The sequence below is a fragment of the Chelonia mydas genome, unplaced genomic scaffold (genome assembly GCF_015237465.2).
Source record: "Chelonia mydas isolate rCheMyd1 unplaced genomic scaffold, rCheMyd1.pri.v2 scaffold_67_arrow_ctg1, whole genome shotgun sequence".
NCBI classification, from domain to species: Eukaryota; Metazoa; Chordata; order Testudines; family Cheloniidae; genus Chelonia; species Chelonia mydas.
Genome location: NW_025111276.1, coordinates 1 through 131,618, shown reverse-complemented (window position 1 = coordinate 131,618; position 131,618 = coordinate 1). Strand labels below are relative to the sequence as shown.

The following is a 131,618-nucleotide window of genomic DNA, read 5'->3' as shown; positions in this document are numbered from 1 at the left end:
TGTCTCCCGCGTCGCCCCTTCCCCAGCCATCACCCACCTGTCTCCCGCGTCACCCCTTCCCCTGCCGTCGCCCGCCTGTCTCCCGCGTCGCCCCTTCCCCTGCCATCACCCGCCTGTCTCCCGCGTCGCCCCTTCCCCTGCCGTCGCCCGCCTGTCTCCCGCGTCGCCCCTTCCCCTGCCATCGCCCGCCTGTCTCCCGCGTCGCCCCTTCCCCTGCCGTCACCCGCCTGTCTCCCGCGTCGCCCCTTCCCCTGCCGTCGCCCGCCTGTCTCCCGCATCGCCCCTTCCCCTGCCGTCGCCCGCCTGTCTCCCGCGTCGCCCCTTCCCCTGCCATCACCCGCCCGTCTCCCACGTTGCTCCTTCCCCTGCCGTCGCCCGCCTGTCTCCCGCGTCGCCCCTTCCCCTGCCGTCGCCCGCCTGTCTCCCGCATCGCCCCTTCCCCTGCCGTCGCCCGCCTGTCTCCCGCGTCGCCCCTTCCCCTGCCATCACCCGCCCGTCTCCCACGTTGCTCCTTCCCCTGCCGTCGCCCGCCCGTCTCCCGAGTCGCTCCTTCCCCTGCCGTCACCCGCCTGTCTCCCACGTCGCCCCTTCCCCTGCCGTCACCCGCCTGTCTCCCACGTCGCCCCTTCCCCCGCCGTCACCCCCCTGTCTCTCGCGTCGCCCCTTCCCCTGCCATCACCCGCCTGTCTCCCGCGTCGCCCCTTCCCCTGCCCTCACCCGCCTGTCTCCCGCGTCGCCCCTTCCCCTGCCGTCGCCCGCCTGTCTCCCACGTCGCCCCTTCCCCTGCCATCACCCGCCCATCTCCCGCGTCGCCCCTTCCCCTGCCGTCGCCCGCCTGTCTCCCGCGTCGCCCCTTCCCCTGCCGTCACCCGCCTGTCTCCCGCGTCGCCCCTTCCCCTGCCATCACCCGCATGTCTCCCGCGTCGCCCCTTCCCCTGCCGTCACCCGCCTGTCTCCCGCGTCGCCCCTTCCCCTGCCGTCGCCCGCCTGTCTCCCGCGTCGCCCCTTCCCCTGCCGTCACCCGCCTGTCTCCCGCGTCGCCCCTTCCCCTGCCGTCGCCCGCCTGTCTCCCGCGTCGCCCCTTCCCCTGCCACCACCCGCCTGTCTCCCGCGTCGCTCCTTCCCCTGCCATCACCCGCCTGTCTCCCGCGTCGCCCCTTCCCCTGCCGTCGCCCCCTGTCTCCCGCGTCGCCCCTTCCCCTGCCGTCGCCCCCCTGTCTCCCGCGTCGCCCCTTCCCCTGCCGTCACCCACCTGTCCCCCGCGTCGCCCCTTCCCCTGCCGTCACCCGCCCGTCTCCCGCGTCGCCCCTTCCCCTGCCATCACCCGCCTGTCTCCCACGTCGCCCCTTCCCCTGCCGTTGCCCGCCTGTCTCCCACGTCGCCCCTTCCCCTGCCGTCGCCCGCCTGTCTCCCGCGTCGCCCCTTCCCCTGCCGTCACCTGCCTGTCTCCCACGTCGCCCCTTCCCCTGCAGTCGCCCGCCTGTCTCCCGCGTCGCCCCTTCCCCTGCCATCACCCACCTGTCTCCCACGTCGTCCCTTCCCCTGCCATCACCCGCCTGTCTCCCACGTCGCCCCTTCCCCTGCCATCACCTGGCTGTCTCCCACGTCGCCCCTTCCCCTGCCGTCGCCCGCCTGTCTCCCACGTCGCCCCTTCCCCTGCCATCACCCGCCTGTCTCCCGCGTCGCCCCTTCCCCTGCCGTCACCCGCCTGTCTCCCGCGTCGCCCCTTCCCCTGCCGTCGCCCGCCTGTCTCCCGCATCGCCCCTTCCCCTGCCGTCGCCCGCCTGTCTCCCGCGTCGCCCCTTCCCCTGCCATCACCCGCCCGTCTCCCACGTTGCTCCTTCCCCTGCCGTCGCCCGCCTGTCTCCCGCGTCGCCCCTTCCCCTGCCGTCGCCCGCCTGTCTCCCGCATCGCCCCTTCCCCTGCCGTCGCCCGCCTGTCTCCCGCGTCGCCCCTTCCCCTGCCATCACCCGCCCGTCTCCCACGTTGCTCCTTCCCCTGCCGTCGCCCGCCCGTCTCCCGAGTCGCTCCTTCCCCTGCCGTCACCCGCCTGTCTCCCACGTCGCCCCTTCCCCTGCCGTCACCCGCCTGTCTCCCACGTCGCCCCTTCCCCCGCCGTCACCCCCCTGTCTCTCGCGTCGCCCCTTCCCCTGCCATCACCCGCCTGTCTCCCGCGTCGCCCCTTCCCCTGCCCTCACCCGCCTGTCTCCCGCGTCGCCCCTTCCCCTGCCGTCGCCCGCCTGTCTCCCACGTCGCCCCTTCCCCTGCCATCACCCGCCCATCTCCCGCGTCGCCCCTTCCCCTGCCGTCGCCCGCCTGTCTCCCGCGTCGCCCCTTCCCCTGCCGTCACCCGCCTGTCTCCCGCGTCGCCCCTTCCCCTGCCATTACCCGCATGTCTCCCGCGTCGCCCCTTCCCCTGCCGTCACCCGCCTGTCTCCCGCGTCGCCCCTTCCCCTGCCGTCGCCCGCCTGTCTCCCGCGTCGCCCCTTCCCCTGCCGTCACCCGCCTGTCTCCCGCGTCGCCCCTTCCCCTGCCGTCGCCCGCCTGTCTCCCGCGTCGCCCCTTCCCCTGCCACCACCCGCCTGTCTCCCGCGTCGCTCCTTCCCCTGCCATCACCCGCCTGTCTCCCGCGTCGCCCCTTCCCCTGCCGTCGCCCCCTGTCTCCCGCGTCGCCCCTTCCCCTGCCGTCGCCCCCCTGTCTCCCGCGTCGCCCCTTCCCCTGCCGTCACCCACCTGTCTCCCGCGTCGCCCCTTCCCCTGCCGTCACCCGCCCGTCTCCCGCGTCGCCCCTTCCCCTGCCATCACCCGCCTGTCTCCCACGTCGCCCCTTCCCCTGCCGTTGCCCGCCTGTCTCCCACGTCGCCCCTTCCCCTGCCGTCGCCCGCCTGTCTCCCGCGTCGCCCCTTCCCCTGCCGTCACCTGCCTGTCTCCCACGTCGCCCCTTCCCCTGCAGTCGCCCGCCTGTCTCCCGCGTCGCCCCTTCCCCTGCCATCACCCACCTGTCTCCCACGTCGTCCCTTCCCCTGCCATCACCCGCCTGTCTCCCACGTCGCCCCTTCCCCTGCCATCACCTGCCTGTCTCCCACGTCGCCCCTTCCCCTGCCGTCGCCCGCCTGTCTCCCACGTCGCCCCTTCCCCTGCCGTCGCCCGCCTGTCTCCCGCATCGCCCCTTCCCCTGCCATCACCCGCCTGTCTCCCGCATCGCCCCTTCCCCTGCAATTACCAGCCTGTCTCCCGCGTTGCCCCTTCCCCTGCCATTACCAGCCTGTCTCCCACGTCGCCCCTTCCCCTGCCATCGCCCGCCTGTCTCCTGCAGCCTCTGCGCGGCCACGTAGTGGGGGAACCTCGCTACAAGTGCAGAGTGGGCAGCCTCTTCCATTGCAACACCATGGGCGGGATGTGAACCACCAGCTGGGGGAGACTAACCCCCACCCCGCCCCTTCTGCATGAGGCCCCGCCCCTTCCACAAACCCCGCTGGAGCCCAGAGCCGCCCCCCCCGCGCACTGCAGCAGCCAGCTCCCGCCAGAGGCTTGTGCCCCCAGCCTCCCTCCCAGCTCGAGAGTGGGCTGCACGGCCCCAGCCTCCCCAGCCGCCCCAGCCCCGGAGCACGGGGAGGGTGGCTTACGTGGCCCTGACTCGATCTGCCATTGAGTCGCGGGGCTCTGCGCTCCGTCAGCTGCGGCGGGCCAGGCTGCCGCCGGGACTCAGGCTGGGGCAGCATGGCCGCGCTTCCCTGGTGAGCCATGAGACACGCCAAGGGCTGTGTGCAGCCAACAGGGAAGCAGGAGGGAGGCATCTTTGAGCTGGCGTGTCTCATCTGTTTCTCCCTTGCCACTTGGCCGGAGGCGGGAAGGGAGTGAAACGTTTCCCAGCTGAAGGTTTTGGGCTCGGCCGTGAGGATTAAGCCCGAGCCCCTGGCACGGCTGTTGGGAGACGGGTTTCTGACTCGCATCCAGCGCACTCTGCGGGCCACCAGCTGAACCCCCTGTGGCCAAGAGAGTCGGTTTTGAGGTAGCAAAAAGAGGCCTTTGCGGCTCCTAGCAGGTCTTGAGGAGCAAGGAAGTAGCACAGGCTTATCACCGTCCCTGAGTGGGCTCGAACCACCATCCTCTCAGTTAACAGCCGAATGCGCTGGCCCATTGCACCACAGAGAGACATAGACACAAGCCTGTAGTGAGTGCAAAAGTCCCTAGCACAAAGGTCTCCCGGCTCCAGCACTCACTTGCGGTGGGAAGCAGAGCGCCGGGGCTGGGAGCTGGTGGAGTAGATCGGGCTGGGGCCGGGCTGCTCAGCTACCCGCCACTGCCGGTGAGTGTGGGGGGGCGGTTTTCCCTTTCCCCAACCCCACCCCCTGAGCGACACGGCTGGGTCCAGGGCAAGGGAAGCAGAGTGGGCTGCTCCCTGCCCCCCGCTAATGCCTGTGGGGCCCCCAAATGTGCCCCCACAGCTCCTGCCTCCCAGACCCTGGGGGGAGGGGGAGGCCTGGGGCCCCACACAGCCCCCAGAAGGTGGGCTGCGTAGGGCACTCAATGGCTAGGGACGACACTGAATGTGGTCATGTGATTTTCCCAAACACAGGCTTGATTCTCTTTCCCTGTTACTAGAAGGTCTCATTGGCTCTCCGCCCCCGCACAGCTGGGGAGTGGGGACGTGTGGCCTTTTCCCCCAGCAGAAGGGTGATGCCTGCCTAGCGAGTGAGGGTCGGTTTGGAGGACGCCGCACTCCGGGCAGGCTAAGGGCAGATCTCTGCCCTTTACTCAGCCAAGAAGGAATGTTTTTCACTAACATCCCAAATGTGCAAGTCCGTCCCCGCAGAGCAGCCCCATGCTCCGCGCTCCCTGAGCCCCGCTGAGAAGGGACCTTCTGCGGCTGGCATCCCGCCCGGCTGGTGCCTTGAACCCGGGGCTGAGCCGACGCGAGAAAGGGAAGTGAGCGAGCTCGGCGCTCTCCGGCGCCACCTGCTGGAGAGCAGAGGGAATTGAGTGAGCGACATCCTGGCAAACCTGGTGGCTGAACTTTGTGACTTTTCCTCACCCATAACTATTTCACATTTGGGGACAATGTATACCTTCAAATCAGCGGCACTGCTATGGGTACCCGCATGGCCCCACAGTATGCCAACATGTTTATGGCTGACTTAGAACAACGCTTCCTCAGCTCTCGTCCCCTAATGCCCCTACTCTACTTGCGATATATTGATGACATCTTCATCATCTGGACTCCAGCGAAAGATTACTGAATTGAAATGAATTGGAATTAATTTGCAAACTGGATACAATTAACTTAGGCTTGAATAGAGACTGGGAGTGGATGGATCATTACACAAAGTAAAACTATTTCCCCATGTTTATCCCCTCCCTCCCGCAGACGTTTTTGTCAACTGCTGGAAATGGCCCATCTTGATTATCACTACAAAAGGTTTCCCCTCTCCCCGACCCACCCCCCACTCTCCTGCTGGTAATAGCTCACCTGTGAGCTCACAGTGATCACTCTGCTTCCTGTGTGTATGGGAACACCCATTGTTTCATGTTCTCTATGTATATAAATCTCCCCACTGTATTCTCCACTGAATGCATCCGATGAAGTGAGCTGTAGCTCACGAAAGATTATGCTCAAATAAATTGGCTAGCCTCTAAGGTGCCACAAGTCCTCCTTTTCATCCTGGCTAATTTAAATCTCACCTTGTTCTCTGCCTGCAGGCTGCCCTGGAGAGCTGGGGAGAGGCCTGAGCATGGCTGCTCCTTATTTGCATATTAAAAGTGGCAGTTTGGGGCCATTGGGGTGAAATGTGAGTAAGTTTTGGGGCTGGGACCCACCTGTCTAGTGCAGGCGGTGCGGGGCCTGGCTGAGCAGAGCCTGCCCCTGGCAGGGTGTGTGGTCACCTTCAGCTGGGAGCAGGTTGCCCAGCTTGGGAAACACGCGCCAAGGGTTTGCAAACAGGTTAGGGAGAGATTGTGTGTGTGTCTATCTCTTGCAGCGCGGGGGCGGGAAGGGAAGGGAGCGAAACGTGCCCGGCGGAAGGTTTTGCACTTGGCCTTGAGGATCAAGCCCGAGCCCCCGGCATGGCTGCTGGGAGATGGGTTTCTGACTCGCATCCAGCGCACTCTGCGGGCCACCAGCTAAACCCTCTGAGGCCAAGAGAGTCGGGTCTGAGGTGGCAAAAAGGGGCCTTTGAGGCTCCCGGCACATCTTGAGGAGCAAGGAAACAGCCCGAGGGTACCAGCGTCCCTGGGTGGGCTCGAACCACCAGCCTCTCGGTTAACAGCCGAACGCGCTGACCCCTTGCGCCACAGAGACACCTAGAGACCTGTCTGCTGTCACCCAGGCTGTGCAGCCGGCAGACCTGCTGCCCACGCTAGAGATCGCAAGGCGCTAGTCCGGACAGGACCGGATTCACCGTGGCACCAATGGCTCCACCGTGCCAGGCCCAAGCTCAGACGGGCCCATAACACTCGCTTCCTCCCCTCTCTCAGCGCTGCCCAAGTGGAGCCTCCGAGCAGCAGGGATCCAGCCTGGGAGCTGAGAGCCCACGGGGCCCTGGGAGCTGTAGTTCCTTGGCCAGCTCCCTGCCTAGAGAGCCAGCCCTGGAGCAGGGAAGGAACTACATTTCCCAGCATTCCCTTGGCCACTGTCCACAGGAAAGGGAGCGGGAGGGAGTGGGGTAGCTGAGACCCCATGCGCTGCAGCTTGCTGTGAATGGGGAGCTGGCTGCTCGAAGGGGTGGCGCTGTGAATGGGGAACAAGTGTGCCCAAGGAGTAGAAGGCTTTGGTCCAGATATCACCCTCAAAGACTTCCCCAGGCTGGACGAGGGATGCTGGTGCGACCTCGCCTGGCAGCCCCCAAAGGAGGAACTGGGTGGACTGAATGGACAGTGCCCCTCTCTGTCTGAAGCCTAGCAAGGGGGGGTCTGTGGATCCCACAAGAAGTTAAAATGAAAAGTAAGGGAGGGGAGGCTCTACTCGAGGACCTGGGCAGCTGTAGAAACAGTACCATGCCCATAGGAGGATTTCCATTCTGAGCCAGGGAAGCAGAAATTGGCTTTTCCTTTCTTGATTTATCCAATATTCAGAAAGGGAATCGAGCACCTGCCTTCCAGATTTGAACATTCTCAAAACTCAGGAGTGCTCAAGCTCAATTTGGGTTGCTTGTTACTTCATTTCTCCCCAATCAAATATGCTGATCCACTGAAACGTGCTGTGCAAAAAGTAGAATAAAATTGAGCAACAAATGCTGGCATCTCCCCAGTGCTAACTCGGACTGGAATTGCTATTTTCAACAGCCAAGGTCATTTCTTTTAGTGTTGATTGTTGAAAGGGAAGACAGTAATATTGCACTGGCAAATTCCCCACAGAAACAAAGAGTGGAACAAAAGAATATCAAAAGCACCTCACCTTTTCCTCATTTATGTAGGACAGTCTTACCATATGGATCCAGATATCCTCCAATCACACAAGCTGAAAATTGTTCCACTTTACCGCAGTTCTGTAACCGTGCACGGACCAGTCCTGTCTGTGTTCTGTGCACATCCAAAATTCCTCCTGAATTCAGAAGGGCCTTGCTTTTGTGACCACACTACCAGATATTTTCAGCCCTTGTAAGCGAAGCAGGTTTACATTTCCTAATTGGGCAGGAGGCCTCTCAGAAAAAGTTAGGTGTTGTAGGAGGTGTTGCTTATTCACTGGGGAATGTGAGACCTTCCTGTTACCATAGTAAACCAGTGCAGCACAGAATGCGCTTTGCTCCCAGAGTCGAGAATGGGGTCCTTTGATTCTGTACGCAGCCCATTAAAGATAATGAAAAGACTCCCACTCACTTCAACGAGCTTTGGACAGAACTGGTTATACACAGGGTAACTCCACTGTCTTCCCAGGGTCCTGGGCCCACAGCGGAGGGGGGCCATGTGAGCTTGTTGCAGAGCTGCTGATCAGGGATGGGAACTACCTGGTACCCCAGCCTCCTAAATCATCCAGGCTGCACTTTCTGCACGATTACGTGCTAGCTGAGGGGTGCATGGGAATTGGTGGCCTCTGCTGCAGGTGATGGGCATCTTAGCTACTTAAAGCCATGGCCTAGAGGAGGGAAGCGCTTAACTGCAGAGTCTGCAGCTGCCTAGGGCCAGTGCTGAGGATTTAGAGGCCCTAGTGCCGCCGTTGCTAGGTTCAAGCATGCTCAGCCTTGGAATTGCCACCCCTCCCTTGACTAGTAGCTGCGGCTATCTCAGGCTGGCCTCTGGCAATTGGCCCCATGGCTATAGTCTGAGAAGCTGCAGGTGGCTCTGTGACTACTGGGGGCCATTAAGCTAGGAGCGGATAAAGAAACTGGAATTAACCTCAAGGAACAGAGGTCACCCATAGGAAAGGAATGTCAAGGGGATCAGGGAAAGAGGAAGCAGGTGAGGCTTGCAGTGGGAGAATAGTCCCAGCTGGCTGGGGAGCATGTCCAAAGTAGAAAGGAAACAAGCATGGGCAGAGGTGGTGGAGACCAGGCAGTAGACTAGCCTGTAGATGGGAGCAGAGGGAGAAAGGCTGGTGTCTTCAGATTCCCAAGGGGTAAGTCCTCACTTTGGGGAAATGGTGTTTGCAAGAGGCTTGCTCGAATGGGAGGATGGGCGCTGGGGAGGGGATTTGTCAGAACTGACCAGGTATCTGCTGGCTTTGGATCTTTGAGCTGAGAGTGGGACCACACACAGTGACTGGTGACATGGGGTGGCACTGGAGACGTGGCTATAGAAGGTCTGAATGAGGAAGGAGATAAACCTGTGGGGAGCTTCCCTGATCACTCTGAAAGATCTGCTCACTGTGGACACTGGTAAACCCACATGGGTAGAGCTGAATGAGAAGAACTGGGGGCTGAGGGAGCTGTGTATGGCAATGCAGATAGTCATGTAGAGGTGTGTGATCAACATGAAAAATGTCTCTGAGATTCAGTACCGGGGACACTAGGGCACCAATGGCCCTGCCACCCCAGGCCCATGCTCGGAGCCCACAATGACGACATAGGGGCCCACAAATATGTTTGGCACCAGGGCCCACAAAAGGTTAATCTGCCCCTAAATCCAGATGTTGGGGGCTGTGGGTGAAGACCCAGCAGAGTGGCGCAGCGGCAGCGTGCTGGGCCCATAACCCAGAGGTCGGTGGATCGAAACCATCCTCTGCTAGGGATGCACTTGTTTCTTTTTGCTCTGGGCCTTCAAGCGAGGCAGCGACCAGCAGAGCACCAAGAGCCTAGGCCATGAGGCCAGAGGTGGCTGAGGCGGGGCCTGCCAGGGAGCTCCCCAGCACCTCTGGCTGCCTGGGCTGAAGGCAAGAGGCCTGCATGTGGTGAGGGCTCCTGTCCCGGCCTGAGGCAGCCATGCTTCCTCGTCCCCTTCTCCCACCCACACCGGCAGGCGGCTGCTGCAGGGGAACACGAGGGAGGCTCTTGGGATGCTGGGCAGCTCTGGGCAGCTCTTTTTGGCTGTCTAGGAAAAGAGCCGAGGATTTCGACTCGACCTGCCATTGACTCGCGGGGCTCTGCACTCCGTCAACCGGGGCAGGCCAGGCTGCGGCCGGGACTCAGGTTGGGGCAGCATGGCCATGCTTCCCTGACGAGGCATGAGGCAGGCCAAGAGCTTTGCTCAGCCAACAGGGAAGTGGGAGGGAGGCGTCTTCGAGCTGGCGCGTCTCGTCCGTTTCTCCCTTGCTGCTTGGGTGGGAAGGGAGTGAAATGTTCCCGGCTGAAGGTTTTGCACTTGGCCTTGAGGATTAAGCCTGAGCCCCTGGCATGGCTGCTGGGAGATGGGATTCTGGGTTGCATCCAGCGCACTCTGAGGGCCACCAGCTGAAACCACTGAGGTGAAGAGGGATGGTTTTGAGGTGGCAAAAAAGGGCCTTTGAGGCTCCCAGCAGGTCTTGAGGAGCAATGAAGTAGCCCAGGCTTATCGTCCTCCCGGGGTGGGCTCGACCCACCATCCTTTCGGTTAACAGCCGAACGCGCTGACCCCTTGCACCACAGAGACACCTAGAGACTGATGTGCTGTTACCAAAGCTGCTGCCTAGCAGCCTGCACGTGTGGGGCAGAGTGTCGGGGAGTGAGGGAGTGAGGGCTGCAGGCTCTGGGAGGGAGCTCGGTGAAGGAGGGGGCTCCGGGCTGGGGCAGAGTGTGGGTGTTGGGGACACTGGGCATGGCCACTAGGTAACTCGAGGGGATGGAAGACCACGAGTGTCGATGAAACCCCCTCGCACTAGGCCCAAGTGTCCTTGGCCCCCCCGCCTGGAGGCACTCGCAGCAGTTATGCTGAGGATCTGCAACAATATGTTGCAGAGTCAGACTGCCTGAAACTAACCAAGGCCAAACAGGGCAGATATGGAAGAACAATGCTGAAGGAAGCAGCTTTATGTATAGGTTAACAAATGATACAGAGAACAAGGGAACTAGCTGGTAACTGGATTGGCTGGCTATATGGATACTTAGGGCAGCTTGCTATTGGATAAGTATGCTGAAGAAAGGATGGATAAAAGCCTGTGTAACTTCCTGCTCTGTGTGCAGGATTTGAGGACCAGGAGTGGTGGCCACCAGGAGGGTCAATTAATTACAACGCGATCCTCCAGTTACTCCTGTTCTGTCAGAGAACAAGGAAGTGGAATGAACGTATGTATGCACATTTGTTTTTGGCTTTATGTACTCGACCAGATATTTTACAGCACTGTAATCTGACTCCAACTGGTTCGGTAGCAGCTAATGTTAGTCCCCAGACCCCCACCCCCACTGTAATGGCAGAGCCGGTGTCCCCTTCGGCCCCTACACCCACACCTTGTAAGTCCCCAATGGTTGGCCTATACCCCTTAATCACCGAAACTAAAGTCGCCCGGTCTGGATCGGACAGGCGTCCGGCCACGACTATGCAGGTTTATACTCATGTGCCCTTTAACCCTGTGGATTTGGCTGCTTTCAGAGCACAGGCAGGAGAGTTTTCCACCAACCCAAGCAGGTTTATTTCAGTTTTTGAGGGGTGTCTTAGCAGCCACAAGCCGGACTGGGATGATTGTAACATCCTCCTGTGAACCCTATTGTCTGAGTTTGAAAGACAACAGGTTGTGTCCAAGGCAAGGGAGGAGGCGCAGAAACGGTACGACCGGGATCATATTAATGTCCCTGACCCGGATGCACAAGTCCCCCGAGCAGACCCCAAGTGGGATCCAAATAATCCTGGGGATATGACCCGCCTTACCTCCAATAAGGAGTTGCTTTTGAATGGACTCCGTCACTCGGCTGTCCGACATAATAATTGGGCAAAGCCATATGAAGTAATGCAGGATTTAAAAGAAAGCCCAGGGGCCTTTCTACAGCGTATTCGGGACACAATTTGACAGAACACTAATGCAGACCCCGAAGATCAGGCAACTGAGTCAATTATTAAGGGAATTTTTACGAGCAGAGCAGCCCCTGATATTAAGAGAAAGTTACAAAAAAAGGAGGAATTAGTGGGCATGACCATGGCACAAATCTTAGAGACTGCAAACCGAGCTTATAGTTGGAGAGATACAGAGAAGGAGAGAAAGCAAGTGAGATTGATGGTAACAGCGGTACAGGCCGGCACTAAGGGAAGTGGCCGGGGAGGAAGGGGCTGTGGACGCGACCGTCCGGGCTCGCAGGAGAGACAACTGGGTCGCAACCAGTGTGCCTTGTGTCGACAAGAGGGACACTGGAAGAATGAGTGCCCAAAGAGGAAAGAAAAGGGGGGTGCCTCTATGATGGCGATGGCAGAGCAGGAATAGGGGTGTCAGGGAAGACGGACCACCCTACCCCTGGAACCCCGAGTAAAGATGCGGGTGGGAAGCTCAGAAATAGATTTTTTAGTGGACTCTGGAGTGGCACAAACTGCCATAAATCGACCCCTTCCGTTGCCAGTAGCAGATTCCCTTACCATGGTGGGAGCCACAGGCAAAGACACCAAGTGCCCAGTGTATGCCCCAGCGGAATGCGCTTTGGGAAACAGAACTATATCCCACAAGCTGGTATACCTCCCTGAGTGCCCAACACCTCTGCTGGGACGGGACCTGCTCTGCCGCCTATGTGCCACCCTGCATTTTACTGAGGATGAAATAACCCTTACCTTACCCCCTGAGAATGCATGGATCATGACCCTTGCAGTTGAGCCCTCAGCTATGCAAGCCCCAGAATGGAGCCCGTGGGAAGACCAGGTGTACCCCCTCGTGTGGGCATCAGGGATCCCAGGAAAGGCCACCCACCAGACCCCCATTACTATTCAGCTCATACCAGGGAAAGGCCCAGTGCAAGTAAAACAGTATCCAATCAAGAGGGAAGCCAGAGAAGGTTTACAGGAAACTGTAGATCGATTCCTAATGTATGGTATTCTCCGGGAATGTCAGTCAGCCTGGAACACTCCCATTCTACCCATACAGAAGCCTGATGGCACGTATCGGCTGGTACAGGACCTAAGGGCAGTCAATGAACGGGTTAAGACTCTGCACCCTCTTGTCCCTAACCCGTATACCTTATTGGCTTCTATAGGGGGACAGTATACCCATTTTTCAGGCCTCGATCTGAAAGATGCTTTCTTTACCATCCCAGTTGCCACCCCGTCACAGGAGATCTTCTCCTTCGAGTGGGAGGACCGAAATAGGGTTAAAAAGCAACTTTGCTGGAGAGTGTTGGCCCAGGGATTTAAAAACTCCCCCACCCTCTTTGGCCAGGCTCTGGCCAGGGACCTTGAGGAGTGGGATAATGAGGAGGCCCTCCTTCTGCAGTATGTAGATGATTTGTTAATTGCCACTGTGGGCCAAACCCCCTGCCTTAAAGCCACCGTGAGCCTCCTGAATTTTATTGGACTCCGGGGATATCGGGTAGCATGGAGTAAGGCTCAAATTGCCCTCCCAGAGGTATGGTACCTCGGGTTTCACATACGGCAAGGGGAGCGTGAGCTTTCAAGCAAAAGAAAGGAAGCTATCTGTCAAGTCCCTACCCCAAGTAACCGTAAGCGGCTCAGGGCATTTCTGGGTATGGCAGGCTTTTGCAGGATATGGATCCCAGAGTTTGGACTGTGGGCTAAACCCCTGTACGACTGTGTAAAAGGAGCAGATCATGACCCCTTCTATTGGACCCCAGAGGCTGACAGGGCATTGAAAATCTTGAAAAGGAAGTTGATGGAAGCCCCGGCTCTGGGCCTGCCAGATCTCTCTAAGCCGTTTCAGTTGTATGTACATGAAAGAAAGGGGGTGGCCCTAGGAGTGCTCACACAGCTGTTAGGAGCATGGAGACGTCCCGTGGCTTATTTTTCTAAGCAATTGGATCAGGTTGCAAAGGGTTGGCCGGCACGTTTACGGGCAGTCGCAGCTACAGCCCTAGTGCTTGAGGAAGCCGAGAAGCTAACATTGGGAGGGGTTATGCAAATCTATACTCCCCATATGGTCCGAGCCTTATTGGATGCAAAGGGAGGGCTTTGGCTCACCCAGGCTCGGATTGCTCGGTACCAGGCTAAGCTGTTAGAAAACTCTGAAGCCACCTTACAGCCTTGCCCCTCCCTTAACCCAGCCACTCTCTTGCCAGAAACAGAGGAACAGGAACATGACTGTTTAGAGATCATAGATGTCCAGTACTCCAGCCGTCCGGATTTAAAGGATGTACCCCTCCCAAATGCAGATTATGAGTGGTACACTGATGGTAGCAGTACTGTAATAGATGGGCAAAGGAGGGCGGGTTATGCTGTTGTGACCCTCCATGACACTGTGGAAGCTGAAGGTTTGCCTGCTGGGACCTCTGCCCAGCTTGCTGAACTAACAGCCCTGACCCGTGCACTTGAACTGTCAAAAGGAAAGCGGGTCAACATTTTTACTGATTCAAAGTATGCTTTTGGTGTGCTGCATGCTCATGCTGGCCTATGAAAGCAAAGGGGAATGCTGACAGCCCAAGGCTCCCCAGTCAAGTATGGCCCCCAAATCCTCCAGCTCCTAGAAGCCGTACAACTTCCCTCGGAAGTGGCGGAGGTACACTGTAAAGCCCATCAAAGGGAGGATCAAGATGTGGCCAGAGGTAACGCCCGGGCAGATAGAGAGGCTAAGCATGCTGCCACCCTGCCATCCCCTCAGACTGAGAACGCCCATACGCATGCCCTTATCCCATCAGTAGGGGAGCTTCCAACCCCTCAGTACTCTGGGGAGGAGAGACAGCTAACTGACAAACTCGGTCTCCGGGAAAAGGAGGGATGGCTCCATTCCCCAGAAGGGAAGGTCCTCCTACCAAAGGGCCTGATCCGGCCGGTGCTGCAGAAACTACATCAAACCACTCATGCTGGCAGGGAAGCACTTATCCAACTAATGGGAAAATACTTTATCACTTCCGGACTCCGACCCCTGGCTGCCCAGGTACAAGCGGACTGCTTAGTCTGCCAAAAGAATAACCCCCGACCGGGACATCCTGTGCCACCAGCTGCCCTAGAACCCACTCTGGGCCCCGGACGAGTGTGGCAAATAGACTTTACTGAGTTTCCCCAGACCCAAGGGTTCAAATATCTCCTTGTCTTAGTGGATCGGTTCAGCGGATGGCCAGAAGCCTTCCCATGCCGTAACTGCACTGCCAGAACAGTGGCCCTCAAGTTTGTTAAGGAGATCATTCCTCGCTTTGGACTCCCCCTGTGGATGGAATCTGACAACGGGACACACTTCACGTCAAAAATCATTCAAAGCATCTCACATGCCTTACAGATCCCCTGGAAACTCCATATGCCCTGGAGACCGCAAGCCAGTGGGTAGTGGAGCGTACCAATCAGACCCTTAAACGGCATCTCTCAAAAGTGTTCCAAGAAGCCTCACTGTGATGGCCTGATGCTTTGCCCCTCGTCCTGCTCCGTATCCGCGTTCTCCCAAAGGGTAGATTAGGGCTTAGTCCCTTTGAAATTATGTTTGGAAGGGCATGGCCTATGAATGGCACCCCGGTTCTGTCAGGGGAATGGGAGTTGGGTAATGTTTTTTTGTCACAGTATATGTGTTCCCTGTCTGCTGTTCTCTTGTCTCTTCACAGGTATACCAAGGATTCCCAGCCTCTCCCCTTGGACACTCCCGTCCACTCCTTACAGCCCGGTGACTCTGTGCTTGTTCGCACCTGGAAAGACGAGCCTCTCCAGGAAAAGTGGAAAGGACCCTATACCGTCCTGCTGATCTCCCATACAGCGGCAAAGATCGAGGGACACAAGAACTGGATCCATCACTTTCGTCTGAAGGCAGTACCCGCCCCCTCGTCAGCAGAACAGTGGACCGTCCAACCTGCTGACCCCTCATCTAGTGATGATCTTGGGCTAAAGCTACTGTTTAAAAGACACAAATAGCGGGCACCTTAATGCTAAAATGGGCCCACCCAGGTACTGGAGACCCTGGGTTGGGAAGACTCTGGTGATAATTAATTGGGTAACATTGTTATTCTCTGTATTGGTATTTCCAAACTGTGCATATCGGGAGCATAACTCCTTTGTTTTGCTTGCGCACCATGTTGCTAATTTAACAAACCAGACTGATTGCTGGGTATGTGCTCCAACTTCACTATCCCCCAAAACGGGAATGCCCTTTGACATGCTGCCCTTGACCCTAGCAGAATTAGCCACCACCAAAGAGCAGGAAAGAACGGACTCGCCGTTCTGGAATAAGACCTCTTTACAGCAGGCCACCTATCAGGACCAGGAGTATTCAGTTGCAGTACTCACTGAGGGAGTGTTATGTTTTACCCGAAACCAATCTGATCACTATGGGCGTCCTGTGGGGAAAAAGCTCCTGTGTTATTACACAGTGGGCTGATGGGTATTGGATAAAGAACAACAGGGGAGGCCAACAGTGTGGGTGTAATTGTTCCTCCCCTTTTAGGGAAACTCTTACAAATAATCTTACCTCAAAAGAGGGGTTTGGAAATATAACTTGCCGTCCAGTTAACATCTCCAACGTAGCCAGCCAATGGTGGGTTTGTAGTGGTCCCTATGGCGAGTTTAATTTGAACTGCACAATTAGAAACGCTCTCACTTGTACCCAATCAGGAGGATGGGATGCCCCCTTAGGGGCATATGAACTGTTTGGAAAAGCAGCCTTAAATATCCCAGGAATCCCCTTAAGAAACAGTCCTTACTGGGCCCTACAGGGTCACTATTTTGTATGTGGCCGAAAGGCTTACGAGGTGCTGCCAGCCAACTGGACAGGTAGCTGTTATATAGCTCAGTGGAGTTCCTCATCTTTCATAACTGCCACACTGCCCAAAGGAGAGATTAGAAATGCCCGAGACACCTCTGTTGAGTCACGAGAAAAGACCCTGCGGCGACTGACTAAGGCATTGGAGGGCAATATGAAGAATCCCCTCACAACCGAGAAGCTTGTAGGGTGCTCTGTACTGGGAATAGAGCCACTGTTTTCCGGGCCAGCCATGGCATGCATAGGCCGCTATACAGTAAGGCTGCAAATGGTACTTAAAAAAAGTGGCCTTAAAATTAAAGGACTCGGTTAGTAATTTAAAATTAGCAGTAAAAACATTAAATAAAGAGATACAGCAGCTCAGGACGTTTTCCCTCCAGAACAGGCTGGCTTTGGACTATCTCTTGGCATCCCAAGGAGGGGTTTGTGCCCTCGTCGGGTCCCGATGTTGTGTATATGTCAATGATAGCAGTTATGAGATCTATGAAAAGGTGGTACAGGCTGAGGCCCATGCCCGAGCCGGAGCACAGGTTGCCTATACTGCCCCAGAGAGCGATTGGTTGCAAACCTTGTTTTCAGGCTGGGGTTTGTCGTCTTGGCTTGGTGGTTTATTTAGCCTGTTATTGAAACTTCTCTTTCCTGCATTGCTTGTATTACTGGTATTATGCTGTGCAGTCTCATGTGTTAGGGCCCTTTTGCAAAAGTTAATAAGTCATTCTCTTCAGGGCTATCACAGAGTGCTTATGCAAAGTCCTATTGTAAAGAAATAAGTAGCCCAAGTGAGAAAACTCAGAGCCAAGGTTGTTGAGTGTTCTCAAAGAGGGGAGTTGTTGGGGACACTGGGGCATGGCCACTAGGTAACTCGAGGGGATGGAAGACCACGAGTGTCGATGAAGCCCCCTCGCACTAGGCCCAGGTGTCCTTGGCCCCCCCTCCCTCCTGGAGGCACTCGCAGCAGCTCTGCGTACTAGGCCCAAGTGTCCTTGGCCCCCCAGCCTGGAGGCACTCGCAGCAGTTATGCTGAGAATCTGCAACAATATGCTGCAGAGTCAGACTGCCTGAAACTAAGCAAGGCCAAACAGGGCAGATATGGAAGAACAATGCTGAATAAAGCAGCTTTATGTATGGTTTAAGAAATGATACAGAGAACCAGGGAACTAGCTGGGAACTGGATTGGCTGGCTATATGGATACTTAGGGCAGCTTGCTATTGGATAAGTATGCTGGGAAAAAGTATGTATAAAAGCCTGTGTAACTTCCTGCTCTGTGTACAGGATTTGAGATTCAAATCTCCCTGTACCTTTTTGAAGCTTCAAATAAACTTTTCTGCTTCTCCACCCCATTGTGATTATTGGGTGTAGCACACCTCGTAGCAAACCAACTCAAGCTGTTGTTTAGCCTCTCGGCACTGGGTGCCGGCAACACCCACCTCCCCGGTCCATCAGAGAGCTGGCTGCTCTGCACAGGCCCTGGCACCAGCCACTGGTCTCTGCTACTCCTGCAGCACATGGCTGGGGGAGGCACCCAAAGCCCTAGAGGGGGCCCCACAAAATCACCTCCTTCTCCCAAAATTCTCTTACCAGGGCAGCAGGGTGCATTTACCAAAGTAACTGTGATGCTCTTGGGGCCAGCACCTCAGACCAGGGGAGTCCAGGACATGGCCAGCCCCACTCTGCAGACTGGGGGCAGCTGGCCCCAAGCTCTCCTGGCTGGCTCCTGGTCCCAACTAGACTCAGAAGCTGTCACTGGCGTTTCCAGAGCTTGGGTATCTCTCAAGGCCAGGCTGATGGTGCCCCTGGGGGCCGAGGAACCACCAGCAGCTAGCCCAGCCAGGAGCAGTTGGGGGGAGGGCAGGGTGGCAGGGGGCAGAGATGCTGGCTTGGCCCAGCAATGGGATAAGGACATAGACCATCTGGCCGCGGAGGCCCCATAACTGACTCCTCTGGGACCAGGTCCAGCCCGTGCAGAGCCTGGGGCTGGGACATGTGTGGGGAGGGGGGAAAGGGGGAGAGACAGGGCCTCTCGGCAAGGCAAGATTTGCCCTGCAGTTCTGGGGTTTGTCACCATACAGGGACATCCCTCGGTGGGTCCCTTGGCGACAGCCCCTGGTGGCTGCTCTTTGCCAGGCTCTCCTAGTGCTGCAGTCATTGCTCTATTGCCCTCGCCTCTCATTGGGTCTGGCTGGGGTTTCCTGCCGGTCCTGAGGGAGCAGAGAGGAGAGGAGGGACGGGCTAGGCCTCTCCTCCCCAAGGGTAGTGTGGGCAGAACGGCTGGTAGTGGCCCCTACACCACAGCATGGCTAGCTGTGCCTCAAGCAACCAAGCCCCTTAGGCCTGGTCAACACCACAGTTAGGTTGGCATACATTGCCTTGCATTCACCTCGCTGTGCCCATGTCTACACCCAAATTTGTCTTTGGCGAATGTAATTGCTCCCTTACGGTGATGCAGTAAAACCACCTCTCCAGATGGCATTGGCCTTCATCTACCCTAACCATCCTCCAGCAGCTGTCCCGCAATACCCCATTCCCTGCAACAGTGGCCATGTTGTAAACTCCACTGTCCATGCAGCACCCCCTCTCCCGCCGCCACATGAAGTGATTCCTGCACTGCAGGGAGCCTGGTCTGCTCCCCGGGGTTCCCTAAACCCAAAGCTCATGGTAACTTTACTCTCTGTGAGGCCGTTGTGACGTTGCACTCATATGCTTTATGAAAATATGCTTATGAACAGGAATATAACATGCCTGGAATATGCTTTATGCTAAATGCCCCATGTAATATATCATTTGAAAGCTTGTAATCTACTAAGTGTGTTCATCCTGTTTGTTTGCATGTATTATTTCTACGTCTGGAGTTAGGAGAATAAGATAGAAACTTGTGTTACTGATGTGAACATATTAAGTGGAGTCCATTAAGGTGCTTCAGAAACAATGAGTTGTAAATGGCTCTGTTTACCTGCAAGCCTTCCTGTGTACATGGGGCCAGCCCAGGAAGAATGGAGACTGGGGTCTTACAGAGACATGTGACCATGTCACCTGATACTGGAATCCATCTTGAAATGGTACTTTCCCAGAAGGGGGGAGGGATTCCAAACAAAGGTTTCCCGCCTTAGGGAAATTCTATATAAGGTGGGGGAAGTAAACAATGAGAGTCTTCAGCTGGCTTAAGAGACAGCCTCCCCACCTCAAGGAGATCCCTGAAAGTACCTGGAAACAAAAGAACTGTAACCACAGGGGTGGGAGAGAACAGGCTGGACACAGGTCAGAAAAGGCAACTGACCTGAGAAGGATTTGACTTGAAGTAACATCTAGGGTGAGAAGTTAACATTTGTAACTGATTTCTTACTGTATTACGCTTAGCCTTGTGTGTTTTGTTTTATTTTGCTTTGTGACTTATCTTGTTCTGTACTACTTTTTATTCTTAATAAAATCACTTGTTTATTAATAAACCCAGTGTAAGTAATTGTTCCGGGGGGGAACAGCTGTACATATCTCTCTGTCAGTGATCTAGAGGACATATGAATGAATTTACCCTGTATAAGCTGTATATGGAGTAAAACGGATTTATTTGGGGTTCAGGCTCCCAGAAAGGCTGAACACTGGGCACTGGGAACGTCCCTGTTAACTGAGAAGCCCCAGGGCTGAGTGAGTCTCAGTGTCTGAGGAACTGCAGCGGCGTGTGGCCCAACCTCTGAGTCTGGGCTGGAGCTGAACTGGATGCTCAAATAAATTGGTTAGTCTCTAAGGTGCCACAAGTACTCCTTTTCTTTTAACTGGATGGAGTGTCTAGCCCAGCAAGACAAGAGTGGTGAGGTGCCCGTTCTGGCAGGAGGGTTGTTCTCTGTGGTACCCCAGAGCATCAAGTGACAGTCTCAAGGGGTCTCTGTAACCAAAACCGTCACAGCAGTATCAGGACATAAACCAAGGGAGATGTTGCGCATCTGTCTGCTATGTGGCTGACACAAACAAATCAAAAACAGGTGCTTTTACTTAAAGCCCTCACTTTATTAGTCTCCAGGACTCTCACCAGAATGCCTTTGCTCAAAGTCTCTGCTTTATTTAATCTCAGGCACATACAAACACAATAGGTTATAGCTAAGGCTACATTTTAGTCATGGGTATTTTCAGTAAACGTCATGGACAAGTCACCGGCCATAAACAAAAATCCATGGGCCCATGACCTGTCCATGACTTTTACTAAAAATACCTGCCATGACTAAAATTGGGGGGAGGGGGGGGACAGGCGCTCTGTAAGGGCGGATTGGGGGCCCCGCAGGTGCTGGGGGAGGGGGCTGCAGTGCGCAGCCTGGGAGTGGGACCCCTGCTGGTGCTGGGGGGTGGGCACAGGAACCTCAGCCAGGAACCTCAGCCAATGGGAGCTGTGGGGGGCACGGCCTGCAGGCACGGGCAGCGTGGTGTGGAGACCCCCCCTCCAGCCCCTCTGCCAAGCCACCCCGCATCCCTCAACCCCCTGCCCCAGCCCCCTGCCACACTCCCAAACTGCTGCTGGCCCAAGGGCTGCCCGGCTCGGGCAACCCCTGAGCCAGCACCAGCCGCTGCAGAAGTCCTGGAGGTCAGAGAAAGTCACAGAATCCATGACAGACTCACAGCCTTCGTTATGGAGCATCCCCAAACAATAGTTACCCCGGTCTGGAGTGGTGTTGAGCGGTCAAACAACAAGCTTCCAGTGGCCGGCTATCCGCCTGCAGCTGGGGATTCCAAGAGACGTCCAGATGATCAAATACAAATTCCTCAGACCCGTTTACTCCTTTTGTGTACAACTACTTCAACATGTCAATCAAAAAAAAAAAAAAAAAACCCACCAAAACCCACACATTAAGCATCCGATGAAGTGAGCTGTAGCTCATGAAAGCTTATGCTCAAATAAATGTGTTAGTCTCTAAGGTGCCACAAATCCTCCTTTTCTTTTTGCGACTACAGACTAACACTGCTGTTACTCTGAAACCTGAAATTTTTCACAGATGCTTACTCCAGCATATCTGGGAAAACACAGTCAGGCCCACCCCTCGTGATCGCTCCTCTCTTCCAGCTTTGCCTTAGTAATACGGCGGCTGGTACTAAGGCCCTACAGATGCTACTCTTGGCGATAATCAAAACAATCAATATTCCATCCCAATAGCTGGCAGTGGATTGAGCACCTGGCTGGTTGCTAAAAATGCACCTCAGCAGGTCGGGCCAGGTGTGGCTAACCAGCTGGCTTTTGGTCTGGCGACCCTTGCCGATGGTCACTCCCTCACTGCAGTGGTCTCTCTTCACATAATTCAATCCTCTGGCAAGACCACTCCCCTTGTGGGCTAACAGCAAGTCTTATATAAATTGGTCTGGTGTCTCACAAGAAGGTCTTTGGCCCTGCTCTGGGCTCATGCACCTTGCCAACGGCTGGTGAGACAACCCAGGCCCTCCCACTACACTGGATTCCAGCCCAGGGACCCTATAATCAGCAGCCAAGCTCTGTGCAGTCCTTGGGCTCCTTCCTACCCAGCCTCTTCCAGGCCTTCTTCCCTGCAACTTCTTGAGATAGACCTACGCTTCCTTCAGGGCTGGGCATCTTAAAGCCCTCCCTGGCTTTCTCCTCCCCACCTCCCTCTTTCCAGACAGTGACTGCTGACCCTCTGCCCTAGCGGCCCCTTATGCTCTCTACTTCCTGGCTTTAGAATCACCACCCAGCCCCTTCATCATCAATTAATCCTGCCTTTCTCTCTCCAGGTGCATCCAGACAACACGATTGGCCTCTCAGACCCATTCAGGGCCTGCCTGGGGTACACAAGCCATCCCATTCCTCTTTAAAAATCCCACTGGGTTTTGAAATCCCTGGCTTGGCGAGCATGGCTAGCAGCTCTCCATTGTTGTGCGCATTGTCCAGCTGACCAGGCTGGCTGCACAAACTAGACACGCTCCTGGCTGGAGAACACAGGAGGTATTGGATCATATAAGGGTGCATGGCTGTCTCTGCTTGTCCATCTCTGGAGGGAAGCCTCTTCGCAGTCCCGCCCTGGTCGCGGCGCTCACTCAGAGGGGAATTAGCTATCTTTCAAGCTGAGGCCGCCTGAGCTGGGCCGAGCAGTAACGAGTCTAGGAACCCGGGCCCTCAGCCAGGGCAGGGCACCCTCCAGTTGGGGGCTCTGCCGGCAGTCGAGGCAGGGCAGCAAAGTCTATGATTCCAGGCCCCCAGGCAGGGTGGAGCAGCAAACAGTCAGGGGCCCTGGTTTGGTGGATGGCTGACAAACGCAGGCCTCCTGTCCTAGAGTGGGGAAGCAGGGGGTAGGGGAACCTGGGCCCATCCTACTCCACCAGGTCCCAGCCCAGGGCCCTGACAGTGGCAGAGTGGATCCACCTGCAATGCACTGACCTGGTCTCCGGCCAAAGCCCAACCGGACCGTCATCTCGTTCCCCTGGGCTGCTTCCTACTTTCCTCATGATGGGTGCCTCCCTTCCCTGGCTGTCCTCCCTCTCCCCATGGTAGGTGGCCAGTGGCAGCCCCTGCAGCTCTGTGGCGTCTTGGTCAACCAGCAGCTCTGAAAGTCCTCGGTATGGCTGGGGCCCTCTTCGGGCTCCAGCAGCAAGTGCGATGTGTCTGTCTCCCACAGCGGCTCTACCCCAAGTGTGCTGCAGGGCGTGGGGGACGGGTCACCCCCACTTTGGGGAGGCTAGCCTGCTGGCCCCAGCCCTTCCACCCAAGGCCCAGCCCCGCCAGAGTCCTGAGCCCCCCCCCCTCCCCGCCAGAGCCTGAGCCTCACGCTCTGCAGCCAGGGCTCAGGCCTGTGGCCCGGGGTGGCTTGGCCCAACCCTCGAGCACCGGCTGGCCGAAGAACTGGGCTGCTGGCTGGCCCAAGGCACCCCAGGCCGCTGGCCCGAACCCCGGACTGGCCTGGGCCACCCCACGTTGCTGGCCTGAACTTTGGGATGGCCTGAACTGCCTCTGCCACCCCAGCCCCTGGTCACTGTTGGGCCCATGCCCTGAGCTCCAGTGAGTGAGGGCAGGGCCTCTGGGCAGAGCATGGGTGAGGCCACAGCCTGGGTTAGGGGAGGCTTTGCCTCCCCGGCCTACTCTATCTGCTACCCATGTTGCTGGGCCTGCCTTTTATACTTCCACTCCCTGTGCCGCCCCGCAGCTTCTGGCAGGGCAGACATGACCTTTCTGGCTCTGCAACCCCAGGGGTGGCTTGTCGTCCCTCCTTGAACACAGGACCTGAGGGACAACATGGCAGGCGGCCTGGAGAAAGAAAGAGCAGGCAGGGGAAAGGGCCAGGAATCCCAGCAGGAAAAGGAGAGGAAGAAGCACCAGGACTTAATAGGTCCTCCCAGGCAGCAAACACAAATGCTGCTGACACTGGTTGACCTATAGGTCCAAAATTCCTGGACTCCCCACCCTTAGCAGTCCTTGGAGAACTGCATGGGAGCAGCTCCTTATATCCCCAACAGCCCATGAGGCATCACGGGCTGCATCCCAACCCCCACCTCTCCAAGCTGGGGGACAGCAAGGGAAACCAGAGCTTCAGATACAAGGACCTGGGGGATCCATGGCTGGTGTATGTAGAGCCTCAACGAACTACATTTGTGCACTGAAACAGACAGAAATATTTGCTGCCTTTCTAATTTTAAAGTCCCAGACTGCTCATTGAGGTTAAAACTTTGGATTGCATTACCTCCTGTTTTTTGCACATTGTTTCCCTCCCTCCCCCATGCCGCCTGCCGTGTTGTCCCTCCAGGCCCTGTCCTCTGTTTTTGGGACTCAATAGTTTCTAGTTTTGGAGAATAACATTATCTTGTCAGTTCAACACGTGTTGCAGAATCACAGCAGGACTGAAAGCAAACGTCACTTGTCAATGCACAGCAAGTGCCACATAAACCCTAAGCTACAGGAAACACAGAGCCATAGTTATAAATGGACAGATTACTGGGGCTGCCTCATTCAAAGCCACCTCCACCCCTGCAGCAACTCCCCAACCCCCTGGCCTCACAGACACCATGCAGGATACAACAGGCAGCTGTAACCAATGGGATGTTTTTCTCACTGAGATCTGCCCTAGTGAGTAAAAACTCCCAGTGTCCCACACAAAGTCTCTCACCTTGCACCTGCTGAGCGGGTAGTTTAATCTCTCCTTGGCGCTATCGAGGTGGCCCGTGTACGGCTTCATGAGCCAGGGGAACCGGGGTAGGCTGGGTCCCCCTGGATCACTACTGGCATTTCAACACTACCAATGGTAATCTGCCAGCTGGGAAAGAAAGTCCCTGCTTGTAGCTTCCTGAACCATCCTGTGTTGTTAAAGATGTGAGTGTCATGCACGTTCCCTGACCAGTCCACAAGAGAGCAGTGAAGCAGCCCAGTGATTCCCCCGCACTTACGTAACCAAAGAAAATTGCCCTTTCTGTAGCTGTAACCTGCGGCACGATGGGCAGGGGACAAAACAGGGATGTGTCTGCCATCTGTCACCTCCCTGCAGTTCGAGAACCCCAGTGCTGCAGATCCATCCCCTGTGTCCCTGCGCATTGCCGAGAGTCACCGTCCTGCACAGCAGAAGACAGTTAATGGCCCTGCACACGTGCATGACAGGAGCCCGCACTGTGGATTTTCCAGCTCCCAAATGATTTCCCACCAACTGATAGCAATCCGGGATTGGAAGTGTCCTGCGTGTGATCGCCACTCGCTTCTCCACTGTCGGAGCAGATCTCGTTCTGGTGCCCCCGTGGGGGAGGGCTGGGTGATCGCCACTCGCTTCTCCACTGTCGGAGCAGATCTCGTTCTGGTGCCCCCGTGGGGGAGGGCTGGGGTGAGCTTGGCCAGGACCGTGGCCTTTCGCACCTGACAGTTCTGCAGCCACTGCTCGTTCTTAGCAGGGCACCCCAGCCACCTCTAGAACGGCAGGTTATTAAAAGAGCACCCCAGCCCCTTTGGGAACGGCAGGTTCTCAGCAGGCGAGAGGCCCAGCCTTCCCTGGGACACGTCTGGCTCTCAGCAGGGGCAGGTAAGCAGCCTGCCCCCTACCAGGGATGCTGAGTTCTCAGTGGGGGCAGGCAAGCGCTCTGGCCCTCCCCCCGAGGACAACGAGTTCTCAGCAGGTGAGTGCCCTGGCTCCCCCGGGGATGCCGGGATCTCGTCTGGGGCAGTTGCACTCCCTGCCCCCCACCCCCACCCAGAGATGCCAGGATCTCAGCAGCTGAATTTGGTTGAAGTGGGCCTTGAGCTCAAAGTAGGGCTTGCTCTTGAGGGATTTCTGTGGGCCGTGCACCTTGGCCTCGGCCTGCTGGCAGAGCCAGCTGACGCGCTGATGCTCCCACTCACTGTGCAGTCACTCCCACACAGTCCCCATGTCTGACTTTCCAGATGACATGGTCCCCCTACCCACGCGGTTGGTACAGCCCCCTCCCCGTGTCTCACCTTGCAGGTGGCGTGGTTCCCCCTACATGGGTTGCACAACCTCTGGCCCCACCCCCACGTCTCACCTTGCAGGTGGCGTGGTTGAGCGTCTCCTGCCAGGTGGGGTCCAGCCGATTCTTGTCGGCCATGACGGCCTGCTCCACCACGAAGACCTTCTCACAAGTGGCTTTGTGCATGCTGACCGCCCGCTCGCACAGCAGCGCCATCTTCTACATCTCCTGCTGGGCCTGCGCGGTGGGGAAGGGAAAGTCACACAGAGAGAGAGCAGGGCAAGGGACTCCTGCCCCCACTCCCCTCCCAGAGGCGGGATGGAACCCAGGAGTCCTGGCTCCCAGCCCCCCTGCGCTAACCCACTAGCCCCCACTCAGTCCCCAGGCCAGGACAGAACCCAGGGGTCTGATTTTGTCAGGCAATGAATGTCCCGAGGGTGAGGGCTACTTCAGGCATGGGGCAGGGTGGAGGGGAGCATTCACACCTCCTTGGCCAGGCAACGGGCCTCGTAGTAGGGCTGTACTTTCTCGACGCAGTTCCTGATCTGGGAGCCCTGGGTGTTGAGCTTCCTGTTGGACTCAGAGAGGATCCTGCAATATGTGGTCCTGGCTTCCTGCAGAGGGGAGGAGAGGAGCAGCATTGGGGCCAGCCATGACTGCCAAGGGAGAGCCCCCTGCTGCCCCCTGCCCCACTCCCTGCAGCGTCCCCTAGCATCGCACTGGGGCCAGCACTGACTGCCAGAGACCATCCCTGACCCCTCAAGTGCTAATCCAGCCAACCCTGCTTAGCTTCGCAGGGCAGTGCGGGGGGCTACGGAAGCAGCTCCAAGGGTCACTGAATGCCCAGTAAGGACTGTGACCACAAAGGAACAGGCTCGCTGGCCCAGCACGCAGACAATCGGAGGTAGCTGCAGGGAATCTCTGGGGCCTGGATGGGGCTGTAACAAGAGGCTGGTCGTGGCAGGGGTCGTGCTCAGTCCGATGAGGCGGCCCCCATACAGAGCCCAGCACTCGCTCACGTCCAGCTGCAGCTCCACCCAGTTGATCTAATTGTTGACCTGAGATGCTCCAGCTCCTCCTGCAGGGGGGCAATGCAGAGCATGGGGCTCCAGGCCCCAGCCCAATGCCACACCCAGCTCAGCAGGACAGCGCAGCGCTGACAAGTGCCCCCGCCAGCGAGAGCCGGCCTAGGCCCTGCCAAGGGCTCAAGGTGTGATCCAGTCAAGTTAGGCACCCCACCCTTTCCCTACTGACGCCTTGGGGTGCAAATCACCTACCCCTACCCTCCATGGGGATTAGGAAGACACCTGGTCAATGTAACGACCTGCCCTTACTCACTGGGTTCACGGCTCTGTGGGTCTGCGGGACATTTTCCCAGTGGAAGAGCCTTACACAGCTGTGCTCTAAACATCTAATTATTAGCCACACACAGAACACATATGCCCAGCAAATCTCTTATGCTCCCCAGCCCCAATATACAAATGTCACCAGATGGCCAGCCAGGATGCACTTGTCTGGGGCTTCCCAGCTCCCGTACACATCCCAGTTGTGCCGGGGATACAATGTTTTGCAGCTTGTTATTGTACTGCAGTCCGGAGCTGATTCCCAAAGAGCATTGGTTTAGATTTACATTATATAGCTAGAACTAGTTACCTCCTTCAAATTTACTAAACCTATCACGTTATCCCACACCCCTAAGTAACAAACAAATTAACCAAAAAAATTAACCAATTACTCATTGGCACCTATGTGTCCTCCTTCCTGCACACATTTTTTACGGGTTTCAGAGTAACAGCCGTGTTAGTCTGTATTCGCAAAAAGAAAAGGAGGACTTGTGGCACCTTAGAGACTAACCAATTTATTTGAGCATGAGCTTTCGTGAGCTACAGCTCATTTCATCGGATGCATACTGTGGAAACTGCAGAAGACATTATATACACAGAGAATATGAAACAATACCTCCTCCCACCCCACTCTCCTGCTGGTAATAGCTTATCTAAAGTGATCATCAAGTTGGGCCATTTCCAGAACAAATCCAGGTTTTCTCACCCTCCGCCGCCCCCCCCCCCCCCCCAAACTCACTCTCCTGCTGGTAATAGCCCATCCAAAGTGACCACTCTCTTTACAATGTGCATGATAATCAAGGTGGGCCATTTCCAGCACAAATCCAGGTTTTCTCACCCCCCCCACCCCCCTCCAAAAACCACACACACAAACTCACTCTCCTGCTGGTAATAGCTTATCCAAAGTGACCACCCTCCCTACAATGTGCATGATAATCAAGGTGGGCCATTTCCAGCACAAATCCAGGTTTTCTCACATCCCCACCCCCCCACACACACACAAACTCACTCTCCTGCTGGCAACAGCTCATCCAAACTGACCACTCTCCTTACAATGTGCATGATAATCAAGGTAGGCCATTTCCAGCATAAATCCAACTTTAACCTGAACGTCTGGGGGCGGGGGGGTAGGAAAAAACAAGGGGAAATAGGCTACCTTGCATAATGACTTAGCCACTCCCAGTCTCTATTTAAACCTAAATTAATAGTATCCAATTTGCAAATGAATTCCAATTCAGCAGTTTCTCGCTGGAGTCTGGATTTGAAGTTTTTTTGCTGTAAGATAGCGACCTTCATGTCAGTGATTGCGTGACCAGAGAGATTGAAGTGTTCTCCGACTGGTTTATGAATGTTATAATTCTTGACATCTGATTTGTGTCCATTTATTCTTTTACCTAGAGACTGTCCAGTTTGACCAATGTACATGGCAGAGGGGCATTTCTGGCACATGATGGCATATATCACATTGGTGGATGTGCAGGTGAACGAGCCTCTGATAGTGTGGCTGATGTGATTAGGCCCTGTGATGGTGTCCCCTGAATAGATATGTGGACACAGTTGGCAACGGGCTTTGTTGCAAGGATAGGTTCCTGGGTTAGTGGTTCTGTTGTGTGGTATGTGGTTGCTGGTGAGTATTCGCTTCAGGTTGGGGGGCTGTCTGTAGGCAAGGACTGGCCTGTCTCCCAAGATTTGTGAGAGTGTTGGGTCATCCTTCAGGATAGGTTGTAGATCCTTAATAATGCGTTGGAGGGGTTTTAGTTGGGGGCTGAAGGTGTTGGCTAGTGGCGTTCTGTTATTTTCTTTGTTAGGCCTGTCTTGTAGTAGGTGACTTCTGGGAACTCTTCTGGCTCTATCAATCTGTTTCTTCACTTCCGCAGGTGGGTATTGTAGTTGTAAGAATGCTTGATAGAGATCTTGTAGGTGTTTGTCTCTGTCTGAGGGGTTGGAGCAAATGCGGTTGTATCGCAGAGCTTGGCTGTAGACGATGGATCATGTGGTGTGGTCAGGGTGAAAGCTGGAGGCATGTAGGTAGGAATAGCGGTCAGTAGGTTTCTGGTATAGGGTGGTGTTTATGTGACCATTGTTTATTAGCACTGTAGTGTCCAGGAAGTGGATCTCTTGTGTGGACTGAACCAGGCTGAGGTTGATGGTGGGATGGAAATTGTTGAAATCATGGTGGAATTCCTCAAGGGCTTCTTTTCCATGGGTCCAGATGATGAAGATGTCATCAATATAGCCCAAGTAGAGTAGGGGCGTTAGGGGACGAGAGCTGAGGAAGCGTTGTTCTAAATCAGCCATAAAATGTTGGCATACTGTGGGGCCATGCGGGTACCCATAGCAGTGCCACTGATCTGAAGGTATACATTGTCCCCAAATGTAAAATAGTTATGGGTAAGGATAAAGTCACAAAGTTCAGCCACCAGGTTAGCCGTGACATTATCGGGGATAGTGTTCTTGACGGCTTGTAGTCCATCTTTGTGTGGAATGTTGGTGTAGAGGGCTTCTGCATCCATAGTGGCCAGGATGGTGTTATCAGGAAGATCACCGATGGATTGTAGTTTCCTCAGGAAGTCAGTGGTGTCTCGAAGGTAGCTGGGAGTGCTGGTAGCGTAGGGCCTGAGGAGGGAGTCTACATTGCCAGACAATCCTGCTGGCACCCTATGCCTCTCTGTTTTAGGGAGCAGCCTGCTTTGTCTCTCTTCTTAGTGTTGGGTTCTTGTGTGTTCTGAATTCTAAGAAAAAAAGTTATGTTGTTATTTAACTTCTCTCTGTGTGTGCTGTGAACACAAGAAGTGCCACCGTACCCTGGATTCCTGGTAAACCCTCCACCATCGGAAACCTTTGCCAGGGTATCGGCTGGCATAAATCAGCATGGGCCCTGGAGGAGAGCTGGAGACATAGGCAGTAGCATCTCCAGAGTTAAGTCTGTGACTAAGTTTTTGTTCAAAAACAACTTTTTTAATCCTCTCTAAATTCCAAGAGACAAGTCAGCTCAGCCTGATTGTCAGGGGTGAGATCAAGTTATTGGGGACACCTGGAGTTATTTGAACAAAGCATTGCTGAGCTAGGGCACCTTGATTGTGAGCTGATTTTTTTTACCTACATTGAATGAAAAACAGTCATCCTCTAGTGGGACTCCTCTGATCCCCAAGGGAGAGCCCTTTATTCCTCCTGCCTCAGGGACTCAGGGACTCAGCCTAGGACCAATAAGCCCTGAGCTCTTTGCACGTGTATCTCCCTCTGGTGTCTGGAGGCATGCTGGCCAATATTGTCTCATGTTTCCTAGTGCTCCCCCATTGGTTTACTCTGGCAAATGGGTGACACAGTGAAGGACAGGAGACACACAAACTCACAACAATGGACTTCCATTGCTGAGATCTTCTGTGTGCGACCCGAACCAAAGGCCAGAATTGAAAATATGAAGCTATTATACCTCATTTCCTGAACCACAGAATGAGAAGGCCCAGCACTAATACTAAATTCTGCAGAACCTCAGCTTTCCCCCCACAACAATGATATTTAAACCTGAGCATTAACTATTTCACTGCTGTCCATTTTAGTAGCTGGGCTCGGGTAGAGGGTGGGAGGGCAACCCTGAGAGTGACATGGGAGTAGCTGAAGAGAAGGAAATGCCAAGGGAGGACAGGGAGAGGCAGGGGAGAAAAAGGAAAGCAGGGAAAAAAGGAGGATGGGGAAGGAAGGGGAGCAAAGGACAGAGAGAGTGGTGGTCACAGAGGTGAGCATTTTCCGCACTGAGTGATGCTGAGCGCGATAACAAGGCCCTGGAGAAGTAACACAGTGATTATAATGAACAGGGAATTTACTCTATTACTGCTCGTAATCTCTCACGGAGGCTGGGGAGGGTGCCACTTTGGAAGGAGAAGAGCGAGGAGCCCTAAATGGACACCGTGGCCCAGAGATCATAATAAAATGGAATTTGGCCCCCTGCACAGAATGAGATTAACACCCCTAGACTAAAGGGAGGTGTCCTGGGCTGGGAGCCAGGAGACCATGAGGTCTAGTCTCATCTCTTCCACTCACTGGTGTTAACAGTTCTCTGCACTTCACAGTATTATTATTGATCAAGGTGTCATGTCCCTACCTGAGGAGACCACCAAGGATCCTTGTCCCCCTTCTAACAGATGAGGTAACAAAATGAGATATTGCACAAGCTCAGTTCTAGTAGAGTTAGGATCAGGACAGGTTTCTCCCACATGGCCACAGTGTCTCTCAGATTGACTGAGCCAAATCTGTGTGCTTGGCTCTGCCCAGCCACCTCTGCTAAGCGCTGTGAGACACACAGACCAATTTACCTAGCATATCCGATAATGTGATAGAACATCTGCATAGGGAATGAGGAGGAGGCTGCAGGAAGAGCCAGGATGTTGGACAAGTCACTTAACCCAGGCTATTCAGAGTAGGGGGTATTGGTAGGAGGGCTGGACCTGAGTCAGAGCTGGATAAGTGAGGGAGGTCCTGACCCTACTGTCCAGGCTGTGAGGAGCTGTGGGCCAGCAGCTGTGGGAAAAGTGGAGGTTGTGGTTGTCAGTTTTGCTAAACAGCAGAAAAAAATGATTTTTTGACCTCTGGCAAACGCCCTTGTTCTGCTTTACTCTTTCACTTTCTATTTTAGCCTTGCTACGTGCAGGAGAAAAGAACAGATTCTGCAGCCATTAAACAAGCATTAACAGGAAATTGAAGGAGACCAGACTGATACCCAACTGATTCTCTTTTCCAAAATGATTTTGCTTCGTAGCCTCACTTTAATTCATTAATTGTGAGGCACCTCCTGGACTAGGGGTCCATGTAACTGACTGTAGAGAAGCTGGAGGACAGCAATTCTGTAACCACTGAGAAGTTTCTCCTGGTTTAATAAGGGAGGTGGCAGGAAGTTTTCATCCTTTACCTTGTTTTTAAATCCCTAGTCTTCTGTCAGCAGGGGAAGGGCAGTGCAGGGCAGCCCTACAAAGGGGTGCAGCAGCTGGCAAGCTCCCCCTGCATGTGCTCTAACTCAGCCACTATCCTCGTCCCCCCAGAGCTCTTTGGCCTGGCTTCTAATCAGAAAGACCCTGTCTGGCTCCAGGGTACATCACAAGGGACCAGCCCATTCACCAGAACCTAACGGGCCCTTCTTTACTTGATAGAGCTACGGGTGAGGGTTCAGGGTTGTTCCTGGGCGACTAATGCGGCAGTTTTGCAGCTTTGATTTATTGGCTGGCTGAGTTCATTCATTGTGTGTGTGGGATAATGTTTAACTGCCGAGTGGGTGCCAGCCGTTGTGACTCTAATAAATTGTTCAGGCATCCGGAGCATTTTGCAGGGGTATTTTGACTGGTATTTCACTCTACAGAAAGACTAATAATAAATATCAGAACTAGTCTTGCATGTTTTCCTCTAGGGGAGGTGTCAGAGTTGCCTGGGGACACCAGTTATTTTAATTCCTGCCTCATCCTCCCTCAGCAGCAGTGTCTCATGACTCAGCCAGCCCGCTCAGGAGAAGGGGCTCCCCTGCGGGGGTCCCTGCTCATGCTCACCCGGCCTGCAAACATTCCATGCAAACAACTGCTGAAGGCTGGAGAGAGCAGGGAGAATTGGTAGCTGCAGGGTGATGAGCTCCGAGTTCCATGCGGCCTCCGACTGCCCCCACCCACCTTCTTTGGCAGGTGACTCTACAAATAAAGATGCCGCACAAACCAAAGTGTGGCCAGTACCCAAGTATCCAGGGATGGCACAGAAAGAGCCTGATTGGTTCAATTCCCAGTGAAATACCAACGGACAACCTGCCCTAAACTCTCAATTACTGAGGGACAATTTTCACTCATTGATATATTTGCTTTCCCAACCAACTCTCTGTACAGCTTTTCATGAGTGATGTACCTGAGTATTCAGATTCTAATATCTAAACTATATTGTTAAATTTAACCCCCTAAATTTGGGTTATTGCTGATTATGTATTTCATGTATTTTTGACTTTTAAAACAAACTTTGTCTTTATGGATAATCTAAGCCCTACACCTAGATGTACAGACACTCTTTTCTTAACCTGTGTAAATATTATGTAATTTTTTTTAACATTAGCTTTATTAAGCAAAAGCTGGAAATCCAGGGCTAAGGGTCCTTCCAGCCTCTCCCCTTCCCATGCTCACCCAGTACAGGAGGAACCCCAGGCTTCCTGCAGTGCTGCTGGTAAAAGCCCTCCCGCCCCACAGAACAATGGTTTGTTAGCTTTCTTGGCCTGCAGCTGCTCATTGAGGAGAGGTCTCCATTGAGCAGGCTGCTGTGATGACCAGGTCCTCCCCTGAGTTGGTACAGTCCATTTGGATGAGGAGTTCAGACTTTCCCCTCTTGTGTACAGCACTTCGCATTGATCGACACTGGATTTCATTTGCTCTCCTGTTGTCCATTCCCCGGGTTGTTCAGGTCTCTCTGAAGTTCCTCACAGCCCGACGAACCTCAATATCTTTGTGTCACCATCATCTATCACTACCACCCCACCCATCCCACCCCCATTCCAGCTCATGAATAAGTCTATGAAAGAACACAGGGCCTAGTAGAGAACCTTGAGGCCCCGCTGTTAACCTTTGGCTTAAGTCTAACGTCAGTACTGGGCAAATCAGTTGAAACAATAGTAAAGAATAAAATTGTCAGACGCATAGAAGAACATTAATTGTTGGGCAAAAGTCAACATGGTTTCTGTAAAGGGAGATCATGTCTTACTAATCTATTAGAGTTCTTTGAGGGGGTCAACAAACATGTGGACAAGGGGGATCCAGTGGACATAGCGTACTTAGATTTCCAGAAAGCCTTTGACAAGGTCCCTCACCAAAGGCTCTTACGTAAATTAAGTAGTCATGGGATAAGAGGGAAGATCCTCTCATGGATTGAGAACTGGTTAAAAGACAGGGAACAAAGGGTAGGAATAAATGGTAAATTTCCAGAATGGAGAGGGGTAACTAGTGGTGTTCCCCAAGGGTCAGTCCTAGGACCAATCCTATTCAACTTATTCATAAATGATCTGGAGAAAGGGGTAATCAGTGAGGTGGCAAAGTTTGCAGACGATACTAAACTGCTCAAGATAGTTAAGGCCAAAGTAGACTGTGAAGAACTTCAAAAAGATCTCACAAAACTAAGTGATTGGGCAACAAAATGACAAATGCAATTTAATGTGGATAAATGTAAAGTAATTCACATTGGAAAAAATAACCCCAGCTATACAAACAATATGCTAGGGGCTAATTTAGCTACAAGTAATCAGGAGAAAGATCTTGGAGTCATCGTGGATAGTTCTCTGACGAAGTCCATGCAGTGTGCAGCGGCAGTCAAAAAAGCAAACGGGATGTTAGGAATCATTAGAAAAGGGATAGAGAATAAGATGGAGAATATTTTATTGCCCTTATATAAATCCATGGTACGCCCACATCTTGAATACTGCGTACAGATGTGGTCCCCTCATCTCAAAAAAGATTTACTGGCATTAGAAAAGGTTCAGAAAAGGGCAACTAAAATGATTAGGAGTTTGGAACGGGTCCCATACGAGGAGAGATTAAAGAGGCTAGGACTTTTTAGCTGGGAAAAGAGGAGACTAAGGGGGGATGTGATAGAGGTCTATAAAATCATGAGTGGTGTGGAGACAGTGAAGAAGGAAAAGTTATTTGCTTGTTCCCATAATATAAGAACTAGGGGCCACCAAATGAAATTAATGGGCAGCAGGTTTAAAACAAATAAAAGGAAGTTCTTCTTCACTCAGTGCACAGTCAACCTGTGGAACTCCTTGCCTGAGGAGGTTGTGAAGGTTAGGACTATAACAGGGTTTAAAAGAGAACTGGATAAATTCATGGAAGCTAAGTCCATTAATGGCTATTAGCCAGGATGGGTAAAGAATGGTGTCCCTGGCCTCTGTTTGTCAGAGGGTGGAGCTGGATGGCAGGAGAGAGATCACTAGACCATTACCTGTTAGGTTCACTCCCTCTGGGGCACCTGGCATTGGCCACTGTTGGTAGACAGGATACTGGGCTGGATGGACCTTTGGTCTGACGCAATCTGGACACTCTTATGTTCTTATGGCCATGATGAAAACTAACCATTTATTCCCACTGTCGCCAAGCCAGTTTCTGAACCATGGCAATATTTTGCCTCTCACCCATGACTTGATTTCTTTAGTAGCCCCTTGAGAGGGACTGTGTCAAAGGCCTTTTGAAAGTCCAAGTAAATTATATCGACTATCCCTTTTGGCACGTTCAAAGAATTCTAACAGATTAATGAGGTATGAATTTTCTTTGCAGAAGCCGTGACTCAGTTTCCCACGTTGACTGATGTTGCTGATGCCCCTGTGTGTAATCCTTTGAGAGGTGCAGCTGTGCTCTGTTCTATTCCTGAGCTGCACCCAGAGATAATTCCCCAGGGCTCTGCTAGGTTGTTTGATCTTGCTGGTGCCAGAAACCTGATTCCCCAGAGGGGACTTTCTCTGCCTGAGGCTTTTGCTGAGTCCTGTGGGATCACAGTCCTGCTTCAGGGTGCTGCCTGAGGTCCTCAGCCCGCTGTACAGCCAGCATGCACTGACTCCAGCTGGGCCCACCCTGGGATGCCACCCTTATGGGCTGGAGAGTGACAATCCAGGGCCCCAGTTATATGGCGCTCCCTGGGCCCTGCCCCCCCCCGCCCACATTTTCAGTGGCTGCATCAGCGACAACCCACACAATAAGTGTGTGCTGGACTGGCAAGGGCTGTGAAGACTCCCCTTTGGGCAGGCTGGAGTCTCCTTCCCAGATGGGCAGGGATGGAGCATGGGAGACCTCCTCCTCCCCCATAAGCTGCAGCTGGGTGGCAGCAGGGCCCCCTGCCATAAGGAGTGACAGAGGGGGCTGCCCTGTGTGTGGTTTAAGAACGACCCCCCCACCCCGCCCTCTTTGTAGCACAGGGCTGCAGTTTCAAACCAGCACGGGGTTCCTTGGGCTGAGGGCACGTGCGGGCCGGGGGCCAGGAGCTTTCGGCCAATAGTTCTGGAACTTGTCTAGAAATCTTTCCTTTAAGGGTGGATTTATTCCTGTGCCCGGGCTGGGGCTGGCCTGGGTGTGGGCCGGACTGTCAGCACGAGTCAGCACTTTCCGTGCGCCCGGCGCGCTGAGCCCTCTGGAAAACCTGGCCTCAGCTGTGGGTGCTGGGCAGGGCACCTCTGGAAGGGCTGGCCTGAACGTGGGCTTCTGGCACTCCAGGGCCCAGTGGGTCAGCGTCCTTGCACCAGCTCTGCCGATTTACCACTCTCATGTCCTGGATTGCAGGTCCCACTCACTGACTCGCTCACCCAGGGCTTGTGTGGTGGTCTGCACACCAGGGAAATGGAGGATAACTCAGCGTCCCCGGGCTCCGTGAGGTCACGGCCGCTGCTTGGCTTCACCCTTTTCCTCATTTCTCTCCACGTTCACCGGCTGGACTCAGGTAGGATTCCTGGGGCTTTAGGGTCCTGTCTCTCTCCCACGGAAGCCAGCGGCTCTGCTGGGGAAGGCTGGGCCCCCAGCCTGAGCTCTGTCGGAGGGACTCAGGGGTTATGAGCAGAGCAGCAAAGGTGGCAGCTGGTGGGCAGAGGAGTCAGGGAGCGCTGGGCAATAAATGTGTCTTGTGGCCTACAAGAGGCCCCCACAGCAAGTCCCCGCTGGCAGCATGTGGCTGCTGTGCCCAGAAATGTCCCCCTGAGGCTGATTGATTTCTGGTTCAGTGGGACGTGACATGTAGCTGGGTCCTGCTTGCAGGGACAGTCAGTTCTGTAGAATGGCCCCCAACAACTAGAAACTACCCCTAGCCTGGTCCTGCCCTTAGCAACTAGAAACCTCTGCCCAGCAACCAGACATGCAATGGAGAGTTTTGGGAGCTGGAGATGTGTCTGAGTGTTCACCACGTGGGGGAGCGCTGGGTCGTGGAGCTGCTGGGTGACACCTGGCAATAATCCTCCCACTGGCGCCAGGAGGGTCAGGGTTTCACCTCTGGTGCTGAGAAGAAAAGGGCAGACTGGCTTGGAGGGAGCGTGGGGGTTAGGCGGGGAGCGTGGAAAAACAAGGAATAGCTCCCAGGCACAGCAGGGCTTTGATCACACTCTTCCAAACTCTGGGAGAATTTATGTAAAGTTACAAAGATGATTTTCAAACAGCAAAAATTAAAGAAGAGGAAACTTGGCTAAATCAGGTTTGAGTAGAACTGGTTTGAAAATGCCAATTATTGTTAGTGGGGAATTTTTTTTAAACTGTTCTTCAAAATTTCCTACCAATTGTTTTTAGTTTGTTTGTTTTGTCCAAAACCTGGGAAGTAAACCAAAAGTACTTACTGAGAATGTATTTTTAATGAAAATTTTTCAGTTTTCCAGACAAAATTTTTTATGTATGGTTTTTCAACAAGAAGGGAAATTTTTGACTGAAACTGAAAATTTTCATTTTGCTCAAAAAGCCACATTTGGTCAAAAAATGTTTTGATGAAAAAATTTCAACCAGCAGTCATTTTGATAAAGTGATCAGTTACAGTCCCTGTGAGTGTTTTGCCTAACTCTGAGACATGGCTGAAAGCAGGTGGAATGTAAAGCACAATAATGATATATACTTTATACGTTATAGGAAGCCGGGAAAAAATGAGGAGAAAAGAGGGGTTGATTTCTAGGAGAAGGAGCATTTTAAAATGTTTCCCTAAGAGTGTAGTAAAGGTCTCAGTAAGAAGATCACCTAGGAGATGTAATTAGCCCTTAAGGCGATATTGTGCCAAATCTAAAGATGAAATTCTGCCTCTCAGGAGGTGCAGCCCAGGATAGAGCCTGGCTTCTAGCCACCTTTGCATCTCCTGGATCCTGGGCTGTTCCAGGGACTGCAAAAGCCCCCAGTGTCAATTAGAGCACCCCTAGGGTTGCCGTAACTTGCAGCAGCCTCCATAGCTGCTCTGCAGCCCTGGTATTGGCAGAACGCCAAGTGCTCCAGCCACACCATATGACACACTTTGGTGTTCTGAGGATACGGTCAAGTAGCCAGCCCTGAGCCACTCCTGCGGGGAGCGGGGGGGGGGCATTGTCCCAGGAATTGCCCAACCCCCTTTACTCTGCCAGAGAAATGTGAAAAGGCCAGCATCCATCTGTATATGACGGGCCAAGGCCACGCCGAGTCAGTGGCAGAGCTGGGAACAGGATGCAGGTGTTCGTGGCTTCTAGTCCCACGCTCAGTCCCCCAGCCTCTCAGGGCTCACAGAATCACACTGCTTCCATTTATATGACTGTCACTATGTCTGTGCTCCGCCCTGCCTTTAAAAAGTCCCTTGGGAGGAACCCCTTCAGCATGACAGACCCTCAAGGGGTCACATTTTCCAAGAGGGTAGGCCACCTGGCCTCAATGCCTCTGAGACCGGCCTCTGGGCTCTAGCTCTCCTGCTTCCCATGGTGAGCTCTGCCCAGCGACTACAGGAGAGGGTGTATTACTCAACTGGAATACAGTGTTGGGAAATCCTTAGGTTAGCACAGAGGGGCAGAGGTTAAAACAAGGCTCATAGTGGCTGAAGCCAGGGCTCCACCAAGCCAAGCTGCTGTAGGATCCATCGGGGCTGTCTCTCTCTCTCTGTCCCTTTGCCTCTGAGTCCTGATGAAAGGCCCTGTGTGTCTGTGAATGCTGTTTTAAACACAGGCTCCCTGACACCCGTCCTCCCCTGTTCTCCTGCTGCCAAATGATGCTGAGTTCATATGTCCAACCTGCATTGGCTCCCCAGCCATTACGTGATAATGTCCCAGTCCCGGCTCTTCCTTTTTCTCTTTGTCATAACCATAAGGGTAGCCGAAAATTCCTCCTTACCTGTAAGGGGTTAAGAAGCTCAAATAACCTGGTTGGCACCTGACCAAAGGAACCAATGGGGACAAAAGATACTTTCAAATCTGGGGGAGGGGGAGGGGAGAGTGGTTTTGTTTTGGGTTCTTTGTTTCTGTGTTGGTTCGCTTTTGGGACTAAGCGGGACTGGACATCAATCCATGTCCTCCAAACCCTTCTGAACCAGTCTCTCGTGTTACAGAAATTGTAAGTACAGCCAGGCAAGGTGTATTAGTTTATCTTTGTTTTCTCAACTTGTGAATTTTCCCTTTGCTGGAGGGAGGTTTATCCCTGTTTTGTTGTAACTTTGAAACTAAGGCTAGAGGGGGTTCCTCTGTGTTTTGTGCATCTTTTGTTACCATGTAAAGTTATCTTCCAACCGGATTTTACAGAGGGGATTTTTACCTTCTCTCTTTTTTTATATAAAATTCTTCTTTTAAGAACTGATTGATCTTTTTCAGTGTCCAAAGATCCAGGGGTTTGGGTCTGTGTTCACTTTGTAACCAATTGGTGAGGATATTATTCTCAAGCCTCCCCAGGAAAGGGGGTGTAAGGGCTTGGGGGAATATTTTGGGGGAATAGGACTCCAAGTGCTCCTTTCCCTGATTCTTTGTCTGAATCACTTGGTGGTGGCAGCGTACTGTTCAAGGACAAGGTTGAATTTGTGCCTTTGGAAAGTTTTTAACCTAAGCTGGTAAAAATAAGCTTAGGGGGTCTTGCATGTGGGTTCCCACATCTGTACCCCAGAGTTCAGAGTGGGGAAGGAACCCTGACATGGTGGCAGAGAGGTGGGATCATTTTGAACCAAAAGCACATAGGATTTTAAAAGGACATTTTTTTTTCCTTTTGGCTGCCTGGAAGCAGGTTTTTTAGCTGAGAGCAGCTGGAGTTTTTTTCTCTGCCTCAGGGCAGAGGAGTTAAGTTACAGCAGCAAGGGAATTCACAAGCTCGGTTGTTGTTGTTTTTTCCTTCTAGCTCTCAGGTTAGGAGGTTAAGCACAGGAAGGCTAGGATGACGGACAGTGAAGTCCAAAAGAAATTAGAATTAGCCAGATTTGAAGTTGAAGAGAGACAAAAAGAGCGTGATAGACAGATGGCCTCAAGGCACTTGGAGATGGAGGCAGAAAAAGCCAGGGCAGAGGCAGAAGAGGCTGCCCACAGGAGAGCTATGGAGGAAAAGGAAAAAGAGAGGTAGCATGAACTGGAGATGGAGAAGGCAAGGGCTCAGCAGAATATACCAGACAACCCTAGCAATCCTTCTCCAGGTACCACTTCCCATCCCAGAAAGTTCCCCACCTAGAAGGCAGGCGATGATACCGAGGCCTTCTTAGAAAACTTCGAAAGGGCCTGCCTTGGGTACAGCATCTCTACAGACCAATACATGGTAGAGCTGAGGCCGCAGCTCAGTGGACCCTTAGCTGAGGTGGCAGTTGAAATGCCTAAGGAACACATGAACAGCTATGAACTTTTTAAAAAACAGGCCAGAATCAGAATGGGGCTAACACCCGAGCGTGCCCGTTGGCGGTTCAGAGCCCTAAAGTGGAAACCAGACGTGGCATTTTCCCGACACACCTACCACATTGTAAAAAATAGGGATGCCTGGATATCAGGAGCAAGTGTTAAATCTCTGGAAGATCTGTCTTTCCTAATGCAAATGGAGCAGTTCTTAGAGGGTGTTCCTGAGGAAATAGAAAGGTACATCCTAGATGGGAAGCCCAAAACTGTAATCGAGGCAGGGGAGATTGGAACCAAAGGGGTGGAGGTGGCAGAAAAGAAAAAAACTAGTAGCGGTTGGAGCGGATACCAGAAGGGACAACCCCAGACCACACCCTATTACCGGGGGACGCCCAAGGCCCCACCTACCTCCCAAGGAAAACCCCAGACACCTTATCGTCCCACCACCCTGTTCTCCAGCAACCCGCCTCGTCCCAGTGACCCGTCAGCTGGGCGATGTTTTAAATGTAATGAGCTGGGGCATGTGAAGGCCAACTGCCCCAAGAACCCCAACAGATTACAGTTCATTGCACCGGAATCACACCAAAGGTCCTCAGGCCCAGATGACTCCCAGGTACCCTCAGAGCGAAGGGAAACCGTGAGTGTGGGCGGGCAGAAGGTTATCGCGTGGAGGAACACTGGAGCACAAGTGTCAGCTATCCACCAATCCTTAGTGGACCCCGATTTCATCAACCCAGAGGCCCAAGTGAAGATTCAACCATTCATGTCAAAATCTTTAAACTTACCTACAGCTGAGTTGCCTGTACAGTACAAGGGCTGGTCAGGAACGTGGACTTTTGCAGTCTATGATGATTATCCCATTCCCATACTGCTGGGGGAAGACTTGGCCAACCATGTGAAGCGGGCCAAGGGGGTGGGAATGGTCACCCGCAGCCAGGCCAAACAAGCTCCCACACCTATCCCTGTTCCTGAGCGCTCCACCAGGGCCCCGTCTGTGTTACCAGCGACCCCAATGGGGGTGGTGGAACTGGATTCCCTGCCAACAACTGCAACAGCTGTACAACCAACCAACACCAGAGGGCACCACCGAACCTGAACCGGCAGCAGCCCGTAACCCTACACAAGAGGCTCAGCCGGAGCCTGAACCCCAACATAGTGTCCCAGCGGAGAGCGGTTCACAGTCAACGGAAACAGCCCCATCCCCTACATCGCTTCCAGAGGGACCAAGCCCAGGTCCACAATCCAATGAGGAACAGATGTCTCCAGCATGAAGGGAACAGATCCAGGCCGAACAGGAAGCAGATGAAAGCCTCCAGAGAGCTTGGACAGCGGCACGGAGCAACCCACCGCCTCTCAGCTCTTCTAACCGATCCTGGTTTGTTGGAGAAAAAGGACTTTTATACAAGGAAACTCTTTCTGGTGGACACCAGGAAGACTGGCATCCTCAGAGACAGTTGGTGTTTCCAACTAAGTACCGGGTAAAACTCCTGAGCTTAGTCCACAATTATCCTAGTGGCCATGCTGGCGTGAACAGGACCAAGGACCGTTTGGGGAAGTCCTTCCACTGGGAGGGAATGGGCAAGGACGTTTCTACTTATGTCTGGTCTTGTGAGGTGTGCCAAAGAGTGGGAAAACCCCAAGACCAGGTCAAAGCCCCTCTCCAGCCACTCCCCATCATTGAAGTTCCATTTCAGTGAGTAGCTGTGGATATTCTGGGTCCTTTTCCAGAAAAGACACCCAGATGAAAGCAGTACACACTGACTTTCATGGATTTTGCCACCCGATGGCCAGAAGAAGTAGCTCTAAGCAACATCAGGGCTAAAAGTGTGTGCCAGGCATTAACAGACATTTTTGCCAGGGTAGGTTGGCCCTCCAACATCCTTATGGATTCGGGAACTAATTTCCTGGCAGGGACCATGAAAAGCTTGTGGGAAGCTCATGGGGTGAACCACTTGGTTGCCACCCCTTACCGCAATCAAACAAATGGCCTGGTGGAGAAGTTTAATGGAACTTTGGGGGCCATGATACGTCAATTCGTAAATGAGCACTCCAATGATTGGGACCTAGTGTTGCAGCAGTTGCTCTTTGCCCAGAGGGCTGTACCACATCCCAGTTTAGGGTTTTCCCCATTTCAACTTGTGTGTGGCCGTGGAGTTAAGGGGCCATTACAGTTGGTGAAGCAGCAATGGGAGGGATTTACACCTTCTCCAGGAACTAACATTCTGGACTTTGTAACCAACCTACAAAACACCCTCCGAAACTCTTTAGCCCTTGCTAGAGAAAACTTCAATGATGCTCAGGAAGAGCAAAAAGCGTGGTATGATAAACATGCCAGAGAGCATTCCTTCAAAATAGGGGACCAGGTCATGGTCTTAAAGGTGCTCCAGGCCCATAAAATGGAAGCATCGTGGGAAGGGCCATTCACGGTCCAGGAGCACCTAGGAGCCGTTAATTATCTCATAGCATCCCCCACCTCCAACCGAAAGCCTAAGGTGTACCATATTAATTCTCTACAGCCCTTTTATTCCAGAGAATTAAAAGTTTGTCAGTTTACAGCCCAGGGAGGAGATGACGCTGAGTGGCCTGAAGGTGTCTACTACGAAGGGAAAAGTGCTGGTGGTGTGGAAGAGGTGAACCTCTCCATGACCCTTGGGCGTATGCAGCGACAGCAGATCCAGGAGCTGTGCACTAGCTACGCGCCAACGTTCTCAGCCACCCCAGGACTGGCTGAACGGGCATACCACTCCATTGACGCAGGTAATGCTCACCCAATTAAAGTCCAACCTTACCGGGTGTCTCCTCAAGCTAAAACTGCTATAGAACGGGAGATCCTGGATACGTTACAGATGGCTGTAATCCGCCCCTCTGGCAGTGCATGGGCATCTCCAGTGGTCCTAGTTACCAAACCAGATGGGGAGATACGTTTTTGCGTGGACTACCGTAAGCTAAATGCTGTAACTCGCCTAGACAACTATCCAATGCCATGCATAGATGAACTATTAGAGAAACTGGGACAGGCCCAATTCATCTCTACCTTGGACTTAACCAAGGGGTACTGGCAGGTACCGCTAGATGAATCCGCGAAGGAAAGGTCAGCCTTCACCACACATCTTGGGCTGTATGAATTTAATGTACTCCCTTTCGGGCTGCGGAATGCACCTGCCACCTTCCAAAGACTTGTAGATGGTCTCCTAGCAGAATTAGGAGAATATGCAGTCGCCTACCTTGATGATGTGGCCATATTTTCAGATTCCTGGGCAGAACACCTGGAACATCTACAAAAAGTCTTTGAGCGCATAGGGGAGGCAGGACTAACTGTTAAGGCTAAGAAGTGTCAAATAGGCCTAAACAGAGTGACTTACCTTGGACACCAGGTGGGTCAAGGAACTATCAACCCCCTACAGGCCAAAGTGGATGCTATCCAAAAGTGGCCTGTGCCAAAGTCAAAGAAACGGGTTCAATCCTTCTTAGGCTTGGCCGGTTATTACAGACGATTTGTACCGCAATACAGCCAAATCGCAGCCCCACTGACAGACCAAACCAAAAAGAAACAGCCAAATGCCGTTCAGTGGACCGAAGAGTGTCAGAAGGCCTTTAACCAGCATAAAGCGACACTCATGTCTGACCTGTACTAAGGGCCCCAGACTTTGACAAACTGTTCCTAGTAACCACCGATGCGTCCGAACGTGGTGTGGGAGCAGTTTTAATGCAGGAAGGACCGGATCAAGAATTCTACCCTGTAGTGTTTCTCAGAAAAAAGCTGTCTGAGAGGGAAAGCAACTGGTCAGTCAGTGAAAAAGAATGTTACGTCATTGTTTACGCTCTGGAAAAGCTACGCCCATATGTTTTGGGACGGCGTTTCCACCTGCAAACCGACCATGCTGCACTACCGTGGCTTCATACCGCCACGGGAAATAACAAAAAACTTGTTCGGTGGAGTTTAGCTCTCCAAGATTTTGATTTCGACAGCCAACACATCTCAGGAGCTTCTAACAAAGTGGCTGATGCACTCTCCCATGAAAGTTTCCCAGAATCAACTGGTTAAAATTGTCCTTGAGATGTGGAAAATATTGTTAGTCTTTATATACTTGGTAGTATATTTAGAGGTGCATGTGTTTTATTAACTCTGTTTTTTCCTAGAGGTCGAGGAAGAAATCCCAGCCAGCCTTTCACCCTATCTGTGATTTGGGGGGGGGGGAGGGGGCGTGTCATGAATATAAAGGGAAGGGTAATCACCTTTAAAATCCCTCCTGGCCAGAGGAAAAACCCTTTCACCTGTAAAGGGTTAAGAAGCTAGGATAACCTCACTGGCACCTGACCAAAATGACCAATAAGGAGACAAGATACTTTCAAAAGCTCGAGGGAGGAAGAAACAAAGCCTCTCCCTCTGTCTGTGTGATGCTTGTTCCTGGGACAGAACAAGAATGGAGTCTTAGAACTTAGTAAGTAATCTAGCTAGATATGCGTTAGATTCTGATTTGTTTAAATGGCTGAGAAAATAAGCTGTGCTGAACGGAATGTATATTCCAGTTTTTGTGTCTTTTTGTAACTTAAGGTTTTGCCTAGAGGGATTCTCTATGTTTTGAATCTAATTGCCCTGTAAGGTATCTACCATCCTGATTTTACAGAGGTGATTCTTTTTACTTTTTCTTCTATTAAAATTCTTCTTTTAAGAAACTGAATGCTTTTTCATTGTTCTTAAGATCCAAGGGTTTGGGTCTGTGCTCACCTATGCAAATTGGTGAGGATTTTTACCAAACCTTCCCCAGGAAGGGGGTGTAAGGTTTTGGGAGGATTTTGGCAGGGGAAAGACGTTTCCAAACGGACTCTTTCCAAATTATATCTAGTTAGATGTTTGGTGGTGGCAGCGAAAGTCCAAGGACAAAGGGTAAAATAGTTTGTACCTTGGGGAAGTTTTAACCTAAGCTGGTAAAAGTAAGCTTAGGAGGTTTTCATGCAGGTCCACACATCTGTACCCTAGAGCTCAGAGTGGGGAAGGAACCTTGACAGAGGTGCATATATCTTATTAACTTTGTTTTCCTAAACCTCCAGGAAGGAATCACAGCTGGTGCGAACTTGACCTGGACAAGGCTGGCCAGCACTGCCTGTGATTTAGGGGCACGTGTGGGAAATGAGGGTGGGTATCACCCTCTTGTGGACACCCAGCCAGTCAGTTAGCTATAAAAATCCTTCTCGTAGCTGTTCTCTATTTGCCTGAATGCTTAGGTTTCAGAGTGGCAGCCGTGTTAGTATCAGCAAAAAGAACGAGGAGTAGTTGTGGCACCTTAAAGACTAACAAATTTATTTGAGCATAAGCTTTCGTGGGCTAAAACCCACTTCATCGGATGCATGCAGTAGAAAATACAATAGGAAGATATATATACACATAGAACATGAAAAAATGGGGGTTGCCATACCCACTATAACAAGAGTGATCAGTTAAGGTGAGCTATTATCAGCAGGAGAAAAAAAAAACCTTTTGTAGTGAGAATCAGGATGGCCCATTTCCAGCAGTTGACAAGAAGGTGTGAGTAACAGTAGGGGGGAACTTAGCATGGGGACATAGTTTTACTTTGTGTAATGACCCATCTACTCCCAGTCTTTATTCAAGCCTAATTTAATGGTGTCCAGTTTGCAAATTAATTCCAATTCAGCAGTTTCTCGTTGGAGTCTGTTTTTGAAGATTTTTTCTTGTTGTAATATTGCGACTTTTAGGTCTCTAATTGAGTGACCAGGGAGATTGAAGTGTTCTCCTACTGGTTTTTGAATGTTATAATTCTTGACGTCTGATTTGTGTCCATTTATTCTTTTACGTAGAGACTGTCCGGTTTGGCCAATGTACATGGCAGAGGGGCATTGCTGGCTCATGATGGCGTAAATCACATTGGTGAATGTGCAGGTGAACGAGCCTCTGATAGTGTGGCTGATGTGACTAGGCCCTATGATGGTGTCCCCTGAATAGATATGTGGACACAGCTGGCAATGGGCTTTGTTGCAAGGATAGGTTCCTGGGTTAGTGTTTTTGTTGTGTGGTGTGTGGTTGCTGGTGAGTATTTGGTTCAGGTTGGGGGGCTGTCTGTAAGCAAGGGCTGACCTGCCTCGCAAGATCTGTGAGAGTGATGGGCCATCATTTAGGATAGGTTGTAGATCGTTGATGATGCATTGGAGAGGTTTTAGTTGGGGGCTGAAGGTGATGGCTGGTGGCGTTCTGTTACTTTCTTTGTTGGGCCTGTCCTGGAGTCGGTGACTTCTGGGTACTCTTCTGGCTCTGTCAATCAGTTTCTTCACTTCAGCAGGTGGGGATTGTCGTTTTAAGAATGCTTGGTAGAGATCTTGTAGGTGTTTGTCTCTGTCTGAGGGATTGGAGCAAATGCGATTGTATCGTAGAGGTTGGCTGTAGACAATGGATCGTGTGATGTGGTCCGGATGAAAGCTGGAGACATGCAGGTAAGTATAGCGGTCCAGGATATGGTGGTGTTTATGTGACCATCGCTTATTAGCACTGTAGTGTCCAGGAAGTGGATCTCTTGTGTGGACTGGTCCAGGCTGAGGTTGATGGTGGGATGGAAATTGTTGAAATCATGGTGGAATTCCTCAAGGGCTTCTTTTCCATGGGTCCAGATGATGAACATGTCATCGATGTAGCACAAGTAGAGTAGGGGCATTAGGGGACGAGAGCTGAGGAAATCTTGCTTAGGTAAGATGAAGTGAGTTGGCAGCTGGCCAAAGGAGCCAATGGGAAAACTAGCAACTTTTAAAACTAAGAAAAAAACTTCCCCTTGGTGGTGGTGGTGTTGTTGTTGTTCTCTCGGCCAGAGAGACACAGAGAGCAGCAGGGTCTGCTGTTAAGCTTGGACCAGGTATGAAAAATCATCAGCATCATACCTCGAAATCAGCCATTTGGAACCACAGACGTGTCAGTAGAACAAGAAACGTTTAGTTTAGACGGGATCAGGTTTATCTCTTTATTTTGGGCTTGTGGATTCCTCTGTGCTAAACACAGGTGTTTTTTTAACCTTTAAGCTGGACCCCAAGAACGCCGTTCGTGGTGCTGAATCCTTGCAGCTGCTCTTTTAATATCTAGCAACAGCCTGATTTTCCACATGTTCGTTCGTTCGTTCGTTCTTTCCTTCTTTCTTTCTTTCTTTCTTTCTTTCTTTCTTTCTTTCTTTCTTTCTTTCTTTCTTTCTTTCTTTCTTTCTTTCTTTCTAAAATTTACCTTTTTGAAGAGCATGCTTGGATTTCTGTGTCTTTAGAGGTCCGTGCACGTTTTTCAGTTAGTTGCTGGCAACAGCTGATTTCTTTTTCTTTTCCTTTTCTCAGCTCTTCCCCGGGGGTCGGGGCGGGGGGGAGAGCTTGGGGGTACCCCACAGGAAGGAATTCCCGAGTGTGCCTTCCTGGGCTCTCAGAGGGGTTCTGCATTTGGTGGCAGCATTTCCCAGCCCAAGGCCAGGGGGATCTGGAACCGTGGGAGTTTAATTCAAGCCTGGAGTGGCCAGTATTAATGTGTAGAGACCTTGTGGATCCCGACCTTCTGCGCTCGAAGTGCCAGGGGGGAATCCGCCTTGACAGCACCCCAGATGGGGAAGTTTCCCATGAGCCTGGCTCCCCAGACCAGGAGAGACCAGCCAAGGGCAGGATCCAAAACCCAGTGATACTAACGCCCACAGTGACCCTACTGCAGCGTGGGGCAACCTTCACAGGCCCCAGAGCCTGGGAACCTCCTCTCCCGGCCAGAGGAGGAGACGCACCAAACAGAGTTCCCAGAAATGATGTAAACAGCCGAGTGACCTGCAAAAGCAGAGAAAGTAAAGGGGGTAGGTCATCGTCTGCCTGTGCCTAGATCAGGGGGCTGGAGCCCGGCCGGAGACGGGGAGAGCGAGTCGCGGCTCCGGGCCGGGCAGCCCCGAGGCCACGGTCCCCGCCGCGCCGCACCCGCCCGTCCTCTCCCGCTCGGACTGTCCCTTCCCCTCGCCTGCCGGCCCGCCGGGGTCTGCCCAGCGACCGGTGACGGCCCCGGGCCTCCGCGTCGCGATTGGTGGGATGCTCCCCCCCAGCCAATCCCTGCAGGCCGGGGGCTCCCGGGGGAGGAGCTGGCTCCGCCCCCCACGGCGTTCTCGGGTCCCGGGGCCGCGTCCAGCCGCGCTGCGGGGGGTCCGGGCCTGGCGCTGGCGCTGCGCCTCCTGATGCTGCTGCTGGGGGCCGATCCCGTGAGCATGGGGGGCGGGGGCAGCCGGGCCGGGGGGGGTGTCAGGGGGTGCAGGGAGCTGGGTGCCGGGGGGGGGGGCAGTTCTGGGCTCTGCGTTCAGAGGTGTCGGGAGACCCCCCCGCGCCCCCCCCGGCACTGAGCGGTCGCTGACAGGGATCAGTGACGTTGCTATAGTGACCGGGGGGGGTCCTGGCCCCCTCGTGCCCGGCGCTGCCGGGGGCTGCGGGGACAATGTGCCGTGGGGGGCTGAGCGCCCCTGACCCGAGCGGTGACCCCGGCATCTCCCGCCGACACCCCCCAGCCGGGGGTGCGGCCCCGCTCGGACCGGCACCCATGGGTGCTGCAGCCGCCGACAAGCCCCTCGCGGCCCCGTGCGGCTCCCGGCTGCGGGGCGTCCCCGGGGCCAGGCGCTGCCCAGGCTGGGTCTTTCTCAGGGCAGGGTGGGGTGAGGGTGACCAGAGGGTAAGTGTGAAAAATCGGGACTGGGGTTTTGGGGGTAACAGTTGCCCATATAAGAAAAAGCCCCCAAATCGGGACTGTCCCTATAACATCGGGACATCGGGTCACCCCGGTGGGGCTTTCAGACGGGATTCCTGTGTGCGGAGCGCAGGCTGATAGCGAGTGGAGGGAGTAAATTAACCCCCCCCCCACATAGATCAGCATTAAATGAAGGGAAAAGGCTTCTTGGATCTTTGACCTTAAATGGCTCCCAGAAGGGTCTTCCTGCTGGGTTTATCCCCAGGGCCTGGGACTCCTGAGTGCGGCTTGTCCTTGGCTCCGTATGGCGAAGTTGTGTCAGCACCAGTCTAGTCGCACCCACAGTCCGCAATGGCAATGGGTCGTATCTGTCGTGAAGCAGGTTGTTCGAGGTGTCATCCCAGTGAGGAGATGTCAACTCCTTCTCTGTCTCTGGCGGCGTGTTGGCGCCCCAGGATCGGGGGAGAGTTTGGAGCCCCTCGATCTGTGCGTTAATCAGGTCTTCGTTTGGGCGTGAGCTCCTGTTGCAGAGCACAGAACAGCTGCTGCATTTGTGCTGTTAGGATCTCCTGTAAGAACATGAGAACGGCCGTACTGGCTCAGATCAAACGTTCATCCAGCCCAGTGTCCTGTCCTCCGACAGGTTTCAGAGTAGCAGCCGTCTTAGTCTGTATTCGCAAAAAGAAAAGGAGGACTTGTGGCACGTTAGAGACTAACCAATTTATTTAAGCATAAGCTTTCGTGAGCTACAGTTCACTTCATTGGATGCATTCAGTGGAAAATACAGTGAGGAGATTTATATACACACAGAACATGAAAAAATGGGTGTTACCGTACACACTGTAAGGAGAGTGATCACTTAAGGTGAGCTATTACCAGCAGGAGGGGCGGGGGAGGGGAGAAAACCTTTTGTAGTGATAATCAAGGTGGGCCATTTCCAGCAGTTAACAAGAATGTCTGAGGAACAGTGGGGGTGGGGGTGGGGAGGAATAAACATGGGGAAATAGTTTTACTTTGTGTAATGACCCATCCATTCCCAGTCTCTATTCAAGCCTCAGTTAACTGTATCCAGTTTGCAAATTAATTCCAATTCATCAGTCTCTCGTTGGAGTCTGTTTTTGAAGTCTTTTTGTTGTAATATTGCGACTTTTAGGTCTGTAATCGCGTGACCAGAGAGATTGAAGTGTTCTCCGACTGGTTTATGAATGTTATAATTCTTGACATCTGATTTGTGTCCGTTTATTCTTTTACATAGAGACTGTCCAGTTTGGCCAATGTACATGGCAGAGGGGCATTGCTGGCACGTGATGACATATATCACATTGGTAGATGTGCAGGTGAACGAGCCTCTGATAGTGTGGCTGATGTGATTAGGCCCTATGATGGTGTTCCCTGAATAGATATGTGGACACAGTTGGCAATGGGCTTTGTTGCAAGGATAGGTTCCTGGGTTAGCGTTTTTGTCGTGCGGTTGCAGGTGAGTATTTGCTTCTGTCTGTAAGCGAGGACTGGCCTGTCTCCCAAGATCTATGAGAGTGCTGGATCGTCCTTCAGGATAGGTTGTAGATCCTTGATGATGCGCTGGAGAGGTTTTAGTTGGGGGCTGAAGGTGACGGCTGGTGGCTTTCTGTTATTTTCTTTGTTGGGCCTGTCCTGTAGTAGGTGACTTCTGGCTACTCTTCTAGCTATGTCAATCTGTTTCTTCACCTCAGCAGGTGGGTATTGTAGTTGTAAGAATGCTTGATAGAGATCTTGTAGGTGTTTGTCTCTGTCTGAGGATTGGAGCAAATGCGGTTGTATCGCAGAGCTTGGCAGTAGACAATGGATCGTGTGGTGTGGTCTGGGTGAAAGCTGGAGACATGTAGGTAGGAATAGCGGTCAGTAGGTTTCCGGTATAGGGAGGTGTTTATGTGACCATTGCTTATTAGCACCGTAGTGTCCAGGAAGTGGATCTCTTGTGTGGACTGGTCCAGGCTGAGGTTGATGGTGGGATGGAAATTGTTGAAATCATGGTGGACTTCCTCAAGGGCTTCTTTTCCATGGGTCCAGATGATGAAGATGTCATCAATGTAGCGCAAGTAGAGTAGGGGCATTAGGGGACGAGAGCTGAGGAAGCGTTGTTCTAAGTCAGCCATAAAAATGTTGGCATACTGTGGGGCCATGCGGGTACCCATAGCAGTGCCGCTGATTTGAAGGTATACGTTGTCCCCAAATGTGAAATAGTTATGGGTGAAGACAAAGTCACAAAGTTCAGCCACCAGGTTTGCCGTGACATTATCGGGGATACTGTTCCTGACGGCTTGTAGTCCACCTTTGTGTGGAATGTTGGTGTAGAGAATGGTGGTGATGTTGGCTTCTACATCCATAGTGGCCAGGACAGGGTCCCATGGCAGGTGCCCCGAAGGGAATGAACAGACAGGTTATCCTCAAGTGATCTTTGCCCTGTCACCCAATCTCACTTCTGGCAAACAGAGGCTAGGGACACCATTCCTGCCCATCCTGGCTAATGGCCATTGATGGACCTATCTTCCATGAATCTATCTAGCTTCCTTTTGAAGCCCCTTGTAGTCTTGGCCTTCACAACACCCTCTGGCAAGGAGTTCCAGAGGTTGACAGTGCGTTGCATGAAAAAATACTTTCTTGAGTTTGTTTTAAACCTGCTACCTATTAATTTCATTTGGTGGCTCCTTGTTCTAGTATTATGAGAAGGGGTAAATAACACTTCCTTATTTACTTCCTCTATACCACTCATGATTTTATAGACCTCTATCATATTCCCCCCTTCGTCACCACATTTCCAAGCTGAAAAGTCCCAGTCTTATTAATGTCTCCTCATACGGAAGCCGTTGTATACCCCTAGTCATTTTTGTTGCCCTTTTCTGATCCTTTTCCAATTCCAATGTATCTTTTTTGAGATGGCGCGACTACATCTGCACATAGTATTCAAGGTGTGGGCGTACCATGGATTTATAGAGAGGCAATATGATATTTTCTGTCATATTATCTATCCCTTTCTTGATGATTCCCAACATTTTATTTGCTTTTGTGACGGCCGCTGCACATTGAGTGGATGTTTTCAGAGAACTATCCAGAATGACTCCAAGATCTCTTTCCTGAGTGGTAACAGCTCATTTAGACCCTATCATTATATATGAATAGTTAGGATTATGTTTTCCAGTGTGCATCACTTTGCATTTATCCATACTGAATTTCACCTGCCATTTTGTTGCCCAGTCACCCAGTTTTGTGAAATCCTTTTGTACCTCTTCGCAGTCCACCTGGGACGTAACTGCTGGATAAAGAGCTTCCGGCTCCCACTAGGGTGGGGTGAGGAGAGGGGAAGGCACATCCTACTTTTCCTAGCGTGGACTTGAATCTTCCTTGTTCCCCATGAGGCAGCAGCTCAGACCCTGGGGAGCTCAGCAGCCCATATTGAGCTGGGTGAGGCTGCGGGGTGGGTCTGGGGTTTGTTTGAAGTGGTTTAACGCTCATTGGTGCCCTTGTGTCACCTCAGTAACAGGCTTGGTTTGACCTAAACAGGGTTAGGCCCCGGTGCAGCCTGGCCCTACGGGGTCATCGAATCATAGAAGATTAGGGTTGCAAGAGACCTCAGGAGGTCATCTAGTCCAACCCCCTGCTCAAAGCAGGACCAATCCCCAACTAAATCATCCCAGCCAGGGCTTTGTCAAGGTGGGCCTTAAAAATCTCTGAGGAAGGAGATTCCACCACCTCCCTAGGTAACCCATTCCAGTGCTTCACCACCCTCCTAGTAAAATAGTGTTTCCTAATATCCAACCTAGACCTCCCTCACTGCAACTTGGGACCATTGTTCCTTGTTCTGTCATCTGCCACCACTGAGAACAGCCGAGCTCCATCCTCTTTGGAACCCCCCTTCTGGTACTTGAAGGCCGCTATCAAATCCCCCCTCACTCTTCTGCAGACTAAATAAGCCCAGTTCCCTCAGCCTCTCAGCGTAAGTCATGTGCCTAGCCCCCTAGTCATTTTTGTTGCCCTCCACCGGACTCTTTCCAATTTGTCCACATCCATTCTGTAGTGGCGGGGGGACCAAAACTGGCCGCAATACTGCAGATGGGGCCTCGCCAGTACCGAACAGAGGGGAATAATCTCTTCCCTCGATCTGCTGGCAATGCTTCTACTAATACAGCCCAATATACCGTTAGCCTTCTTGGCAACAAGGGCACACGGCTGACTCATCTCCAGCTTCTCATGCACTGTAATCCCTGGGTCCTTTTCTGCAGAACTGCTGCTTAGCTAGTCAGTCCCCAGCCTGTAGCGGTGCATGGGATTTTTCCGTCCTAAGTGCAGGACTCAGCACATGTCCTTGTTAAACCTCATCAGATTTCTTTTGGCCCAATCCTCCAATTTGTTTAGGTCACTCTGGACCCTATCCCTACCGTCCAGCATATCTACCTCTCCCCCTAGCTTCGTGTCATCCACAAACTTTCTGAGGGTGCAATCCATCCCATCCTCCAGATCATTAATGAAGATGTTGAATAAAACCGGCCCCAGGACCGACCCCTGGGGCACTCTGCTTGATACCGGCTGCCAGCTAGACATCAAGCCATTGATCACTGCCCATTGAGCCTGACAATCTAGCCAGTTTCTATCCACCTTATAGTCCATTCATCCAATCCATACTTCTTTAACTTGCTGGCAAGACTACTGTGGGAGACCGTATCAAAAGTTTTGCTAAAGTCAAGATAGATCACGTGCACCACTTTCCCCATATCCAGAGAGCCAGTTATCTCATCGTAGAAGGCAATCAGGTTGGTCAGGCATGACTTGCCCTTGGTGAATCCATGTTGACTGTTCCTGATCACCTTCCTCTCCTCCAAGTGCTTCAAAATGGATTCCTTGAGGATCTGCTCCATGATTTTTCCAAGGACTGAGGTGAGGCTGATCGGTCTGTAGTTCCCTGTATTCTCCTCCTTCCCTTTCTTAAAGATGGGCACTATATTTACCTTTTTCCAATCATCTGGCACCTCCCCCGATGACCACAAGTTTTCAAAGATAATGGCCAATGGCTCTGCAATCACATCAGCCAACTCCCTCAGCATTAGATCCGGCTCCGTGGACTTTTGCATGTCCAGCTTTTTTAAATAGTCCTTAACCTGTTCTTTCACCACTGAGGGCTGCTTACCTCCTCCCCACACTGTGCTGCCCAGTGCAGCAGTCTGGGGGCTGACCTTGTCTGTGAAGACCGAGGCAAAAAAAGCATTGAGTACTTCAGCTTTTTCCTCATCGTCTATCACTAGGTCGCCTCCCCCATTCGGTAAAGGTCCCACACTTTCCCTGACCATCTTCTTGTTGCTAACAAACCTGTAGAAGCCCTTCTTGTTACCCTTCACATCCCTTGCTAGCTGCAACTCCAGTTGTGCTTTGGCCTTCCTGATTACATCCCTGCATGCTTGAGAAGTATTGTTATACTCCTCCCTAGTCATCCGTCCAAATTTCCACTTCATGTAAGCTTCCTTTTTGTATTTAAGCTCACCAAAGATTTTCACTGTTAAGCCAAGCTGGTCACCTGCCATATTTGCCATTCTTTCTGCACATCGGGATGGTTTGTTCGTCTGCCTTCAATAAGTCTTCTTCAGAATACAGCCAGTTCTCCTGGACTCCTTTCCCCCTCGTATTAGCCTCTCAGGGGATCCTGCCCATCAGTTTCCTGAGGGAGTCAAAGTCTCCTTTTCTCAAGTCCAGGGTCCGTATTCTGCTGCTCTCTTTTCTTCCTTTTGTCAGGATCCTGAACTCAACCATCTCATGGTCACTGCTGCTCAGGTTGCCATCCACTTCTACTTCCCCTACCACTTCTTCCTTGTTGGTGAGCAGGGCCCCTAGTTGGTTCCTCCAGCACTTGTACCAGGAAGTTGTCCTCAACACTCTCCAAAAACTTCCTGGATTGTCTGTGCATTGCTGTATTGCTCTCCCAGCACAAGTCAGGGTAATTGAAGTCCCCCATTAGAAAAGGGGCCTGTGATCTGGAAACTTGTTAGTTGTCTGAAGAAAGCCTCGTCTACCTCATCCTCCTGGTCTGGTGGTCTATAGCAGATGCCCAGCACGACATCACCCTTGTTGCTCTGTCCTCTAAACTTAACCTCTAAAGACTCTCAACAGGCTTTCCGTTAGAGAATGGAAAGTTACAGCCAAGTCCATCTGGGTCTGTCCAGAACCCAGAACTTTCTCTTTTGTTCCAGTCCAGAAGCTTCTCCTCCCTCCAGCAGCCCACACTTAGCCTGAAGGGGCCCCTCCTTAGACTTTTGTTCTTGTTCCTGCCAAACATTGTCACTTGGTCTTGTCCTCAGCTCTTTGTTTTCCAGCTGGTCACAGCTGGCTGGCTTCCTGCAGAGGATGGGTCCTCCATGGTCATTAGTTGCTAGGTGCCAAATGTCCGGGCAGTTGTCTTCTGGGACCCCCCATCAGCTTGGGGCCCAGACCCCAGACAGTGAGGCATCAGTCACACCTGGATCTCTGCCGAGCAATTAATCTTTTCCCCCACCTTGTTAACCATGCAGCTCATAGGAGAAACTGAGGCACACACACTGTTCATTATAAAACATGGGGAGATGTGGCTGATGGGTGATGCTGAGAGAGACCTGGTGATAGCTGGAGAAGGGGAATCCGCACCGGAGAGCTCAGAGAGCAGGGCCCGGTGAACCCATGTCCAGTGCATGGCCCTTTTGGAGAGTGGGAGAGCTGACCCAGGGCTGCTGGGTGAGGAGCTGGGGAGCAGAGGGTCGTATGGGCCATCGCCTTGGAAGCTGAAGTTACCGAGGATGAGTGTGGGAGGCTGGAAGGGAGAGCCAGTTGTGGGGATCAGAGAGGCAGTGTATAATTCCCCTGAGCAGTATCTGACGTCAGTGGGACTCTCACCGGAGTGAAGGGATCAGGGGTTCAATGTCTGCAGCACCGGGCCCTTTGTCTGGGAGCTGTTGCCCTTCCCCACCCCTCGCTTTAGCTCTGATCCTGCCTTTGGATCTGTGGGGTGAACCCAACTGTAGGGACGGGTGATCAGCCTGCGAGCTCCATGGGGCAGGGCCCATGCAGTGACTGGCACAACAGGGGGCCTGGTCCCTACAGGGGACCTAGGTGCAGCCACAGCGTGAATAAGTTGAGTCTGAAGCAGACTGCGAAGAGTTATAAAGGGATCTCACGAAACTCGGTGACTGAGCAACAAAATATGACGAGAAAACTGGCTTATGATGAGTTAACTGGCTCTGTGGATGAGGGGAAAGCAGTGGACGTGTTATTCCTTGACTTCAGCAAAGCTTTTGACACGGTCTCCCACAGTATTCTTGCCAGCAAGTTAAAGAATTATGGACTGGATGAATGGACGATAAGGTGGATAGAAAGCTGTCTAGATTGTCAGGCTGAATGGGTAGCGATCAATGGCTCCATGTCTAGTTGGCAGCCGGCATCAAGTGGAGTGCCCCAAGGGTCGGTCCTAGGGCCCGTTTTGTTCAATATCTTCATAAATGATCTGGAGGATGGTGTGGATTGCACCCTCAGCAAGTTTGCAGATGACACTAAACTGGGAGGAGTGGTAGATACCCTGGAGGGTAGGGATAGGATACAGAGGGACATAGACAACTTAGAGGATTGGGCCAAAAGAGATCTGATGAGGTTCAACAAGGACAAGTGCAGAGTCCTGCACTTAGGACGGAAGAATCCCATGCACCGCTACAGACTAGGGACTGAGTGGCTAGGCAGCAGTTCTGCAGAAAAGGATATAAGGGTTACAGTGGACGAGAAGCTGGAGATGAGTCAACAGTGTGCCCTTGTTGCCAAGAAGGCCAATGGCATTTTGGGCTGTATAAGTAGGGGCATTTCCAGCAGATTGAGGGACGTGAACGTTCCCCTCTATTCGACATTGGTGAGGCGTCATCTGGAGTACTGTGTCCATTTTTGGGCGCCACGCTACAAGAAGGATGTGGAAAAATTGGAAAGAGTCCAGTGGAGGGCAACAAAAATGATTAGGGGACTGGAACACATGACTTATGAGGAGAGGCTGAAGGAACTGGGATTGTTTAGTCTGCAGAAGAGAAGAGTGAGGGGGTATTTGATAGCTGCTTTCAACTACCTGAAGGGAGGTTCCAAAGAGGATGGATCTAGACTGTCCTCAGTGGTAACAGATGACAGAATGAGGAGTAATGGTCTCAAGTTGCAGTGGGGAAGGTTTAGGTTGGATATTAGGGAAAACTTTTTCACTAGGAGGGTGGTGAAACATTGGAATGGGTTACCTAGGGAGGTGGTGGAATCTCCTTCCTTAGAGGTTTTTAAGGTCAGAAATCACATTGGGAAAGAAAGCTCCTAGCGCCTCCCCTGGGATAGGTTTCAGAGTAGCAGCCGTGTTAGTCTGTATCCGTAAAAAGAAAAGGAATACTTAATTTTGTTAGTCTCTAAGATGCAACAAGTACTCCTTTTCCTTTTCCCCTGGGATAGTGCTTGGAGTGTGCTACAGACCACCGCGATCTGATTTGGGTATGGATCGAGCCCTCTTTAACGTTTTTAATGAAGTAAATACTGATGGGAACCGCGTGATCATCGGAGACTTTAACTTCCCAGATACAGACTGGAGGACCAGTGCTAGTAATAATAATTGGGCTCAGATGTTCTTCGATGCGATAGCCGATCAGTTCCTTCATCAAGTAGTTGCTGAGCCAACAAGAGGGGGTGCCATTCTAGATTTGGGTTTTGTGAGTAGTGAGGACCTCGTAGAAGAAATGGTTGCAGGGGACAAGGCTGGTTCGAGCGATCATGAACTAATTCAGTTCAAACTGAATGGAAGGATAAACAAAAATAAATCTGCGACTAGGATTTTTAATTTCAAAAGGGCTGACTTTCAAAAATTAAAGAAATTAGTTAGGGAAGTGGATTGGACTGAAGTACGCATGGATCTAAAGGCAGAGGAGGCCTGGGATTACTTCAAGTGAAAGTTGCAGAAATTATCAGAAGCCTGCATCCCAAGAAAGGGGGAAAAATTCATAGGCAGGAGTTGTAGACAAAGCTGGATGAGCAAGCATCTCAGAGAGGTGATTAAGAAAAGGAGAAAGCATACAGGGAGTGGAAGATGGGAGGGATCAGCAAGGAAAGCTACCTTATTGAGGTCAGAACATGTAGAGATGAAGTGAGACAGGCTAAAAGTCAAGTAGATTTGGACCTTGCAAAGCGAATTAAAACCAGTCGTAAAAGGTTCTATAGCCATGTCAATAAGAAGAAAACCAAGAAAGAAGAAGTGGGACCGCTAAGCACTGAGGATGGAGTGGAGGTCAAGGATAATCAAGGCATGGCCCAATATCTAAACAAATACTTTGCCTCAGTCTTTAATAAGGCTAATGAGGATCTTAGGGAATGAGGATATGGAGGTAGATATTTCCTTATCTGAGGTAGAAGCGAAACTCGAACAGCTTAATGGGACTAAATCGGGGGGCCCAGATAATCTTCATCCAAGAATATTAAAGGAACTGGCTCGTGAAATTGCAAGCCCATTAGCAAGAATTTTTAATGAATCTGTCAACTCGGGTTGTAGCGTATGATTGGAGAATTGCTAACATAGTTGGTATTTTTAAGAAAGGAAAAATAAGTGATCCGGGTAACTACAGGCCTGTTAGTTTTACTTCTGTAGGATGCAAGGTCTTGGAAAATATTTTGAAGGAGAAAATAGTTAAGGACATTGAGGTCAATGGTAATTGGCACAAAATGCAACATGGTTTTACAAAAGGTAGATCGTGCCAAACCAACCTGATCTCCTTCTTTGAGAAAGTAAGAGTTTTTTTAGACAAAGGAAACGCAGTGGATCTAATTGACCTAGATTTCAGGAAAGCGCTTGATACGGTTCCACATGGGGAATTATTAGTTAAATTGGAAAAGATGGGGATCAATATGAAAATTGAAAGGTGGATAAGGAATTGGTTAAAGTGGAGATTACAGCGGGTCATACTGAAAGGTGAGCTGTCAGGCTGGAGGGAGGTTACTAGTGGATTTCCTCAGGGATCGGTTTTGGGACCAGTCTTATTTAATCTTTTTATTACTGACCTCGGCACAAAAAGTGGGAGTGTGCTAATAAAGTTTGCGGATGACACAAAGCTGGGAGGTATTGCCAATTCAGAGAAGGACCGGGTTGTCATACAGGAAGATCTGGATGATCTTGTAAACTAGAGTGATAGTAATAGGATGAAATTTAATAGTGAGAAGTGTAAGGTTATGCATTTGGGGATCAATAAGAAGAATTTTAGTTATAAGCTGGGGACACATCAATTAGAAGTAACGGAGGAGGAGAAGGACCTTGGAGTATTGGTTGATCATAGGATGACTATGAGCCGCCAATGTGATATGGCCGTGAAAAAAGCTAATGCGGTCTTTGGGATGCATCAGGCGAGGTATTTCCAGTAGAGATGAGGAGGTTTTAGTACCATTATACAAGGCACTGGTGAGACCTCATCTAGAATAGTATGTGCAGTTCTGGTCTCTCATGTTTAAGAAGGATGAATTCAAACTGGAAGAGGTACAGAGAAGGGCTACTAGGATGATCCGGGGAATGGAAAACCTGTCTTATGAAAGGAGACTCAGGGAGCTTGGCTTGTTTAGCTTAACCAAAAGAAGGCTGAGGGGAGATATGATTGCTCTCTCTAAATATATCAGAGGGATAAATACCAGGGATGGAGAATAATTATTTAAGCTCAGTACCAATGTGGACACAAGAACAAATGGATATAAACTGGCCATCAGGAAGTTTAGACTTGAAATTAGACGAAGGTTTGTAACCATCAGAGGAGTGAAGTTCTGGAATAGCCTTCCAAGGGAAGCAGTGGGGGCAAAAGACCTATCTGGTTTCAAGATTAAGCTCAATAAGTTTATGGAGGAGATGATATGATGGGATAACATGATTTTGGCTATTAATTGATCTTTGACTACTAGTGGTAAGTAGGCCTAATGGCCTGTGATGGGATGTTAGATGGAGTGGGATCTGAGTTACTACAGAGAATTCTTTCCTGGGTATCTGGCCAGTGAGTCTTGTCCACATGCTCAGGGTTCAGCTGATTGCCATATTTGGGGTCGGGAAGGAATTTTCTTCCAGGGCAGATTGGCAGAGGCCCTGGGGCTTTTTCACTTTCCTCTGTAGCATGGGGCACGGGTCACTTGCTGGAGGATTCTCTGCACCTTGAAGTCTTTAAACCATGATTTGAGGACTTCACTAGCTCAGACATAGGTGAGAGGTTTATTGCAGGAGTAGGTGGACCCCCATTCCCTGTTCTCATTCCTCCCCCCACTCACTTCCTGATTGACTGCAGACTATATAGTAAAACTTGAGTTCTGCTTAGCTATAACTTAACCAATCATTTTCCTGAAATTTAACTAACCAATCCTAACATATTGGAACATGATTATGTAACCAATTATATCCCACCACCTTAATTAGTTTACAGCCAGCAAAATTAATTATACAGCAGACAGGAACAATCACAGAACCAGACAGAGATTATACAGACAAACAATGGGGAAATGAGGACTACAATGATAGAACAACACAGAAATGAGGATTTCACATCCCAGCTGTTGGTAAGTGAGTTCTTGCCAGACAGGATGCTCTCAAACTAAGTTTCCTTTTACATCTTCTGGGCACTTCCCTTTCTCTGGAGGTGATAGGCATTATCAGGACAGGATTATATTCCTAACAGCCCAATAGCACCTTATTTCAATGAGACTAGGTTGGAATGTGAGGAGGTGACCGGTCGCTTCCCAGCTTATGGCTGCCTCTGCTGCTTAGCCAAAGGCCTTAGCCTAAGCACAGGGTCTCAGACTGTCACAGTAAGAGAAGGACCTTACGCCGGCAGACAGTGATTTTGATTCTTTCATTTATACCTCTAGAACTAGCCAAGTGATAAGAATACACCTAAATTCTTAGAGTCTAGGCCTTTACAGACAGGCCTGAATATCTATATCCTAACATTCCTCCCCTTTTTTTTTTTCCTTTTTTTTTTGGGATCCTCCTGCCCAGGTATCCCTGGAAAAGCATAGGACATATAGCGACACATTTCCTGATAGGACCAGGCATCAAGGTGGAAGGTGTCGATATTCCATCTGTCCCACTACCCCTTGTGTAGTATAGTGCCCTGCACCTTCTCTCGTACGGGCATACCACACCTATTCCAATTAGTGTTCCAGACTTTCCATTAGAATGGGCTTGAGAAGGTTGAGTCCGGGTTGTCTAGTACACTGTAGGGTTTGGAGGGCTTACGTTGCATACGGAGATAACCTATAAGTAATGTAGTAACACAAGTACAGTTAACAATACAAAATCCACAGCAACACCAAGTCCTGACCACTGCAGTATGGTCCAACATCTGAGCCACCACCAAAACACTGCCTCTCCTCCTTCGACAGGGTCACAATCTTATGTGTCCAGTTGCTGGCAGTTGCAACAAGCTGCTCCTGCAAGTTTTGCATGCTTTTGTCCATATCATAAGTCCACTGAATGTTCACAGAGAGATGGGATATTGTCCAAACCAGCTTGACCACTTGGTATGGAATCAGGCAGTATGTCCTGGTTTGATTATAAACAGCAATAAGATTCATAGATCCATTTGTGCACCAAAGTCCATATAGCAGCATGTAGACGTGTGTAGTTTGGTTATGGGCTGGTGTAATTGTGCCCCCAGTAATATGTACATTCCCAGCAAAACACCTTATACACAGTACACCCAATTGTCCATCCCTTGCATAGGCCATTGATCCTGCTCCTCCTTAGTCATAGGAGAGGGGCACATCCAAACATCTTCTGTTGACTTACACTATTTTACACACCCCTCCATTGATTCCCAGTGAGCTCCTCCCCTTCTCGTTAGTTCCATAGGGCTTGTGGGGACCACCTTAGTTGCCATTTCATTTCCAGGTACCATGGTAGCTATTACACAGGTGCTGGCCTTCTAGTTGAGCATTTTGCATCCCCATACACATCTTCCCCCCCAGGTTAGCCTTTTGAAGCCATCCCCCACCCACATCATGAGATTTTCTGTTCATTAAAACACAACAATGCTAGCAACAAGACAAGACAAACACAAAACACAGATCCATGGTATTCTGGTTATTCTTCCCGCTGGTGCCAGCTTGCCTGTAGAATGACAGGTTTCAGAGTCACAGCCGTGTTAGTCTGTATTCGCAAAAAGAAAAGGAGTACTTGTGGCACCTCAGAGACTAACCAATTTATTTGAGCATAAGCTTTCCTGAGCTACAGCTCACTTCATCGGATGCATACTGTGGAAAGTTTAGAAGATCTTATTATATACACACAAAGCATGAAAAAATACCTCCTCCCACCCCACTCTCCTGCTGGTAATAGCTTATCTAAAGTGATCACTCGCCTTATAATGTGCATGATAATCAAGTTGGGCCATTTCAAGCACAAATCCAGGTTTTCTCACCCCCCCCCGCCACCCCCCCACACACACACAAACTCACTCTCCTGCTGGTAATAGCTTATCTAAAGTGACCACTCTCCTTACAATGTGTATGATAATCAAGGTGGGCCATTTCCAACACAAACCCTGGATTTGTGTTGGAAATGGCCCACCTTGATTATCATACACATTGTAAGGAGAGTGATCACTTTAGATAAGCTATTACCAGCAGGAGAGTGGGGTGGGAGGAGGTATTTTTTCATGCTTTGTGTGTATATAATAAGATCTTCTAAACTTTCCACAGTTTGCATCCGATGAAGTGAGCTGTAGCTCACGAAAGCTTATGCTCAGATAAATTGGTTAGTCTCTAAGGTGCCACAAGTACTCCTTTTCTTCTTGCCTGTAGAGTGTCTGAAAAACAAAAGAAACAATTTCCACCCCCCTGATGGGGACAGATTATTGCTTAATAATAATAATATCACTTTCTTTTACAAATTTCCTTGCTAATTGCAGGAAAAACAGAATAATTACCTCCAGGCTGTCCTTATTTTGTTCTATAGTCAGGCTAGTGAATTACCCCACTCACTGGTCATTTATGAAATTCATGAGGTAGTGTACCTCAGTTTCCCCTCTTGTACAACAGACCATGTTTGCAGTAGTTTATTTTAATGAAGTACCATGTTTTATTAGCATTTCTTTTATCCTTTCTCCAATATATACTGCACACGTCCTGGGAAAATGCACATTCCTTCCATATAATTTAACCTCCATAACATTATATTAGCCATATTAATTTTACACAAGGTGTAACTGCCTCCCCCACGCCCACAGAGTTTTCATGCACACCCACCAAAGTAACAATCTGATCCCCCAGAGCCACCCCAAGGCTCAGTGTTCCCATCATTCTTCCCCTTTTCCTTTTCTTTTTCCTGTGCGCACACACAAAATTCTCTTTTGCCTAACATCCCTTTCACTGTGATTACTCTTTTTTACACAACTGTATCCTGATTACACTTCCATCTTGTACAACTAGACATAACCAGGGGCAGCCAAGTTAAGTTCCAATAGAAACCCCTTACATCCTTTAGTGATTTTGATTACATTACCCAATAGTCAAATAATTCTGATCAGATTCTCTCTCTGCCTGCTGCAGTCCCTTATAGACCATTTCTGTGGGAAAAGGGCCCATTTTCCCTCAGAATAGACGTAAAGGCTTCTGGGGACAGAAGCACAGTGGTGGTAGTAGCCACTCTACCTGACCCCCTTGGATAATTTAATTACCAAGCTTCCATCCAATGTGACTGCACAGAGTTGCACATACAGTTACATTTATATAACTGGGTTTTATCATTAAACAAAAACTTCCTTCTTGTAACACCACAACTGTCACTCTTTTAACGTCTTCACAACAGTTACCTTTTACCATTTCCACAACTCCCAAATGTTTACTTTCTTGCAAACCCTGTATTATCAATTTTTGCAAAAACTATTTGTAACTTTTCACTCACTTCTTTAAATCACTTACTTCTACATTTAGTTCTTTAAGGTAGTGCAATTTGTCTGTAACAACTTAGCCACCAAGTACAATTATTGCCACACAGCTGCCTTAACCTGTGCTGTCTTTACCTTGAGACTGTTCAAAGAGGCCATAAAACATTTGTCTCCATGGATGCCCATGGATCTTTTACTCCAAAAATTCTGGTGGAATACGGCAGACCTCCCTCATACTTTGTCCAAAATAACCAAAAACATCTCACATAAGTATCCAAAGTACCCTCCATTAAAACTTCAGAAAAACAAAAGTGTGGAAAGGCAGGAGGAGAGGTGGAAAGAAACCAATTAAGCCTGTCAGGTCAGTTTAAAGTATAGGCTACAAGCAGCAAATTAAGTAAACCAAGAAAAAGAAGAAGGAAAAGAAGAAAAGGACATTGTTAGCTCTGAGCCAAGAGTAGGCTCCCTGGGTTGAAACAGTTGGGAACCCTTATCCCCAGGTTCTCATGCTGAGACAGGCCTGAATGTCTATATCCTAACAGGCATAAGCTTTCGTGAGCTGGAACCCACTTTGTCAGATGCATACACGAAAGCTTATGCTCAAATAAATGCGTTAGTCTTTAAGGTGCCACAGGACTCCTTGTTTTTTCAATGTGCAGTGGAAGTCAAACAAGCTAACAGAATGTTGGGAATCATAAGTAAAGGGATTGAGAATAAGACAGAAAATATCATATTGCCTCTCTATAAATCCATGGGACGCCCACATCTTGAATACTGCGTGCAGATGTAGTCATCTCGTCTGAAAAAAGATATATTGGAATTGTACTGAAAAGGGCAACAAACATGATCGGGGTATGGAATGGCTGCTACATGAGGAGAGATTAATAAGACTGGAACTTTTCAGGGTGGAAAAGAGACGACTAAGGGGGATATGCTGAAAGTCTACGAAATCAAGACTAAGGCTATGTTTTTTTCACAGAGGTCGCGGAAGTCACGGAATCTTCCAGTGACTTCCAGCAAACTCCACGACTTCAGCCCGTGGCAGCCGGAAGCTGAGGGGTCCTCCTGCCATCTGTAGCAGCCGGGAGCGGCGGGGGGGCCTCCATGGGCTGTGGGGGGACCAACCGCTCCCAGTTGCCGTAGGCAGCAGAGGGACCCTGGAGTTCTGAGTGGCTCTCAGTTGCCTAGCAACTGCAGGTGGTGTGTGGGTCACGCAGCTGAGTTCCCCGTTTTGCCATGGATACTTTTAGTAAAGTCATAGAATCATAGAATATCAGGGTTGGAAGGGACCTCAGGAGGTCATCTAGTCCAACCCCCTGCTCAAAGCAGGACCAAGTCCCAGTTAAATCATCCCAGCCAGGGCTTTGTCAAGCCTGACCTTAAAAACCTCTAAGGAAGGAGATTCTACCACCTCCCTAGGGAACGCATTCCAGTGTTTCACCACCCTCCTAGTGAAAAAGTTTTTCCTAATATCCAACCTAAACCTTCCCCACTGCAACTTGAGACCATTACTCCTTGTCCTGTCCTCCTCTACCACTGAGAATAGTCTAGAACCATCCTCTCTGGAACCACCTCTCAGGTAGTTGAAAGCAGCTATCAAATCCCCCCTCATTCTTCTCTTCCGCAGACTAAACAATCCCAGTTCCCTCAGCCTCTCCTCATAAGTCATGTGTTCCAGACCCCTAATCATTTTTGTTGCCCTTCGCTGGACTCTCTCCAATTTATCCACGTCCTTCTTGTAGTGTGGGGCCCAAAACTGGACACAGTACTCCAGATGAGGCCTCACCAATGTCGAATAGAGGGGAACGATCACGTCCCTCGATCTGCTCGCTATGCCCCTACTTATACATCCCAAAATGCCATTGGCCTTCTTGGCAACAAGGGCACACTGCTGACTCATATCCAGCTTCTCGTCCACTGTCACCCCTAGGTCCTTTTCCGCAGAACTGCTGCCTAGCCATTCGGTCCCTAGTCTGTAGCTGTGCATTGGGTTCTTCCGTCCTAAGTGCAGGACCCTGCACTTATCCTTATTGAACCGCATCAGATTTCTTTTGGCCCAATCCTCCAATTTGTCTAGGTCCCTCTGTATCCTATCCCTGCCCTCCAGCATATCTACCACTCCTCCCAGTTTAGTATCATCCGCAAATTTGCTGAGAGTGCAATCCACACCATCCTCCAGATCATTAATGAAGATATTGAACAAAACCGGCCCCAGGACCGACCCCTGGGGCACTCCACTTGACACCGGCTGCCAACTAGACATGGAGCCATTGATCACTACCCGTTGGGCCCGACAATCTAGCCAACTTTCTACCCACCTTATAGTGCATTCATCCAGCCCATACTTCTTTAACTTGCTGACAAGAATACTGTGGGAGACCGTGTCAAAAGCTTTGCTAAAGTCAAGAAACAATACATCCACTGCTTTCCCTTCGTCCACAGAACCAGTAATCTCATCATAGAAGGCTATTAGATTAGTCAGGCATGACCTACCCTTGGTGAATCCATGCTGACTGTTCCTGATCACTTTCCTCTCGTGTAAGTGCTTCAGGATTGATTCCTTGAGGACCTGCTCCATGATTTTTCCGGGGACTGAGGTGAGGCTGACTGGCCTGTAGTTCCCAGGATCCTCCTCCTTCCCTTTTTTAAAGATTGGCACTACATTAGCCTTTTTCCAGTCATCTGGGACTTCCCCCGTTCGCCACGAGTTTTCAAAGATAATGACCAATGGCTCTGCAATCACATCCGCCAATTCCTTTAGCACTCTCAGATGCAACTCGTCCGGCACCATAGACTTGTGCACGTCCAGCTTTTCTAAATAGTCCCTAACCACCTCTTTCTCCACAGAGGGCTGGCCATCTACTCCCCATGTTGCGATGCCCAGCGCAGCAGTCTGGGAGCTGTCCTTGTTAGTGAAGACAGAGGCAAAAAAAGCATTGAGTACATTAGCTTTTTCCACATCCTCTGTCACTAGGTTGCCTCCCTCATTCAGTAAGGGGCCCACACTTTCCTTGGCTTTCTTCTTGTTGCCAGCATACCTGAAGAAACCCTTCTTGTTACTCTTGACATCTCTTGCTAGCTGCAGCTCCAGGTGCGATTTGGCCCTCCTGATTTCCTTCCTACATGCCCGAGCAATATTTTTATACTCTTCCCTGGTCATATGTCCAACCTTCCACTTCTTGTAAGCTTCTTTTTTATGTTTAAGATCCGCTAGGATTTCACCGTTAAGCCAAGCTGGTCGCCTGCCATATTTACTATTCTTTCGACTCATCGGGATGGTTTGTCCCTGTAACCTCAACAGGGATTCCTTGAAATACAGCCAGCTCTCCTGGACTCCTTTCCCCTTCATGTTAGTCCCCCAGGGGATCCTACCCATCCGCTCCCTGAGGGAGTCGAAGTCTGCTTTCCTGAAGTCCAGGGTCCGTATCCTGCTGCTTACCTTTCTTCCCTGCGTCAGGATCCTGAACTCAACCAACTCATGGTCACTGCCTCCCAGATTCCCGTCCACTTTTGCTTCCCCCACTAATTCTTCCCTGTTTGTGAGCAGCAGGTCAAGAAAAGCTCCCCCCCCTTAGTTGGCTCATCTAGCACTTGCACCAGAAAATTGTCCCCTACGCTTTCCAAAAACTTCCTGGATTGTCTATGCACCGCTGTATTGCTCTCCCAGCAAATATCAGGAAAATTAAAGTCACCCATGAGAACCAGGGCGTGCGATCTAGTAGCTTCATGGATAGGTCACGGGCTTCCGTGAGCTTTTCTTTGTTGCCCGTGACCTGTCCAGGACTTATACTAAAAATATCCATGACCAAATCATAGTCTTCATCATGGCGGGTATGGGGAAAGTGAATATTTACTCCTTCACGTAACACAAGAACTAAGCCTCACCCAAGGATATTAATAGGCAGCAGGTCTAAAACAAACAAAAGGAGGTATTTCTGCACACAATACACAGTCAACCAGTGGAATTCCTTTCCAGAGGATGTTGTGAAGCATCTCCTATCCCCAGTCCTTCTGCCCCACCCTCTCCCATAACATCCCTTCCTTTTCCCCACACCACACTCCAGCCCTGCTCTCTTTCTTCTTCTACTCCACCCTCTCTTGCTCCCCAGTCAGGCTGTTCTGTGAGCCCCTTCCCATGTCTCCCTCCCACAGGAGCGCTCCTGAGGGCTGGCGCTGCCTCTTGTGTATTGCCAGGGGCTCCCTGGCAGGGTCTGGTTGGGTCTGACTCTCCCCTCCCCCATTTACCCCCCCAGGCCTGCACTCCTTGCGCGTATTGGACACGGTGGTGTCGGAGCCCGGCCCGGGGCTGCCCTGGTTCAGCCGTGTTGTGTACGTGGACGATCAGGTCACCTACGTCTACACCAGCGGGATGCAGAGGGCGAAGCCTCGCACAGCGTGGATGGCGGAGAACGAGGGTCCGGAGTTCTGGGACAAGAGGACCTGGTGCGCACAGCGCTACCAGAAATGGTACAACGCGAGTCTGAACACCCTGGGTCAGCTCTACAACCAGAGCGAGGGTGAGTGCGGGACACGACCCGACCTAGGGATGCAGGGACATGGGGTGGGGGGTGCGGTTGATGTAAACAGGGTGAATGGACACAGAGATGCGTGTTGGGGATGGGGGGAAGGGACAGCCCGCAGGGGCATTTTCTTGCTGGAGTCAGTGTGAATGTGGGGGACAAAGGGACATGGGGCAGGGGGAAGGGCTGCAGGGTGGAGGGTTCATGCAAAAGACCTTTTTTTGACCCTCCCCAAACACCCCAGATTTCTGCTACCAGTCCCACTTGCAGCTGCCTCTGCTGCCCTTCGAGGGACTCCCCCCCGCCCCTCGTGTCTGGTTATTTCACAGGCAGAGTGGCAGAGGTGCGAATGCCAGAAGTTCCCATCAGACCCGGCTAGTCTGACCTCCTGGTCACCCAGGCCAGAGAATGGCACCCAGCGATTCCTGCACGGAGGGGTTTGTTGCTTCCAGCTATGACAGTGACTCTGTCAGACCCTAGAGCTAGAACAGGGCTCTGAGACATCTTGTCTCATTTCCCAGACACCGAGTGATGGGGAATCCCAATAGCGACAGCCCCAAGTTTTCAGACATTACAAGTCTGGCCCTGAAAATTCTGATTTTGGCTTAAATGTCATGAGTATTTTGGGAGCTTATTTGGAGTAATATTGGAGCTTATTTTTATTTGCCCTCTGGTTTGAGCCTTTAGGGGACATATTTCCGGGTTTTTCCCTGCTCCTAGAAGGACTAGAAGTTACTACAGTAAGAAAAGAGAGCTGAGACTCTCCTCTAATCCCATGAGTCCAGGAACTGGGGATTTAATAAAACCACCCAGCATCATGAGAAGCACGGTAAAGTCACAAAAGCGGGCAGTGCTGCATTCACCCCAGCCATGGGGAGAAGCTGTTCACCGGTGAGCCTCCTTCATTGTCCGTTTTGTCTTATTTCCAGAGTGAGTTTATCTAAGGTCAGATTCCTCTTCACTCCGCAGAGTGAGGGTCTGACATCGACTGGGGATGGAGAGTTAGTGAGAGAATCAGCCCCTGCAATGTGCAGAGACTCCCGGGTTCCTTACCCTTGGCAGCAGAAACCCCAGCCCGTGTCCCCCTGGTTGGAGCTCCCAGGGTCAGGCAGGTTCCCCTGCACACTATCGATAGATGTGTAAAGAGCCGTTCTTCCTGCTTGGTCCCTGATGTGTGGGGCTGTAGCCACCTGGCCAGGCCCCGGATTGTGCTGTCTCACTTAGCACAGGGATGATCCATCATAAGTGTTCAGTGCCTGGCGCTGCTGAACTGTTCCTGGCAGGTGAGGGTCTCTCTGATGTAATTGCTCTGCCCTTCCTGACAGGGATTTTCACTCCCCAGTCCCCTGATTCCCCCGTGTCAGTGGTACTGGCCTGTCACATTGGTGCTCACCCAGGAGTGTCCCCAACCCTCCTGGTACCCTCCCGCCCACAGCACTGAGACAGCAGCAATGAGTACTAATTCCCATCCTATCCTGGACACCTGGGTTCCTGGTGCCCCTGCCCCAGGACTAAGCTACAGGGCGGAGGGTTGCCAAGTGTCTGCCCCCCTAGCCTGCCCCCTCTGTAGCTAGTTTAACCCTCTCCTGACTAGTCTCGCCCCTTGGTGCCCTGCTGCTGAGCCCGTCCAGCCTGACCTGCTCACACGGACACTGGCCTCCGCAGTGCTGAGAGAGGGGCTCCATTCACCTGCCTCTAACCCTGCGCTGGGGAGCTGCTGTTCTGTCCCCACCGCCCCCTCGCCCACCACTGTCCTGACTGCCCCCTCCTGCCCCACTCCCGCCATTTACCCCCTCCTCGCAGTCCTGGGTCTGCCAGCTCTCAGGACACTGTCCTGAGTCCTGCATCTTGGCCACCAACAATGTTTCCCTCTCTAGGGAGCCTTCCCTGCCCCCAACACACACACAGGGGAATTCGGGTTCTGGTCCCTGTGAGTCCCCCTCAGTGCTCCCATCCTGCTCATCATCACCATGCTCAGGTTTATATATAGAAACCTTCATTCTAGGCTTTAAAAAGCTGTTTCTCAAACCCCAAGTGTATCTGCTTTTTTAAATTATAAACACATCTGTGTGGAATGCAGCACGGAGGAGAAGAGGGGTGGGTGGGGAGGCTTGACGCACCCCTCTTCTCTCGGGCCCCTGGCTTGGGATCCCTGCGTGTTCTGTGAGCAGCCGCCCTGCACCTCTCAAGATTCTCAGTTGTTCTCTCGTTGTTACTCCATCCCTTTTCCCCGCAGTTATTTTCTCATTTTTGACTTTACTTGATTGGTGTAAATAGCTTGCTACGAGAGTCCAACTGAGTTTCTTCTGCTCCTGGAACTGGGCAAGCCTTAGTCTCCAGGCTTCATACCCGGGGTCTCCTGCGGCGAGCCCATGCCTTTGAGCGACCTGCACTCTAGCTGTCTAAAGTGCTTGGGTGAGACTCCTCTTGCGGATCGCGGTCAGCTCTGCCACCGGTTCAGTCCACCTATGAAACAGGACAGGGAGGCCATGCTGAAGTCCTTCCTGATGGAAGCCGCACTCAGACCTTCTTCAGAGCTGAGTCAGCCAAACTTGGCAGCGTGTACCTCAGTGTTGGTACAAAGCGCTGCTGCAGAGAGAGTCCATATGGGACTCTCAGCACCGTTCCTCATGCCCAGGGCCAAGAAAGAAACATAAGCAGCAGTTGTCTGAGAGGTTCCCCATCTCTAAGAATGCACAAGCATGGGGAGTGCAGGGGAGTGCGACCTGTGTCTAGCCACTCCTCTGATCCTGCTCCTCAGGTGAAACCAACTCCGCCCTGTCCACAGGCTCTGTGGAGTCCAGTACCCAACCAGCCGCCGGCCCCAGAGGGGCAGTGAAGCACCAGCAGGGTTGCGGTACCATCCATCCCAGAGCCGCCTGTGGTGGCCAGGGACTTTCTGGCATGTTCATTACCACTGTTGCCAGCAGTATAACACTCGGTGCCAGCAGTGCGGGCAAGCAGAAGGGAGCATGTTGTCTCGAGCTCCTATTTGGTACCAGGCCCCTTGCTCTCTGCTTATGTTGAAGCAGGCTTCCCCATCTCGGCCCCGATCCCTGGATCCTCAGCACCGTCCCTTGGAGCTGACGGGTATCACACACCTCTCATCCCCACAAGATGACTCATCATCCAAGTTGGAGTTTGAATCTTTCACCTAGCCGAGGGACTGGTACCAGTACCCCACCAATCAGCCCTATGCAATGGTGGATCCCGGGGTGGGGGTTCCTCTGATCGCCTGCCCAGTGGACAATGGCCAATGCAGATACAATGGCCTTTTTGGAACCCCTGGGGTTTTCCTCTGCTGCCTGGCCCCCCATCTAGGTGGTCCTACTCAGTGGCGTCTGAGAGAAGGATTCCTCTGTCACACAGAACAGCAGCTGACGCGGACTACGATATTGAGCCAGGTACCGACTCTCAGAACCTGGAGCTACGGGATCCGGTTGGTGCAGAAAGAGAGGAGGAAGGTCCCATGATGATGGAGGCTGCCTCCTCCCCTCAACCCCCCAGAAGAGGCAGGGATGGGTGTTTTGCCGCCCCAGGACACTTCAAGGCTCACCAGGAGTTATGGAAGAAGGTGGTCTCAAACTTAGGGCTGGAAGTGGAGGTAGTTAAAAAAATCCTCCCACAGCCTGGTCAACATCTGGGCAGCAGTGGCCGTGTTGAAGGTAGCTCTGCCTTTCGATGAGGCCGTCATGGGTCCAGTTAAAACTCTGTGGCAGACCCCTTCCTCATTGCCCCCACGTCAAGGAAGGCAGATAGGAAGTACTATGTCTCCACCAAAGGGTAGGAGTACGTATGTTCCCATCCCCCTCCCGGATCCTTGGTGGCCTTGGCAGCCAGTGAGAGGGAAAGGCCAGGGTTGTAAGGAGCAATGCCGAAGTCAAAAGACTCAAAAAAGCAAGACCATTTTTGTAGGAAAATGTATTCTACCAATGGACTACAACTCCAGCCAACAAGCACTGCTGTGCAGATATGACTTTCACTCCATGTTGAAATGTAAAGACTCGCTTCCCCAAGAGTCCAGGCAGGAGATTGTTGCTGTGGTGAAAGGGAAGGTGATAGCCAGGGATTCCCCACAAGCCACCCTTGACACAGCGGATGCGGCAGCCGGGGCTATGGCGTCAGCAGTGCCCATGCAAAGGGGCTCCTGGCTTCACTCCTTTGGCCTACAGATCTTCCGTTTGGAAGGACTTCGCTCTTCTCAGAGCAGATGGACGGCAAACTTCACAGCCTGAAGGCCTCCAGAGCCAGCCTCAAGTCCTTGAATCTCCCTGCCCTGGTGCCTTCGAGGAAACATTTCAAGCCCCAATAGCCTGCCCACTTCCCAGGCCCACCGCCTTGTCAGGACTTGTTCAAAAAGCAGAACAGCGGTTGTAGGTGCAGACAGCTGCCCCTCTCTGCCTCAGCCTCGCTGCCTGGCCCTCACAGATACTCAGAGGGCTCCAAGCAGAACTTTTGACAGGGCGCCCAAGGGATTTACACTAGTCCCCATCCTGGATCCTGCTCCCCTGTTGTTTTTGGACCATGTTTCCTGTTTCAGCTCGGCATGGTCCCTTATCACCACAGACCACTGGGTGCTGAGTATGGTGGAGGAGGGTTATACACTTCAGTTCATTTCCATGCCTCCCTCCTACCCCCCAACCCCATTCCTCTTCAGGGACCCTTCTCATGAGCAACTTTTAGCCCAGGAGGTGCAAGGTCTTCTCCAGGTAGGAGCCGTGGAGGAGCTGCCTTGGAACTTAAGAGGGAAAGAGTTTCACTCTCATTATTCCTGTGACGGGTTTGGTCACAGAGATCCCCTTGGGACTGTCACTGATGTGCTGAAATCATCTCTGAGCCAGTTTTTCCTGCCAGCTTGGGAATTCCAGGACCCTGTCTTGTTCAGCCAGACATGCTAGCTTGTTTACACAGACCCAGGGTCTGGGCCACGCTCCCAAAGCTGCAGGCTTTAGCTGAAAACTGCTCAGCAGGTTACCTGTCTCCAGTGCCCAGACACCCAGTTCCCAAGGGGATCCAAACCCCAGATAAATCTGTTTTACTCTGTATAATGCTTATACAGGGTAAATTTATAAATTGTCTGCCCTCGATAACACTGATAGAGAGAGATGCACAGCTGTTTGCTCCCCCAGGTATTAATCACTTACTCTAGGTTTATTCGCAAAAAGAAAAGGAGTACTTGTGGCACCTTAGAGACTAAGCAATTTATTTGAGTATAAGTTTTCGTGAGCTACAGTTCACTTCATCGGATGCTTATGCTCAAATAAATTGGTTAGTCTCTAAGGTGCCACAAGTACTCCTTTTCTTTTTGCGAATACAGACGAACACGGCTGCTACTCTGATATCTAGGTTTATTAATAAACAAAAGTGATTTTATTAAGTATAAAAAGTAGGATTTAAGTGATTTCAAGTAATAACAGACAGAACAAAGTAAGTCACAGAGCAAAATGAAACGAAACATGCAATTTTAAGCCTAATACATTAAGAAACTGATTACAGGAAATATTTCACCCTCAAAAATGTTCCAATAAGTTTACTTCACAGGCTGGACTCTTTCCTAGTCTGGGACCAATCCTTTCCCCAGTACAGTCGTTGTTAGATCCAGCAGACATCTCAGGTGATAAGCAGGGGTTTTCTCATGACTGGCAGCCCCCTTTGTCCTGCTCCACCCCCTTTTATAACTTTGGCACAGGGTGGGAATCTTTTGTCTCTCCGGGTCTCCGCCCCTCCTGCTAAATGGAAAAGTACCAGATTTAAGATGGATTTCACTACCAGGTGACATGGTCACCTGTCTCTGAGACCTCAAGTCCCCATTCCTCCTGGGTTGGCCCCCGCTACACAGGAAGGCTTTCAGGTAAATCATTTACCATCAATTGTCCTAATCAATGGGAGCCATCAAGTTCCTAATGCCCCATTGATGGCCCTAACCTGGAGTGACTACAACAGTGATAAAAGTTTATATCTTATTTCCCCAACTCCAGGCATAGAAATAATACATGCAAACAAATAAGATGAACATACGCAGTAGATTACAAGCTTTCTAATGACATCAATCAAGAGACCTTTTGCATAAAGCATATTCCAGGTACATCATATTCACATTCATAAGCATATTTCCATAAAGCATGTGGAGTACAATGTCACAATTCATTAATCCTGAGTGTCAAAGGGGGTCTCTGACCCATTCTAGCCCTGCAACACCTCAAAGGCTGAAGTTGCGCATGGTCTCCCTCGCCTCCATCATTCCTTCCCTGGATGCAGGGGACAGGTACGCCGCCCTCGATTTGAAAGATGCCTATTCCACCTCTCTATTTTCCGAGGCCACAGAAGGTTTCTCGGGATCGCTGTGAACCAGACTCACTCCCAGTTCACCATCCTCCTGTTTGGCCTGTCAGCAGCCAAATGGGTCTTTATGAAATGCATGGTAGTGGCAGCCTTCCTGAGAAGGCGAGGGGTATACGTGTATCCGTACCTCAATGACTGGCTGGTCAATGGCCAGTCCAAGTCCCAGGTGAAAGCCAGCATCCACCTTGTTCAAACAACCTTTCAAGCACTGGGCCTGCTGATAAACGAGCAGAAGTCAACGCTCTTCCTGGCTCAGAGGATAGAGTTTATCAGAGTGGTGCTTGATTCTACCCAGGACAGGGCCTTCCTCCCAGAAGCCCACTTCTAGTCAGTGTCATCACAGGTCAAGGCCCACTTAGGGTGTTGGGTCACATGGCCGCGTGCATATACGTGGTGTGGTATGCGAGGTTGCACCTCAGACCCCTTCAGGCTTGGCTGGCCTCAGTGTACTGGACTCGGTGCTCACAGTGCCTGCCCCAGTCCTCGCCCCCCTCGACTAGTGGACAGATCCCTGGTTGGTAGGCTTGGGCATGCCCTTCGTCAGGCCCCAACCCTCGGTATCTCTAATCTTGGATGCATCCATGCTTGGTTGGGGGCCCATCTCGGGCACCTCAGGACACAAGGTCAGTGGTCCCAGCAGGAACTCTTGCTACGGATGAACATCAGAGAGCTCAGGGCGGTCCGCCTAGCACGTCAGGTGTTCTTACCCCCCATCGCAAGCAAGGTGGTGCGAGTTCTTACAGAGAATATGGCAGCCATGTTTTACATCGACAGGCAGAGACGGCCCGCTCTTCTCCCCCCGTGTCAGGAGGCCATTTGACTGTGGGAGTTCTGCATAAAGCGCTCGATCCACCTCGAAGCTTCTCACCTTTCGGGAGCCCAGAACGAGCTGGCAGATCAGCTCTTCTCACCGCGAATGGTCCCTGTGCCCCGACATAGCACGGGCCAGTTTCCAGTGGTGGGGTACTCCCCTCGTAGACCTGTTCATGACCAAACAGAACAGGAAATGTCAGCAGTTCTGCTGTCTGCATGACTGCAACCCGGGCTCGCTCCCAGATGCCTTCTTACTCCCTTGGAGAAAGCACCTGTTCTGCTCCTTCCCCCCCATTCCTTTTGTGCACAAGGTCTTGCTGAGGTCAGGGGCGAAGGTTATTCTCATAGCCTCAGCCTGGCCACTTCGGCACTAGTTTGGCTTATTTCTAGACCTGTCAGTAGCTACTCCAATGCTGCTCCCTCCCCTTCTGGACCTGATCTCGCAAGATCACGGCCAAATGCTCCATCTGCCTGACAGCTCCATGGTTAAACCTGCAGAACTGGCCTGTTCAGAGCAGGTCTGCTAGGTCTTGCTAGGCAGTAGGAAACCAATTACCAGAGCTGTTTACCTCACCAAGTGGAAGCATTTCTCCATTTGGTCTACCCAGCAAGGCCTCCCACCGGGGTGCCAGAACCTCCCTATGAGTGGGGGGCCACCGGTGCTGAAAATGTGACTCCGCCTCTTCCCCTGATGTCCCCCCGCCCCCGTGCTCCACCTCTTCTCCTAAGGCTCCATCCCCTCCCCCACTGTTCTCACCTGCTGCTGAAGTGGCAGGGCCATGGCCCCTCGGTCCCCCTGTTCCGGCACCCCTGCCTCTCACCGGCTGAGTCATCTCTCAGATGAAGCAGAAATTCCAGAACAGTCTGGAAACAGCCAGGTCTCGCGATTCCATCTGTTGAGGTGCACCTAGCCGCCATCTCCGCATTCTACCCCCAGGTGGGTGGTCGGTCAGTTTTTTCACATGAAATGTCCATTCACTTCCTCAGGGACTTTGAAAGGCTTTACCTGCAAATCTGGGAACCCATCCCCCTGAGGGACTTAAACCTGGTCCTGTCAGAGCTCACGGGGCCTCCCTTTGAGCCACTGGGATTGTGCTCTCTTGTACCTTTCCTGGAAGGTCGCCTTTCTGATAGCAATTACCTCAGTCAGGAGGGTCTCGGAGATCAGAGCTCTTATGTCAAAACCTATATGTACAATGTTCTTTAATGACAAGGTACAATGTCACCCCCACGCCGTGTTCCTCCCAAAAGTAGTCTCGCAGTTTCATAGTAATCAGGCTATTTTCCTGCCCATTTTCTTCCCGAAGCCGCACGAGAATAGGGAGGAATGACATCTCCATACTCTGGATGTTTGGCAAGCCCTAGTGTTCTATATAGAAAGGACTATATAGAAAGTCGATCCTTAAATCCATGCAGCTCTTTGTGGCAGTAGTTGATAGGATGAAAGGCGCAGAGAATTTCATCGTGGATCCCATTGTGCATTCACATGTGGTACGAGCAGGCAGGTGTCCCACCACCTGCCTTCCTGACGGCCCGTTGTGTGAGAGCACAAGCTTCCTCAGTGCTGTTCATGGCCCAGGCCCGATCCAGGACATTTGCAGAGCAGCGACCTGGGCATCAGTACATACTTTTTCTTCAAACTATACCTTCACCCAGCAAGCTAGAGATGACACTGGGTTTGGTTGGGCAGTGTTGTAATCCACATGTCCATGAACTCCTAACCCACCTCTTACAGTACTGCTTGGGAGCCACCAAATGTGGAATGGACGTGTTCAAGCATTTGAAGAAGAAAAAATGGTTACTAACCTTTCTGTAACGGTTGTTCTTTGAGACGTGTTGCACACGTCCATTTCACGAGCCACCGTCCTACTCCTCTGTTGGAGTTGCTGGTGTGACAGGGTTGGGCCAGATGGCTACAGGAGAGTAATAGGAGGCAGATATATTAGCCCCAGGTTAAGTAGGTCCCTTTTCCCTGGGTAAGGTAACAGGGAAGGTTCCAGAACAATCAGGAACCTTCTGGAGACAATTAAGACAGACAGGCTGATTGGCTGCAGGTCTTCTAATGAAGAAGCTGCTAGAATCAATTAAGGCAGGCTAATCAGGGCACCTGGGTTTAAAAAGCAGCTCACTTCAGTTGTGGTGTGCGTGTGAGGAGCTGGGAGCAAGAGGCACTAGGAGCTGAAAGTGAGAACGTGGACTGTTGGAGGACTGAGGAGTACAAGCATTATCAGACATCAGGAGGGAGGTCCTGTGGGGAGAATAAAGAAGGCGTTGGGAGGAGGCCATGGGGAAGTAGCCCAGGGAGTTGTAGCTGTCGCACAGCTGTTCCAGAAGGCACTCTAGACAGCTGCATTCCACAGGGCCCTGGGCTGGAACCCGGGGTAGAGGGTGGGCCCGGGTTCCCCCCAAACCTCCCAACTCCTGGTCAGACACAGGAGGAGTCGACCTGGACTGTGGGTTCATGAAAACGGCCAAACTGCGGGCTGCTGTGAAGCTCCAAGGCGAGCAAATCCGCCAATAAGTGCAAGACCCACCAAGGTAGAGGAGGAACTTTGTCACACTGGCAAGAAGGAACTGAGAAGGTGCAGAGTAAACGGGTCCCTTCACACTGTGATATGAGCACATGGTACTAGAGGGCGCTAGAGCCGGCCTGAGGGGTATCACTGAGGGAAAAATTTCCAGCGACTGTGTGCGGGGCACGCACACCTAGCGTGAATGGACGTGTGCAACACATCTCTGAGAACAGCCGTTACAGGAAGGTTAGTAACTGGTTTTTATCCAAACCTGGAGCATAGTTCAGGGACACAGCTTAGTGGGCTCGGCTCTCACCTGTGGCTGTGACACCAAATTGTATTTTAATCCCTTGACCTACATTTTTCCAAACGTGATTAGTGATTTTTGGGTGTCTGATATTCAGCGGCCGGGTGCTCCCACTTTCTGATCAGGCCCCTTTAAAAGGTCTCAGGTGGGCACCCAAAATCACTAGTGATTGTTGAAAATCTAGGCATTTACCTCGATGTATCTAATGCAGGGTGAGGGAGGAGCGAAAATATTTGGGACCCTGTGTGGGGTATTTTTGTGCCCCCACATTCTGCCCTGTTTGCCAAGCGAGGGGTCTGATCCGTTCCCCACGCGTTTCAGTCTTCCTTGTGATCCCCACAGTGTTCTCTGTTCCCCACAGCCTCCCTCCCTCTCCCCTAAACTCTCCTTCCTGTCCACATCTCCCTCCCTGCCTCCTGTCGCCCAGGGGTGGCTGTATTAACTGAGTCTGCTCTTGGCTGTGTGCGAGATGGTGGCCGTTGTTGTGAAGATTAGCCTGGCTGTGGGAAAATGGTGGCCAGCTGAACTAAGGGCCGTCAGTGGCCTGATCCTTACAGGGAATCACCTGGAGACAGTGGCCGTGTGAAAAAGAGGTCAAGCATCCGAAGTTGGTGCTTTGCCGTTCCTAGATTGATTTGGGGGCACGGGGAAGATGGGGCAGGGAAACAGAGGGACCCTGGGGATTCTGTGAGGTCATTAAACCAGAGCAGAGCTTAGTGTGGGGGACAGACCTCCTGTACCCCCTCCCCACAGGGACATGGGGGTACTGTGAATGGAGGAGGTGGGGGACCAAGTGACCCTGAGGATCCTGCAAAATTAATACAACCAGAGCAGGAGAGCGGGGGTACAGACACCCTGCACACTCTCTCTTCTCCAGAATGATCCTCACTTCCAGAACTGGGGGAATCCTCAGAGAGCAGAAGAGAGCTGCAGGGGGATAGACACCTGCAATATCTGGAGTACTCCCTTTGGGGTCATGCCACCCTGCACCCCCTGCAGGGAGTGTACAAGAACAAGCAGCAATGAGGTACTCCTTAAAAGTTGTGAACTCTCTGCAGTGGATGGTCTTTAGTGTACAAAGACCCAACAGATGGAGCGTGGGCCCCCCGAGGTTTTGGGTTCCCTACTGAAAGGAGCTGAGAGGGTTTAGGACCCAGCAGCATAAGTGGGAACCCCATTTCTCAGGGGAGGGAGGGCCCAGTAGCAAGGGGAGGACCCACTGGGCTACCTGCAGTGGGGTCCTGGTAAGATTTTCAGAGAGAGGCTGCTGCTGACCCTCAGCTGTATTTCAGGGTTTCACATTATCCAGACGATATACGGCTGTGATCTCCGGGAAGACAACACCATTCAGGGGTTTTACCAGGATTCATATGACGGACGAGACTTTCTTACCTTCGATAAGGAGACCATGACTTGGGTATCAGCAGATATTGGGGCTCAGATCACCAAGAGGAGATGGGATGTTGAAGTATTTGACAACCAGCGGTGGAAACGCTACCTGCAGGAGGAATGTATTCCCTGGCTAAGGAATTCTCTAGAGTACGGGAAGGAGACTCTACAGAGGAAAGGTAAGATGGGGGACAAGCTCCACCCAGGAGGTCACTACAAGTTACATCTCCATTCCCCATCCCCAGTTCCAAAATGGAGCAGGGGGGTAGGGGGCAGTTCAGCTAACCTTGCACCAGGGATGGGTGGGAAGACAACCCCTTCTCCCTGAGCTCTGCTGGAAAAGAAGAGAAGAAATTAAAAATGTTAAAAGCAGCTCACTGTAGAGAAGCTGTATCTCCAGAGTCACTTGACCAAATGAGCCCAAATTTACAGCACAAATTCTACCTCTTACCCTGGTGTGACACAGTAGTTATCAAGGCAATCTGCCTATGCGTGTGCATTTTAGAGCACTTTGATTAATTATGGAAGTGCCACCACTTCTGTGGACACCAGCTTCATTCACCATGTAATTCCTCCTCATTCACTCTCTGCACCATCATATTTCTTATGTTACCCCCGGCCCCTGTGTTCCACCAATGACCGTAGCTTTGTTGTTGTTGCCTCTTTGTCCAAACTTCTTCCACAGTCATCTCTGTGCTTCGTTCCATGCCATCCCCTACGTGTGGAATTGCCCTCCTCATACTAATCTGGAAGAAGGCTCCCCTTGTCCTTAAAGCTTTCCCTCTCCAGACCTACCTTTGCTGCAACACTTTCATACTTACTTACTTGATTCTTTTATCAATAAGACATCAGATAATCACACTCAGTCACATTTATTACCAAAGCTTTTTAGTTAAAGATTAATCAGCACAAACATAGAAGGGAAGAGGATAAATGCTTTACCACTCCGACTCAGGAGGACAGTTGCAGCATAGTCTGCTTCAAAATGTTAACTCGCTATTACCCACGTATGTACCTTGTCTGTTATTGTGGACACACATTTCCCAAATTAGTTAGCATCATTACACACCCTAATCTTTCCCTTCCCAAAAAGTTTGCACTTGCTGTTCAAGGTTACTTGAAATTTGTACCCAATTTTTTGCAACAATTATACTAGTTGCTTATTTCTCTCACAACCCTCAGCAGAACATTGTCTTGTCCTTTTTGCCATCTTTACAAATGGCAAGAAGAAAAAGCCACACACAGCAGTGTAATGTGTATTTCAGTGCCAAGGGAACATAAGGGTAAATCCTTTTGAAATCCATAATATTGGGGTAAATAGATTTGGTAACAACCTATAAGAAATTAGCCAATTAATATTAGCTAGTTTGAGGGGCAATTTAGCACTGTGTGTCACTTTCCATCTTTAATTGGTCAGTTTATCCAGTCCATTTTTTGCTCCCTGGCCAGGGCAAGATTTTTCTCTCTTTCAAATCCAGGGTCTGAGAGGAGATGGGCACAAACCTGGCACATGATTGACATCCGTATCTGGAGTTTAGTGAAGCCTTTCAAGGTACTTGTGTCACTGTAGTTGGGAGCGGAAGCCAGTTCAGGGACCTGGATTCAGGATTCACCGTTGCTGATGCTGGGAATTCGGCACAGGAATTCTCTAACATGGTGGTTCTCTCTCGTCAGAGGGATTCCGTCTCATGGACTCTCATTCTCTCCCACTGCTGGGGTCTCAGAATTTCATGCTGCAAAGCTCCAGCAAAGGCTGCCTGGATTAGAGCTTGAAAACAACTAACATCAGTTTCTTCTTTTTCCCAGTGCGCCCAACAGCTAGAGTGAGTGACAGGTCATCTCATGACGGCCTCACCACCCTCTCCTGTAAGGTCAGTGGGTTCTACCCCCGGGACATCACCGTGACCTGGCTGAGAAATGGGGAGAGCAGACAGCAGGAGACCTACTCTGAAGGCAACCTACCCAGTGGGGATGGGACCTACCAGACCTGGGTGACAATGGAGATTGATCCCAAGATCAAAGCCCATTATTCATGTCACGTGGAGCATGAAAGCCTGTTAGAGCCACTCTCCGTCTCCTGGGGTAAGGAGTTTGTGCGTTTGTCTGTTTTTCCTAGTGGGAGAGGGGGAATCCATTAAACTCAACCGCTGAAAAATTCTCATTCAAATTTCTAGGCTGAAGCTGGAATTTCCTCAGGGTCCTTTTGGACCTGTCCCTCTGCAGTCAAGCTCTTGTGCTAGAGTTGGGACCCACAGTGCCTGGGGCTCATGTCTTGCTCGCCAATTTACTGCCTTTGGGACTGTTGGATACATCTCAGCAATACAGTGTCTCTGAAGGGAGAAGATTAACAATGAGACATTAAGGCCTGAAGGGACCATTCTAATCATCTGATCTGAGCTCCTGCATAACCCAGGGCAGGGGGGATTCACACCAGGGCCCCCGGCATCCAGTCTGGTCATCTGTGAGCAAACTAGACCTGATCCTTCAGAAAGAGATGCCCATTCCAGATGTAAAGTCTCCAAGGGATGGAGAATTTACCACATCCCAGGGGAAGCTCAAATCTGCCCCTTATTTCCAGATAGAATTGGTCTTGCTTCAGCTTGCAGCCCGGTCTCAACTTCATGCACTCATGGTCCTGCCATGAGTGCAGGGGACAGGACTAGATGACCTCTTGAGGTCCCTTCCAGTCCTATGGTTCAGCAGGTTCTCAGAAACACGGCTCTACGGGCCCTTCATTCTTGCCCATGTGGCCAGAGAGAGAGCTTTAATGTTGGGAGCAGCTTGTTTCTGTGTGCAGTGATGCTGGAAGGGAGGGTTTGGCCTTGGAATGGAGCGAGGAGGCAGATTAGAGCCCTGCATCATGGGGCAGAGTCTCCTATGCCCCTAGCACAAGGAAGTCGAGGAAGAATTTATTACAGATGGAGCTGCCTTCCAGCCATCTTTTTGCTTGGTTAATTGGGATGTGCAAAAATGCAGCATTTTGAAGTGCAAACAATTTCTGAGAGGGCAGCCTGCACCGGGACTCTAGTCAGCAGATGGTTTCACATCACAATCCTGCTACCACATCCCCTGCCAATTTTTGTGTCATAACCCACATTTCCTTATTCTCTTAGAAATATTTTTCTTTTTGCTGTATTATTATGTGGCTCTTTCAGACAACAGGAGAAGCTGATTAATGAAACTGAAAGTGTGTACAGAACTCGGGGTTTAACAGGTTTATATAAACCAAGAACAGTATTAAAATATCTCTATCCTCCCCTCTTCACTTCCTGCCCCCTCAAAAAACCTGCATTGTGTCTGTAACTCCATTCATTGCAGGGAAATCTAGAGCTTTGAGGTCAGTTTCCAGTTTGGCACCAGACTCCCACAATGGGACTGTTCCATTAGTCAGGAAAGTCAGCCTGGTCAAGGAGGGTTAGGGGCTGGGAGCCAGGACTCCTGGGTTCTGTCCTTGGCTCTAGAAGGGGAGTGGGGTCTCATAGGTTAGAGCAGGAAGTCTGGGAGCCAGGACTCCTGGGTTCTGTCTCTGGAAGGGGAGTTGGGGTTAGTGGGTTAGAGCAGGAGGGGCTGGAAGTCAGGATTCCTGGGGTCGATTCCTGGCTCTTGCACTGCCTCACTGTGTGATCTTCAGCAAGTCTCCCCCCTTTCCCATTTAGGGACGATACTGACATCCCTGCTCTCCCACAGTTCTGAGGATTGGTTAATGTTATAAAAGTCTCCTAATTTAAGTGCTAAATATTTATTATGACTTGAAGTGGTAGAGACTGTGTCCAGGACTCCCTGTGGGGGGTGCAATGCACGGTGGCTGCACTGGAAGGGGTGGAGCGTTGCAGGCCTCAGCCCTAACTTGGGGAGCTGACTGACAGATCCCTGAAGTGGGAAGAAAGGGGGATTTTAGTGGTGGGGGGGAAGGGGATTTTTCCCCATTGATCATTCTTTCCATTCCATTTCAGAACCAAATAACAATCTAATTCCCACTGTGGCTGGAGTTATCACTGCAGTTGTCCTGATTGGTGTTATAATCGGAGTAGTCGTCTGGAAAAAGAAACACCCAGGTAAAGAGCCTGGGATGGGGGATTCTCTGGACTTGCCGGGCCCTGCACACCCGCCTAAGGACAACAGCAGTACAGGAGCCAGTGTCAGTTCGGTGTAACTGCCCCATTGCGGGACTGAGCTAATGACCCCCAATGGGAGCTGCTGGAGGGCCAGACCCAGAAACTGGGTGCGGGTTACAGTTTAGATGGGGCTAGGTTTTCCAAAGAGCTCAGCACCCAGTGCACCGAGGTCTTTGGAAACTGTCTCATTGTGTCTTTCTCTCCTGCCAATTGTGAGCGCCTGGGACCTTGAGTCCATTACTGAGCGCCAGGGGGCTGTGCTGGGCCAAGGGCCCTGTTTCTGAGCTGTGGACACAGATCGGAGTCGGTTCCTGCCTTGGGAGCTGAATTCACTGAAATTTGCCTTCTCTCTGCAGGGAAGAAGGGAGACGGCTATGCTGTAGCTCAGGGTAAGTGACAAGAGACCCATCACCTCTTTTCAAGTGGCCATCTCTGAACGGCCATCAGTATTTGCTTGTGGATTTTAGCCTGGAGCCACTGACAGGAGATCCTCGCTCCCACTCATAGGCCTTGTCTACACTGAGGATTTTAGGGAAATCTCCAACTATTGCTCTAGTACCATAGAATCGTAGGACTGGAAGGGACCTTGAGAGGACAACTCGTCCTGTTCCCTGCACTCATGGCAGGACTAGGTATTATCTAGACCATCCCTGAGTTACCTGCTCTTAAAACCCTCCAATGAGGGAGATTCCACAACCTCTCTAGGCAATTTATTCCAGTGCTTAACCACCTCTTCCAGTCCTCTCTCCCATCTTCCATGACTTTTCAGAGCTATTGACTCAGATATCTCCTCTGTCAGTTCCTTGACTATTCTAGGATGCTTTTCATCAGGCCTTGGTGACTTGAAGACCTCTAACTTGTCTAAATAATTTTTAACTTGTTCTTTCCCTATTTTAGCCTCAGATTCTACCTCAATTTCACTGGTGTTCACTATGTTAGACGTCCAATCACTATGAAACGTTTGGGTGAAAACTGAAACAAAAAAGTCATTTAGCCCTTTTCCCATTTTCACATGTTCTGTTATTGTCTTTCCTTCCTCATTGTCTAATGGGCCTACCCTGTCCTTGGTCTTCCTCTTGCTTCTAATGTATTTGTAGAATGTTTTCTTGTTACCCTTTATGTCTCTAGCTAGTTTGATCTCATTTTGCACCTTGGCCTTTCTAATTTTGCCCCTACATACTTGTGTTATTTGTTTACAGTTTTCCTTCGTAGTTTGATCTAGTTTCCACTTTGTGTAGGACTCTCTTCTGATTTTTAGATCATTGAAGATCTCCTGGTTAAGCCAGCGTGGTCTCTTGCCATCCTTCATTTCTTTCCTGTGCAATGGGATAATTTGCACTTGTGCTCTTGATAATGTCTCCTTGAGAACTTTCCAACTCTCCTGAACTGTTTTTCCCCTTAGACTTGCTTCCCATGGGATCTTACCTTAGCAAACTCAGGGAGCTGCTAAAGTCTGCCTTCTTGAAATCCATTATTTTGTTGTGGTGTTTTCCCTCCTACCATTCTTTAGAATCATGAATTCTGTCATTTAATGATCACATTCACCCAAGCTGCCTTCCACTTTCAAATTCTCAACCAGTTCCTCCCTATTTGTCAAACCAAATCTAGAACAGCCTCTCCCCTAGTAGCTTTCTCCACATTCTGAAAGAAAAACTGTCTCCAATACATTCCAAGAACTTGTTGGATAATCTGTGCCCTGCTGTGTTGTTTTCCCAGCAGAGGTCGTCTTCAGTAGTGTAGAGTGGCTGTAGACACATGTTCTCTAACCTTGCTCCGAGGAAGTCTAGATGATACAAGGGTTAAAAACACCTGAACCCCATCTCCTCAATTGCTCCACCACTGCTCTGTCTGGTGGAATTGCACGGCTTGCGGGCATGGGTCCCAATTTTAGTAGTGTAGACAAGGCGATAGTCAGGAATGTATACGGTGGTTTTGGGCTGAATTATTATCCCCCTAGAGCTGTGCTGTGTGTGGCTGAGTGTGACCCTGAAGGTGTCTGACCTGCTTTTAATGTTACACTTCTTCTGACTTACCTGAAAGTCGGTTTGGTGCTTGTGAAATCTGGGCCTGATCCAAAGCCTTTGAAGCCAATGGGAGTCTTTCCACTGACTTCAGATCAGCACCACTCTGTCGCCTCGATGACGACAAGTTCAAATCCCCTCCTCAGTTGTCTCCTGTAATTAGCTTAACGAACAGGACCAAGACTAAAACTGTGGGAAATATTTACATAAATTATCGACTGCATCTGAGGCCCTCTAATGTCTGGTATGAAGAGCCAGTACAAAGTGCACAGATCTGCCGGGCCCTGCTAGGGTGGAGTCGTCCAGCTCTCTCTGCTCTCAGGGGTCCCCCAGCAGGTCACGGAGGGGGTTTGAGAAGTGCCAACAAAACCTCCGCAGAGCACCACCCTTCCTCCTGCAGCTGGCCCTCAGTCGTGCCTCCCTCCCTCCTCCTCGTTACTCCAGAACAACGGAAATTCACATGCAAGAACTTTGTTAATGGGGAGTTCAGGTTGCAGGTGCTCAGCCCTGCGCTGGGCTCCCTGTGTCCTGTCAGAATGGGAGTGTTTAATTCCCAGAAGTCAAAGGTTGGCAAACCAGGATATGCAGAGGTATTATGGCCAAATTCACAGCCATAAAAAACGCATCACGGACCATGAAATCTATACAGATTTCACAGGGGAGACCAGCGTTTCTCTAACTGGGGGTCCTGACCCAGAAGAGGGTTGTGGAGGGAGGAGGGGGTTTGCAAGGTTATTGGAGGGGATCACAGTATAGCCACCCTTACTTCTGTGCTGCCTTCAGAGCTGGGGAGCCAGAGAACGGTGGCTGCTGGCCAGGCACCCAGCCCTGAAGGCAGTGGCCCCCCAGCAGCAGCGCAGACGTAAGGGTGGCAATGCCGTGACCCATCGACAATAACCTTCCTGCCCCCCAGCCCCTTTTTGGGTCAGGACCCTACAGGTACAGCACTGTAAAATTTGAGATTTAAATAGCTGAAATGATGAAAATTACAATTTTTTACATCCTGTGACTGAAATTGACCAAAACCGACCATGAATTTGGTAAGGTCTTAATTATGATGCTTCCCACGCAACTCGAACTCTGCCCCAGGGGGTCTGGGAATAGGAACAGGAAGTAGACCAGCGCTATGCCAAACCAAACTTGCCCTTGTCTGTGTGCCCAGCACCACCCCAAATCCGCATTCCTCTTCATACCGTCCACACTGTTCGGTGCAGCGCCATTGATTAAGGCGGGAATTGCTGTTCATTGGCGGCGGGAGGGTGACGTCTGTGGTCTGCGTGAGGGACCCCTCTGGGCACAGACCAAAGGAGGCAGAGTTGAGGTTGTTTGGCAGGAGTATCCTTAGCCCAGCATCTCCTGCTTTGCCAGCCGTTGAATGTTGAGTAGTCCGGGCTCCCGTTCTGACGAGGCATGAAGAGCACAGAGCAGTGCTGACCCCCTACAATGGTGACGTTTTTCGCATGTGAATAATGGAAATCCTGGGCAGCTGCCCTGTAGACTGGTCTGTGCACCAACCAGCTCACTGCTCGGGAAGAGTGAGGTGATGACTGTTCCCTTTGGATAGGAGTCCCCGTATCTACTAACTACGCTGAAACCCTGAGCTGTGAGAGACGCTAATATACTCTCTCTTCTCCTCCTCCTCTGCACAGCAAACGACCAAGGATCTAGTGGCTCTGACCTATCTGCCAAGGGTAAGTGAGGGGGGCTCTAGCCTAGGGGTTCACTGCTCTCACTGAGGCCTCTGGAGAGAGAGACCTAGTCCAAGTCATTGGACCCTGAGTCTCCCTGGCCCGTCCCTTCTAGCAAACCAGCCCCAAGGAGCAGAACAGGGGAGTTCAGGATCTTTTATTTCCCTTTTATTCACACTGGGGGTGCAGGAACAGGTTTGCAGCCAAATCCCCCTTGTTTTCTCTGCGATGACTTTAGGTGTGAAAGACTCTAGTGAGAGGGATTTCTCTGTGGCTGCCGACACAGCGTGGGCTGAGCTCAGCTTTTGCAAGGATAACTCCAGCTGCTTCAGAGAACAGTCTCCAGTGAACTGCAGGGAGGAAGCAGCAGGGACAGAGCCCAGCACTTGGGGCTCCAGGAACCCGGGTCTCTGACACTGGAGCGACAAGCTTTGTCAGCGGGGTTAGAGATTTTGTCCACTGAACCCTGCAGCCACTAGGGCGACCGCCCCGACCGCAGCGTGCACTGTCATTGCAAAACATGATGGCAGGTTCCCTTTGACAGACGTTGCCTGTGTTTAACTTCTGCAGCTTAACAGAGCCTGGGGGAGTCCGTGCCACGGCCTGAGGGGACCCCCGAGAGGAAGACGGATGAGCTCTGCCCTGTCTCCCTACAAGAACCAGTCAACCCCTCCCTAGCTTTTCTCTGGCACTTGGAGCGGCCCGTGTGGGATTTCCGGCCTCATCTCTCTGCTCACTGAACCACGTTTTGCTTTTCAGGTGTCATAGTTTTCTGTAATAATGTTTTATTTGCACAAAATAATTTCCAACATTTTAATGGATTAAAAACTCTGTTAGTCAGAGTTCAGTATTTGCCCCATTCAGTGTGTGCACGCCGTGCTCTGGCTGCGCGGTGCTGTCTGCACACCCTGGACGGGGCGCTAGGTCTGTCAGCAGTAACTGCTTGTGCGTCTGTGGTGGGGACGGCTTTTTTTTCTGTCGAATTTCATGATTATAACACGGTAAATGGCCGGGTCTACTCGCAGCTGGTCGCGCTGTTGCCATCATCAGCTGAGGACGTCTGTTGGACAGGAATAAGTGTCTGCGTTTAGTTTGTAAGTGCCTCTAATGTCCTTTTCACCATTCATAGAGCCATAGAAATGCTGGGCTAGAAGGGCCCTCAAGAGATCATCAAGTCCAGCCCTGATCTCAGGCAGCACCAAGTAAACCTAGACCATCCCTGACAGGTGTTTGTCCAACCTGTCCTTAAAAACCTCCAACAACGGGGATTCCACATCCTCTCTAGGCAACCTGTGTGACGAAGTGGGATATTTTCCTAACGTTGCGTATGTATACTGTGTGCCTCAGTTTCCCCCGTGTGCTGCATGTCTAACCCAGGTGGGAGGGGGGTGTCTGTTGTTGTAGAGGACCAGGTGTGACCCAGTCTAGCAGCCTGGACCCCAGACCATGGCCTGGGCACTTTGTAACTTAGCGACTGATGACCTGAAGGCCCATCCCAACTTGGAGCCAGCCAGTTATGGGCAGCGGAGAGAACAAAGAGCTGAAGAGAGAGTCACCTGGAGACCTGTTTGGCCGGGAAAGAAGACAGATGGAGGTGGGGCCTTGAAGGTGATATGGGGTGGGCCGCAGAAAGGAGGATTCACTTCTGGTCTGGGAACAAAGAGCGGCCTGAGCCCACCTGGATGGGGACAGACCCAGATGGACGCCCCTGAGAAGGTCTTGTGCTGTACTCCAGACGTACAATAAACCCTTCTGTGCTGCGCTGGCTGAGAATCGCTGCAGGCTCGAGAGAGGCAGGCATGCTGGAGGCTCAAACGGGCGGGCGGTACTGGGAGGCGGAGGAGAAGCCTACAGCTTAAACCCTGAGCAAAGAGTGTGACCTTGTGTAGGGTCAATACTCTGAAAGGCCGGTTCCCCCCAGGAGCCATACGGAGCCAAGAGAGCACTGGCCTGTGAGTCTGTGACAACCTGTTCCACAGTGAACTGTCCTTAGAGCTAGAGAGTTTTCCTAATGTCTAACCTAAATCCCCCCGTCTCCTACTATCAGTGCACCTGGAGAACACTTGATCACCGTCTTCTTCAGAGCAGCCCTTAATGCTGGGGTAGATAATTATTTTTTGTCAAGGTCCAAATTTCTTGGTCAAGATATAGTCACGGTCCAGACTCAAGAGAAACATTTTTCCCACCACAAGTGCCCCTGTTCAACAAACACCTGCAGTGCTGTGAAATATACCCAGGGCCTATATTGTTTCTATTCTTAGTGCATTAAATGAAAAATAAAATCAAGCCATGGTATAGCCTAAAAATAACCTCCAAGAAAGATAACGAGGAGTCTGGTGGCACCTTAAAGACTAACCGATTTGTTTGGGCATAAGCTTTTATGGGCCCACGAAAGCTTATGCCCAAATAAATTGGTTAGTCTTGTTGGAGACCCCAGGGAATGGCCACTAGTTAAGTCGAGGGGATGGAAGGCCATAAGGGTCGAGAAAGTCTCCTTGCTGAAGGCCTAAGGGCTTCTTCTCAACCCCCCTTAATAGAATTCAGGCCTGGCTGGTTTGAGTAAGCTCTTTTGCTCTTAAAACAATGTTGCAGCCACAGATAATGCCTCATAGTGTAAGGTTTGCTGACGCCAAGTTAAAGATAATAGGAGAGAGAACTACAAGGCCAGGCAGGACGTGCTGGTTGTTTAAGTTGCTAGGAATGCTTGTTAGAGGTTGCAGGAAATAAACATTGTTGTAACCCATATAAGGAAGGCAGAGTATTTCTGCAAACTTTTAATTGGCTGATGTGTAGTGCAGTAGCATTAAGGAATATAAAAGTGTGTGTAATGACCTGCTCTGGGTGCAGGATTTGAGATTCTGTTCTCCCTGTACCTTGTTTGCAGCTGCAAATAAACTTTTCTGTTTCTCCACCCCGTTGTGATTATTGAGTGAAGCACACCGGGCAACGAACCCCTGCTGTTGTTTGGCCTCTGGGTGCCGGGAACAGTCTTTAAGGTGCCACCGGACTCCTCGTTGTTTTTGGGGATACAGACTAACACAGCTCCCCCTGATACTTGTCTCCAAGAAAGATGTAATTTATCTGAAACGTTGAGAAAGTGTTTAGAAAAATGTCAAATAGATGCAACTATTAGCATTAAAAATACTTTCAGGCAACAGGTTTAAGTTGTGTGTGAGTTTTGTCAAATACGGTTATTGTAGGCGTATCTGCATAGAGAGAGATAAACAGATTCAAAACTTTTTCAGCCATTTGTGGTTTATTTACCATCAGTATCAGAGTTTGAAAGAAACACTTAGTACACCTGAACTCTTCATCTTTTATGATTCAAGCCTTTCCACTAACAAACACCCACCCACCACCACTCCCAGATCCTTCTCAGCAGCGCTGCTGCCGAGCCAGTTTGCCTCATTCTGTATTTGTGCATCTGGTTTTCCTTCCCTACGTGGCGCACCTCACATTGGTCTTTGTTGAATTTCATTTTGTCGTCTGTTGCCCAGTTCTCCAATTTATCCAAATCCCTCTGAATTTTAGCTCTATCCTCCAACGTGCTGGCAACCTCCTTCCCCCGACCCCGCAGCTTTGTGTCATCTGCAGCATTGATCAGTCTGCTCTCTGTACCGACATCCAGGACACTTATAACGATGTTAAACACTGGACCCAGAACAGATCCCTGGGGAACCCCACTTAAGACCTTCTCTTTTGCCCTCACAGTTTACAGCTCTCTCCTCCCCCTCGGGGTGCAGTGACCCTCTACGGGTTAACAGGACCTTTTTCCAGTGAAAGAGCCTTTATCACACTGTGAATATTCTTAAACATGTACATGTATTTATTAGCAATCAACAGCTGATCAGCAGAATACACTCGCCGAGCATCTAATGCTCCCCACTCCCAATCAAGCAGACAGACCTCTCCTAATGGCCAGTCAGCGTTGTGTCATCTGGGGCTCTGGCTTCTCCACAGTCTGGTCATGCAAGGGTTAAAAATCCGAGCCGTTCTGGTCTTGAGCCGAATCCCCGAGTTACGTTCCAATGAGCTCGTTTTCTCACCCTCGGTATAGAGTTAAAATGAGAGTTCTTCTTACAATACCTTCTTCGCCAATTGTTTTACTCAAAGCCTGACTAGACATCTCACCAATCATAACCCTCATGGGCTAAAGCAATTTCTCTAGCAACAGCAAAACCTTATAATTTCTGCTTATCGGCAAAAGCAACTTTTAACTAAAACTCACACGGGCGCCGAGTAAGAGCCTTGCAGACACGCCAGGGCAGCGGGTCCATCCTCCCTCCCGGTCCAGTCGCTCTGTGACGTTCCTGGGTCTGTCCCTGTGAGTGATGCTGCAGCTGCCCCTGGCGCTCGTTGTCCGTGCGCTCAGGAGCACAGCAGGGGAGCTGCCTTGTTCCTTCCCCCGTCGCGGGGCTGCCTGGACCCACCGCAGGCTGGTGAGGGCGGCAGGTGAGAGACACAGATGGCCTGGAGACCCCTCCCTGAGCAGCCTCCACAGACTGGGCCCAGCCCCTCTGCCTGTCCCATGCAGCCTGCAGGGCTTGCTGGGTTTAACTCTCACCTCCGGGGTGAGACTGGATCGTACCGCAGGGTAACGGGGACGTGCTGGTGGCTCCTCCCTGGGGAATTTGGGTGCTTGGTGCCCAGGGTTCATCTCTCCTGGTGGCAGAGAGCACAGGAGCAGCCAGTGCAAACTTTATAGCCTTCCCCTCTGCTCATGGGTGGCTGGGCTTAAAGATGCCTCTGAACCAGGCACCTTCACCCAAAAGGGAGCTGATTCCTGGCCCATCGCAGGGCGTGAGCTGGCATCAAACAGCTCACTCTGGGCAGGGCCTTGTACCCTTACTACCCCTATTTCTCCAGAGATGAAAGGTCAAAAATCCCCCTCAAATCTTCCTTTAAGAGATGAATAGCGTCTGAGCTGCGTGGACAGTGATTTGCACTAGTTGGTGTGGGGTGGGGGGGCTTGGTGTTGGTTGGGGAGCTCCCTGTCCATATCCCCCACCCCGGAGCCCACTCCAGGCTCATCCATACCCCCTGTGGTCTCCCAGGAGCTGGGGCTGCCTCCTCTCTGCGTGATGAGTTCCCCTCTTGATGGAGGGCTCTTGCAGCTGCTGTGATCCGGTGCAGTTTCACTCTGTTGTGGCTGTGAGGACGACTGTGCCGGTTTCAGGCAGCCCAGGGGCTCTGGGTGAGGGAGCGGCTGACAGGGGATGTTTGATCTAGAACAGGAGTTCTCCAACTTCACTGCACCATGACCCCTTTCTGACAACAAAAACTATGACATGTCCCCAGGAGGGGGGGCCGAAGTCCAAGCCTGCCTGAGCCCCACTGCTCTGGGTCCGGGGGTCGAAGCCCCGGGGCTTCAGCCCCAGGCAGGGGTCCTGTAACCTGAGCCCCATCACCGAAGCCCTCAGGCACGTCTAAGCCAGCCTGGTGACCCCACTAAAATGGGTTCGCGGCCCACTTTGGGGTCCCAACCCACAGTTTGAGACCCGCTGATCTAGAAAGTTAAAATGTTTCTACTGGTACCTAAGTAGCAGCTGCCCTTAATGATTTTATAAAAGAGAATGTTTTACATAGTCTATTCTGATATGCCCATAGTAGCCGTGAAATACAAGAAATCATGTAAAAATAATCTTCTAAAATAACTAAATGAAACTTCAAAATTGTTATATTTTCTAAAATGATTTTTTTATTATTTTTTAATTCTCATTGGCAGTTTCAAAAAAAATTGTTTTCATTCTGAATTGGATCAAAAGCAAATTTCAATATGTTAAAATTCCCCCTAAAATAGAAATTCCAGGTTCTGACCAGCTCTCCCCATAATTCCTGCCTCCCAGCCCCCGTTATAACACGGCTTTTGCCTTCATTATCACAGCCAATGCTGGTCAAACTGTAATGCAACTAAGACAGTTTAATAGCGCCTGACGAAGAAACCAGGGATAGTCTGGTCTGTGTTTGTACAGCGCCGAGCGCAGCGGGACCCTGGTTCATGCCCATGGCCCCTATGGTGAACATAGGATAAAGGACAGTTCTGTGGGCAGAGGGATCTGGAATGCGGGGAGTGGGGTGTGACGCGTCCTGGAGCCAGCAGAGGGCAGCAACGACCTCCTGGCAGACCTGTACCCCAGCTCCTGTCTCCGGGGTCCTTAGTCCTGGTTCTGTCCCCAGCCTGTGCTGGAAAATGCACAAAGAGCAGGACTGACCTGCCTCTCCCGCAGTGTGATCCTCACACAGAGACTCCAGCTCCGGCCCAACAGCACTCACAGGGCAGCTGAATTTTCTGGGGGAAAATTGGCTAGATATAGGGTTCACAACCAATCATTTCTTAAAATGTCCCCTCGTGTCTCACTTTCCTAATCTAGCCTTTCTCAAAGGCCAGGTGAGATGATCAGAATGGGGCCTTCTGTCCTTAACAGCTTTGAATTTGGGGAAAGGTGCAAAGTTGAAATGTTAGTAACCACTTAAAAGCGGCCAAGAGTCCTGTGGCACCTCGTAGACTGACAGACGTCTTGGAGCATGAGCTTTCGTGGGCGAATCCCCCCGTCGTCGGAGGCACGGAGTGGAAATTTCCAGAGGGGGGTGTAAATATGCAAGCAAGAATCAGGCTAGGGATAACGAGGCTGCACTTGGGCAAGTCTCTTCATGAGGTTGATGGATTTCCACTCCATGCGGCTAAATGCAGTGCCTTGCAGGGTGTCAAGTATCGTACTTTAGCCATATGGAGTGGAACTCCAGAGTCCTTATTAGCCTCCTTCAAATCCCTCCAAGGTGTCTGCAAAAAACCTGACTATGGTGAGGGTGCTGGTGTCCTGTCATCACAGCTGATCGTGCTGACCAGTGTTGTCCCATTGCTTCCTTGTGCTCCTCTGTCTGTCTCCATCTAGTGTTTCTTGTATTCGTGTCACGCCCCCTCTCCACCCGGTTACCTTCTTTAACGCCAGTCTGCGAACAGGTTTTGATGGACAGGTCTGGGTTCTTCTGGGTCCCGCCCCCGACCCAGCAGGGTGTCTCTTCTTTATGTTTCCCTGTGAATGTATTTGGCGGTGCCTCCACCACCCTCACTCCTTCCCGGCAGGGTCCCCAGGGCGGCTTGGGAGGAAAATGCCGACCCCAGGGTAACCCCCACTTACCTGCCAGAAAGTCGGAGACTCCCAAGAAATCACACAAATACATAGAATATACTCAACACAGTAATTATATTAAACAGGAGACAAATATAACATAACAGGGTAAAACACTATTCTTCGTGCCCATGCTGACAATACCCGTGACTTTCCCCAGTCACGTGACCTGATGGAGCCAATGTAAGATCAGTGTCCCGTTGGTACGTGTGCTTTGTTGGGGCCCTTGATGACCTATGCCCACGATATCTTCCCTGCAGTGGTTTAGCAGGGTGGCTGACTGGGCTCAGTACAGCCCAAAGGACTCACAAGTGGGAGGAGGTGGTCAGTCCCTCCACAGGTTTACTATGCAGCCGGTGATAAAATCCCCAAACCCGTACTCCCTGGCCTGAGGACACAGTTCAGGGAGTAGGGGGTCCCCAAAACAAATTCCCGGACTGACGAACTAAAAGATGGTGCACTCACAAACTCCATGAATGATCCTCAGGTTCAGAGATGACTCTGGACCCCTCGGTCACGGCAGAGGGGCTGATCTCTGCTGGCAGGGAGCCTCTTCAGGCCCGAATCAAGTGGCTTTGTCCCGGGATTTCCCCTCACCACCCAGGGGTGCAGGGCTCAAGGTGCAGATTACAGAACTGGACTAAACTGCAAACTGTCGTCTCCTAGCCCAGCGTCCAGGCACACTCCCAGCAGGCCAGCCCTGGACTAGCAGCCAGAGCAGAGCTGGCCATGTGGTGACTGGTCTCCCCTAGGGAGCTGGGGGCGAACTCAGCCTGGCTGGGGAAGTTTCCCAGCAAAACTCTACAAACTGGGAGTCATCAGTGGAGAGGGAAAAGCCCAGCGGAGGGATCTTGCTGTCAGGTCCCTAGAGGCCAGTTCTTGGGGGAACCCTGCATGCAGGCCTGGGACTCCCCAGCGCCCCACACAGCCAGGCCTGCCCTTGCCCTGTCTGGCTCCAGACTGACTCCAAAAATGGCTTCTCCCCTTTCCTGAGCTCCCTGGGAAGGGCCTCTCTGAGTCTGCCTTGGCTCCCCCTCCCTGCCAGGGACAGTGCCCCTCCCGGAGCTGCCAGCAGGCAGAGCCCCAGGTCATCTCCTTGGGGGTTACACTGGTAAACAAACAAACAAACAAACCACAAAGCAGAAAGCAAACCCGTGACCTAGAGGGGAAGTGAAGGCAGCTATATGAAATCACTCTGTCACTGGGAGTCCTGAGGAAGTGGAACCACACAGGACAGTTTGGGAAGAGCCAAAGGGAACGTTTGCTGGAGACCAGGGATGGGAAGAACTTGGAAGACTCAGCCCACAACACAGGGCAACAGGGAAACAGCCAGGGCAGAGACAGGGTGAATCCACTCACCGGAGCAGAGGGGTTGGAAAAACCAAAGAATCCCCACTGGAGACAGATCCAGTATGCTTGGTGACTGTGGGAAAAGCTTTGCTGGGACTTCAGCCCATATTACTCCGCACAGCAGACAATCCACATGGGAGGAAAACGCTATCGATGTGCCGAGTGCAGGGAAAGCTTCGGTCGGAGCTCCCAGCTTATTTCACATCAGAGACAGCACACCGGAGGGAGACCCTGTGGATGCCCTGCCTGTGGGAAACGCTTCTCTCGCAGCACTGCCCTCATTAACCATCAGAGAATCCACATAGGATTGAAGCCCTACAAATGCCCCCAGTATGGGACGAGCTTTGCTCGGCCCTCACAGCTTGTTGTACATCAGAGAATCCACACGGGAGAACAACCCTGTGGAGAAAGCTTCCAGGACAGTTCAAACCTTCTCACACATAAGAGAAAACACACGGGAGAGAAACCTTATAAATGCCCTGAGTGTGGGGAAAGCTACAGTGACAGCTTTAATAGGCATTGGAGGGTGACACTGGAGAGAAGCCCCTCAAATGCTGTGATATTTGGAAAAGCTTCAGGAAGAGCTCAGACCTTATTGCACATCAGAGAATACACACAGGAGAGAAACCCTATAAATGCCTCCCTGAACTGTGGTAAAAAATTCCATTATAGCTCAGACCTGATTAAACATCAGAATCATAGAATCATAGAATATCAGGGTTGGAAGAGACCTCAGGAGGTCATCTAGTCCAACCCCCTGCTCAAAGCAGGACCAACACCAACTAAATCATCCCAGCCAGGGCTTTGTCAAGCCGTGCCTTAAAAACCTCTAAGGAGGGAGATTCCACCACCTCCCTAGGTAACCCATTCCAGTGCTTCACCACCCTCCTAGTGAACCTAGATCTCCCCCACTGCAACTTGAGACCATTGCTCCTTGTTCTATCTTCTGCCACCACTGAGAAGAGCCGAGCTCCATCCTCTTTGGATCCCCCCTTCAGGTAGTTGAAGGCTGCTCTCAAATCCCCCCTCACTCTTCTCTTCTGCAGACTAAATAACCCCAGTTCCCTCAGCCTCTCTTCATAAGTCATGTGCCCCAGCCCCCTAGTCATTTTCGTTGGCATCCGCTGGACTCTCTCCAATTTACCCACATCCTTTCTGTAGTGGGGTCCCCAAAAACTGGGCACAATACTTCAGATGTGGCATCACCAGTGCTGAATAGAGGAGAATAATAATTTCCCTCCATCTGCTGGCAATGCTCCTACTAATTCAGCCCAATATGCTGTTGGCCTTCTTGGCAACAAGGGCACACGGCTGACTCATCTCCAGCTTCTCGTTCACTGTAATCCCCAGGTCCTTTTCTGCAGGAACTGCTGCTTAGCCAGTTGGTCCCCAGCCTGTAGCAGTGCATGGGATTCTTCCGTCCTAAGTGCAGGACTCTGCACTTTTCCTTGTTGAAGCTCATCAGATTTCTTTCACCCAATCCTCCAATGTGCCTAGGTCACTGTGGACCCTATCCCTACCCTCCAGCATATCTACCTCTCCCCCGAGTTCAGTGTCATCCACAAATTTGCTGAGGGTGCAATGCAACCCAACATCCAGACAGATCATTAATGAAAATGTTGAAAAAAACCAGCCCCAGGACCAACCCCTGGGGCATTCCGCTTGATACCGGCTGCCAACTAGACATCAATATCCAACCTAAACCTCCCCCACTGCAATTTGAGACCAACCTAAACCTCCCCCACTGCAATTTGAGACCATTACTCCTTGTTCTGTCATCTGCTACCACTGAGAACAGTCTAGATCCATCCTCTTTGGGACCCCCTTTCAGGTAGTTGAAAGCAGCTATCAAATCCCCCCTCATTCTTCTTGTCTGTAGACTAAACAATCCCAGTTCCCTCAGCCTCTCCTCATAAGTCATGTGTTCCAGTCCCCTAATCATTTTTGTTGCCCTCCGCTGGACTCTTTCCAATTTTTACACATCCTTCTTGTAGCGTGGGGCCCAAAACTGGACACAGTACTCCAGATGAGGCTTCACCAGTGTCGAATAGATGGGAACGATCACGTCCCTCGATCTGCTCACTATGCCCCTACTTATACATCCCAAAATGCCATTGGCCTTCTTGGCAACAAGGGCACACTGCTGACTCATATCCAGCTTCTCGTCCACTGTCACCCCTAGGTCCTTTTCCGCAGAACTGCTACCTAGCCATTCGGTCCCTAGTCTGTAGCGGTGTATGGGATTCTTCCGTCCTAAGTGCAGGACTCTGCACTTGTCCTTGTTGAACCTCATCAGATTTCTTTTGGCCCAATCCTCTAATTTGTCTAGGGCCCTCTGTATCCTATCCCTACCCTCCAGCGTATCTACCACTCCTCCCAGTTTAGTATCATCTGCAAACTTGCTGAGGGTGCAATCCATACCATCCTCCAGATCATTTATGAAGATATTGAACAAAACTGGCCCCAGGACCGACCCCTGGGGCACTCCACTTGACACCGGCTGCCAGCTAGACATGGAGCCATTGATCACTACCCGTTGCGCCCGACAATCTAGCCAGCTTTCTACCCACCTTATAGTGCATTCATCCAGCCCATACTTCTTTAACTTGCTGGCAAGAATACTGTGGGAGACTGTGTCAAAAGCTTTGCTAAAGTCAAGGAACAACATGTCCACTGCTTTTCTTTCATCCACAGAACCAGTTATCTCATCATAAAAGGCGATTAGATTAGTGAGGCATGACTTGCCCTTGGTGAATCCATGCTGACTGTTCCTGATCACTTTCCTCTCCTCTAAGTGCTTCAGAATTGATTCCTTGAGGACCTGCTCTATGATTTTTCCAGGGACTGAGGTGAGGCTGACTGGCCTGTAGTTCCCAGGATCCTCCTTCTTCCCTTTTTTAAAGATTGGCACTACATTAGCCTTTTTCCAGTCGTCCGGGACTTCCCCCGATTGCCATGAGTTTTCAAAGATACTGGCCAATGGCTCTGCAATCACATCCGCCAGCTCCTTTCGCACTCTCGGATGCAACGCATCCGGCCCCATGGACTTGTGCACGTCCAGCTTTTCTAAATAGTCCCGAACCACTTCTTTCTCCACAGAGGGCTGGTCACCTCCTCCCCATGCTGTGCTGCCCAGTGCAGTAGTCTGGGAGCTGACCTTGTTCGTGAAGACAGAGGCAAAAAAAGCTTTGAGTACATTAGCTTTTTCCACATTCTCTCTCACTAGGTTGCCTCCCTCATTCAGTAAGGGGCCCACACTTTCCTTGACTTTCTTCTTGTTGCTAAACATACCTGAAGAAACCCTTCTTGTTACTCTTAACATCACCTCCTTTGTTACTTCCTGGCTCTCCCATAACCCCACAGCTCCCCAACTCAGGCCCATCCCTCCCACATCCTCTCTCCTTCACCTTGTCACGCTGCAGATATCCTGGGTTCCCCACATCCCTGATTAAAAATCTGGGGCAGCAGTCACTCTCCTGCCCAGGAAGGAGGGGTTGGGTAAGAGCCTGGGGGTGTCAGGGAGGGCAGCAGCTTTGGGACTGGCAGACTCCTGCCGGGGAGCAGAGCTGGGGTGAGGAGGGGCCATTGGTGCAGAGTCACTTTCCTGCCCAGCCCCAGCCCTTTCCCAAACGTCTCTCCCCTCACCTGGAGTCTGCAGCTCAGGAGCTGGTGTTGGCAGAGCCTGGGGCTGCCCGAGGGGCTGGTTCCTGCCCGGAGAACTCCCCCCGGCCAGGCACAGAGGGGCGCTGGGGAAGGGCGCTCCCTGCTCACACCCCACGGGGGAGCCGCAGCAGCTCAGCCCGGTTCCTGGATCACATTAAAGCAGAAGTTCTCAACCCGCAGCCCAGGGGCTGCTTGTGGCCCAGTCTACACACGACGGCGACCGATGTGACATCCCCGGGCCATACAGGTAATACTGTACACGGCCCACAATGGCAAATAGGTTGAGAACCAGGGCAATAAAGGCAGCAGTGGTGGCCTCTGACCCAGGACGTTCAATCTCTGATCTGCTGAGCAGCACCAGGGATGGGCTCCTACGGGGCTCGTCCCAAGACTGCTCCCTGGCACCATTTGCTACCAGTAGCAGACACTGGCACCTCGATCCTCCCGTTTGCTATGCTGGCAGCATTTGCTACATCCCACCCACCCGTCCCCATCTCCTGGACTTCAGAGAGCAAATCCTCACAGAGCGGGGTCTGCCTCTCCCAAGTTGCTGCCCGTCACCTTTGTCCATCTCCTGGCCCTCATGATGTGGTGCCAGGGGCTCGCAATAGCCCCTGGGTCCCATAATACACAGACACACGGCGGGACGAAGGGACAGGGCCGTTGTTAGTGTGGTGGGTGCCGGAGATTTCAAGTCCACATCCATCTGCAGGGCCCCCAGCTGCCATTAACTGTGTTCAGTGTCGCTGGACTGAATGGAGGAATGAGCTGGATCAGCTTGGCAAAGAAGGGAGTTGGATCTGCCGTCTCCTATGAACAACAGACCTCCTTCCGCTGGGCAAGGGGGCAGCTCCTTGCGGGTTAAACCTCCAGCACAGGGCAGAGCTGGCATGTTTATCGTAACAGCAGCTAGGGAAAGAGGAAAAGCACCAAAGTCCTTTTAGCTCCCTTTACAGCTTCAAGCAATCACTCTAATGGGAGGCAACTAGCCCAGAGGAGGCTACAGAGACATTTCGTGATGCATAGAGATAAGGCATTTGTGGCGACATCGTTAACCTCTTGGGTTCAGAGCAAATATTGCAAAAGTCCATTAATTTTGCAGTGTTGTTTGTGCTTCGGGTGTTAAATTCTCTTCTCTAAGGGGCGGACAGTGCTGTATTTTGGCATGACACACACGGCAACGGCTGGCAGGACAGGGGGTGTTTCCCCTCCACCCCTGCACCAGCTGTGGGGCACCATCTTCCTAAATAGCAACGCTACAAATCTTCCTGGTTTACCCATTGCCTTTCTGAACAAGACCCTTCCCTGCCTCTCTGAAACACACCTCAAGGTAAAATCCTCCAATACGAGAACACCCAAACTCCCTCCCAGATACCGCACGCCAAACCTCCTGCTGCACCTCAACCCCCGTCCCGTCCCTGGCCCCACCCCGGAGCCCACCCCACCAGCTGGAGCTGCACCCCCTCCCACACTCCCATCCCCTGCCCCGGCCCTGAGCCCACTCTTGTATGCCAAGCCTCCAGGAGCCCCACAAAATCTAATAGCCCACAGGAGAGTGAATCTGGCTCTTTCTGCACTATGTTATTTGTTAATTTTTTTAATCAATTGGTGTTATTTATTTTTTAAGTGTCCAACTCTACTAAAAAAAGTCAGTCTGGAATATTTCCGTCAATATGTAACATTCCCCAGAGCATCAATTCCTAATAAAATCAAAACTGCAACATATTTCAGTCATTTCTTTGCTTACAGCACATTCATTTCCCACCCTTCCACCTTGGAGGATTCACGGCACCTTCACGCCCCTATTTCCTTTACTGTTTCGGGTGTTACACAGTGGCAGCTTCTCTGCCTGTTCCAGAAAATCTCTCCCCGTCCGCCACCCACCCCGAAGCACCTGGCACAGAGCTGTCCATCTGCACCTCCCCAGCGTATAGTCCAGAGCTGCTGTCTCCTCTCCAGGGAGAGGTTCCTGCGCCAGGGAAGCAGAGGGTGAGGTGGGTCTCTCAGAACCACAAACACCTGAGTGTCCACACTCGCCTGGGGAGCAAAGGTTCCCATCTTCATTGCAGAAAACAAAGCAGAAGCTCCTGTCACCACCAACCTGTCCAGGCCACCCCACGTGAATACCGGTGACCTTGCCAGGGCGACCAACCAGGCCTTGCTGCACCATGAAGAAATAGCCCAGGCCTTTGATAAGCTGTAAGAGCTGGCGCGGGGGGCAAGGATGAGGCACATGAGTCCCACAATGCCACTCAGGAACCTCAGACAGGCAAAGCCATCAGGAACTTCCTGTGCAGGGCCAAGCTTCACGCCCCCGCCGAGCAGCACCCCTCTGGAGCAGCACACGCATCCCCAGCCGTCGATCCAGCTGCACTGCACTGGTTAGCTACGCGCCTGAGCTTCTCGGATGTGGAGAGCTCCCGCCTGGCGCTGGCCACGTGCAGGGCCATCCCTAGGGAAAACAGCACCCTGGGCAAACCTGTATTTTGGCACCCCTGTCCATAGATGCCTTCCAAGGCTCCCCTTCTCCCCCAGCCCACCCTGCCTCTACCCCCCCATTGCCCCAACTCCCTTCCGTGACCTCGCACTCCAGGCCCACCCTGCTTCTTGCCTCTTAACCACAGCACCTCCCTGACCATGTCACCCACCCGGAGGGCCGGTCTTGCCCCGCAGTGACTCACGTCTGGGTGCCACGGTGACGGCCCCATGGGAAACCCCACAGCGGCCACGTTGACTCCCCCAGCCAGTGCCCCAGGGACCCCTCATCTGGTCGCTGAGCAGGGCAGCCAAGATGATGGAGCAGGCGCTCGGCCGCGCTCCGACAGGGTGAGCGGGCCCTGGGGCCGGCGTCCCTCTCCTGCACCTCCCAACCGCTCCCACTCAGCCCCACATCCAGCTCCTCTGCCAGAGCCCAGAGGGTCGGCAGCCCAAGGGGGGGCGCTGTGACAGGAGGGCACCAGAGGGCTGTGGTGGCCGGGGCGCACGGTGACCTGAGAGCCCCAGAAAGGGGGGGAAGGAACCAGACCTGGCTAGATAGACTCACACTGGTGTGGGGACACCGGGAGGGGGCAGTGACATGCGGGCTCCAGAAGGGCAGATTTCTCCCACCCCAATGCTGAGCATCACCAATGTTCAAATGCCCCTCCCCCAGCCCAGAGCAGGGGGTTATTGGGGGAGGGGGGGTTAACATGCTCCAGCGCAATGGAGGTAGCTAGGGTGTGTGGTGATGGTGGAAGGTTGACTCCCGAAATATCCCCAACCCCCTGCACTAGCATGTCCCTTTGGGCTGAGTAAGAAAAAGGGGGAGCCCCTGAGAGCTGGGGAGCATGGGGACCTGTAGGCTCAGAGTGTGGCATGCAGCAGGGGACCCTGAAAACTGGGGAGAATTGCAGCAGGAGGCTGAGAACTGGGAGGCTTGGACCTGTGGGGCAGAGGGAAGGGGCCTCCTGGGAGCTGTGTGCACATGGCCGGGGGCTGGAAGCTCTGGGTATAGGGAGGAGTCCCCCTGGCTCTGGGGGCACAGAGAGGGGCCTCCTGGGAGTTGGGTGGGCTGGGACCTAGAGGCACGGGGGGGCCCTGGAAGCTGGGTGGGTGTGAGCTGGGGCACAGGGAGAGGTCCCCTGGGAGTGGGGGTGGGCTAGAAGCTGGGGGACTGGATCAGGACCCCCTAAGATTTACTGGTCTCTCTGCTCTGCAGTTTTAGTTCCCAGTCCCTTCCCCTCCCCTCCCCTCGCTTCCCAACCTGGAAGAGTCTGGCAATTCCAGCTCCCGTTGGCTGGCCCCATTCATCTTCCATTGGGCCCATGGAAAGAGGAACGGCAGGGCTGGGACAATCTGGGGTGGTGGGGGGAGGGGAAGGGGAGTGTGGCGGGTTCACTTGTAGAGCCCCCCTTGGGACTGTCACTTGATGTCCTGAGCTACCCCGGAGCCCAACCCTTCTGCCAGCCTGGGCACCCCTTGACTCTGCCTTGCTGAGCCAGACGCTGCAGGCCCCCTCCAGCACAGACCCAGAGACAGGCCCACACCCTCTGCCGAATACAGACACGGAGATTCACTCAGCCCTGGGGCGGCTCAGTTACAGGGTCTTGCCCCAGCACCCAGTGCAGCGCCTTCCTGGGGGCCTGAACCCCAGATAAACTCCTCTCACCCTGTGTAAGTTGTACGCAGTGTGAGTTCATATTATTCGCCCTCTTTCTCCTTGTAAAGAGAGATCTGCACACACTGCTCTCCCCGCAGGGACCAATGACCTACACTGGGATTATTAATGAACAAAAGTGATTTTATTAAGTATAAAAGGTAGGATTTCAGTGTTTCTAAGAGATAACAGACAGAACAAAGTAAGTTACTACGTAAAATAAAACAAACACAAGGCTAAACCTAATACACTAAGAAACTGGCTCCATGTAACATCTCACCCTCAAAGATGTTCCAATAAGCTTTTTTTCACACACTGGACGCATCTCTAGTCCGGGCCCAATCCTTCCCCCTGTTTAGTTTCTGTTAGTTCCAGCAGACATCCTGGATGGTGAGCAGGGGCTTTCTCCTGACTGGCCGCAGCTTCCCTCCTGTTTCACCCCTTTATATAGATCTGGCAAAAGGCGGGAGTCCTTATTTCAGCTTGACCCTCCCAGTTCCTTATGGAAAAGTGCCTGGTTTAAGATGGATTCCAGTATCTGGTGACATGGTCACATGTCCCTGTGAGACCCCAGTCTCCATACTTTATGGGCTAGCCCACACATCCACAGGAAGACTTACAGGAAAACAAAACCATTCACAACTAGTTCTAGTTAACTGGAGCCATCCAGTTCCTGAAATACCATTAATGGCCCTCCCTTCGTCTGACTACATTAGTAATCCACGTTTATACCTCATATTTCTAACTTCAGACATGGAAATGACACATGCAGACAAACAGGATGAACACATTCAGTTGATGAGAACTTTTTCAATGATCTGTCACAAGAGGCAGTTTGCATAAAGCATATTCCAGTCACGTCATATTCATACTCCTGAGCACATTTCCGTAAAGCATCCGGAGTGCAGCGTCACAGGGAGACCCGGCTGGCAGGGGCAGAGGGCAGGGGCAGAACTTGGAGCCAGGCTGGGAGGGACACCCTGGGGGTGGGGAGCAGGGGGGCTCTGCTCAGGAGCAGGGAAGCAGACGCTCTTGCCACGCCAGGCTGCACCCCGCAGGCAGCCTCTGCACCACGGTGGCCCCTGGCTACAGCACTCTAGGCAGGGGCCCACACTGCCCTGCCCTAAGACTGGCCCTGGCCACATGCTTCTTGGGGCCGAGGGGAACTCTCGTGTCAGGACTCCACCCCTGCAGCTCCGGGCTGAGCCCTGCACAGGGCTCCAGGACCCTACACTTCAACCTCCCCACGTCCGGTTCCCACAGCCGTTCCTCCCAGCTCTGCAGCACTCTCCTGCCCCACCAGCCCGTGCTAGTCGGCCAAGCCCAGACGTGGCACTCCACCCAGGGAAGCCACTCCAGGAAAATGTCATGCAGAGGTAACTGCCCAATTTTCTCCTCCTCCTCCACCAGCCATACATCCAGGGCATCACTGGGGGTGTCTCCCAACCCGTCCAAAGCTGTCTGGCTGTGTGATTGCCATGACACGTGGGGCAGCCTGTTTGTATCAATGACTGTGGGGATCGCACCACTCAGTGGTGTTTCCTTCATGCTGCCTGGAAGCTACCTAAGTTCCCTCTAAGCCGCGTGGCTGTGCAGCAGGCTATCAAGGCCGTGCAGGCGGGGAGAGGTGCCTCTCCCTTGGCCCCGGGCTGCTGCACAGAGAGAGGGCTGGGGGGACTCCTCACTCCCCCCTGCAGCCTATACCCCTCATCCCTGGATCCACCCCAGAGCCTGCACCCCCAGCTGGAGCCCTCACTCCCCGCACCCCAACCCTCTGCCCCAGTCCTGAGCCCCCTCCTGCACCCCAAACCCCTCAGCCCCAAGCCCACCCCAGAGCCCACCCCCTCCAGCTGGAGCCCTCTCCCCCAACACTCCAACCCTGTGCCCCAGTCCTGAGACCCCTCCTGCACCCCAAACCCCTCGGCCCCAACCCCACCCCAGAGCCCACCCCCCCCAGCTGGAGCCCTCACTCCCCGCACCCCAACCCTCTGCCCCAGTCCTGAGCCCCCTCCTTATGTGGACTGCATCCACACAACACAGATACTACCTGAATGCCCCTGAGGATGTCACATGAGCCACAGCTGTGTGCTGATTGGGCTGCAAGTGGCCGACAGGCCACGGGTTCAGAACCACTGAGCTAAACCTTCCAGATCTAGGAATGCATGATACCTGCAGGGAATAAACAGCAAAGCCCTGCTAGACTCTGTAATTTAAAAGAAACATGTCAAGAGACTTCCCTGAAGGTCCCATCTCACCCCATGAAGGCCCATTCTCACATTCTTCCCCTCTGCAGATGAATGAATCTGAGAAATCCAGACCCATGTTATTCCTCCTCCTTCACAGCAGGAATGTCACAAATAAACCGTCACCCCAAGGCCAAGCTGAGGACATTGCATTTCAAACCTCATCGAGACCATTATTGCTCCTGAATGTATCCATTTTATTAAATAATGTGCTATCAAGTAGAAATGAAAAGTTGGACCCTACCCCTATGCCGGATAGACAAACTGGAGGACTGGGCCAAAAGAAATCTGATGAGGTTCAACAAGGACAAGTGCAGAGTCCTGCACTTAGGACAGAAGAATCCAATGCACCGCTACAGACTAGGGACCGAATGGCTAGGCAGCAGTTCTGCAGAAAAGGACCTGGGGTTACAGTGGACGAGAAGCTGGACATGAAGGCTAACAGCAAGAAGGCTAACGGCATATTGGGCTGCATTAGTGGGAGCATTGCCAGCAGATCAAGGGAAATGATTCTTCCCCTCTATTTGGCAGTGGTGAGGCCAAATCTGGAGTATTGTGTCCAGGTTTGGGCCCCACACTACAAGAAGGATGTGGACAAATTGGAGAGAGTCCAGCGGAGGGCAACGAAAATGATTAGGGGGCTGGGGCACATGACTTATGAGGAGAGGCTGAGGGAACTGGGCTTATTTAGTCTGCAGAAGAGAAGAGTGAGGGGGGATTTGATAGCAGCCTTCAACGACCTGAAGAGGATGGAGCTCGCCTGTTCTCAGTGGTGGCAGATGACAGAACAAGGAGTGATGGTCTCCAGTTGCAGTGGGGGAGGTCTAGGTTGGATGTTGGGAAACACTTTTTCACTAGGAGGGTGGTGAAGCACTGGGATGGGTTCCCTCGGGAGGTGGTGGAATCTCCTTCCTTCGAGGTGTTTAAGGCCCGGCTTGACCAAGCCCTGGCTGGGATGATTTAGTTGGGCTTGGTCCTGCTTCGAGCAGGGGGTTGGAGTCTAAGTTCCCTCTCAGCCGCGCGCTCGCACACCAGCGATGAAGGGCCACGCAGCAGGGGCCTGGAGAGGAGAGGGGTAGATGGGAGGGGAGCCAGCTGGGGATGAAGGGCTGCCACAGGCCTCTCTCCTGGCCCCAAAGCTCGCGGCTGCCAGTGGGGGGAGAGGCCCCTTCCCCCAGAGCTCCCTCTTGCCAGTGCCCGGCAGGGGGAGAGAGGCCCCTTCCCCCCGGAGCACCGTGCTGCTGGTGGGGAGAGGGCTTGGGGGAGTCCTCTGGCCTGAGCCCTCGCGCAGCCTCTTTGGGCCCAGGGCTATTCGGGTTTGTGGCCCCCAGGCTCCAGGCTGTGGTGAAAAATGCAGGGTTCAGAGCGCAGGAGGGGAGCAGGTTGAGGCAGGGGGTGGGTGCGGAAGGTGGCGAGGGGGCCGACTGGGGGTGCGGGCTCTGGGGCCAGGGCTGGGGATCAGGGGTTTGGAGTGTGGGAGGGGGGTCAGGGCAGGAGGTTGGGGTGGGGGTCTGGGGTATGGGAGGGAGTTAGGGTGTGGGAGGGGGCTCAGGGCAGGAGGTTGTGTGGGGGTTTGAAAGGGAGTTAGGGTGTGGGAGGGGGCTCAGGGCAGGAGGTTGGGGGGTGGGCTCTGGGAGGCAGTTAGGGTACAGGAGGGGGCTCAGGGCAGGAGGTTGGGGTGGGGGGGTTGGGAGGGAGTTAGGGTCTGGGAGGGGGCTCAGGGCAGCAGGTGGGGGTGGGGGTGGCCTCTGGGAGGGAGTTAGGGTGCAGGAGGGGGCTCAGGGCAGGAGGTTGGGGTGTGGGCTCTGGGAGGGCGTTAGGGTGCAGGAGGGGGCTCAGGGCAGGAGGTTGGGATGGGGGTCTGGAAGAGAGTTAGGGTGTGGGAGGGGGCTCAGGCAGGAGGATGGGGTGGGGGTATGGGAGGGAGTTAGGGTGCAGGAGGGAGCTCAGGGCAGGAGGTTGGGGTGGGGATCTGGGAGGGAGTTTGGGTGCAGGAGGGGGCTCAGGGCAGGAGGTTGGGGTGGGGGTGGGGTCTGGGAGGGAGTTAGGGTGCAGGAGGGGGCTCAGGGCTGGGTCTTGAGGTGCGGGGTGCTTGCCTGGGGCAGCTCCCATTTGGTGGCGCATGGATGTCCCTGGCTGCGGCCCCGGGGGGGAAGGATGCTCCTTGAGCTGCCCTGCATTGGCTGCAGGCACCGCCCCCACAGATCCCATTGGCTGCGGTTCCCGGCAAATGAGAGCTGCGGGGTGGAGCCTGCAGGCGAGGGCAGCGGGCGGGCGGAGCTTCCAGACACTCTCAGCTCCAGCTCCAGCCCAGCACAGTGAGGGAGGGAGTGGCCGCAGTCCAGGGTCCCGGGCTAAGGGGGCCGCACCAAAAGATCTGCACTGTTGGCAGCCTGGAGATCTTTTTGCGGAGTCCCCCTTAGCCCAGGGCTGCAGCCCCTAGAGCCCCTGCATTAATCCTGCCCTGTCTGCACCCCAAACTCCTCATCCCCAGCCCCACGCCAGATCCCACAGCCCCCACACCTCCCAGCCCCTGGGTCTCATGATTTATAAAATTGCTATATGCAAAAATCCAAATATTGAAAATTAATTCCTGGATTCTGCAGACACTTAAACAGACATAGAATTTTACTCATAGAAAGTGGTTTAAAGTTCAGGGAGCATTTGCAGCATCAGGGACTCAGAGTATTTTCATTAAGAACTTGTCATGTAGTGGCATAAAATCTGTCACTTCAACAGTAAAACAATTTTGTTTTAACAATAAAAAGTTATTTAAACTCTCAGTAATTTACAATAGCAATTTTTTTTATACCGGCCAAAGTTTTCAAAAAGTGGAGCCCAAAATTAGGCTCTTCCGCCTGCCTTTAGCCGTCTAAGGGAGGGGTTTTCGAGAATGCTCAGGGCACAAGTCCTATTGACTTCAAACTGCAAAACCTGGTGGTTGAAGCATTTCAGCTCTTTACTTGTGGAAGTACAGAGTCCTGGCCAGAAATCCTCCCGCTCTTCCACGTCACTTTTCACTAGTAGATCTCAAAGCTCTTGACCAAGGAGGCGCAGAGCACAGGCTTCTTGATTTTCAATTCTGCGTCTGTATAGTCTCATACTAGGGGATATTAAGGAGGCCTTGGGCTTGTCTTTTTCAGCACAGATGAGCATTTTAAGTATGAAACTTCTTAGTAGAAAAATATTGACATAAAATCCGAAATCTTATTAACACTTAGGAAATGAAAAAAACAAACAAGTAGAAAACATCCACTTTGACAATTTAAGACCATAAAATGGAAGAGAAGAACTAGCAATATGTAGATAAGAAATTTGATGTAAATTTTCAAAAAAACCCTATATTTAAATGTCATAATTTACATAAAAATTTTAGTTGTGATTTTTAGCCACCCTAAGAAGGGGAGCTCCCAAAGGGTGCTGATGAAAATGTGGTCAGGTAGGAGAAACACCAAAACAAAACCAAGACCTGTTGTTTGAAAACACAAGAACATAAGAATGTAAGAATGGCCATACTGGGTCAGACCAAAGGTCCATCCAGCCCAGTATCCTGTCTTCCGACAGTGGCCAATGCCAGGTGCCCCAGAGGGAGTGAACCTAACAGGTAATGATCAAGTGATCTCACTCCTGCCATCCATCTCCACCCTCTGAAAAACAGAGGATAGGGACACCAGTCCTTACCCATTCCTGGCTAATAGCCATTAATGGACTTAACCTCCATGAAATTATCCAGTTCTCTTTTAAACCCTGTTATAGTCCTAGCCTTCAGAACCTCCTCAGGCAAGGAGCTCCACAGGTTGACTGTGCGCTGAGTGAAGAAGAACTTCCTTTTATTTGTTTTAAACCTGCTGCCCATTAATTTCATTTGGTGGCCCCTAGTTCTTATATTATGGGAACAAGTAAATAACTTTTCCTTCTTCACCTTCTCCACACCACTCATGATTTTATAGAGCTCTATCATATCCCCCCTTAGTCTCCTCTTTTCCAAGACAAAAAGTCCTAGCCTCTTTAATCTCTCCTCATACGGGACCAGTTCCAAACTCCTAATCATTTTAGTTGTCCTTTTCTGAACCTTTTCTAATGCCACTATATCTTTTTTGAGATGAGGAGACCACATCTGTACACAGTATTCAAGATGTGGACGTACCATGGATTTATATAAGGGCAATAAGATATTCTCCATCTTATTCTCTATCCCTTTTTTAATGATTCCTAACATCCCGTTTGCTTTTTTGACTGCCGCTGCACACTGCGTGGACGTCTTCAGAGAACTATCCACGATGACTCCAAGATCTTTCTCCTGATTAGTTGTAGCTAAATTAGCCCCCATCATATTGTATGTATAGTTGGGGTTATTTTTTCCAATGTGCGTTACTTTACATTTATCCACATTACATTTCATTTGCCATTTTGTTGCCCAATCACTTAGTTTTGTGAGATCTTTTTGAAGTTCTTCACAGTCTGCTTTGGTCTTAACTATCTTGAACAGTTTAGTATCGTCTGCAAACCTTGCCACCTCACTGTTTACCCCTTTCTCCAGATCGTTTATGAATAAGTTGAATAGGATTGGTCCTAGGACTGACCCTTGGGGAACACCACTAGTTACCCCTCTCCATTCTGGAAATTTACCATTTATTCCTACCCTTTGTTCCCTGTCTTTTAACCAGTTCTCAATCCATGAAAGGATCTTCCCTCTTATCCCATGACAACTTAATTTACGTAAGAGCCTTTGGTGAGGCTTCAGAGTGATAGCCGTGTTAGTTTGCTTCAGCAGAAAGAACGAGGAGTACTTGTGGCACCTCAGAGACTAACCAATTTATTTGAGCATAAGTTTTCATGGGCTAAACCCCACTTCATCAGATGCATGCAGTGGAAAATACAGCAGGAAGATATATAGATATATATACACAGAGAACATGAGAAAATGGGGGTTGCCATTCTAACTCTTAACGAGACCAATCGATTAAGGTATCACAACAAAAGTGTTTTTTTCTCCTGCTGCTAATAGCCCAATTAATTGATTGGTCTCGTTAAGAGCTGGTATGGCAACCTCCATTTTCTCATGTTCTCTCTATACATATATATATATCTTCCTTCCATATTTTCCACTCCATGCATCTGATGAAGTGGGCTTTAGCCCATGAAAGCTTATGCTCAGATAAATTGGTTCGTCTCTAAGGTGCCACAAGTCCTCCTCATTCGCTTTTCCTGACTGATTGTGCTGGGGGCTCTGCTTGGCTCCAGCGCTTCGGTCCCTCAGCTACCAAGGCCACCTGGGAACCCTGATCGATTCCAGCTTCAAGGAGTGCTGAGATCCATCTGTCTCTTTCTGTGCCTCTGTCTCTCTCTAGGTATAGCCTCCTGACCCTGCCTTATGTGATCAGTTATCATTTGCTAGCCCTAAATTTTGTAATCAAATTGAAGTTAGATTTAATCTTGGAATGGTCTTCTTTGTTTGGCTCCCCTTGTAAGGTTACTATCTGGAAATAAATAACTTTCATGGTTAAGCTGATTGCTCTCCCCCTTACTCCTCACCCCATGGGTGTTTTTGGCTTCTCCATTCACTCTGCAGCAACGCTCCTTGTCCGGAAGCTAAAGATCCCTGCAGCCCCAAAAATCCTGTGGGGTTTGCTCATCAAGTGGGTTTCTAGCAGAATGGTTGTGGTGTGAAGGTGGGGATAGGGAGGTGCTGAACCTGGGGCATAGGAGGGTGGCAGATTAAGGTGATGCTCAGCCCAACCCCGTGAGACCAAGGACATATGAGGGTAACAGCTTTAAATTGCTGGTCGATCCAGCCGACTGAGTCCAGGGACACATAAGGGGTCAGCTTGCGAGTGCTGATTACCCAATCCTCTCAGACATGCTATGTTCATGTGTGTGTGTGTGTGTGTTCATCAGATTTGGGGGCTGGAAGACCCCAGCCCTGGGGAACCGAGGTCCTGCAGGGTAGCTCCATTGGGAGGGAACTTGCAGAAGGAAGGGGTAGCGCTCCATAGGAAAACACAAGTGACACAAGCAGTACATTGACAGAATTGCAGAATCTCCCCCGACCAGAAGAGTAATCCTAACAAACGGGCAAACTCCAAGGTAAAGGGCAAATCTGGTAACAGCTCATTTGGGGCTTCTTTGGAAGGGGGATGGACGTCATTCTTCGGACAAGTAACTTGCTATGGCCAAAAACACTTTAGCCCTGTGCGCCCTTCCAGACAAGTCTTAATTCCCAAATACTTTGGGTCTTCCGGGATAAGTCCCTGAATAATCAAGGATCTTGATCGTCGTCACGTCTAAAAAGGAAGAAAGATTGTCGTTGTGTAGACCATGAAACAAGCCCTGCAACTTTTGGACACGTATCCCGACAGTCCACAGGGTGCACATCAAGGAACGTTCAAAGCGAGACGGGCGTTCTTTTTGGGGAGACTAACCCCCATTGCGCTGACCAGGAGAAGGGGGAAGTGGGAGCCTGCAGCACCATCTAGCGGCCAAAGGAGAAATCGCCGGCTTCCGGACCTGTGTGCACGGTTGGTTCGGTTCACATGCAAAGCTGTGTCACGCCAGGTTGGGAAAACGGGGTTCTGCTGCACGACATCATCCTCTGGAATGACTCAACCCGATAGGACACCTCCTACGATACACTGCTACGAGTGACGCTCTCAAACAGGTCCCCACAGCTCCCCAGCCTCCCCCGACCGGGAGGCAGGTGTGAGAGAATTGTTCTCCGAACTGACAGAGGGAGAAACGAAGGCTGAGAAAGGCGAAGGGCCTTGTCTTCCATCACACAACCTGTCTGGATAGAGTTGGGAACAGGACCCGGGTGTCCTGACTTTCGAACTAACCATCATTCTATGACGAGATAACTGGCTCTGTGGATGAGGGGAAAGCAGTGGACGTGTTGTTCCTTGACTTTAGCAAAGCTTTTGACACGGTCTCCCACAGTATTCTTGCCAGCAAGTTAAAGAAGTATGGGCTGGATGAATGGACTATACGGTGGATAGAAAGCTGGCTAGATTGTCGGGCTCAACAGGTAGTGATCAATGGCTCCATGTCTAGCTGGCAGCTGGTATCTAGTGGAGTGCCCCAAGGCTCGGTCCTGGGGCCAGTTTTGTTCAATATCTTTATTAATGATCTGGAGGATGGTGTGGATTGCACCCTCAGCAAGTTTGCAGATGACACTAAACTGGGAGGAGAAGTAGATACACTAGAGGGTAGGGACAGGATACAGAGGGCCCTAGACAAATTAGAGGATTGGTCCAAAGGAAATCTGATGAGGTTCAACAAGGGCAAATACAGAGTCCTGCACTTAGGATGGAAGAATCCCATACACCGCTACAGACTAGGGACCGAATGGCTAGGCAGCAGTTCTGCAGAAAAGGACCTGGGGTTCTAGTGGACGAGAAGCTGGATATGAGTCAACAGTGTGCCCTTGTTGCCAAGAAGGCCAATGGCATTTTGGGATGTATAAGTAGGGGCATTGCCAGCAGATAGAGGGACGTGATCGTTCCCCTCTATTCGACACTGGTGAGGCCTCATCTGGAGTACTGTGTCCAGTTTTGGGACCCACACTACAAGAAGTATGTGGAAAAATTGGAAAGAGTCCAGCGGAGGGCAACAAAAATGATAAGGGGGCTGGAGCACATGACTTATGAGGAGAGGCTGAGGGAACTGGGATTGTTTAGTCTGCGGAAGAGAAGAATGAGGGGGGATTTGCTGTTTTCAACTACCTGAAAGGGGGTTCCAAAGAGAATGGATCTAGACTGTTCTCATGGTAGCTGATGACATTACAAGGAGTAATGGTCTCAAGTTGCAGTGGGGGTGGTTTAGGTTGGATATTAGGAAAAACTTTTTCACTGGGAGGGTGGTGAAACACTGGAATGCGTTACCTAGGAAGGTGGTGGAATCTCCTTCCTCAGAAGTTTTTAAGGTCAGGCTTGACAAAGCCTTGGCTGGGATGATTTAGTTGGGGGTCGGTCCTGCTTTGAGCAGGGGGTTGGACTAGATGACCTCCTGAGGTCCCTTCCAACCCTGATATTCTATGATTCTATGATCAGTGAGGAGTTTCACACACTGAATGATCAGAATAAAGGGACCTGCAATGAGCTACAGACCAACAACCATTCACACTGATTCTTCAGCGAGTGTTTTAGAAGCACGAGAACACCAGCGAGAACCAGGGACGGCTCAGAGACAATCAGCAGCGAAAAGGAGAACAATTCACTAAAGCAGATGATTGGTTCTGGCTTATTTGCTGGGCCTTAAACGAGAACAACAAAGTCCTGAGTCTCCTCCCTGCCACGAGACTCCCTGCTCAGCCAATCAGCGTGGAGACTCTGGCGGTGGGCTGCGGGTTCCCCGGATGGCCCAGGGATGGCTCAGGTCACCGGTGAGGATCACTCTCAGAGCACGCTTCCTGTCCCATCTCTTTGGGAGGCCTCCCACCATGAGGGCTACAGAGCAGCCCCCTCCTCGCCAGTGGAGGGAGGGAAGCAGGAAAAGGGAAACCAAAAAAGTCAAACCCCAAAGACTCGAAGGGACAAAGGCCTAACTGGGGGAAAATTGTCCAACCTTAACCTCCTGTTTTCCATGCCGAGAATTTGGCAAGCACCTGGTGGATCAGGCTGCCTCGGTACCAAACCTCTCTGGGGCTCTTACCTTCTCCACAGGGACGTCTGTCTTCTCGCTCAATGAGCAGTGGGAAAGGAGGAAACTCCAGAGAGGCTCCACCTCGCGCTCACATACGAGACCCTGAATTCTCTCTCAGTCCTCAAGGAGACACCTCAAGAAGGAGACTCCCTGCAGCAAAGCCCCGGGGGTCTCTGAGATCCCCCTGCCCTGCAGCCTGTCCTCCCTGGCCGTTGTCGTGGACTCTCTGTGAGGTCACCGCCTCCCAACCTCCTTTCACCAATCAGCTGAGTGCTGCAAAAGGCCCTTGTGATGTCACTGCCACCCCCACCCCTGCCCTGCAGGGCTCATGTCCTGCCCTGAGCCGGCTCCTGTGCGTGTTTGAGCTGCTCCCCCTGGGTCACCCCCACACACTCAGTGGTCGTGCAAGGGTTCACGCAGGCCACACGTGGAACCATCAGAGGATGCTCAATGTGCCGCACTCGGTTTTGCAGAGATTTGGAGACTTGAAGGCCAGAAGCGACTGTTAGATCATCTCATCTGGCCCCCCTACACATCACAGGCCTCCTGCATGGCGCAGTAGCGAGTTTTGGACCAAAGCAGACTCGAGAAAGGCATCTCATCAAGGGATGGAGGAAGCACCACTTCCCTTGGTAGCCTGGAGGAAATTGATGCTGTGGGGGGCAGAGAATTGACCCCAAGGCCACACTTGTGAGTCTGTATCATAACACACATGCACAACAGCACTGCGCGAAGTATGTACACGTCACCTTAACTCTGATGTTTCCTAACGTTTAAAGGCCTGGTCTCCAGGGTGTTCTTTGTGCTTACAGATCTATTTTGGGGAGAGATGCAATCATTTAGTTCAGAGTCGGAGCCGTGTTAGTCTGTATCAGCAAAAAACAAAAACAAAACGAGGAGTAGTTCTGGCACCTTAGAGACTAACAAACGTATTTGGGCACATTTGATGGTGTGGCTGACGTGATTAGGTCCGAGGATGGTGTCCCTAGACTAGATATGTGGACAGAGTTGGCAATGGGTTTTTTGCAAGGATAGGTTCCTGGGTTAGTGTTTTTGTTGTGTGGTTGCTGGTGAGTATTTGCTTCTGGTTGGGGGGCTGTCTGTAAGCGAGGACTGGCCTGTCTCCCAAGATCTGTGAGAGTGAGGGATCGTCCTTCAGAATAGATTGTAGATCCTTGATCCTGCCCTGGAGATCTTTTAGTTGGGGGCTGAAGGTGGTGGCTGGTGGCGTTCTGTTCCTTTCTTTGTTGGGCCTGTCCTGGAGTAGGTGACTTCTGGGTATTCTTCCTTTCAGCAGGTGGGGATTGTAGTTTGAAGAATGCTTGATAGAGATCCTGGAGGTGTTTTTTATTCTGTCTGAGGGATTGGAGCAAATGCGGTTGTATCTTAGAGCTTGGCTGAAGACAACGGATCGTGTGATGTGGTCTGGATGAAAGCTGGAGGCATGTAGGTAAGCATAGCGGTCCAGGATAGGGTGGTGTTTATGTGACCATCGCTTATTAGCACTGTAGTGTCCAGGAAGTGGGTGTCGTGTGTGGCCTCTCCTTCTGCCCCTCCACCCCCACCAACATGATACAGTTCTGCGGTGACCTGGAATCCTACTTTTCACGTCTCCGACGGAAGGAATATTTCCAACACACCTCTGAACAACACACTAATCCACAGAGACCTTCCTACCAACATGACAAAAAGAAGGATTCTGCCTGAAGGTCGAAACAGTAGACTGGACTTCAACTCGAGTGCTTCAGCCGACAAGCACGGGCTGAAGTGGTCGAAAAGCAGCATCACCTGGTCCATAACCTCAGCCGTGCAGAACACAACACCGTCCACAGCCTCAGGAACAACTCTGACATCCGAATCAAAAAGGCTGACAAAGGAGGTGCTGTCGTCTTCATGAATAGGTTGGAATATGAACAAGAGGCTGCTCGGCAGCTCTCCAACTCCACATTCTCCAGCCCATTCCCCTCTGATCCCACTCAGGGTGACCAAGAGAAACTGCACCATCTGCTCAAGAAACTCCCTGAAAAAGCACAAGAACAAACCCGCCCCTGGAACCCCGACCAGAGGTCTTCTATCTGCTACCCAAGATCCATAAACCTGGAAATCCTGGACGCCCCGTCATCTCAGGCATTGGCTAGGGGTGCTGGTCGCGCAGGGCCTGAGGAGAGAGTCGACACAGCCAGATAATCCTGCTGTCTGGATGCCAATGCCTGAGATGATTTCATCGCAGTCTCTGACGAGGGGGTTCAGGCTCCAGTGCTCTGCTCTGTTTTCCCAGCCCTGTCCAGGGGGTTGTTTCCAGTTTCAGAAATGGGGCAATGTTCACACACTCCCAATGGGTCTTTGCATGAATTAGGCCCTAAGCCAGGGGCAGGAAACTTTTGGCCTGATGCTGGATCGGGTTTCAGAAATTGTAGGGAGGGACAGTTAGGGGAGGCTGGGCCTCCTCAAACAGCAAGACATGGCCCAGCCCCCGCCCCCATCCGACCCCCGCTTCTTGCCACCGGACGGCCGCCCCGTGCCTCCGGCCCCATCCAACCCCTCTGTTCCCTGAGGGGCCCTGGATCCCCCCGGCCCCTAACAGCCCCCCCCACCCCATCCAACCCCCCCCCTCCTTCCTGCCTGCCCCCCAGGACCCCTGCCCCATCCAACCACCCCCTCCTTCCTGCCTGCCCCCCAGGACCCCTGCCCCATCCAACCACCCCTTCTCCCTGTCCTCTGACAGCCCTTGGAACTCCCACCCCTGCCTGCCCCCCACCACCCCATCCACCCCCTCCTCTGCTTCCTGCCTGCCCCCCAGACCCCCTGCCCCATCCAACCACCCCTTCTCCCTGACCATCCTGGGACCTCCTGCCCCCAATTCAACTCCCTGTTCCGCGCCCTCTCACCGCCCCTACCCCATCCGCCCCCCAGCCCCTGACCACCCCCCGAACTCCCCTGCCCCACCCCTCCCCCGCTCCCTGCCCCCTGACCGCGCTGCCTGGAGCCCCGGGGGCTGGGGGGGCTGCCCCAGGTCCGGCCGCCGGGCCGCGCCGCACAGAGCCCTGGGGCCGGCCGGGCTCGTCGCCCCACTGCCCGGAGCATGGGCCGGCGGCGCCGGGAGCGGAGGCTGCGGGGGGGACAGCAGGGACGGGGCCGGGGGCTCTCCGGAGCTCGGGGCCGGGCGGAACGGCTCAGAGCCCCCGGCCCCCCTTCTGCCCCCCACGCCCCACATGTCGCGGCCCCCCAACCCCGGGGAGCTGCCGCAGCTTCCCTCTGCCCGGGGCAGGGACTCGCAGCCCCCCACTGGGAGCAGTCTGGGCCCCCCCGCCCCCCACAGGCTGCACCGGGAGCAGCTCCCTGGGGGGCAGGTCTCCCCTTCTCCCCCCGGGGGCACTGCCAGACCCCCCCGTGCCCCACTGGGGCCTCCCACCTGAGATGCCCCAAGACTGACCCACAGCCATGGCCGGCTGCCACCCCACTGCCCCTCCCCGCCAGCCCCCAGGCCCCAGAGTGGCCGAGCCCCTCCACAGTCCCCCCCCCCCGACTGTCCTCCTCGCCCCAAGCCAGGCTGCAGCCGCCCCACCCCACAGCCCCCTCCCCTCCCTACAGCCCCCCACAGCCATGCTGTGTCCCCCTGGGGGCGGCCATGGTGCTGCCCCTCCCAACCCAACCCAACCTAACAGCCACAGCCATGCCATTGACCAGGCACTGGACAGTTACGTGGTGAACTGATGATAGTGGAAGAAAAAAATCAAAAACCAAAAGTGAAGCCAAAAGCGCAAGCCAGGCAGGCAAGGCAAATCGCAAGCTGTTGCCATAGACTCGTCCTCCCCCTCCTCCAATAACCCACCCAAACCGGGACACCACAGACCCCATGGACCTCAAACCAACCACCTGGAAGCAGCAGCAAAAAGGCAGCAAGGACACAGGCCGACAGAGAGTGGAAGGAAAATCAAAAGGGAAAGAGCCCAGTCTTTGAAAGCTTTTTTAGTTCTCTGCACATGCTCCCAGAAGAGGATGGGGCAACCGATAGCCAATCATGCTCTCGAGCAGGGAAAGAAAATCTACTCCTGGACCAACAACAAAGGAAAAGGAGAAGGAACGGGACAGTGAGCGGGACAGAGAGATTTATTCACGTGAGATGGTAATTGATTAATTCCCGGGGTCCTTCTGGCGATTTCTGTGACTTTAGTGCCATTAAGAAAAGTGTTCTCAAAATCTCTGGGTCTCCTTGCCATATGTTGTGCTTATGAAAGGTCCTTCTCAGCTCCTTTTACTTTCTTGCTTTCCAGTTACTGTAAATAAACCATTAACACAATTCTTCTTGTTTCTTCCACATTCATTTCCAAGTTCCAGTTGTTGGGGGGGCAGAGTCATGAGATGTGTTTGTGACGCTCTGTACCTTGGGGGAGCACCTTATGCTGATAAGAAGCACATGGGATCTTTTCAGGGGGAAAGGCAATACGCCGCATTTATTGAAAATACAACTGTAAACATACGCATTTCATCATATACACACACACACACACACACACGTCCTGCAGATGGTGTTACAGTTACCAGTTTGCTGTAGCTCTTGTCAATCTAATGGCCAGTTAGATTGAACACAAGCAAAGAGCTGGGCTCTGTCGGTCGTGATCCGATGCTCCGAGGCTTTGCAGGACTGAACCCAGAGTCTTATGGCAAAACACCCCAGCTTTAGACTTGTAAATTCCCACTTTCGTTTACGGATTTTGCAATGTCATTCTGTAATCGTTAGTCCTTAAATGGGGTTAATCTCCGGGTTTTCCGCTGTTATCATTTGGCGGTTTTGTTGGCTTCCCATCCTTAGCTCTTCTTTGTCTTGCATTCAGGGTGCCGGCCTCGCTGCTGAGGTCATCAATGCTGCTAACATGTTTAGCATCAGATACAGTGGATGTTTTCTGATTGTCTCCTGCTGTTTCCAAGTCTCTCACGTCTTCTTGACCGTCTGGACATTTGTGATGCCTTTTCACAGACATCAGAATCTGGCTGATGCACCTTTACCAATGGCCCACGAGGCCGTTCCTTCCTGCTCTCAGAAAGGGTGGCTGGCCGAATATAGTCAAATCCTATCCTACATCAATCCATTTAATACATGATTATCCCTTCTCTTTCATTATGCAAAATGGAAACATAAAATCCTACTCCTCTAGGTGCCCTGTAACCCCATATTCCTCATCTTGCATTGAATTGTGATGTTACCTTGCACGGCATGGTTTACACGTATCAGGGGAAAGGTTAGGAGATATCAGCAAGGAAGGTCAGCACCCCCGGGTGGGGTGTGAAACAACCCATCAACAGCCATTGCCCAGCAAGGAAGCTCCCATTCAATGATTCACCTGCCTGAGGCCACAGCAAGGGAATTGCTCCACCTTGCTGGGAGATTGAGCAATGCCCCACCCCCACCCCAGACATGGCTGGACTGGAGCTTCCCAAGCACATGGACTGAGGGTACAAAAACCAAACCCAAACCCAGGGGCCCATGCTTGGCCTTTCTCCTTCCCCCACCGACACTGCAAGCAAGAAGGACACTGAAGACTTGAGACTGCAACTGAGGGGACTGGCCCAGATTTCAAGGGAGAAATCTGGGTACTCGGGACTGCAAAATCCAGGAGAGGGAGAAAAACGGCTTCATCTGGTTGCTGCCCAATCTAGGAGGGTTGGGAGTTCAGACTGCGCGCTTAGGTGTTTATTTCCTTTGGTAACTAACTCGGATTTTTTGCCTTTCACTTAATACCACTGAAAATCTTGATTTTGTAGCCAATAAACCTGTTGACCTGTTTAACTTGAGCAGTGAGTTTCCCTGAAGTGGATGGTAAATTCCTCAGTCATCAACGGCTGGTGTAGAGCCACTTTCCACTGCTGAAGTGGGGAAGCAATTCATACTATAGAGAGCCTATTCCTGAGATACAGGGCTGGGAGCTGGGGGATCCGGCTGGTGCCTCCCTGTGTGACCCAGGAGTGGCTCGGGGAGTATTCATGCGATCAAGCTGGGTGATAACAGCACCTGGCAGGGGTGCTGCTGGTCCCTAGCAGGGCATTGTGAGATACAGCCCAGGCTGTCGAGGGTTCAGGGGGCACAGCGGTCCCTTGGTCCCAGGCTGCACCTCAGGGGGATCCCATCACAGGGTCCCCCTCCAGCACCCACAGGGAAGAACCCGTGCCTCTAGGAGGAGTAAGGTGTCACTTTCCAGTCTGTGCTCTGTCTCTTGTCCTGGACACACCCCTGTCAATCAGGAATTGCTCAGCTGTGCTCTGCAGAGAGCTGACTGGTGACACAGGGTGCAGCCCAGGACGGGACGGAGGTGTGGCAATGCTGAGCGTCACAGGGCATGGGTTTAGACAGCTAGAAAAATCACAGGAACAACACGGATCCACACAGCAGAGTTAGGTGCCGAAACTCCCCTTACAGTGCATGGGCCACACAGGCACCGTACAATACAACTCCCAAAAGCCAGCTCACTGGGCAGGGAGCCAGCCAAGCCCTTGAATGGGAGAGACTGACGAGGGGGAGGTGTCCGAGCCCGACCCTTCTCTCACAGCACGCACCTGGGCTGTGTCCAGCTGCCTAGCGTAGCTCGGGGTGTGAGTACCAACCTCAGGGCAGAGTGTTACACACCAGGGCACACACCCCATGGGGATTGGGAGCTCGATAGTTTGATTTCACCCACCAAGAGCCAACTCCCCAGGCAGGGCAACAGACTGAAGAGAGAGTCCCAGACACTCCCCTTGGGTACTCTGCTCTGTCCTGCCACCGAGGCAAGCCTGCCTTTGGGCTCGATCTGTGGCTCAGGGAGGCCTGAGCATGAGCTGGTGCTGCCAGCGTCACCCCCCACTGTCTGCAAGGGAGGAAGGATTGAACCAGGGTCCCCATGTTTCAGGTCAGGGTGTGAAGCACGGTGCTGGGGTGGGGCTCTCTCCTGCGCTCCTGTGGAAGTTGGTTCCCTGAGGCTAAATAATGAAAGAGCTCGGGCCGGGGGATTGGATCACCGGGGTTTCCTAATTCCGACCTCTCGGGTGGGTTCCTGCTCCACTGGACAGTGTCATCCAAAGAACATTGTTAGGAAATCAATCATGAAAAGATTCGGAACGACAGCAAGCCAGGGGGTTTCAGGACGGGGAGACCAATTCAGGCAATCAGAACAGCAGATAGGACACATTTGGAGCTCCTCTGAGGCTCCAAGCAGACACGTTATAGAGACAGAAACTGGCCAGGAATGCTTGGAAACTGAGTTAACACTTATAAAAGTATCCGTTTGCATTATACTGAGGGGGTTTGTGGGGAGGGTGTAAACTATTTCCCTGAATCAAGTTTCCACTGGCAGCTCAGTCCACCATGTCAGCGAGAGAAGAGCTGTGGTACCTGGGCATTGGGCTCCCCGGGGCCTTTAACACCACAGCCCTGGAGCAGGGGTGTGTGTGTGTGTCGTGGGGGTTATTCTGGGCACACTCCGTTCAGGGAAGGGGTAGAGTTTGCCAAAGGGGCACGTTGAATCCTTAGCAGAGAATTCCTTTCTCCACGATGTTAGCTGAGCGTTGCATTTAAATGTCAGCCGACGAATGCAGCATTTGAAACAATCTGACGGTAAATCCCTTGCCCTCTCAGTTGCTGGAGTTCTCACACCCTCTGCTCTTGGGAGGTCCCCACGTGATGTGGTGTCTTATTTCCATAGCGTCTTGTAGATTAGACGGGACCTCAGTTTACACGGTAAAAAATGAAGCATAACTCCTTCCCTTCCCCCATTTGACTTAGGAAAAATAAATCCTGTCCCCTCCCGCAGCCCCAAACCAGCCCCACAGGAGGTGCTGTGGCCAGGAGAGAGGTGCCTCACCCCTGGCCCTGAGCTGCTGTGGTAAGAGAGGGCTCGGGTGGGGGTGAGTCCTCTCTCCCTGGGACAACCTACACCCCAAACCCCTCATCCCCAACCCCACCCTGTAGCCCACAGCCCCAGCTGGAGCCCTAACCCCCCCCCACCCTCACACCCCAAACCTCTGCCCCATCACCATCTCCAGAGGGGATCACTCTCAGATCCACACTCCCCTCTTTGGGAAGACCCCCCACAATGAGAGCAACCCCCGCCCCCCCCCTCGCCCACACTCCACACACACCCCTCCTTGGTAGAGGGAGGGAAGCAGGGAAAAGGGGAAAAAGAAGCAAGAGAAGAGGAGAAAGAGGGAGGAAAGAGGAAAAGGGAAACCAAAAAGGATAAACCCCCAGGTCCCCAGTGATTCCAAGGGTCACAGTCCGAGGTAGGAAATCAAATTCTGCCCCCTTAAGCCAGTGTTGTCTGTGCCGAGAATTCTGCCTGCAGCCGGTGCATCAGACCCAACAGGTTCCAAACCTCTCGGAGCCTCTGACCTTGTCCAAGGGAAGTTCGTTTTCTGGCACAACCAGGGGTAGGAAAGGAGAAAACTCCACAGAGGCTCCTCCTCACGCTCACAGACGTGAATCCTAATTCTCTCCCCGGCCTCGAGGGGAGACCTGGAGAAGGAGACGTGCGGCAGCAAAGCCGGGGGGGTCTCAGAGACTGCCCTGGCCCTGCACCTCGGCCCTGCCCGGCTGATGTCGGGGTCTCTCGGGGAGGTCACCCCCTCCCCACCACCTTTGCCCAATGGGCTGAGTTCCTGCAAAAGGCCTTGGTGATGTCACTGCCCCACCCACCCCTCCCCTCCAAGCTGATGTCCTGCCCCTGCCCAGCCTCTTTGGAGGTTGGAGTTGTTGCCCCTGGATCTAGGGTTGCCACCTTCCGCACCCAACAAAACTGAACACCCTTGCGCTCCCCTTCGCCGAGGTCCCGGCCCGCTCACGCCATCTCCCTCCCCTCTGTCGCTCCCTCTCCCCCACGCTCCCTCACTCGCTCATTGTCACCGCGCTGAGGAGGGCTGGGCAGGGCCCCTTTTCAACTGGGTGTTGTCGGGATGCACCTGGGAAGGAGGGCTGCCTGCCAAGCACCTTTAGGAGGAGGCGTCCCTCCCTGTCAGAAAATCATCTCCCTCCCTCAGCTCAGTGGTGGCCTGAATTGCCCCTTCTCCCGGAAGAGCCGGAGGATTGGAAGCCTCACTCATTGCCACACTCACTGCTTCCTACACACACAGACTCACACACACATCTTGCAAGGAAAACCTCACCAAGGAGCCACATGCACCTGTGGCTTCCCTGCTCCCCTGCTCTCCAGAATCCAATCACAAGGAAAGCTTGTCGGGCCCAGAGCTGGCAGGGCATCCGGTGCTGGAGTATTGAAGCTACAGTGACGGCACTCAGAGGAAAGATGCTGATTGAGTTAAAAATTGGCCGGTCAGGTTTCCAGTCCCCTCACAGGTCATTCCCTCACTCGAGCAAAGGGGCACATCTCAATTCTCAGCTGGCTCAATCGAGCTGCATCGTTCTTGTTTCCACTCAGTCAGGTTTGAGGCCTGGTTTGCACCCTGTCTTTGAGAAGACAGCCAGAAACTACTCTCTGAAATAGCAAATGCAGGAGGACGTGTTATTGCTCCTGCCCCAACACAGACGGACAAAGAGAGAAATGTTCTCACCTTGAGGGTGGGACTCCCTGCCCTTGGCCAAAGACGAGCACCTCTCCTTGACCTTGGTCGCTCTTTCAGCTTTTCTTTCAACAGGGAGCCCGAGAGCTCAGGTGCTGGAGCGCTGCGTTTGTCAGTGAAGCTCGGTGAGCTCCAATGTCACTCGGCTCTTCTACCAGCAAGTCAAAACACAGGAAGGATTTCCTCCTTTGACTATACTGGGGTTGTCTGAGGGTCTGTCCACGCTGCACACTGAGCCTGTCTGTATGTGGCCTGGGCTTGCTGACTTGTGTTGCCAAGCCGATGTTTGAGCATCCAGACTGCAGGGGAAACTCAGGCCTCACACTGTGTCTATCTGTCAAGGTCCCTTCACCACTCTGAATGCTAGGGTACAGATGTGGGGACCTGCATGAAAACTTCCTAAGTTTACTTTTACCAGCTTAGGTTAAAACTTCCCCAAGGTAAAAATTATTTTACCTTTTGCCCTTGGACTTTCGCTGCTACCACCAAAAGTTTAACCGGGTTAGACCCCCCAAAATACTCACCAAACATTGCACCCCCCTTCCTGGGGAAAGTTTGGTAAAAATCCTCACCAATTTGCATAGGTGACCACAGACCCAGACCCTTGGATCTTAAGAACAATAAAAAAAAATTCAGTTTCTTAAAAGAAGAATTTTAATAGAAGAAAAAGTAAAAAGAATCACTTCTGTAAACTCAGGATGGTAAATACCTTACAGGGTAATTAGATTCAAAACATCGAGAATCCCTCTGGGCAAAACCTTCAGTTACAAAAAGACACAAAAACAGGAATATCCATTCCATTCAGCACAGCTTATTTTCTCACCCATTTAAAGAAATCAGAATCTAACGCACATCTAGCTAGATTACTTACTAAGTTCGAAGAAGCCATTCCTGTTCTGTCCCCGGCAAAAGCATCACACAGACAGATCCAGACCCTTTGTTTCTCCCTCCCCCCAGCTTTTGAAAGTATCTTGTTTCCTCATTGGTCATTTTGGTCAGGTGCCAGCGAGGTTATCCTAGCTTCTTAACCGTTTACAAGTGAGAGGATTTTTCCTCTGGCCAGGAGGGATTTAAAGATGGTTAGCCTTCCCTTTCTATTTATGACTCTATCCTACCGCAATAAGTCGTCCTAAGAGACGCTGCTCCAGCTGCGTGAATAACAGAGCTGGATTTGACATCGCTTCAGTCGACTTACTGCTGTGTCTACACTGGGCTGGGTCGACGGGAGACGCTCTTCGGTCGACTTCCCTTCCTCCTGCCGTTCCCGGCGTAGTCCCAAAGGCGACCGGGGAGCGCTCTGCTGTCAATTTCATGGGTCTTCGCTCGACCCCCACGACATCAACCCCCAGTGGATCCACCGCAGCAAACAGAGCCTCCCAACTGTGCTGCCCCATCCACACGGCACGACTTAGACCCGAGTGGGAAATTCAGCTCCTGTGGGGTGTGTCACCCTCATCCGCTGAAGATGCTCCCCGAGTCTCCAGGGATTCCTGCCCTAACTGCTCTCCAGCCGGTTTGTGTCCATACGCTCCCCGCGGGGAGGCTGTGAGTGGCCTGGTTACAAGCGCTGGTTGCTCAGGCCTGGCAGGGAAGGGAAGCTCCGGGCAGCACTGACAGTCTGGAGATCCCTCCGGGGAAGCACAGGCGGTGGGTGAAACAGGCGGGGAGGCGAAGCTGCGGGGTCCTGCGGACGCCCTGAAACCAGCTCACAGACCCCCAGGGGTCACGCTGCCCTACACGCTGTTGCAGTAATGTTTGTACAAGGTGTGACGCTGGCAGAGCAGCTTGTGTCAGAGTGTGTTCAGGCCAACGGATGTGTGTGTTAGTAGAGATCAAAGCGACTGTTCAATGTGCAACTGTATTGGGGGTTTAAACCTCCTGAAAACTCGTGGAATGTTGTTTGCACTGTTTTCACGTCTCTGTGTCCTGTTACGCTGGAATAGCAAAGAGTTGCCTTGTGTAGACCCCTGTCACTAAATAACCCCTCAGAGGAGAATGAAGGTGTGTGGGATGCAAATGGAGAAAAGGTTCATTTCCAAAGAAGGGGTGATAAGAAGCAGGATTCCTGGGCGGGGGGCAGGAGGGTGTGGTTTGCACTGTTGTTGCCCAGGGTGGGAATGGGGAACTGGGCTCTGGCTTAAAGCGGTGTCGGGCTTCGAGGGGCTGGGGTCAGAGCTGGAGGTTCGGGTTGGGGTGAGGGTTGGGCTACAGTTTTGGTTCAGGGGTTTCGAGTTGGGGGGCAGGTTATGGGGTCAGGGTTCCAGTTGGGTTCCGGGTAGGGGGTGGGGTTTAGATTTGGGGGGAGGGTTTGGCCAGCAGCAGCATAGAAGTGCGGGTGGCAATGGGGTGCCAGCCAATAGTGGTAAGTCGGGGGTCTTTTAGGTCGTTTTAGTGTCAGTAGCACCCTAGGGAGGGGGTAGGGTCATGTTTACGACAGGGGGCTAAAGTGTTGGGGAAGGGGGTGGCAAGTTGACCCATCCCACTTCGCACTTCCCACACGGACACGCACAATACGTCCAACGCGCGGACACACACACGTCACACACACACGATGACACAAAACGGCACACAACACGACACACAAAAATAACACACAACACAGTCACACACACAACACGACACGGAAAGCAGCACACACAAAACATCATACACACGACCCACAACATTTCACACACACAAACACACTCAACACAACACGACCCACAACATGTCACACACACACACTCAACACAACACGACCCCCAATACGTCACACTCACACACTCAACACGACACACATGTCTCACACTCAACATGACCCACAACACGTCTCGCACACACTCAACGACACACAGCCCGTTGCACGTGTCGCACACACACAACGTCGCACACACAGTTTGTTGCATGTCGCACGTATCACGTCACGCACATGTCACACTGCGCACATGCATACGCACACCACGTCATGCGCACGCACACACTACATGTCACACACACATGACACACACAACACGACACATGACACAAAATGGCACACGACACAAAATGGCACACATGACATTGAGACACACACAACACTGAGACACACACACATGACACTGACACGTTGCACGTGGAACACGCAGCATGTCGCACACTCAGCACGTCGCACGTCACACACAACACGTCACACTTTACAGGTCACACGCACAACACGTAGCACAAAGGACTTCGAGCATTGCTCGTGCATCACACGTCACAGGTTGTAGACCGCACGTTGCATGTTATACACACAACACATGGCACACAGCCTGTCGCACGTTGTAGACAGCACGTCACATGTCGCACACACAACACATTGCGCGTCGCAGGCACGTTGCGCATCGCGCGTCGCACGTAAACAGCACGTCAGGCATACACTGCACGTCGCACGCGCACAACACGTCGCACGCGTGCACAACACGACACACAACCGGTCACACACACAAAAATCACACACAACACTGACACACAACACGTCACACACTGAACAAAACACTCAAGACAACACACACACAACCATGTCTCACACACACGACACCACATGACACACAACGTCTCACACACAGAAACACATCTCTCACACACGCCGACACACACACATGACACATGATGTCGCACACACGCCAACACACACGCCGACACACGATGTCTCACACACACACACTGACACACACAGACCACACACATGCCGACACACGACACTGACACACATGAAACTGATACACACGACACACACGACACTGACACACACAACACCAACTCACACACACGACGTCTCACACACGACACCGACACACACAACACATGATGTCTCACACACACGACGTCTTACACACGACACCGACACACACGACACACGACACCAACACACACGACACATGACGTCTCGCACACACATGACACTGACACACATGACACTGACACACACCACAGACGACGACTGACACACACACACAAGACACACTACGTCTCACACACACACACAGATGACATCTCACTCACACACACACACAGTTCTCTCACATACGCCCACACACCACACTCCCACACACGCCCACACAACACACACCCACACACGCCCACACAACACATGCAGAACAAATGCTCACACACACGACACACGGCCACACACACACGACACATGCCCACACACACACCGTACAAGACACGACACGCCCACACACACACACACAAAACACAACACAGAACACAACACACGCCCATGCCCAAAGACACACACCACACACCATACACAACACACACCCACTGACACACACACCCGCCGACTCACGACGTCTCACACACAGAGAGATGGCACACACACTGACACACACGACTTCTCACACACACGACGTCTCACACGCCCACGACACCGACACCGAGACACACAACGTCTCACACACACACGACACAACATACGACACGTCACACGACACACAAGACGGCAGACGACACGACACCGAAATCACACACGACACCGACACGCGACACACACACAAGACGGCAGAGGACACAACACCGAAATCACAACGCTCGAGACGACACCCAGCGGGTGCGAGAGCGGAGCGGGGACGGGCGGGGTGAACTCGGTCTCTGGGCGGCGCGTGGGGCCGGTGTGGACGGGAGGGAAGAGGGCGGCAGGGCCGAGGGCGAGATGTGGGAGAGGCAAACAGAGGAGCCTACGAGACGTTGCCGACTGAGATGGTCACTTCCTTGTTTTTTCCCCTGGTGCTGGGTTTAGTACCGAGGAAAAAGAAGTCAAGCCTCAGAGTCTACGGCCCTCATGCGACGGAAAGTGAGTGAGAGCAGCGAGCCTGTGACCGTTGGTGAGGCCAGGCAAGAGGCCTCCATCTGGGAGCCGAGCAATCGCCAGTCTCGGTGAGGTAAGTGTCTGGTTTGGTGAGGACTCTGCTCACGCCCCACCTGAGTCCGGGTAGGGAAGCCCCGTAAATTAGGGTTCGGTTTGTAAGAAAAGGTTCCTGATCAGCTGTGGTTACGAGGGAGAAAAGGTCCCATTTTCAGAGGCTGCTCGTTTCTCTGGTCAGGAACGGTGTCTTCTCCGCAGCTGAACGTTGGATCCGAGAGGATGACTCCAGGTGGTGAGTTGCTTGCCCTGCTCTCATGTTTCTCTCTCTTCTCTCGTGTGTTCGCCAACTCTCTCTCTCTCTTCTCTCCTCTTCTCTCCTCGTGCCGTGTCCCTTCACAGGACACGGGTAGGTGTGCATTCCCACAGGTGAGGTCTCGGGAGCCATGGAGAAGTCGGAGCGGACGAAAATCATGCAGGGCAGTAGAAAGGCTGCTGAAAGTACCTGAAGAGACAAAGGAAATGAGAAGGGGGAAGTCCAGACTAAGGCAGGAGTCTAGTCTGTAAAGAGAAACAACGGGAAGTCTAAGCTACAGAAACTCTTCAAGTTGCCGAAAGACATTGAGGATGGAAAATAACTTCTTGAATCCAGTCTCTTTAAGATCTTAGGCTTAGTATGCGTGTGTATTTGTATTTGCTTAGTAATCTGCCTTCTTCTGTTTGCTATCCCTTATAATCACTGAAAATCTACCTTTTCTAGTGAAACTATTTTTTGTTTATTATTATTATTATTAAACTCAGTTTGTGCAACTGGTGCTCCGTGAGGGAAATGCTTTGTGTGTTACTCCAAGGGGCCGCCCGGTTTCACTCTTCCTCCATGAGGGAAATGATTTGAGCATGACCTGAATTGGCCACCCATTGTCACTGTTGGTCCAGGAGGGAAATGATTTGTGCATTACCCTGAGGGGCCACCGAGTGTCACTGTTGCTCCGTTAGGGAAATGATTTGTGCAATACCTGGATTAGCCACCCGGTGTCACTGTTGCTCCACAAGGGAAATTGTTGGTGCATTACCCTGAGTGGTGTGAAGGAAAAGTTAGCATATGTGACTCCATTTTGGTCTGGGGCCCACCATTGTCTAAAAACAAGCACATCATGCACCAGGAGGAGTGTTTCTTAGATACTGCATCCCTGTGAAAATCCTCCGCCCCCCCGCCCTTGTCTCCAGCCTGTTTTATCTCCCGGTTTCTGTTCTTTGTCTGTTCCTAACTCCCTGCCTCCTGGCCTTGATGTGGGCCTCCCATCCTGATAAGAAAAGTTACTGGTGCATTGCTTTAGGACCATGTAATGTAGCTGAAGTCATGGTTTAGCGCGGGGAATGTACCTAGCAGGGATAGGTGGTAGATAAGGGAAGGGTTTGTCTATTGTCTAAGGTTTCCGATGCACGAGGGCAACATGCTTTGCTGAAAGGTCTATAATCTTTGTACAACCTGCATGCGGGGTCCCCTCCTGATGAGCAGGGGGGCACCACGCTCGAGCGTAATAAACTTAGTATTTTTGTAAAAAGAAAAGGAGTACTTGTGGCACCTTAGAGACTAACCAGTTTATTTGAGCATGAGCTTTCGTGAGCTACAGCTCACTTCATCGGATGCATAGCATATCGTGGAAACTGCAGAAGACATTATATACACACAGAGACCATGAAACAAAACTTCCTCCCACCCCACTCCCCCGCTGGCAACAGCTTATCTAAAGTGATCATCAAGTGGAGCCATTTCCAGCACAAATCCAGGTTTTCTCACCCTTTCCCCCCCCCACACACACACATACAAACTGACTCTCCTGCTGGCAACAGCCCATCCCCCTTTGAAACCCCTCTTTATAATGCGCATGATAATCAAGGTGGGTCACCTCCAGCACTAATCCAGGTTTTCTCACCCCCCGCCCCACACCCCCCCCTCCAAAAACCACACACACAAACTCATTCTCCTGCTGGCAACAGCTCATCTTACAGTGTGCACAGCAATAATCCAAGTTTAACCAGAACGTCTTGGGGGGGGGGGGGGTTTGCAGGAAAAAAACAAGGGGAGACAGGCTACCTTGCATAATGACTTAGCCACTCCCAGTCTCTATTCAAGCCCAAATTAATAGTATCCAATTTGCAAATGAATTCCAATTCAGCAGTTTCTCGCTGGAGTCTGGATTTGAAGTTTTTTTGCTTTAAGATAGCGACCCTCATGTCTGTGATTGCGTGACCAGAGAGATTGAAGTGTTCTCCGACTGGTTTATGAATGTTATAATTCTTGACATCTGATTTGTGTCCATTTATTCTTTTACGTAGAGACTGTCCAGTTTGACCAATGTACATGGCAGAGGGGCATTGCTGGCACATGATGGCATATATCACATTGGTGGATGTGCAGGTGAACGAGCCTCTGATAGTGTGGCTGATGTTGTTAGGCCCTGTGATGGTGTCCCCTGAATAGATATGTGGGCACAGTTGGCAACGGGCTTTGTTGCAAGGATAGGTTCCTGGGCTAGTGGTTCTGTTGTGTGGTATGTGGTTGTTGGTGAGTATTCGCTTCAGGTTGGGGGGCTGTCTGTAGGCAAGGACTGGCCTTTCTCCCAGGATTTGTGAG

At 51.9% G+C, this 131,618-nt stretch overlaps 2 protein-coding genes, 1 long non-coding RNA gene and 2 other non-coding genes across 17 annotated transcripts; 2 read left to right on the top strand and 3 right to left on the bottom strand.

Moving 5' to 3' along the window:
* Positions 1 to 6,224: 6,224 nt before the first annotated feature.
* On the bottom strand, positions 6,225 to 6,298 carry TRNAN-GUU. Its single transcript has one exon. It is a non-coding gene; the product is annotated as a tRNA-Asn (tRNA).
* A 2,789-nt stretch (positions 6,299 to 9,087) lies between these two features.
* Positions 9,088 to 9,159, top strand: TRNAM-CAU. Its single transcript has one exon. It is a non-coding gene; the product is annotated as a tRNA-Met (tRNA).
* Positions 9,160 to 23,950: 14,791 nt separating this feature from the next.
* Positions 23,951 to 26,601, bottom strand: LOC122463989 (SH3 domain-binding protein 5-like). 3 transcript variants are annotated; one of them, XM_043537644.1, is made up of 3 exons: positions 26,573 to 26,601; positions 25,629 to 25,790; positions 23,951 to 24,869 (listed from the first exon to the last, which is right to left on the bottom strand). In XM_043537644.1, exons 2-3 carry the CDS (start codon positions 25,767 to 25,769, stop codon positions 24,711 to 24,713), a joined length of 300 nt encoding a protein of 99 aa, XP_043393579.1. In that variant the 5' UTR covers positions 25,770 to 25,790; positions 26,573 to 26,601; the 3' UTR covers positions 23,951 to 24,710. The 3 variants fall into 3 exon arrangements, with proteins under 3 accessions (XP_043393579.1, XP_043393578.1, XP_043393580.1); XM_043537643.1 differs by having other exon boundaries at positions 26,317 to 26,595; XM_043537645.1 differs by lacking the exon at positions 26,573 to 26,601 and having other exon boundaries at positions 23,951 to 24,860; positions 25,629 to 25,947.
* Positions 26,602 to 36,176: 9,575 nt separating this feature from the next.
* LOC102936111 (class I histocompatibility antigen, F10 alpha chain-like) lies at positions 36,177 to 90,627 on the top strand. Of its 11 annotated transcripts, none has more exons than XM_037888828.2 (8): positions 36,177 to 36,331; positions 68,018 to 68,281; positions 79,552 to 79,827; positions 81,455 to 81,730; positions 83,602 to 83,703; positions 84,120 to 84,152; positions 87,434 to 87,475; positions 88,043 to 90,627. In XM_037888828.2, exons 1-8 carry the CDS (start codon positions 36,232 to 36,234, stop codon positions 88,045 to 88,047), a joined length of 1,098 nt encoding a protein of 365 aa, XP_037744756.1. In that variant the 5' UTR covers positions 36,177 to 36,231; the 3' UTR covers positions 88,048 to 90,627. The 11 variants fall into 11 exon arrangements, with proteins under 11 accessions (XP_037744756.1, XP_037744753.1, XP_037744759.1 ...); XM_037888825.2 differs by lacking the exon at positions 88,043 to 90,627 and adding an exon at positions 87,711 to 88,032; XM_043537642.1 differs by lacking the exon at positions 36,177 to 36,331 and adding an exon at positions 48,242 to 48,382.
* A 13,612-nt stretch (positions 90,628 to 104,239) lies between these two features.
* On the bottom strand, positions 104,240 to 116,278 carry LOC122463988. Its single transcript, XR_006287794.1, has 3 exons — positions 116,267 to 116,278; positions 110,713 to 110,720; positions 104,240 to 104,423 (listed from the first exon to the last, which is right to left on the bottom strand). It is a non-coding gene; the product is annotated as an uncharacterized LOC122463988 (long non-coding RNA).
* Positions 116,279 to 131,618: the final 15,340 nt, after the last annotated feature.

What these genes read in the sequence shown, in the direction of transcription:
- LOC122463989 (XM_043537644.1), bottom strand. Translation starts at nt 25,769, where the DNA reads ATGGCGCTGCTGTGCGAGCGGGCGGTCAGCATGCACAAAGCCACTTGT. An exon ending in TCAACCACGCCACCTGCAAG is followed by an intron (nt 24,870 to 25,628) that starts GTGAGACGTGGG and finishes CCTCCCCCACGG; the next exon opens with GGGCACCAGAACGAGATCTG.
- LOC102936111 (XM_037888825.2), top strand. Translation starts at nt 36,232, where the DNA reads ATGGAGGATAACTCAGCGTCCCCGGGCTCCGTGAGGTCACGGCCGCTG. An exon ending in CTGGAAAAAGAAACACCCAG is followed by an intron (nt 83,704 to 84,119) that starts GTAAAGAGCCTG and finishes TTCTCTCTGCAG; the next exon opens with GGAAGAAGGGAGACGGCTAT. An exon ending in CGGCTATGCTGTAGCTCAGG is followed by an intron (nt 84,153 to 87,433) that starts GTAAGTGACAAG and finishes TCCTCTGCACAG; the next exon opens with CAAACGACCAAGGATCTAGT.